Source organism: Pipra filicauda, unplaced genomic scaffold (assembly GCF_003945595.2).
Source record: "Pipra filicauda isolate LSUMZ 115617 unplaced genomic scaffold, ASM394559v2 scaffold223_size1779592_pilon, whole genome shotgun sequence".
Taxonomy (NCBI): Eukaryota; Metazoa; Chordata; class Aves; order Passeriformes; family Pipridae; genus Pipra; species Pipra filicauda.
Window position 1 is genome coordinate 150,696 of NW_024104336.1, and position 103,681 is coordinate 254,376.

General features: G+C 37.4%; 2 protein-coding genes across 9 annotated transcripts; one reads left to right on the top strand and one right to left on the bottom strand.

Annotated features, from left to right (window-relative positions):
- Positions 1–15,435: 15,435 nt before the first annotated feature.
- On the bottom strand, positions 15,436–42,397 carry CCKAR (cholecystokinin A receptor). Of its 6 annotated transcripts, none has more exons than XM_027712350.2 (6): positions 42,280–42,397; positions 21,309–21,450; positions 20,318–20,569; positions 18,035–18,296; positions 17,189–17,316; positions 15,436–16,569 (listed from the first exon to the last, which is right to left on the bottom strand). In XM_027712350.2, the coding sequence occupies exons 2-6, from the start codon at positions 21,427–21,429 to the stop codon at positions 16,043–16,045; spliced, it is 1,290 nt and encodes a 429-aa protein (XP_027568151.2). In that variant the 5' UTR covers positions 21,430–21,450; positions 42,280–42,397; the 3' UTR covers positions 15,436–16,042. The 6 variants fall into 6 exon arrangements, with proteins under 6 accessions (XP_027568151.2, XP_039237366.1, XP_039237368.1 ...); XM_039381432.1 differs by having other exon boundaries at positions 21,309–21,614; XM_039381434.1 differs by lacking the exon at positions 42,280–42,397 and adding an exon at positions 39,763–39,932.
- Positions 42,398–42,412: 15 nt separating this feature from the next.
- Positions 42,413–89,025, top strand: TBC1D19 (TBC1 domain family member 19). 3 transcript variants are annotated; one of them, XM_027712346.2, is made up of 22 exons: positions 42,417–42,553; positions 52,306–52,378; positions 53,136–53,181; positions 54,971–55,046; positions 60,012–60,086; positions 61,134–61,197; positions 62,050–62,096; positions 64,074–64,184; positions 64,989–65,061; positions 65,977–66,015; positions 68,473–68,585; positions 74,089–74,163; positions 74,638–74,700; positions 78,526–78,610; positions 79,426–79,506; positions 80,880–80,924; positions 82,044–82,076; positions 84,384–84,493; positions 85,712–85,803; positions 86,532–86,647; positions 87,479–87,549; positions 88,539–89,025. In XM_027712346.2, the coding sequence occupies exons 1-22, from the start codon at positions 42,455–42,457 to the stop codon at positions 88,611–88,613; spliced, it is 1,662 nt and encodes a 553-aa protein (XP_027568147.1). In that variant the 5' UTR covers positions 42,417–42,454; the 3' UTR covers positions 88,614–89,025. The 3 variants fall into 3 exon arrangements, with proteins under 3 accessions (XP_039237365.1, XP_027568147.1, XP_027568149.1); XM_039381431.1 differs by lacking the exon at positions 87,479–87,549 and having other exon boundaries at positions 42,413–42,553; XM_027712348.2 differs by lacking the exon at positions 79,426–79,506 and having other exon boundaries at positions 42,419–42,553.
- The last annotated feature ends 14,656 nt before the right edge of the window (positions 89,026–103,681 follow it).

Below are 103,681 nucleotides of genomic sequence, written 5' to 3' on the forward strand. Positions count from 1 at the left end.
ATGGAACCGGAACAACAGAAAAGAAGACCAACCCTGGGAATGAAACGTCATCAGTAGTTGTGAGGCTGTGCACACTGGACTCCACTTAAATGGGATATGGAATGTCCACCCAAAAATTTAAATCGGTTTCATTATTGCTTGTATTATTGCTGAAGTTAGATAAGAAACTGTTTTTTAATAATGTGTAAAAAAAAAAGTTTCACTTTTTTATATAATTTATTAAATAAGAAAAAATGAACTGTGTTTAGTTGTTTAACTTTAGCAACTTTATTATTGCATCTAGTATACCTGACTTCTTTTCATCCTATTCTTAATTGCAGACTGTCTGACATTTCTTTCAGTTGGTTGATAACTAGAGTCAGAAGTTTAGCAAATAAGTTTATTTCTTGTTTTGGCAGAATAGTAGGGCTGTAAGGAACAGCTAGAAATTATGTACTCTCAGTTTGCAAGCACAAATGACACAGTCACTTGAAAAACGTTTCTGAGGTCGGAGCCAACATGGCAGAGAGAGAATATAGAATAGTAGAAACCTACCAGTACTGGTTTTGTATTAAATTAATACAAGAACTTCTAGTTTATCCATAAAACTGTGAAGGGTCCAAAAGGGGTTGTTAAGAAGGAGTGGCAAGAGCAAGAGAAAAATCAATCATTTGACTTTAAGGAAGGATTACAGATTTTTATATTTTTTTTAAAACATCTGCAAAGGTGGTTGCCATTGTTACTAAACCCTTAAAATAGTCAGAAACTCAACAGTTGTTTCTGTCCCTGTTTCTTCTGCTGTTTGAAACAGGGACAGTATAGACAGATCACATCTCAAAATTATTTTAAGGACTCTCGCAGTTGTTTTCTGGAATGATAAACTGATTCTTCTGGAATAGAATAGAAATTAGATCTGAGGTTTTGGTAAAGAGAATGGTCACTTGCTGAACTTCAGCATTGGTATCACTGGAATAAACATGGGATGGCACTGGTCTTAGGCAGAGAACTACAGATATTAATAAAATCGCTTCATCTAAACCTTGGCAATTAGCTACACAGATAGTCTCAATAATAAATCCTGTTAAGATCCAGAGTAGAAGATTAAAAGGAGAATGGTGGGAAATAACTGGGCTAGAGGAAAGGATTCATTTGGTGTTTACATTTAATACGTGCCATTTCAGAACATTCGGAACTACAGAACGGGGTGAAGTTGTTTACCTTTCACAGTGCCCTGTTTAGACTGGAGTTGCTTCTGAGCAGGATAGAAAAAACTGTGTGTGCTCAATTCATGTCTCTGTAAAGGATATATATTTCTGATATCCAGTAGCACAAGCTTAGTGTAAGACCGAAAGCATATGAGGAGTTTTAGCCTATATTACTTGTTTTAAAATACTTTTGTATTGAATATCAACATTAATTATGTATGCTAAAGACAAGTTCAGGCAATCTTGATTCTCTGTAGAAGCAAACTTGTTAACTGCTGTCTGAGAAGATCTGATAGTCTTTTGAATTTGATATCTTTCAGGTTCTGCATCTCCTTCAAGTATGGAAAGGGATGGTTAGAAGTTTGATGTTGTCTTTTTTGTGTGCTATTGCCTTTGTATTCTAGTCTCAGTTCCCTTACTTTCATATGTACTTCTCAAGATCCTAATTAGTTTGCAGTTTTTCTCAGAATGTGTAAATTTTGCTGCATAATTTAGGCGAGGAGTGTTAAGTGAGGTGAATTATAACTTTTGAGACTGCGTGCTGCCATCAGTACTGTTGTGCTGTGGAGTGGGGAGAAAGCAATGTTAGTTGATTGTTTTTTAAGCTGCTTGTAGGTACATGGAATGGATGGTTCTACAGACCTAGCCTTAATGATCTACAGGTCTGTCTTTGAGGATGATGCATGTAAATTTAGAACAACGTAAAGCTGCCTGTGAATCTGTCTGAATTTAGAAATTCTTTGCTTATTATTTATCTTTTAATTATATTTCCTGTTGTGTTGCTCCATCATCTATGTTCATTGAAACCGTCAGTCTTTTTCGTTCTATTTGCTGATTTGTTCACTGGGAAATTTGTCTGTTTCCACCTCTGTGAATCCCCATGGGTGTGTTCTTCATGCTCTCCCTCCATCTCATCTTGCTACCTTAGCTTCTCCTGAGAGACTTGACTTTGAGGCCTTTGACATACAAATAACCAGTAGCAACTGCATTCATTCAATACCCTATGACATTTAAATAAATTGCTATCCATTGGCCATCTTTTACAGAAGGAAGGATTTTGTTACAGAAGCTGCAGCCTTGCGGAGCATATCATCAGAATCTGTCTAAGAGCTCCCTAGTTCTGTTTGAAGAATAACTTCAACAGTTGTATAACAGAAGCACAGATCTCTACATACTGTGTTTTCTATCTTGAAATTGTCTGTTTTAATAGTCATCTGGTCACAAAAGTAGAATTAGTTCTTAAATCTCCAAGTGAGTTTAATTCTGATCTGAGACCAGTGCCTTTTTTTTTTTTTTCCTTGAGACAGTTTGTTCCAGTGTTTCTTCTTGATTTTGATAATTCTAATAAAATTGTACCTGGTTTGTTTAGAGCTAATCCAGCCAAGGTATCTGTGCTGTTAAATGGGATGTGATCCTCAGATCCGCGTTGGAGAGTTCATTGCATGTGGCAAACATGACACCAGTGCCTTCACACTTGATCTCTATCCAAGACAACTTTGCATGATATTTCTGCACATGCAGTGTGGTTGCAGAGTTTAGTTTGGTGCTAATTATGAATACTTCTTTACCTGCATAAGCATTTCTTGTGCAGCACTGCCTAGATATCCATCCATACAAAACAAAATCAGGTAACACAAATAGTTGGTTTGTATCTTGTTAGCTTCCATTGTTCCCTTTTGTCTCGACTAATCTACTACTAAAATTATGTCCTTTTCCTATTCTTGTACTTTTCTCTGCTTGTTGTTCTCTGTTGGATATGATTCAAATTCTGTTTTAGTTCTCTCACTGCCAGCAATTCTACTTTGTGGAAATTGGGAAAGGGCAGCTGAGGATTCATGATGATTGAATTTACCGCCTTAAAAAATATAATTGGAAATTCCCCCAAAATGTGAGAGATTCAGCAACATTTTTAGATTTTAACATGAAAGAAATCATTAGGTTAGGAAATGGTATATCTAATTTTTAATGTGCTTGTATGTTGGTCTTAATGGTGTTTCTGTACTTCGCCTTTGAAAGCAAGAATTTCAAATTTCTCACATTTTTTAACATAGTTCTGTGGAATTCTGTGTTTGCGAAATTGAGAAAACAAGCGCCTCAGCATCCAGACAAGGCAACTGCAGATTTGAGTCTTGATGTCAATGCAGCTTCGAACACAGCATCTGGTTACTTCTTCTGAGGAAAGAAAGAGAGTGGTCCCATTGTTCCTTTATCCTGCTCAGCTTTTATAGGAGTTGCAGCCTGATTTCTTAAAGTCATTCAAGCATTGTGATTAGGTATCCTTGCTAAGGTGGCACAGTCTGGCAGTCTGCAGGAATACAAAGCAGAATGCCATACAAAACCATAAAAAATAAAACGGTGTTTAATCTTGTATTGACCAAATAGACAACTAACACAACATCCTTGATAAAGGAGGAGTTTGGTTTAGTTTTGTTCCAAATGAAAATGTCTTGTGACAGTGCTCTGCATGTTACTGATCAGTTACTACAAATTTCAGAAGAGAGTTCCAAGCAAATTAAATTATTTCTGAAGGGCCTGATGTGGATTAGTCTTTGTGTGGGCTTGTGTATCTGTTTTGAAAATCCTTGTGCTGCCCCATACTGCTTTTTATAGCATGCCAGGGCTTAAGGAGTCATCTGGGTTTTGGGCTGTGCTTGATGTGGTGACCTCAGGTGTGAGACTGATGTTTATGTCATCTTCCCAGTCTCACGCATTCAGAAAGCTTTGGACTTCTAAATCAATTTTTGGTAAACAGTTTTTTACCTTGGAGATTTAATAGGCATGCAAATCAAATGATGGTCTGAAAAAATGGTTTATTCTTCATTTAATTTAGAAATAATGTTGATAAGGAAAATTACCTATTTTCAGAGGATAAATGCAATTGGTGAGTGTTTAGACTTCTAAATACAACTGCAGTTTTGGCCAAGTGGTTAATTTTTCAAGTTAATGACAATTTTATGCTATTATTCAAAGAAAAAAATATAATGTGATTTTTATTGTTGTTTTGTATTTTTACCTTCAAATACCTTGGCTCTTGAGCTGTCATGAGCCAAATGTGTTTCTTCCTAAAACTTACGCTCTGTGTGTCTTTATATCCTGGACATCTTCAAAATCCAGAGCTTGAAGTGATAAATTTTTATAAAATTCTCCTTTTGCACAGCTTTTTACTATCAGCTTACAGGTAAATTTGTAGAAAATAGATATTGGCTACCAATATAAATGTGTTAGATTAGAAAACAAAAAAATCCATCTCCTCTCACTGGATGTTAGGATGGTGAAACACTAAACTGGGCTTACTACCTACAGGGAATTGTCTTCACAGCAAGGACAAAATTTAATTATGTCATGCAGTCATGGCTTTTAAAAATCATATGTAGATCTCAGTAGCCTGTTATTTCAGCCACCTTGAGGGATACAATTATGAAATACAGTAGAGTTTTGCCATTTATCTGCTGGGATCTGAAAACCTTTGTTAACCCGTTGCACATTATATTACAATCTAACTTCTTTCTCTCACCTGTACTTTCATCCTGTTTTAACAAGTACATTCTTTGCAGCTGGTCATATTAGACTAAATACTAACAATGTTGATAATTATCTTGCTTCTCAATTAATTCAGTATTTATGTGCCTATGAAAACTTTCCAATCATGTAGTCATATATACATATATATAGTCATATCAGACAAGAGAAGATGCTGTTAGTGGAAAAAATCACACATGAAACCCCTCTGTTGAGTACCAGATGTTGCTTTGATGGCCAGAATTTATGAGTCATTTTGTTCTAAAACCTGGTGATGTAAAATGGGAAAAATTAAATAACAGATGAATGATAATTACAATTCAATAAGCTGTTGGACTCTACGAGAACTGAGTTAAAACCTGTTGTTGTCTAGTGATTTTTTTGTCATTGGTAAATAGTCAAGAACTCAGATAAAAAATCCCAAATCATATACAAGATTTCTACTAGAAAAGCTCAGGCATGTGTGCCATCCAAGTTGAAGTCATCTTGAATTTACCTAATCTTAACCAATTTGATGTACTTTGCCAGGGTCACGGAGAGCAAGTTTTTTTTTAAAAAAGGAGAAAATGGTAAAGGAAAAAGTCTGGTCAAGATAACTTGGATGCAAAGTTGGGATGTGAGTAGCTCTCTTGCATCTCACTAAAATAATAATTTCTCTAGAGATTTATAATATTTTTTCCTTGTTTTTCCAGTAAAGACTAGTGCATTGGCACTGATAAACCCCAGACCAGAGAGGCTCTAAAGTGTGTCTTCCACATAACCATTTAGAGAGTCCCATCTTGCCTGGAGCAAATGGAGCAAACTGCGGTTTAAATCCCTTTTCTGAAGCAGGAAGAACTAAATCCTAACTCTCTCAAATCAGAATTACTCTCTTGGATAACATGGGGTTTCTCCCTGTCTAAAAGAAAAATATTAAGTCTGACTGGCTTATCTCCCTCAAAACTTTTTCTATTATATAGTTAATAGGAAAGCTCCTGACACACTCTCACTTCACCTAACTTCCCAGCTAAAGTTGAACTGTAAAGTTCTTCAAGGAGTGAATTATATTCCTGAGATGGAGAAATGTGAATTCATTTGTGCACATCAAATCAAAGTCTTGTTAACTGAGGATGCTGAAAAACCATCGCCTTCAGTACTTTCAGGTCCTCGATAAGGATCTGGACATGGCAGACCTTAAGCAAAAACACAAGGGATAAGAACGGATTTGTGAATAAAGGAAACTGGGGGCTACTGGACTTGAAGCTGCAGCTGCTGCCCAGAAAACCCGTGCTGTGGCAGTTGCTTGATGTGGAATATGCCAATAATATGCTGGGTTTCTACTTGCTAAGCCACCTAAATAAGTCAGCCTCGTAATCAGCTGAGCTTTTGAATGGAGAGATGCAGGAATCTGAGGCAGAGCTAAAATTTCAGTTCATTAGGAAGATGAAAGAACTGTTTTCTTGTAAATGATACAAACCCTCCAGCACCATAACAGCACTAAAACTGTTCTACCTGCTCTAAATAATATGAAAAATAATAAATGAAGCCTGCACTTTGACTGGTCTGATGGACTCCCAGCTTCTGTGGCCTCCCAAGCCCCAGCCTCATACCACCCTCCTTAGATGTGTGTTTGGGGTCAGAATTAAAAGTCCCGATGGACCCACCCAGAGTAGGATTTTGGGCAGCGGTATTTGGGATCAGTGTGGACAAACATACAGTTTCCTCTTCCATACCCAGAGAAAACTGAGGTTGTGCTTTATGAATGGAGTAGTTTAAACCTGCAACAGAATCTGCAAATGTAAACCCAAAGCTGTTTGCAGCAGCTACTTGGGAACAAACAGGAATTGGATGGGACTGACCCAGACTGCGTTTGAAGCAGAACTAGCTAAGTAGCTAATAAGGTATACAAGGTTTCTGGGTCATCATCGCAGCACCTCAGGTATTCTGCATCTTTATATACACCATTTCTTCCAAGATCTGTCTGTTCCTTTCTGAATATTTCTGTTGCAGGTGTAAACCACGTCATCCATTCACCCATGCCTAAAGACCTTAAATGTCTGCATTTTAAAATAATTTCCTCTCCAATACGGACACAATCTATGTACTCACTCAGTAGCCTGAAAACGCTCTCCTGCTTCACCAGGTGCCAAAAACTTTAATCTACTCTTGCCTTGCTGCCCAAACCTCTGCCCTCCTTAACAGGGCGTGTGTATGTGCTGTCACTCCTTAAAATGTGTTGCAGAGAATGAAATATAGAAAATACATCTGTGTCTCCCCTTATTTTCAGTGCCCCTGCTGGGCCACTCCATAACAGGTAATTAGTTGTCACATCTCGCTTCACCCCGTGGAAAGAGCTGAAGGGCCCAAGTGCAAGAAACCAAAATGCGCAAGATGGTCCAACAATTTGGAAGGGTAGTTTGTCAGCGCAGACATGAAAATCCTGAAATATTAATAAAATTAACCTTTTAAATTTGATGAAGCCAAACACAATTCATCAGGAGAAGCAATCAAAAAATGCTTTAGTTTCCTGGATACAAAAAACCAGTTGTGTTGTTGGTGACCTGTGTGTGAGATACTCCCCAAGGAAAAGGGCAATTGGCAGAATTAAACATCAGTCACAGGAGGTGAAAGAGGAAGATTCATATTAAAGCTATGAAATGAAGTAGATGGAACTGAAGCCAGATGTGAAATTTTGCATTATTAATAAAAGAAAAAAAAAGTGGATGTAAAGTTACTTGATTGTGTAACTAAAAAGCAGGTGTTTCCAAGTGTCCCTCTTTCAAAAGCCCTCCCGCCTGCTATCTGTGATAACTGGTCACACAGGTGGAGAGAGTCTCACAGACACAACTAAGTACTTAAAAGCACTTGCACAAATATGTTCCTCTAGAGAGGACCAAGGACAAATATAAGTAAATAACAATTCTTGGCAGAGAAGCAGAGCCTGAAGTTGTACAGATGGCTACTTTTGAGCCCACAGGCGCACAGAAATAATATCAAAGTTCTTCAGTTTGTTGCATGCAGTAGTAGATTAGAAAACATTATTCAAACTAAATTTGGAGGAAGTGCAGACACAGTATGAATCAGTTATAAAATTATATTTTGGTAAGTTTATATTAATTTAGAAACATGTTGCTCTTGGTAGAGGTAGGAGAATGATTGAACCCACAAGGCATTGTACGCTAAGCAGACACAGGTTTGAAAATTATTATCTAGTGAAGCCAACTGGTAGCACCAAGATGCAGAGCAGGCTGCTGCTGTCAGTCGTCAGAGTGAGGACAGGAGCTTGTGGTGAAGAACAGCTTTAGAAAAGTGAGCTGGAGGTGGGGCAGGAGAGGAAATACCTGTTTCCTCGTAGCAGAGATTACTTTTTAACTTCATTTATAGGGTGCTAGTGCAGAGTAGTTGTTTCAGTTACTGGTAACTATTAAATGCAAATACCAGTTTCGGAAGGGGGTTGGCAGTGAGGGTTTTTTGGTTTCTCTTTTAAATAATCCCTTGTTTCATTAGGTAGTTGTTTTTCTACTTACGTGACTGCAGCTGGGGTTTACGTTTTCTGAAACCTTTGTCAATTCTAACTCTATCTGGTCCCTTTAGGCTGCCTCCCACCATGCCAGTGGTACCAGAGGTAAGATTTGGGTTGGCTGGTGGACAAGACATGGAGGTGCAGCTCTCAGCAGGTCCCATGGACGTGCAGTGTTCTGGGTATTAGGCTTTGGGACAGGGAACACAGGTTATGTTGTCTTAGCCCGTCAGCTACACAGAACATAATGTTCCCATGGCAGTGTGGTTTGAACTCCGCACGTGAGAGCTGCCCAACTCGTACAGGTGTAATGCAGCACCTCTGCTGCCAGCAGTGCTGTGCACGCTGCAGGTTCTCCATGGCCCTGAGAGCTCTTCTCCATCTGGCTCCTCTGCTTGGGGCGCACTGCAGAGACACTCAGCTCTGCTTGCCTGGCCTGTCCTGCTGCCGGAATCCCTTCAGCAGCAGAACCCTACTCAAAGCCTGTAGAAAAGAAATTAATTCTAGAACAGTTGCTTTCTCTGCAAATCTTCACTTTCCTAAAATGAATGCTTTTCTACCCAAAATGAGGTTTGATTTTGCCTTCTATCTTACTGCCTGAAGAAACTTTTCTCTACCCTTTCCCCACTATGTGCCTCTTTCCCATACATGGCACATCTGCCTTTTCTTTACTCCTGAGAGGATCAAGAGCCCAATCCAGTCTTAAAAAGCATTTGCAATGATTTTCACTCTCCACAGACCAAGATCACATTGTCCCTTCCTCCTCACTATAACTTCCCCAGCCCTGCCCCACTCTACAAGGCCAAAATGCTTCCTGTTCACCTTCCTTTCCATTCCTACCCCAGCCCTATGTTTGGGCTCTGCAGAACCACGTTTCCAGCTGCAAGTTTATCAGAGTCAACTTTGTCTTCAATTGCCATCTTCCTAGATTTTCTCTCTTCTGCCAGTTATCAATCTCTTACAGATCCCACAGAAGCAGCATTGGACAAAGCTGTTCACCTGCAGCTTGCTCTTCCTTTCCATCTCTACGCAGCCTCTGTCCTTGGAGGCTTCTCAGTCTTGGCTTCACTGTGTAGCAAAGAAAGTCTATCCTGGCTTTAATAAATATTGGACAAAGTGCAGTAGAGCAGTCACGTTGGATGTTAACAAACATTTGATGTCTTGTGGAAAACGCTGCCTTTCAATAAACATTCTTTGAATTTCCACCAGCTTTTACTTTTCCCTGCTTGAAAAGGGAGGAAATAAATGCAAAGGGAAAAAAAATGCTTGAAAAATACCAGGGAACACAGAGCTATGCCTGACAGGCTCTTCTGGACTGTATTGTTTTGCTTCAGTCAGTTGACAGTATTTAAACAGGTTTCCTATTTAAGAAACACAAGAGCCCTGAGATATGTTTTCTGGATCCTTCTCCTAGATCTGCAATCTCAGTGAAGTAAGTGCTTTGATATTAGGAAAACTTTCTTTTTGTTAAAAATGCAGTGTGAGAACCTGTCTTATAGCTGAAAATTTGCTTTAGTCACTGCTGATTTTCTTGTAACTCTCATGAGCACTGACTGGACAGCAAATAAAAAGCTCTTTGTCTCCAAGATGCAGCAGACTCCTTATCCTAAAATAACATCTGTCCTTCCCCCTGAGATGGTCAGAGCTACTTTAAATCAGTCATAGCACTCTGGGAAGCTAGAAGGGACATGATGCTGGGTTTTCCAAAGAAGCAAGAGCTGTGCCCTCTCTGATATGATTAATTAATTTCAATGCCATAACTGTAGTGTTCTTTTTACTACTTGCATATGGACTGTGGCAGGAACATCTTTTGGGGTGCCAACAGAAAAAGCAACTCCAAAGACAGAGTGTCTTAGATGACACTACTATCCTTACATTCCTTTACAATAATAGCAAGCCAGTCACAGCAACACTGCCAGATGTCCCCATGAGAATGTGAAGCAGTTTCAGAGCAAGGAGCAGCTTTGATTGCTCCCATCTGCCTGCAGTTTAGCTATGAAATCCTGAAGATCTCAAGTGATAGAAAACCCATAGCAGGTTTGTAGGAGTCAATGCAGAGTTCCCAGCTGGCTGGGCACTTCTCTCTTGGGTATTGTCATCTGTTCAGCAGTTTCACCTTTGTGTGTCATTCCTCACTTGGCCATGAGTGAGGCCTCTTAGCAGTTGCTAAATATTCTCAGAGAAAGGCCCTGAGCCAATGTCCATTTAATAATAATAATAAAAAAATTGTCTCTGACAGCAAGCAAAGAGCATGAGCAGCCCTTCATCTTTCCTATGGATTTAGGTTCTGTATGTGTGACTTTTCTTCTTCATCCCTGTTTTTTAACACTGGTATTTGTATGACATTCACGGGAGCTATGCAGTGATTTGTCCATTGTTTTAAATCAAACTTGGTATATGAGTCGCATTTCTTCATTCTATCAGGAAATATTTTTTTCAATTCTATTAGGAAATATTTTTTAAAATTTTAATAACTGTTGGAATAGCAGGACATTGGTTAACTGGTGTTTACCCCATAGGGAATGATTCCTGCTTGAATTTTACTACCAGCTCATGCTAATGAATATGTTTTGTTCCCATCTCACCATACAGTGTGACAACTGACATCTCACTATCTCAAAATGAGTGCTTTTTGGACACAACTGGGAGTGAAAGCCAAGAAAACTCTTGATGACATAGTTATCTGTGGAGATGCAGAAAAATAGCTCCTAGCAGGGATGATTTGCCATTAGACTTTCAATTCATGAACATTTCCTTTGCATTTTTTTTTCCTTTGGGAGGTGCCCAAGGCAGCCTAACAAGCATTGCAGAAGGAAAAAATAAAAATGTGATGCTAGAAATGGGAGGTTTCATACACCACTTAGAAAATCTGGCATGTTAAAGGTATACATTACTATGCTGGATGTAACCTATGAGAGAAGAGCCAGGGATGGATTGTGAATAAAAAGCTGAAGCTGTTTAACTGAAAATTAATAATTCATATAGAAAAGTGAACAGGAAAACTGGTCAGAGGGGAAGCAAACTGCTGACCTACATGCACACCTGAGTGAAGTGTGATTTGATTGATCCATGTTATATTTGAAGTGAAAGAGCAAGATATTTTATTAAACAAAAAAAAAAAAAAAAAAAAACAAACAAAAAAAAAAAAAAAAAAAAAAAACAAAAAAACAAAAAACACACACACAAAAAAACCCACAAAAAAATCACCAAACAAAAACCAAACAAAACCCAACCAAACAAAAACCAAACAAAGCCCAGAAATCTCAACTTTCATTTCATACTCTACCATTCTGTCTCTGATGCTGTAATAAAAAGACTACAGCCTCTGCTTTCACATAATCCTTACTCAAAATCAAAACCATTGTTTTATCTTTCTTCACTTTCCTTTTGTGAATAGGCATCATTTGCCACTAGAAACTTTCAGTTTAGCTCAATATCCATTCAATTGAGACTGAGCAAAAAAAAGGAGGCATGTTTACCAAAGTCCTGATAAACAGAAGTAAGTGTAGTCCTTGAATCTGAAACCATTTTATGTTTGTATGTTTTGATTTGTATAAAAAAGCATCAGTTGTGGAAAAATGGTATCTGAAAAACTAAAGATGAGTAACTGTTCAAATCCTCTTAGCATCTAACTGAATACTTCCAAGATTACTGCTTCATGAGGAAAAGAACATTTTATAAACTGCATTCACCACAGCGATTATAAGGTTGCAAGGTGGTTCGACTGCAGTCAGTAAATGCATCCCACATTCTGGTCTGGACACAGTGTCTGTTTATCTGACCATAGATTAGCTTTGATTCAGAAACACTATCAAGGTTATACCATGTGCTAACATGACTCTTCTTCCAGATTTTGATGGCAGCCTCTATCCGTGAGGTCCCACAAAAGGCAGCTCTCTCCAGATCTGCCTTCTGCCCTATGGCTGTGCACGTGCTCTGAGCAAGTGCCTGCTTTTAAGGGAAATCCTGCTAAATGCTGTTAAAAAAGGTGTGTGTGTGGGGGGGTGTTTATTTGCTATGGTTTGGCTGCAATATTTCTGTATTTTATTGTATTATTTCAGTGTTGACTGATCCCAAAATCATCTATTCCAAGCCAGGAAAGCATCCTGATTAACCATGATGTGTGCAGGGAGGTTGCACCATGCCTGGGCTCAGAGGCAGGAGGAGCAGGAGGGGATGGAGGAGCAGGTGGGAGCCTTGACAGCCTCACCACCTTACCAAGAAGGGCTTGGTAGCATCAGAAAAGAGGCCGTGGATTATGTAAGAAGGTGCAAACCTTTAGTGACTCTAGTTCCAAGTCCACATGCAACTTTTCTTCAAGAGCACTGGTGATTTGCCTTGACAACAGTGAAATATCTTTACTTCGACCCATCACTAAGTCTTGTATTTAGCAGTATTTTAAGGCATTAGTCTTAAAGCATGCCCTAAAAATAGAGGTTGTAAGTAATAGTGACAGAAGCAGCAAAGGAGGATTTGGATGCTATTTAATGCTATGTTTTTGTTTTCTGAACTAGTGCATATTTCCTGCCCAAGCGTGCCAGGAGCTGGTGTTCAAAAGGGATGACGTGTGAACTCAGGGTTGTAAGGAGCAATTGCAGAACTGTTGTGTTGTGGGCAGGATATATTGCTTGGAGCAATGAATTTCAGGAGTCTGTCAGCCAGAGATGATAGGGAGAAATGAAGACAAGAGTGCTTTCTGGGAAAGTAAATTTGTGAAGGAAAGTAAACCTGTCAAAGAGGAAAAAGTCATCTAGTAACCTAGAGACTGGGAAGCATACAGGAGAAAAAACAGATGGTGTCATGCAGCTGAAAGAGATAAGAGAAAGACAAAGGGAGGAAAAAAGGTGGGAGTCAGGAGAAAGGGAAACAAGATAAAGGCTTCAGAGATTTATGGACAGTGTACACCTGAAATTTATTGGTTCTGCTACATCTGGGAAACAGTTTGCTTTTAGGAACTGCTCATTGGAGAATTAAACTTTCAGGATAGGATTTTCCCCCACATCCCCTGTAAACTACTGTTAAAATAAGGAGATTTCGTGGTCTCATTTTATTTTGATATGTTTATTCCATCCACACTTGTTGCTGAAGATACATTTTCACTGACATCTGCATCTTAATTAAAGGTACTGGGAGGATGACATGCCTCTTTAGCAATGAAAGGGCAACATTTGGACCCAGGAATGACTTCTGCAATGCACAGATCAGGGAAAATGGCATTAGGATGCAGAAAGACTGAAATTTCCTGTGGTAGGACACTAGGGCAGAAGAAGACAAAATGACTGGATTGCAATATTGCTTTTTAAAATCTTAATTCCCACTTCTTGCTGGACTTTGGCCTAAAGCTTATGGCTTTGGGAGCTTGATCAGAAGAGTTATTGTGGTGGTTTAAAAAGAAAATAGGTACATAGGGGGCAATGGAGAGGAAAAGTGACTCACACAGACAGACCTTGGACAAAAGGAAACGTGTCTGCTCTGACACATTTCATCCCTTCCCTAATTGTTTCCCAACCACCACTCCATCAGGATCTTCTCCTGCCTCCCTCATTTCATCACCTCCAAATTGTGCTCCCTGATAGTTACGAGTGGGGAATCAATCAGAAATTCTGCTCCTTTCAGCCACAGGTACTGGAGGCCACAGGGGGCTGAGATCTGATTAAGGCATTGTTGAAAATAGCTATTGCCTTTCATCTGAAACCACTATCCTTGGGTTAAACCAGTGGGAGCAGGTGAACGATGCACGTCCTGTTACGTCACTCTAAAGGTATCAAAGAAACTACATCTACAAAAAGGAATTTGCTTTTGAAAGTGCACACAAAGCTGTGAAGGCAGTTGTCTTGCTATACAGCACATAGCCAGTAAGAGTCACATCCAGTATATTATTAAATTGTGGGAGTTTTTTACTTAAACAACAATTTTTAAACTATGACCTGTAATAGTTTCAAACTTTCAAATGGCATAAGATACTTCAAAAATATGTTTTCTGCAGTTACTGTTCCACATAAATCCCAAAGCAGCTAAGTTTTCCTTTCAGTTTCAACACAGGACAGGTTTGTAGAGGGGCTCAACTTGCATCCTTAAGTGAAGTAAAATTTTCATTTCATTGTTATGAATTAAATCCCATAATTTAATTTGTTGGGTATTTGCAAAAGGTCAGATCAATGTCAGTTGTCTCACCACTGTTCCAGGAACAGTTCTACTTTATTAACGTGGCAGGCAAAACATTGTTTCTATGGATTGTGCACAAATAGTGTTGAGAATTTTTTTTTTAATTTCCTGTCTGTGGACAAGCTGAATGCAAAAAAATAATAGCTAAAGTTGTGTGCTAAGTTGTAAGGGTAAACCATTTCAGGCAATAACTGGTTGCAGAACATGGATCTGGATGACTGGAACTCACAGTATATTTCTAATTTAAAATCATTCTGTAAAGAGAACAGATTTTCCTGATTAAAAACCTTGAGAGTGGCTATATTTAATATCCACATCTACATTCCATGCTGTACTCAAATCTAATCTGTGTCTAATAACAAGGTTTTTTAATGATACTGATTCAGCTAGAAGATAGAAACATCTCCAACAGGATATTTTCACAAAACAAAATAAGTGATATAACTTCTCTATCTGTGTTCCACGGAGCAAAAGACATGACCTGAACACCCACACTCACCTGTGTGCTGCATAGGAAAGAAACTGAATTCCTTGCTCAATCAAGCACCAACAATAACAGCATTCAAAGCTGGGGTTTCTTCTATGCTGAGTCTGCTTACAAGTACGGATAGCTGCAGAAAATAGTTGCTTTAAAGTTTAGAAAAAACATTTTCTGACAAAGTGTTTCAGTTCATTGTGTCTACTATGGCTTCTATAGAAGCCATTCTGCACCTAATGGCTTCTATATCCATGTGGACAATGCTGCCCCTGGAGTGACTGTCAATGCACTTGTGAAACGTGTGACGGCCACAGGCACCGATCTGCATCTGCAGTCCTGCATCTTTTGTAAAACACCTCCTTGCCTTATCCCAAGCTTTATTCCTGTGCTACCCAGTGTGACAATTTCCACGTGAGACTTTGGGGCTCATCTAAGACCCTACCACTTGCATGTGTGGGTGCTTACGGCTTCACAGAAGAAAGCCACTTCTTTGTGCTTGTTCTACAGTGTTTATTTAAATGAAAAATACTTAAATTAGGTGAATTTATGTTATTGCCTGAGGGAAGAATGCATTCCATCCACAAAGTCACCAATATTTATATTATTTTATTTTCATTTTATTAAAAAAAATTATTTTACATAAAAGTATTATTTTCACATGGACAAGCCCATGCTCCTCACCCCAGAACTTCTGTGAGTGTGATGCCAAAATTATCTCAACATGTATTAGCTCAGCTAAAATAATGTGAAAATATACTACAAATATAACAGAAAGATTTTTTTGGTTATAATGCATAGCTAGTGAAGTGAAGACTGCAATACACGTATTCATGTTTGAGAAGAATCTATTAGCATCTTGGAAATTTTAGGAGATACTCAGAACTCCAGCTGAACACTGAGCAAAATTGTTGATGTAAAGGACAGCAATTTTTACAATGAAATTTATGGCAAACAGAGCATCTTCTAAGGCTTTTTACAAAGTCCTTTATCTTCACAGCCCTCTTCCTCCTTTGTACTTTTGAAGGGAAAGTGATCTAACACTCAGATAGTGATAGCATCCATTTCCCATAGAATTCTCACTGTGTTTACTGTCAACTGAAGTGTTTCATTAACTCAGAAGTAAATCATGTTCAGCTGATGCCACAGTCACTCTCCAACACCAGATGATAGGCCGCTTGTTGCCTCCTCTGACACAGCTCAGGGTGGTGCAGACACAGTCATGTGCGTGTAAGAACTTTTGGAGAGTGAAGCCCCTGTCGTCTTCCCCTCCTCTTCATCACCAGCCTCTCCCCGTGTGGCAGGGGGCCTTTGCTTTGCACAGCAGGTGAAAGTGGCTACAAAGCCCATGCGGAAACGCTTGTTCATGAAGCAGTATATGATGGGGTTCACACAAGCAGAAGTGTAGGACAACAAGTGTATGAAGGAGATGGGAGCCCCTGAGAGACGCTGGTCTGCTGAAGCGGTGTCGAACGCGCGCCAGGCATTGACACTGAAGATGGGAGTCCAGCAAATGAAAAACAAAACCACTATCACCATCAACATACGGATCACGAGTTTCTTGGCCATTAAGTTGGCAGAAGAGCTGTTGCTTCTCACCCTCTCTATCTTGCTGTGGCTCATAGCAGAGAGCTGTTTCAATGGCATTTTCCTTTTCCTTTTGCTTTTGTTGAGGTAGCATCCGTCTCCATCCTCGTATTTGGCACTGCAGGTACTTATTTTTCTTTCTGTACATATAAATTAGTGTTTAAATAGTTGGCAAAATATCTCTGAATGATGATTTAAAATAAAAAATGGAGAACGCAGTTTAAGTCTAAACAAATAACATAATTCATAGTTGGACAACAAAGGAAAGCACTGGCCTATTCTGAGTTAGTCATGTTATCAGCTGTTCTGCATCCACTGTCTCCCAATATTCTCACGTTATGTCTATACAAACTGATGCAAAAGGTGTAAGAACACTGCTGAAGTCCAGTGTTGATGGAAGATAGTTTTCAAGATGATATGCTTCCATTTTAACTTGACAATTTTAATTGTGGTGTTTGTTGACAGAAATGGTCCTCATCCATGGCCAGAAAAAAACCCCTTCATATTTCTATAATAAGCAAATTAGAAATTTCATGTACCCTCCCCCAAGCCTTTGCAAACAAGCCACAGGAGAGGTTTATTTGCTAGTGAGTAACAGAATAACTTCAATCAACAAATGCAGCTGGCAAATTCATGGCATAACTGACCATAATGATCATTTTTGCAAATAGAAAGTTTTCCTCTTACTAGCCTCAAGATGACTGCTTATATTTTCAACTGAAACTTAAAAAAACATCCCAAACCTAAGTGTATTGTTACCTCGTGAAGATTTTCTCTGGCTGGCATCAAATTTTATTCCTCTATAGAGTTCCAAAGAAATTAGGCCATATGCAACCATCATTATAATTCCAGGAATAAGAAAGAGTGTGAGTAGCAGAAAAGTGTACCTAAAGAATAAAAAGACAAACTGAGACCGGGGAACAGCATAAACCAGAAAAACTCCTTTTTATCCAGCTGAGAACTGGGGGAGGCTGGTCAGTGTTTAGTCACCATGCAAGTACATCATGTCTAAGTACTACTGCTGCTTGATAGTGCTGCTGTTTACTTACTCTGCCTGGATGTGTAGGACTCAGAGCACTGTCTCCCCACTCTTCTCTCTGACCCTGTTCTCTGTAAGCGACCGAAAGGATTCAGTTCTCAAGACATTTGCAACCTCAGATTCTACTTCTCTGCTTCAGAGGACTTTCAAACAAATTAACAGGCAAGGCAGCACACAAAGGGGTGCTTGTACGTGTCTGCATTTCTCAAAGATTAATCAAGTATTTCTCTGAAAATGTTAAAGTTTATGTATAAAGGAATGAAAGCACTATTCCTACTTAACATGACAGATGCTTTCTTTACAGCGACAGTCAGGGCTTAGCAGACCATAGTGTGAGAATCATCACCATGTTGGGTATCTTTCCTGTGACAAGGGAAAAGCCATGCAAGTGTCAAAATATAAGCAGCTTAAAAATACGGGGTTTTTTTTTACTTCCTAAATAAGCATGATAGAGTGTAAAGGTTTGCTGAAGGTTAATACTTGATTTTCCATAGGCTTAATGCTACCATGAAATCCTGTTTTCCACCAGATAATTATGCATTTGCTAACAGCCAGTTATGTCTTACCAAGACTGCTGAATGACATCACTTGGCCAAATGAGCCGGCACATATTTGCTGTGGTGTTGTTATACTTGGTAAAAGGTACCAGTTTGCTGTAGATTGGGTATGGTGACATGATAGTGAAGGAGACACACCAGGTAGCAGCAATCACTCTCAAGGCATGAGATTTTGTCTGCCAGACCCTGGACTGCAGCGGTTTGCAAATGGCACTGTATCTCTCCAAAGATATGGCAACCAGGTTGAATGTAGATACACTTACAGAGACACCTATATGTATAAAACAAAGAAAAAGGTTATTCTCTTGTTTTAAATGGTCATGTTTTTTCAAATGGTCTTGCTAACTTTCTGTATGCATACATAAATTTAAAAATATAGCAAACTACTTATAAGTTAAAATATTTATAAATACCATATAAAGTCACTGAAGACAATGGGGCAAAAGGTCTTCAGATTGTTCCAGACTGATATTCTTGCTCTCCCTTTCTTTAACTCCAAAACACCAAGAGAAAAGATACACTCTATCAAACCATAAAATTCTAGTAACGGGAGAAAAAGACACTTTTTGTCCTAATTATTCTCTTTGCTGCTGTGGTTTATTCATTCCACTAATTGCACTGAAATTCAAACAAGCATTTGAAATCAATGTGATTATGTGGTTAATTACTCTTTTAATGCAGATGTTCACAGTCCCTTTTCTATTGTTTTAAGTTTTTTGAGTGTCCTGCTTGACTGGTGATCTGATTTTATCATTCAAAAGAATTAAATATGTTACAACTTTTTTAATTAGATGCTAATGGAGTTACGAAGAAGGAGAAATGAAGTTACATAGAAGCAGAGACTTTGTCCTTTGAATGTCCTTAACTTCTCCTGTTCATATATTATAAAATATCTGTGTTTCTGTCATTGAGGTGCCCAAGTTCACCACTGCAAGATTATAAATATTTCTTCTTAACTTTGTCACAGATCTTTCTTTCAGTGAACCAGCTTTCATTTAGAAGTCTTTGTGAATTTTCTAATGTGGGTCAAACTATAAAATGCCAATATCTTTACAGTTTGTTTTACACAAATCATCTGTAATCTAAAATATGTCTTTCTACATCTTAAAAAATTGAACATCATTGATGCAATGGTTGTCAGTGTCTGTTTGTCAGTTGAAGCCTCTGTTACTTGAACCACTAATGGAAAATATCCACGTTCCAACTGTTAAAATAAAACAGCTTCATAATGAGAATGTTCACGTTTGATCCATCTCACTGGATTTTTTTTAATAAAGTAATTTACACAGTGAATAAGAGTAAGATGACAATGCTTCACTAATGTTTTATGGTATTTATGGCAGCAATTCATTATAATTGTTTAAACATGGCCTTTAGTTTTATTGGTTTTATCTACAAAAATATGTTGATTTCCCATTCGCACACTTTAGGTGTGTACTTTCACATTACATCAAAGTTCTCAAGGGCATGGGTTGAAAGAGGAACTTAGGTTTCTGTAATTAACTGAGGGTCTCCCAAAAGTGGTGAAAACTTTGCGTGATGTTCTTCTTTCTTTTTTTTTTTTTTTCTTTCTTTTTTTTTCTTTTTCTTTCTTTTTTTTTTCTTAAGAAACCAGCAAATGCATGAGAAGTATTGGAAGTGAGACAAAAATTGGTTACACACACAGACATAACCCAGGCATTTTGAAATTCCTGGCTCCACAGCAAAAAAAGGGCATACATCAAGGTGTATAAAAGTGATGCTTTTTAGAGTCAGCCTCTAAAACCTATATGTGTGTTTTATGGTCTCCTAGTGAACTCTGATCCCATCTGACCTGTCCTGAAAAAGTGCTTGCTCTAAATTCCAGCTCTGCAAATTACCTCTACTTTGGCCTATTTTATTTTTTCATGTGTCACTGCTACCAAAAATCTGTGGGTAAAATCCTCCCTTAGCAAGTATGTACAACCCCAGCACTTCTGGTGGGTGATCTGAACACTGCAAACAACTTTGTCAGGTACGGGTAAGCAAATGCGTGTGCGGGGTTCCTCATTAAAGCTGGATCATGCAACACACCTAACCTGATCCAGCAAAACACCTCTATATGTCATTAAAGTTAGGTAGGTGTCTCTGTGTTTCGCTGGATCAGACCAAGGAAACCAGAACCACAAAGATTTGCGCTACAAAGATGTTTCTCCATGATATTGGTAACTTCAACGGCGGGTGGAAACAATCAGTTTTTTGTAGGTCTTTAAATACCTTCTCACCTGTCTCATTAGTTAGACTTCAAAATAGGTATAAACTTCTCAGACTTACCCATGAAATAAGTGGCAGTTTTGCAAACAGCACTACCGAAAATAAAATCTTTCAGCAGGTTGGGAATGAGGGTGAAAGGCATGCAGAAAAGGCAGAGCATCAGGTCGCTGACTGCTAGTGACAGCAGAAACGTGTTGGTGACTGTTCTCATCCGCTTATTTCTTATCAGCACTGTAATTACCAGAATGTTCCCCAAAACGCTGAGCAAGAATATCAAACAATACAGCAGAATTCGAATTATCTGATGAAAATCTGAAAATTGTCACAAGAAAAGATCAGTTATGTAGCATTTGACTCAGAGTAGTATTCTATATTTCATCCTTTAATCAAAAAGTAAAAGCCTTTCTGAACTCAATTTTACTAAGGTTTATGTTTTAGTACAATACAAAATCAGTTAAACAGCTGAAATTCTTAAACTTATTCTGATGTTCTGCATAGCATTCAGCTGCAATACATGCAATACACTGTACATTTGAAGAGTCAAATACAACTTCTTAAAGCATGTTCTGCTCACACCACTTAGGGTGCAGCATCCATCATGAGAGTTCCTTCTTTATGCAGAAGTAAGAAATTATATAGCAAACAAAAATATTTTAATACATGATAGGTTTTTTTCAGCTTCAAAGTGCTATGATTTCATATTTAATAATTTTCATACACAGTATGAGATCTGATCACTCCATTGTTATTGAATTGACTAAAAATCCTGTTTCTCCAAATCCGTAGCACAGCTGTTTACATTTTGTGCCCAGTAGTGCTACTGTTTTAATTTTCCATTATATCCAAATTTTTTCCTAGCTGAATTTTTAACTTGAAAAACCAGAACACGCTAAATTCTTTGCTGCCTGTTTCTCATCCTAACTTATCAGCAAGCAGTTGATTTTGCACTTCCTCAGAGAAAAAGCCTTGCATAGCTCTTTCTTTCCACTGTATCTTTACATCCAGCTAGAACTAAAACCGTGTGAAAAAAAATCTGTTTTTCTATACCTACCTTTAGAAGGATAAGGTGGATCATTCACACAGTAAAAAGTGTCATTTTCCAAGATGATATTGCACAGGAAAGCAGTAATGTTGGTATTGTTCCCAAGGAAGCTTGCATCAACTATTTCCATTCTTCAGTATCCACAGATTAGCTTTGATGAAGAAGAGGGTGGGTTTGTAACTATCTGCCCACTCTTTCAGTAAATAAATACATTTCTGAATGAAGTCTTCAGGAGAAATACAAGAGAGGCAGTTGTGCAAGGAAGCTCTTCTGAGTCTCTGACAGGAGCACCCAGCACACAGAGCCCTGTTCAGGCTGAACAAGATTTATTCCAGGGGCTAACAAGGCAGTTCAGAAAAGCAAAGCAGGTGTGCACATACACACTCACATGTATGCACATACACACACACACACACATCCCCTCCGGTACTTTTTAGATCCACCCTCTTCTGTTACTGGGCTAGTGTTGGGATTATAAACAGCCTAGAAAAAGATTACAGCATTAACCCCTTGCAAGATTGCTTCTACTCTCGTCTCTGCAATATTTCCCGGAGGCATACTGTTATGCCACAGCCAATGAATGAGAACCAGTGAGTGATGAGGGTGATAAATCTGTCTCTCAAATACCAACATTTGAAATGGTAAGAGTAGCTGAATAAAAGGGCAGAGAAGAGGAAAACATAGTGAAGATTTTGCATTCCTTACATGGAAATGATTCTTATCTTCATATTTTTCAGAGCAAACTGAAGATAGGGAAGGCTTAGAAAAATAAGAGCAGTTACATTTAGCTCATTTGGTGAAGTTCTAGCTTCACACAAAGGCGCAGTACGTGCCTGATCCAAACCCCAGCAAGGCAATAGAAAAACTAACTAATTTCAATATTCCTGGATCAAACCTTATAAAGGTATATTAGAATTGTTAGTTAATATAAGCAGAAGCCTACACATTTCCTCTGTGTAAGGACTTGTATATGACTTGAATACAAACTTGATTAAACTGATAAATTGGGGCACAGTAGTTACACACCAGCGTAAAACACAATGATCTTGAAAGGTTAAAAGTTCTGCTTTTTTAATACATAAACATCATCCTCACTTGTTTTCACAAAGTCATGGGCTTTTAACCTCCAGTATACAGCCTGTTTATAGTCAGAAATGTAAATTAATATTTGAAATGAATCTGTTATAACTTAGTGGAAAACAAATTTCACATTTAAAATCTCTTCTACTTAAACAGGCAGAGCAATAACACATCCTTTATAACAAGTCCTAACCCCTTAAAGTTGATATACACAGACTGGAATGCCTGGGTTTCTTTTCCAGTCTTGCCAGCTTTGCTTTATAGTGTGAATGTGGGAATGGGTGTGTAGGGGAGTAGATTGAAAAGCAACATTTAAAGTTCTAATCTCTCAATTATCCTTTTTGCCTCTGGGAGTCCTGGATGCAGCTGGTCATCAGTGGTCCATACCACTGCGTGGTCCCACTTGCTGCGAGCAGGGTGAGAGGCTGGCCAGGGCTGCAGGGCAGTACAACAAACGCTGTAAAGCCAGTGCATGTCTCTCTCGTTGGTCTCAAATATATGTGGGACAATGTGAAGGACCAACTTCCCCAGGAACCCCTCACTGAGCCCCATCCCAAGGGATGGGCCCACTACAGTGTCAAGACATGTTTCCTAAGGACATACAAGATGGATGAAGCCAATGAGGCCAGCAGCCATGGCTGGAGGCTTCATGGAGTCAGCAAAGAGGTAAACTGAGCCAGGCTGTGTTGGCTGCAGCTTGTCCTGTGAAGCTTTTCAGCACAGCCACGTACTGTGCAGACAGCAAATGAGCAGAGAGTACAGTGGTGGTGAGCTATGATTGACTCCAGAGGGTACTAATTTCAAGCAAAAGCAAGTGCTGAATGTGTGAGGGAATGATATCTTGTGCAAATCCCAGCAACTGTGTAGTTACTGTTAAAACTGGATCATCCTGTTCACATGCTCAGAACTCTAAATCCGTAAGGTGCAGCTTTCCTCAGTAAATTTGTGCAGACCATGTGTCCAGAGATTTTTGTCTGTTATTACAGTCCTCACCAGTTTTCCTTTTGTGAGTGCCAGGCTTACAGACTGGCTCATAATTCCAAGGGTTTAGTTCCCCTGGAGTCCTTTTTAAACATTGTCATCAAATTTACACTATTTTTTTGCTCCTGGCAACAGCGTAGTTCTAAACAATAGATTGTACATCATGTTTAATAATTTTACTATTTCCTTTAGAAGTTCTGGATGAATACCATCTGGTCCTGGGCTGAGCTGGATTCAGCATCTGATGGTTAAATTGCCAGAGTAAATGAGTAAGAATTTGCTATGAACTCTTGACTCCCCTCTTGGAATCAATTTCTGCATGAAACATTTCAAGATCAAAGAGTTTTGTTTTTATAGGCGTTTATTTTTTGCACAGATTTACTCAAATGTACAGCCAATACTCCTCATGTTTGGGCAGTTCTGAGTTGCCTTTATAATATCATTTCTTTCCAATCCTTTTAGCTAATTTCATGACAGATCATTCTCCATGCAGATCACTATCATCTTACTGTCTCCCTGCAAGCTTTTGGAGAGGAAAAAAAGAGGAGATGGTTTTAATGAAATGCTTGCTTATCACAGATGTAATTTTATTATTTAGGAGAATCGAAAATTATTTTGATCATTTTTGATGATCATTTTTGATGATCAATGCATGAACATAATCATGCATTATTTGGGATGCTGGAAGTTTTAGGGAAGAACTTCCTTTGAGCTGGCTGTTTTATTAACAACAATAATTTATTAATAAAATTGGCTTTGTAATTAAGAAATAATTTAGATACCTTAATGTGCCTGCGTAGATAGTTTAGACAAAAGTATACAAAATTTTTTTCCCTATATTCGAAGGAGGCTTGCTAATCCCTGACAACAAAAGAATCTTTTTATTTTTCTTGTAATTTTAGCCTTAATCCTTTTTCCCCCTGTAATGTCAAATATTGAACACACTGGCTTTGCAGCCAAAACAGTTGCTGTGCTTGGTCATTTCCTGCTATGTGTATATATCTTTTCTCATCCAAAACCGAGCTGCATCAATTTACAGTTGCCTTATTTTTTTTTCCCTGAAGAATAAGCTGTTCTGTTTTTTCATTAATTTGACAAAGATCTTTACTTAAATTTAAATGAAATTCCACTTGTAAAATTATGAATTTGGAAAAGCTTATCTTTATCTTGTGTCCCACTTTGGGTTTTTTACCATGTCTTTTTCTGGCCTAACAAATGAAATATAATAAACTAACTAGAAAAAACATCTATGAAAAGTCATGGTTGACTTCTGTTCTCACTTGCCAGGTTTATGCTGGCATTAGGCCACTGATTCAGTGGCATTATTCACACAGGCAGAACCTACAAGGAGATCAGGATTAGCCCACACTTCTGGAGAACACACAAAATTCTCAGGAACACATTTTTTGTAAGCTTTTTCAAAGTGATTTGAGCTTGAGTCCTGTCAGTGTCTCACAGTAGCTGCAATTAAACAGTTCATATCACACCCATCAGAACTCGATAACATAATGATGGAATTTACTTCAGAGTATCTTGTTGTACCTTCAGAAATGGTATTTCTGAAATACAATTCACCAACTGCAGAGGGGATCAAAGGCAAACAAGGTGCTCCTGCTGCGTCTGTAGTGCTTCTCCAGATGTCACCTATTACATGCCATGTTGCTTAATAAATGCCTGGAAGACTGCACAGATCTTCAATGATGATATTCCATGTGGACACATTTCAAGGTATCTTTTAAATTATTTGGGGGTTGACCACTTTTCTTTTTTTGAAGTGCCAACTCATAGTGTTTGACTTTTTGGATGTCTGCAGTACCACCTACCTGACCTACCTGTGAGATGCAATACAGCTGGCCCTGATGCCTTCACGGGCATCCAGTCAGCCTGTCATACCACCTTCCTCAGAAGGGAGGAAATAGAGCTTCCCAGATGGTGGCTGTGACTTATGTACAATGTTTAGGCTCTCTGATGAATGGGATGAATAAAGCCAATGGGATGAGGTTCAACAAGACCAGGTGCTGGGTCCTGCACTTTGACCACAACAACCCTATGCAGCGCTACAGGCTGGGGACACAGTGGCTGGAGAGCAGCCAGGCAGAAAGGGATTTGAGAGTTTGGATTGACAGGAAGCTGAACATGAGCCAGCAGTGTGCCCAGGTGGCCAAGAAAGCCAATGGCATCTTGGCCTGTATCAGGAACAGCATGGCCAGCAGGTCTTGGAAAGTGATTCTTCCCCTGTACTCGGCACTGGTGAGGCCACACCTCAAGTACTATGTCCAGTTCTGGGCCTCTCAATTTAGGAGCGATTTTGAGGTGCCGGAATGTGTCCAGAGAAGGGCAATGGGACTGGTCGAGGGTCTGGAGCACAAGTCCTATGGGGAGCAGCTGAGGGAGCTGGTGTTGTTCAGCCTGGAGAGGAAGAGGCTCCAGGGGAGATCTCATAATTCTCTACAACCACACAAAAGGAAGTTGTAGCCAGGTGGGTGTCGGTCTCTTCTCCCAGCAGGACAAGAGGACATAGTCTTAAGCTGCACCAGGGGAGGTTTAGGTTGGACATGAGAAAGTTCTTCACAAGAAGGGTGATTGGGCATTGGAATGGGCTGGCCAGGGAGGTGGTGGAGTCACCGTCCCTGGAGGTGTTTAAGAAAAGACTGGATGTGGCACTTAATGCCACAGTCTAGTTGACAAGATGGTATTAGGTGTTAGATCATAAGTTGGAGTCAATGTTCTCAGAGGTCTTTTCCAACGTAGTGGATCGTGTGATTCTGTGATATTGTCTCTGTAAATCTTCAGGTCCAATTTCATAATCATGTTAAAGTTTCTGTGCACTTTCAGGGTGAAAGAAAAACCAGAAACTCACTTTTGCTCCAGAGATTGTTATGCAAGTGTTGTATAAAATTTAGGGAAACTGTTTCAAAGAAATATGTGTAAATGATTTGTCCAGTGAAACATAAGTTCACATAAAAATCCTTCTGTCCAGTGAAACATAAGTTCACATAAAAATCCTTCTGACACTCTGTCAGTAAGATGCCATTACTGAGGTCGGGGATGAGTCATTATCCACTCATTCCTCCTACATGATTTACTGTGCACATTGCGACTCATGTTGGCACTCCCCAACCTACCACTGGGCTCAGCTGCATTGCCTCTCTCCATACACCTGGCCCTCTAACTGACTATTAAAAATTGAGGGCAGAAGTTACATCAATGCTTGCTGAACAACTGAAGCTGACCCTTCTTTTCATGGATTATCATAACTGATGCATAAGTGCTATGAGGAATGAATACACACCCCTGAAAGAGGAATATAAATATTTTTAAAAGGTGTCTGTTTCTTTTGCAGGTTATACATGGGGTTGTACAACTCTCTTTTTTTCCCTTCACCCTATGAATATTAGTTTGCCAGGAAAAAAACATTGCATGATTCAAGCTAGAGTTGCAAGGAAATAGCCCTACATATCCTCATACTGTGGTTGCTAGAACCTCATGCCAACTAACACATGTCCCAAGAGGTCTCTTTTTTTGGATTATAATAACACCAACAGGTGTTGGTACCATTAATGGGCTCCCTTGAGCATAGCTTTGCATACTAGACCAGCATCAGTCAAAGCCAAAATCCATCACGTATTCTAAGGTACCAGTTGTCTGAGACTTCTCTGAGGTACAGTCTTGACATGCTTTGTAACAAACAGATAAAATATCAGGGGTTGTCACCAGAAACAGTCCCCATAGGTTATAATGTCAGCAACAAATTGGTATAACTGTTCTTAACTGTACTCAACTCCTTAACAAAGCTCAAAACTGCAACAAGCTGCTAAATAAACCCTCACTTGTAACAATTGAGAACCATAATCTTTTATTTTAAGATTCCAGTTAGGCACATAACAGAGAGTCACCACTATTTTACCACAAGAGACTTTCATTAGTAGATCTCACAGAGGTATATTAAAGAAGTTAGTTATGCTAACTGCAGCCACTATGAGTTTCAATTTAAAGATGAAAAATTGAAGCAAAATATTTGGCACAGGCCACTCAACGGGAGAGTGGAAGAATTGGGAAAAGAAAGGCAGCCTTTTCTGACTGCTGCTGTCAGACACACTGCTCTCAAAAGAAGTCACACTACCTTCATAATGTTAAGATCAAATAGATTTCCACTTTTCCGCAGAATTAGATAAAGAGATGTTAGTTTCACAACACCAACTAAGTCATTAAGAGACTGGCTGTGCAGTTGGCAGGGAGGAAATAGAGAAAGTCAGATGATGAGTTGATATGGTTTGAAGCTGGCTCCCTGCCAAGTCTCCAAACCTTACCACCAGAAGTCCCCCCCCCCCCCAAACCTCAGGGAGAAGAGGGAGAAAAACAACTAAGAAAACCCAAAACGAGAGAGAGAGCTAAAGCAATATATATATAAATATATTTACACTTATGTTACAGTTATACACAATTGAAATATATACAATTTCACAAGGGAAAGGGAAGGGGGAAGGGAAAAGGAACAAAACCAAAATAAAATATATATAGATCCCGATTAGTGGCCCAATATCTAACAACTAAAAGAGTTAGCAAAGAAATATCTCACTACTCTCCTTGGGACAACCGAGAGTTGCTCCGGAACGATCGCCGGCAACCTCTGTCTCCCAAGGTCGGCAAGGCCTAACCAGGCCTCGCTCCCCAACACGGCAGACTCAACAGCAGGGAACCTGCACCTCCAAACCGCCGGAAGGAAAGAGAACGAAGGCCTCTCCTCCTTTCTTCTTATAGTCTGGCTTACGTAAAAATCGTAGGGAATACTGGGTAAATCTGGACCCTTCCTTCGTTACAAACTGGTCACCAAGGAAGGCCTAGCCCAAACCACCACATGAGTGAATTGGTACCAGTATGTCTGAAGCCAGGGTTTTAATTTAAGATTCCAAAGTTTGTGTATCTTACTATGTATAGACAGAAATTACTTTCTGTTCCATGACATTTCACCTAACATCTACATTTTTAGAGGAGTACCAGTTTCTATTTATTATCTCTTCACGATAAATATCTTTAAGGTAATACTACTGTTATAGGTTATAAACCAGAGAGAGGAATTTTTTCTTTCCCTGCTTCCCTGTAGGAGAAACAGAGTTTCGAATAGGGAAGGGGGAAGGGAGGTAATTAGCCTTACAAAGAAATTAGCTCGCCAGACTGCATTCCTGGCTGATGGACCATCAGAGAGGCTGGGGAGGGAGGAGGGGCTGGCTCTGTTCTGAGGGGAGAGGGGCAGACAGCAGAGCTCCCTCTCGCCGAGACGGAGACAGGGACTGTATCCAGGCATTTCTGGAGGAAAAGCCTGGGAGCCAGTTTTTTTCTGGTTCTTTCATCCTGATGAAGCCTGACCACCGGCCCTGTGCCGCCACTGCCTCGTGACTCCCGCCGGGACCTACTGGTTGTTTTTCTTCTTTTCATCGGAGAGGTCTGTGCTTGCTGGGAGAAGAGGGGAGAGCCTTGGAACACCGTCATCTGGGAACAGTGAGTCCTGTTGGGGGGTGAACTGCTTTCCCTTACCGCTTCCTTCCATTGAGGGAAGGGTCCCCCATCTTCTTTTCGGCTCCTCCCATGACCCGAGACCAACCCCCAGACCCCTCCCCGGGTGGTGACCGCCAGAGCCCAACAGCGCCCCCTGCAGGCCACGGTTAGGACTGCACTAAAGGACAGAGAAGTATTCATCCAGACCTTTTTTTTTTTTTCTGGGATTACTGTCTAGTTTTTTGTGTTCTGTTACTGTTTTTTCCAACATACATATATCTTTTAATAAAGGGTTGTTATTTCTTCTGTTTTTTCCACACTTCTTTGATTAGAGCCCCTTAATTTTGAATTTAAAATTGCTGAGAGAGAGGAGTGTCGTCTATCTTATAACTCATCCTCTTTAGCAAACATTCCAGTCTCCTCAGACTGAGACAACTACCAAAATTTATTCACTGACATCTGAGTTCCCAAGATTCATGTAATAGTTGTCTTAAGGGAACCCAAGCTATGGGAAGCAAGAAAAGCATTGTCTCTATTAGACAAATACTGAAAATTTCACTTACATAATAAGAATTAATTTAATCAGCAACAGTAGTTCTTGAAAGCTTCAGTTTCTTATAGGAAACATTAACTTTCTATGAGCAGTCATCTAGAATGGCATAAATTTGTACAAATCTACACAAGAAATGGAACATACAATTTTATTATATTTTGATAAATTCTCTGTCATTCAGTAGCTGAAGAGGGGCACATAACCTTGCTTTTTACAGGGTAACTCACTGGCTAAATCTCTTCTCAACAACTGAATTATGAATATGAATTTTAGTTATTTGAGACAATTCAAATCAGGAAGTGGGGATAAAGAGCAAAAATTTTAGAAGGTATTACAAAATGTTTCTCCTTTAGAAGACCTTTCTACCATTACTACTGGTAAAACATAGACAGCTACTGTCCTCTATAAACTCTTACCGGCAAACCCCAAAAGGAAACAACACTTCCTCCTTCAAAATAGTTAACCAAAGTAGCACTTTGATCTAATAAAAACAGCAGAAGACTGTGTGATGGCTAGAGTTTTGTTGTTTTCCCATTGTTCTGATTTTGCATGGAAGGGTACTCAGACAGTAAGATGACAGGTTGCCCCCTTCAAGCTGTGGGACCTATATAATGAAAGTAAGATTTTAAATTAGGCTCATGGTCTGCATTTCATTGTATTCAATTATGTACTTTATTGTTTGACTATTGTTCTTTTACTGTGACAATCTCCAGGCCAGTTTTTTTGTATAAATGGACCTCTGCTAGCTGACAGGTTGGACTAATCACTGAACCCAATAAGACGAGGTACAGGGAGACCTTCAGGACTGAAGACAACTTACCCCAGCTGAAGTTCTGTTCTAGGACTTAATTTCTGGAACATTCATCTTTATTTGTAAATTAGCTAAATTCTCTTTGCACTTTGGACTTCTTTGGTGGGTATAATGCTGTCCAATAACTGGATGTAGAAAGCTGTCAGTTACAATTTTTTGAGAAACTGAGAGAGGCGAGTCAAGTCCATAGTGATAACAAATACTCTTATTTATTTCAATTGTGCTAAGCTGTTCTGGAAGTATTTGATAGTGATTTCAAAACATTATGCAAATATTGAAACACTGAAAATAATAATTTCCAGAGTTTCAGCACAGATGGGCTGTTAAACGATACTATTGTTGGCCTTACTTGCCACACTTTTGTCTATATAATTCTTAAGAAAACACATTCTGAGGAACAATTGCCATAGTTAGTTTGGTCTATTTGCCCATGTTTATATAACATTACATTGTGCAGGGAGTTAATGTGACTGAAAGTATGTATGTTTTAAATTAATTTTCATTGTTTAGTCTTTGCTTACGTTACAAAACTGTTTTAAATCTGCCAAGAAGACTCAACTCTCAAAAGATAGGAGAAACAAAAGTCGAAGGACAAATTCTGCTCTGAATTCTCTACACTCACTTTTTGATAGAGCCAGACTCAGTTAGGCTGCTATGGTGTCCCCAGTTATCCGGAGCTTATAAATCAAACATATCAGAAGTTGGATATTTGGCATGTAATCCTTGTATATAGAAAAATTACATTATACACTCTTGATTTTGCTTTAACAAACATTTGAAAATTTGCAGCTAATCTGGATGATCTCTTAATCGTATTTGTGTGTGTGTGCCTGAAGTCAATCTCTCCCATTTGCAATTTCATGCATACTGGTTTGGCCCTTTCTGTAATCAACTGCACTGCTGCTAAGTGTGCTTTGTGCAGACAAAGCAGTGCAGAACAGTCACAGATCATACACAAATTGTGGCTACTTCTTGGATTATTGCCCCTTCTTGGACACCTACCCAATGTTCTCCTTTTAGTCTAATGCATTCATTTTGCAATCCTGCGACATGAGAAAAATGAATAAATTGAAGCAGGAATATTATTTTGCATGAGATAATGATAAAAGATCAGTAAAAATTTGTATTTTGTTTTTGCAAGCTTTGCTTACTTAAATTGCTGGGGCAAGTAAAGGGTTTTTTAAATATTTTAAGTGATATGCCATTGAAATGCTCCCAGATCCTACTTTAACTCACTCTGGTTTTAAACTCGGCAGTACTTGAAGTATAATCTTGCTCAAATCATAATCTAACAGTGATCTTATCTCTTCAATTTTAATTTACATTTCAATTGGAAAGCCAGAAGTGTCAGCTGCAATTTTATACTTTTTAAAGACAGACCTCCCCAAAGTTTTCACTTAATTCGCAATGACCGCTCATGAAAGTTGTTATTAGAAGTCAAATGGGAATGCTCTGGCAAAATAAAAAGTAACACACTTTTTATTTCATTTGCTGTTCAACTGAGTCATTTCATATCAGAATATCTCTTTCACAAGACCTTACATAGAGAAGGTTGGAAATTTAAAGTTGGATTCTGTGGAAAATTTTCAAATAAATTCTAAAAAATCAGATCTGATATAAATTGCTAAATAAATCTTAATTTTCTTTTTCAAGAGGAGTAGATGGCAGGACATACACAATATTATTCAACCTAAAATGACAGGAGACTTTTGTTCTTCTGGTCTGATGTGTGTTACTACATATCCAAGGCCTTACAGATTTAATGCTGTTTGAGAAGAAACTGGCAGTATAAATTGATATGTTTTTATGAAATCCAGCTTACTTATCAAGAAGGCAGTAGATTTCATTTCCCTTAATAGAACAGGGGAATGAGAAACAAAACAGTATTATTCCTTGCTTATGCTTTTTCTGTCATCCTGACATGGTGGCTCATTTAGTTAGTGACATGACAACAACTTCTTTCCTTCTGTTTCTTCTTCTGTGCATCCTCATGTGTGCTTCTTTACCTATTGCCATCCTATTTGTGTGTAGTTTTCTCCTCTTTTAAGCCAACTTAACTAAAACTGTGAATTTGCAAATGGCACCTCAAGTACAGAGTGTTCACCCGTTAGGCCATGCAACTGAGCTGGGATCGTTACCTTTAACAGTGGTGTTATATCCAGTTCTAAGGAGGAAATAAATGGTTAAGTCTCAAAGATTTGTGCCTCTTGGATAAAGTTATGAAAGCTAGTAGTATCACACTGCACAAGGATATTATTTTGAAAAATAATATTTTAAATTTTTACAAAAGGATATTAACTCATATCACAGTTAAATTTCACTGAAAGTTAAAACCATTGCATGGCTGTGGATATTTGGGGATTTTGGTGTCCTAAATCACTGCATAATGCTGCCAAAATAGGGTGAATATTTGATTATGAAATACATATCCATATATACATTTTCCCCTCCAAATTCTGTACCAAACCTGTTCTATAGCTATTTTAAGTCTTTCATATTCCCATTCATATTCTTGTTGCAAATCTTCACAGTTATATTTGGGAAAGAAAAAAATTAGCTACATATTAAAAGCAGCTTCCTTCAAAGACTCGGTGTCATGAAGCTGAATCAGGGGAGGATTAGGTTGGATACCAGGAAAAGGTTTTTCACCTAGAAGGTGTTTGGGCACTGGGACAGGCTCCCCAGGGAAGTGGTCACAGCACCAAGCCTGACAGAGTTCACAAAGCGTTTGGACAATACTCTCAGGCACGTGGTGTGACTCTTGGGGTGTCTTGCATAGGACCAGGAGTTGGACTCAATGATTCTGATGGGTCCCTTCCAACTCAGGATATTCTATGATTCTGTGATGATCTCCTGCTATTATTTCCCTGTATGTCAATATATATGTGGAGGGTATAGGCTTATGTGTCACATCTTTGATCTAAACATTTATTATGCTGCTTTTATCATTAGCCTAATTTTGCAAAAATGAAAAGCCCTTCCACTGTTGAACAAATCCAATGAGGTATTTTAATTCTGTATTTTGGGGTGACACTACACACTACCCAGCAGAAATTTACCCTGCTCTACTCTCTATGAGTGCAAGCCTCAATAAAGTTTCAGACAAAACCCAGGAAATTTTTATCCACACTAACTACCAGAGTATATCCATATATTTATTTAAGCTGGGAGCACCCCTTAGCCCATCTACTCTGGGAAATATGTCCTTTGGTAAACAGTGGGTAGGAATGTTGGCCACAGGGGTCCTTCCTATGAAGAACAAAAGTGATCAATGATAAATTACATTGCTACGTGACTGCTTACTCATATTAATGACTCATAGTTTCTGCTAGGCTGTACACTTCTTGGTTTATCAGCTTCGTAACTTGTCTCCTCACTTTCTTTTTTGCAACGAATACAAATTATTCCAACCCTTCCTGAGCCCTTTAGCACTACGACCTTTGTGAATGTTTTCTAATATTCTTTCTGGGAACATGTTGCAACATTGTAAGATTCAACCCTGTACCCTGTTAATTAACAAAGTAATACAATTTTTTATGTACTACCACAGTCCTTTTTTTGATTTAGCAAATTTGTTGTGCATTTCAAAGACTTCTTTACAGAGCTCTAAATGGTGATGCAAAACACAAAACATAACTGCATTTGTATATTCAAATTTTTTGCTTTCAGTGTGCAGAGCTTCATCTGAAATCAAATAATCTGGGTTTGTCTGTGCTCCCTAGAGCTGTGCATAACATTTTCATGTAATTTTTCCTTTAAGCAGATGTGTATATTAATTCATATGTTTCAGTTCAGTGAAAGCAGGGTAGCTGCTACTCAACAGCTCTGAATCCAGCCTTCAGAGTTGTGCTTTACATATGTGTGTTCTTCCATCTTACTGTTCCACTCTTTCTCAGGTGAATTCTTGAGCATGCTGTTATGATGAACTTATTCCCACAGCAAAAACTTGATCATTTAGTTACAATTCTTGTAACAGGCAGTATTAGTAGTCAATGTTTCAGATAATTTCTGCAGTAATATATTCCTATATGTAAACAGAGAAATGGTATTTAGAAATTAGGGCTCAGTTTTACATTTTGACTTAATCTCTTTTGAACTACTACAGGACAACTGTATTATATTCAACATAGGATTCTTTAGGCCCCCACCATAGCATGAGATCTATCAGAAAAGACTCTATTCCATAGTTGGTGATGATAAATGATAATTATTCAGTGCCCAGTGCTCCCTTTCGATGATGTAAGGTATTTGTCCATGCAGGGAAAGGGAAGCACCATCAGTGGAGACAAAACTGTAAGAAACTTATGAAGGTTCTGCTTGCTATGTTCAGTTCATTCAGCATTTCCTTTTTGTGGCACTTCCAGCCATCTTTCCAACAGAGCAGATATCAAGTTAAAGAAGCAAAAATCAAGGTAAAGGATATTTGAAAAGTCTTCGTAATGGAAGTAAAAATCTCCATGACCCAAATTAGAGTACTCCTTTGAACAGCTAGGGTAGCTGGTTAACCATAACCACCAGGAAAGAATTACAAAAACCCTGTAGGAGTTCGTTTCTAGTTCCTCTTGGTTTATCCTTCCCTTTTCAATCTTCTATTTGAAAATGTTTCAAACAAGGAAACCAAACAACATACTAACACTTCACATAAAAAACCCAAACCAAACCAAGCCAAAATATCAAAAAACCCCCCACAAACCAAACCAAACCAAACCAAACCAAACCAAACCAAACCAAACCAAACCAAACCAAACCAAACCAAAAACAAACAAAAAGAGAAAGGATTAATCCACTTTAGTTGTCAGCAAATCTTAATCAGAAGAGTAAAAGGTACCCAAGAAGAGATCCTTGTTCTGCCACTGAAGTTTATAGTTCTACTTCTTAAAGATTAAGAAGGCAGCTATGAACTAGACACTAAACAGTCTATCCAAGGCGGCCTGCTGATTGTTGAAGACTTGCAACACACACTGATATGACTCTGTAATAAATTGTATATAATTCAGGCAGTGAACTAAAGCATAACAGACTACCTTAAAACATTTATTACATTTTCCACAGAAGACAAATTTCCCTACTGCAATAAGTAGCATATAGCATCAAGAAGCTCTTTCAGTGGGGTAATGCTCAACGCTGTATAACAAATAAATAAAAAATCAGAGGTTTTGATATTTTTAAATAGTAGTAATAAAACATCACCACACATATTTTTTTTAGATATTTTCACAGAATCATAGAAAGGCTTGAGTAAGAAGGGACCTTAAAGATAATCTAGTTCCAACCCCTGCTCCAAGGGCAGGGATGCCACCGACTCGATCAGACTGCTTCTATTTTTAAAAAGGGAATACTTCTTGTGACAGAGAAAACCCAAGTTCTGCTTGGTATTTAGATCACACAGACTGGAGTCAATAGGTTTGAAAAGAACACAGAATCCCACCCTAGCATATCCACATACTGATAGACTCTGACCTGGAGATGTTAACTAAGAATCTACTGAGACAGCTCTTTTTAGTGCATTTCTTGCTTACAGACCAATTGGTTAAAGTTTGCAAAAATCTTAAAAGAAGTAGCCGAGTAAGCTATAAAATACATGTCATGCATGAAGTGCATAAACTGCTCAGTATATAAACTGCATTTGTGATTCAGCATGTGTTTCTCTTCAATGTGTATCTAGATCGAAAGACTCCATTTCTGTTTTAAGTCCAAGAAATCCTACATCTGTATAATTATATCTTAATACATGGTAAGTGTACACATAGGATTTTACAAACTAGAAGATACAGAATGTTACTGCTAAAAGCCATGTCACTGGACTAATAATAAAACACATGAAAAATGGACCAAATCTAATAACACTAGAAAAACTTGTACGTTATTTTTGTTACATATCTGATAACTCACAGTTCCTGCTGTGACTCAGCAATGCTATTAAAAAGTACCAGTAATAGATATTATGACCTGAGTTACATGATCATCTCCAGGGAGGCTTATACCTATCTAAAGCTAAGGTCTGGTAGGAAATTACCTAAAATCAAGAACCTGAAGCAACGTGAAACCCGTAAAACTAGACTGATAATCCTGGACATCATTGGTAGTCAGAGTCTAGCTCTCAAATTAAATCATGTATTAGATAAAATACATTACTTCTCATGAACAACTGTCTGCAATAAAAGATGTTTTCTGCCCTGATAACTAAGCTTCCTACATTCTTCAGACTCCATCAGTGTTATTGGGGCAAAAAAAAAAAAATTCTCATTACTCCACAGGAAGAGATTATTTTATATAAAGTATTGGAACTTTTTAAAATATACACCATCACTTTTTGGGCAGCAATTTGAATAAAGCTTGAAAGTGATGAGGGTGAGTCACTGTCAGAACTTTCTATTTGTCACACCTCTTTGTTATCAGCTCCAAACAATATATCGTGGTTCTGACTGCACAGGGAAAACAGTGGATGTTATGAAGGGGAGTTTGCAGGGTTGGCCCATAACTGAGATTAAAGTTCAATATACATTTCTCTAATATAAAAAGTGAGCACATTGAATAAAAGACTGAATATGACGTTCTCTTAAAAAATCTGCTAGGATGAGAAATTCAGGGAGCAGCTGTTGGAACCTGACACTTCAGTGCACAGGTGAAGTTCTGCTAATGGTTTGAGACTGATGATTAGGGGTTATGGGTTTCAAACCCTCACAAATTAAAATGGTTCCAAGTAGAGAAAGAAGAAATGAAAGTTTGGACAGGAATAGCACTTTAGATGAAAAAAACCACAAACCAACAACACAAAAATCCAGTTTACCTGAGAGGGGATAAAAATGCCCTGCCTGAAGAAAGGTAAATTTGGAGGGGTTTGGGGGTAGGGAGGATGTGTGTGGGTTTTGTTTAAATTTGTTGGTTTTTTCCTCTAATATCTTATCCTTTTGTTTCAGCAGAAAATAGAAAGTTGTTGGGGTGGGAGCATTTTTGTTTTGTTTTGGTTTTTTTTGTTTTGTTTTTAAACATGGGTTTCTGTAGCACTTGGCTAATCTGGACACAGCCATCCTTACACCTGACGCCAACTGCCATTAGGGTTTGCACATGTTGCCATCCTCCTGGGACTGTCTCATGCAGCACAAGAAAAAGGGAATAACTTGGAAATCTACACAGTATTTATGATATATTATCAGGGTGAATGCAATGTGCAGGTCCCTGTGGATAGCATTAGCCCCCCTGGCAGTCAGGGTGCCCAGGAAAGGTAAGTGGCTCGCCTACTGTAATAAGTCCCTAAAATTGCATGCTGAGTCCAATTCTGCACCATACCTCCTTCCCTTACCCTGCTCTGAGTGCATGAAGACACCCACCCTCAGCACAGGTAAAGGGACAGTCTCCTCCCTCCAATCCCTCCCCACCCCTGCTCCCCCAGCAGAGAAAGCAGCCCTAAGAGGAGACTTCATGACTTGGCATTTCTAGCAGCAAGAGGATGGAAGGTGAAGGTGGGATCAGGGCAGCGTGAGTGCTGTGAATTGCTTAGGGGTTGAGTGTCTTGTGAGTAGTTGACTGGAAGTGCTAGGATTTTGTTGACTTCTGGGATTTTGTGACTGGGACTGCTGGGATTTTTGTTGACTTCCCTCACCCATTACTCTGTCATCCGAAGCCACTGCCTCCTTTGGTAATACCTGCAGACAGCCCTCTTTCTTATTAGTATTGCATAGGAAAAGCCAAGCCAACTGACTACGTAATTTTTACTTTCCATTACCAAATTCTTGATGCGTTCCAGACCTGCCGTGGCAGATTAATAAAAGACACTTGGGATACCAGTATGAGGTACAGCTAAGTGCTGTAACTTGACATAAAACACACTAAACAAAGATATAACACTGTAGAGCACTGCATCTGCAAATGGAGGAGGAATACAATGCAGAAGAGAATTGGTGTTCAGGGGTGTAAGACTGAGACACCGAGAGGGAAGGACCAACAACCCAAAACAGAAAAGCAATGACACCGACACCAGGCCTCTTGATAAAACCTCTGGTATGCAGTACTGGACATCATAAAACCACTCTATGCTGACTGTACTGCAATTGCTTATTTGCAATTCAATCACAACAAAAAAGCAGTAATTGTCAAAAACTTATCACATGAACCAAATTAAACCAGTCATGTGATACCAGGGAGATAGGCTAAAGAGTTGGTTGGGATTTCTGCCAATGCCTGTTATTTAAGTGATACTTTTTAACAATGACCCCTTTTTTCTCCAGCTGGCATGCAGTAAGTTCCTTGTAAGGAAACAAAAAAGATGCACTCACTTAAGTATGCAGTCTTAACTGGATATGGTAAGGATACACAAGAAGCTGTTAACAGTCCTCAGTGAGATTCTGTAAAGATTATCTCTTTATATTGCCTTACTTTTCAGCTTTGATTGGCATTTACAAGAACTAAGTTTTCCAATCCGTATTGGAGATGTAATTGACCAAAGAGAAACCCAATTCATAGGAGGAAGGAAACCAGACTGGAAATAGCCTAGAAAAACAAGGAATGAAGAGTGACAGATGTGCACGTGCAGGGGGTAACAAAGGCAGACTTGGAGCAGAGGTAGTCATCTGCAGCTGACATTAGCTTTTTCTCCTGTTTTCTTGACCCGCAGAGATAAGGATGGCTTTTGCAGACCTGCAAAATCTTTTCCATTGCATACGAAATTCACCGGATGTATCATTTCCCCATATTCCCCACAGGCAGGGGAACTCACACTCCTAATCAGCAAGGTGTTATGGCTTTGTCCCACTCCACAACCTCCCATCTGGCCAAATGTGGCAGACCACAGCATGGAAAACAGCCAGACACTGTGTTGTGCTACCAACAGGAATGTACCAGACCTCTGAGTCCTCACATATTAAACAGTCCTGATAACTAACACACTTGCTAAACACCATGTAAGATTGCCATCATTGTGGAAGTCTACAGGTTTTCACAAAAACTGGAAAGGAAAATGCTGCTGAGGACTATGCCAGACAAGGAGGGAGGGCTTCCTTTTACACTTGCAGCTGCAATGTAAAAGGCCTGGACTTCAGGCACTGACCTGCAGAGCTTAGTGTCATGCCTTGGTTTTCTGCATGTGCTTGTCTTAGCAGGTAAAGTTCCCAAACAAACAAGTGATCCTCCCCATATTTTTTTTTTAAACAACAAACAAAACAAAAAAAAAAAAAAAAAAATATGAGGAGCGCTACTGTCTCCATGGGAACATTTTGTAGAATTTTTTTTATGATCTAGCACAGAAATCTATTACACCTTATATGCTTGTTCGGTTGGGAATGTAGACAAAAGTTTCATTAACTCTCAGTACACGGAGAAAAAAAATGTGCTTGCCGTTGCCCCTAACTTCATACATGCATGTAAGAGCAGAACTGACAGAAAACTTGATGTAAATCAGAATAGATATTCAAGGCATTGGTAGACAATTGGGCACTTGATTTCCCCACGCTACCCCTGAATTGAGAAGCGAGCTCTCCTCAATATTTTGATTAGCATAAGTGACATTTTCAGGTTTGTGTACAGTTCATTAAAGAACTTTTTACCTCTGATCTTCTATTACTTTTCTTCTTTAAACTTCATTTTATCCAGAAATGCTGATAGATAAGTCAGAACAGGTTGTAGATAGATAGGTTCAGGTGCATTTTTATATCCCTTATATCTAGTTGTTTTTTCTATCAACATAGCTGATGACAACTATCATTTCCTCATCTCTGTCGCTCACAACAGTGAAGAAGTTGCACCTGATGTTTCTGAACCTTGAAACATTCTTTGTTTTACAGAGGCCATCCTCAGAGCTGAAAATGGGTACTGATTCTTGGCTTTGGAGGACAATGATCAGCTTTTCCATGTTACCTCCTCTCTTATCTTATTTATCAATTGTTCTGGGACTTTAAAAATTAGTATTTTGACTTAGTAAATCAGTTTATTAAGTAAGAGTTTGTTTACATGGTTCTGTTACTGATGCACATAGGAATAGATTTTCCCAGAAGAACTAAGCAGATGAAATTTCCTTGCATTTACATCACCCAGTGAGGTGTACATAGTGCCGCACATCATGGCTAGGCTCCTTAGGTGGTATATTCTGCAAGGCACGATTCTTTCTGCATTGTCTTTTCTCCTAGAGAGTGATCCTGCGTGCATTCTCAAAGGAAACAGCAGCGTTATAGATGGTGTGTCTCCAGACCTCCCGATTGGAGGCCAGAGTAGACCAGTTATGTTGATCAATATGGCTGAGGCTGAGATGTTGTTTCAGGGAGTCCTTGTATCTTTTCTTCAGGGCTCCTCTCATGCGGCAGCCGGTGGCAAGTTCACCATAAAGCAGGATCTTAGGGAGGCGGTGGTCCTTCATCCTGGAGACGTGCCCTGCCCAGCGCAGCTGTGTTCTCATCAGCATGGCCTCTATACTTGTGACTGCTGCTTGTTCTAGAACAGACATATTAGTCACATAATCTGACCAGTGGATGCAGCTGCTCTGCTCAAATGAAGGCTGTGTCGGCTCCTGGTATTGAGCCTGAATTAATGTCTCACCATGCTGAGCAGACAAGGGTAAAATATTTAAGAGGGCAACAAAACTTCACCCCAATACAGGCTGACTTGTACTCCTCAAGAAGCACACAGAAAGGAGCCTTGGGACTGAATTTGCTGCTCACACCATCTGGATGTGACACTTCAGGGCCCCAAAAGCAGCTTTTTAAATTGTCTCTCAAGTTTTAATGATATGAATCCTGTTACCTCACACTAGTGCAAAGTCACTTAAACCACATGTTTTTAAGCTTCTCTTTCTGACTGCACTGAAATGGATTTGAAGCCCGTGCACTGTAAACTCCAGCTGAGAAGCAATTTGAGAAGATGCTGCCTTGCAGCTTTTGATTGCAGCAGCTCAGCTGAGGTGCAACAGCTGACTGTAAAGGAAAGTTTAGTCCTTTCCACAGCAAGGGCAGACAGGTTAATAGAGCCAAAAGTACTGATGATTATGTCACTTGTGAAGACAGACCTGGAATGCTCCTAACTGGTTACATGATGCTGGAGCAGGTTTGGAGGGGGCAAGGATGATGACACTTTTCTCTGAAGGTTGCGCTGGGGGGAAGGGCAGGGCCGGCAGCCCAGGTGTGTTTGGATGTCTCCAACATCAGTGTGGCCGAAGAGCCAGACCCACACATAGGCTTTCCTCACGCTCACTTCTAGTGATGATACATTATAAATGTTTACTTAGGAAAAGGAACCAACATGTGAGATTGTCAGGAGAGTTTGAGGCAAGCCTTATCCAACCCAGTGTGTGCACAGCTCGTGGGCTGGAGAAAGCCTGCCAGGTGCCGGGGGAGAGGTGGTGTAGAATCCCAAAAGATATAGGGCTAATGTGTATGTCTCGAACACCGATAGCCGATGGCTGTAGAGCCAACCAAGCACTGTTGGGACTAACAGACAAAGATTGTTGGTACCAACACGCCGTGAGAAAGAAGAGGTTGTGACTGGAGAAGGGGGGCAGGACTTTTCTGGGACAAACGTCCTTGTTGTAATTCCTGGAGATAAGCACAACAAAGTACAGCACAAGTGAAGGAATGAAGCCAAGAAGTGGGCATGGACTGTGGGGGGGTGGGGGGGATCAAGGCCACCAAAGACCCCCAAAGCACTCCAACCATTTTCAGAAAGGCCTGAAAGAATGGATGATAACTAATTCGTATAGAAAGCAAGAAATCTGTCTTCAGGGTAGTGAAACCTGTCCATAAACAGGTATCCTCCCAAGCCTAGGTGGCACCCATGGATATCCCAGCAGCTGAATCAAGACGCTGGAACAGGAGTGATGATCTTTCTTTTCCTTCCTTTCTTCCCTTCCTTCCTTTCCTTCCCTTTTCTCCCTCTTTCTCTCTCCCTCTCCTCCTCTTTAATTTATCTCTTCCTTTCTTTATTCCCTTTCATCCTACCTCTTTATCCAAAACCCCCTACCGTGTGCAGGTCAGAGATTAACACATCAATTTCCAGTAATTTACTAATAAAACTTTCTGATTCTTTGCGGACCCTCTGACTTCTGCCCTTCCTTTCGACCACCAGCATTTACAAACCTTGCGTTTTTCCTTCCCCTTAACGGTGACACGTCGGCGGCGGGGAACCTTTCAGCGCGGCGCCGCTTCCCGTCCGGCCGCGGCCGCGGGAGCGCGCCCGCCGCCGCCGTTGCCGGGTAACGGGCGGTGCGGCGGCGAAGGCGGCCCGACCGGGCCGGGCGGGGCGGGGGCCGCGATGCTGGACCCGGACCGTGGGCTGTCCCTCACCATCGCCAGGGTCGTGCAGCGCCTGCAGGGCTCCAGCCTCCACTCACAGCTGGAGCGACAGGCCCGGGTGAGCCCCGACCTGCCGCTGGGCCCCCGCGTTCGCCTCCCTTTCGCGCTCCCCCTCCCCGGCGCTTTGTTCCCGGCTGTCGCCCCCGGCCCGGCCCGTGTGGCCTCCTCCGGGGGCGGGGGCCCCGGGGGCTCCCGGCGCCTCTCCCCTCCTCCTCTCCCTCCCTCTTTCCCACTCCGGCGGGGCCGGGTGGTGTGTTTGGCTTCTGGAGCCGTGTTTACAGTGTCTTCCCTTGGGACCGAAGGATTTCGCAGGGAATATGAAGACTATCCCTCTGAAATCTCACTGCTTCAAATATAGGTCCCGAAACGAATTGCTCTTTTAATCTTCCGTTTGGAAAGCTTTAAATGCCGCCCCCCCACCCCCCGCTCCCCTAGTGCCCCTGAGGAAATGAGGATTAGGTGAAAGGAAGTGAAAACAAAAAACACGCATGAAAGTACATTTTATTAGCCGAGAAAACAGATGCCTTTTTTTTTTTTTTTTTTTTGTATTTAGTAGCTTATCTGCACTTGAAACAAGATTTTCCTATTTCAGCTGAATTTAATTTAGGATGTTTCAGATTAAAATTGCATCAGTTTTCATAATCATAATAACATAGTCGTGGAGCTATAGTAATTATTGTGCATTATTGAAATACGTTGGGTTGGGTTCTGTAAAATCTTGTGGGTTGCTTTTTTTTTTTTTGGGGTAAACATTGCTTAAACTTGTACCCTTTTTTTTATCTGCCTTAGTTTTGTTGTGTGTTTAAATGAAGCATGATTTTCCTCTTTGAATGTCCCTAAAGTTTTCCAGAGCAAGTGACATCACTGCGTGCCTTTTGTGTCTTTTGTTTTGTATTTAAATTTGCTGATTTGGTCCCTAAATGCTTTTATAAATGTATGTCTGCTTTGCTCCTGTTGGCTGTGCTAAGTATGTAAGCAAGCAAATGTGTGTGACCTGACGAGGTCTGGAATTACAGAGGAGTTTAGAGGTTGGGTTCTGCTGAATGTTGGGGAATTCAGCATCCCAAGTAGCCTGACATGAGGAGTGGAGAGGCAAGTTCAAGACCTTGTCCTCAGTACAGGCAGTGAACAAGGCTCTCTTCTAACAACTCTGCTAGTGCTTAAATAAAACCTGTTTGTACTCAGCTCTGCACACATTCTTTTTTCCTTGACCTGGCTTCACTGTCATTTGATACTTGGCGAGTTTGTTTTGAGACTGGGAGAAGCTTGGTGTAGTCAGGACTTGGTGGGGTGTTTAAGTGCTGCTGGTGGGTGACTGTTTTATAGAGCCATTTTGGGCACTGGGGACCTGGGCAGTGCCTTTCCATGGTGGTGGGTGGTGTCTGAAAGGGCAGTGAAGTGCCTAAATCCCTCCCCGACTCGATAGCGTATCAATTTACTCAATACAAGTAGAACCTGTGCATAATCAAAGTGTAAAGGTAACCTATAAAATGAATAAAACACAGTGTAATGGCCACAGTCAAACCTGTCATGGGAGCTTTGCAGAGCACTGTTTTACAAATGTCTTGTAAAGAAGAAAAAAAAGTATTTATATAGGTCAGAAGATCATTCCAGTCACATGAAGTGCTAAGGGGAAAGAAAATAAACAAGGCAACAAATATTCAAGTTGCTTCTTAAGAGCAGGTGTTTAAAGAGTTTGTAATAGAAGATTAAATCATAGCTATAGTTCAGTGTAGTGATCTGAAAGACTGGAAAGTTTATGTATGCATCAACTAGGGGATTTCTCAAATGAATTTCCTTTTGGATCTGGTAGTTTAAATCAGGAGGGCCAAAAATACACTGTGTTTACCAGGAATGTTCTGTATGTTCTCCCTGATACAGACTTTTTTTATAATGACCTTGCATGCATTTATGTTTGTTCATGTACAGACTTGTTTTATTTACGATGCTTGGATGGTCGTATTATTGCTGTTCTATGCAGGTGCAAAGGCCATATCAGTGGGTCCCTTCTCTCTTGTCCATCCCTTTGCAGCTGTACAGAATTAGGAAGGTTTTTGAATTTTGACTCACTCTGCATTAAACTAATGCTTGAGTTCCCCCCCATTACCCAGGGTATTTCTGAAGTTGCATTGTCAAATATGAAACCTTTGCTATTGCTGTGCATCACACCTGAACTCTGGCTTATTGATAGATAGGGTGTGATGGGGTTTTTTGTCTGCTGGTTAACAGTGCTTGGTCTGCACCAGTTGCAGTTTTGATCTACGGCTGGTCCCTTTCTAGGCAATTTTAAGCTGTTTCAGGATTCACATACTGTATTTTGAAAAGTCTTTTGAAGCACTGCATCAGAACAAAACTTACTTCTTTTGGATCTTTATACTGCAGTTATATTTTACAAATATAATTCTTCATCTGTTAGTGTAGAAAATGACATTGCTGGTATTTGTTCCTCAGAAATATTTACCATCTTTGAAAACGTGAGTCACGACGGATCATAAGGTCTGTTATAATATTGCCTGAAATTTTGAGAGGTCATGTACTCTTCACGAGCAGTATTTTAACTATTAACAAAAAATGTTTTGTATGTTTTGTAAATTCATCTCTTCTTCTATTGTCTAGGAAGGAGAGCTTGAAATGAACAGTTTCATTCACGAGTTAATAAAATTTTGGGGGAAAACATAATATCTCACACATCATTTGTGAGAGGTGATAGAGTAGCCCTGTGGTTATGAACTGATCACACCAGTTCTATGCTTGACTGTCACTGGGAGCCTGAGCTTGTGTCAGGGGCTGTGATACACAATCTCTTTGGAATAACTTTGGCCTGGGCACCAAATGATTTGCTGTCATGGCTTTACCTCAGGGGATACCAAGATAATCACATTTTTGTCCCAAGGACTGAAGTAGAGTCATATGCTTGTGAGTGATGATTTGGTAAAAAAAATGTTAGGTTGATTTTTGTAGGTTGAGTTTTGGGATATTGATAATATAGTTAATACAGAGAGATTAATGCAGGAAAGAATGTTAACGTGCCTTTGGAATTTCTTCTGAGCATGTTTATTAGTGTGTTTGAAAGGAAAGAAGAACCAAGAGCCAAAATAGTATATTTTCAACAGGTAGAATTGTGGCTGGGGTTAGTGGGGTAAGGGCGGAGAAATCTCATCTCAGTTTCTCAGGCACAATGTCACTGTGCAAGGTTGTAACCAAATTTGCTTTTGTCTTAATTTTTTCTCCTCCCTTTCTGAATTGTAATTGTTTTTAACTAAGAATTAAAGGGGGTTAGAAAACTGAGACGTGCACATCTTCAATGACAAAATGCAGTTTTGAAACAAATTATTTTATGTAATCTTGCTAGAATTTTGTTTTAGGGAGTATCTGTACCATTGAACTGACAGTAAAAATGGAACAGCTCAGAGGCATGAAAAAAGTGCTACATTTTTAGTACATTTTCATCTGCAAACAATTCAGGAACTTTGTCTTTCATCATGTTTGAAGGAAGCTGGGCTTTATTAATCAGTTAATTAATTTTTGTCCCACGCAAACCTCTAATAAAAATCAGTCTGACTTGGAGTTGCCCAGAACCTCTAGTGGCCAGGGGCAAATAACAAGTTACAAAAGACCTCAACAAAAGCAACCAACAAAAAACAGCCTCAGAAGTTTATTCCTAAAGAACTTTTCTAACACAGGAGGTGACAATAAAATGAAAGATAAAGGTTCTAAATTATGTTTAAATTGAAGGTGAAAGACTCACAGTGCAGGGAGTGTCTCTTGGCATTGTCTGTTTCGATGTTCTCAGTTCTGTTTCGTGTAGGTGTGTCTGTAGTGGGACAACTTGATGGAGAACTTGCAGAACAGCTCAGTAAGGGCTGTCAAAGTGGGCTAAAAGTGGCAGTGTAAGCATAAGAATGAGCCCTGACACCCCATCCTACCCTACTGTAGCAGTTAAGTTTGGGAGTGAGAACAGATTTTAGGAGGTACCTGAAGGTATGAAGAGGGTGTGTAGAGGAGATGTCATGGTCAGAATTGTTGTCCTGAGGAAAGGACTCTGCCATCATTCTTTGAGCAGACCTGTGATAGAGCCAGAAAGGTTTAAAGACAGTACTAATCTAAGTGAGAGCTAAGGGTCTTCACAAGACTTCAGATGAGGCAGAAGAGAAGAAGAGCTTGCTTTGGGAGCACAAGGAACATTGTCGCTGGAGTAGTGCCCAACTGTGTGCTTCTGAAGGGAGTACAGGTAAACATTAATTTATCTGGAGTGAATGGTTTGCAAGGTATCTGATGATACTATTTTCATTACATTTTTCTCCGACAGTTAAAAAAAAAGAAATTTATACCAATACCAGCTTAAATAAAAGATCAAATTAAGGAGGAGAATGTTTCTGTTCCATGTAGCATTTATTTAATAAAAATTAGCAAAGAAATGTGTAGCCTCATGAATCATCATATATAATTAATGGTTCATTTTAATGCTTTGTATTTAGCAAAGGACTTATTATGCCCTCCTGACAGAGCTTGTACTTTGTTTTAAATGGTTCAGCAGTAACATTTGCAGTACAGTGAATTTTAAATGGAATGTAGTTGACTCTGTGTTGAACAGGAGTTCAGAAACAATGCAAGCTTGATTGGCAGAGTATTACTTTTTTAGTAATGTGGATTCTATTTTTTACCTTGTGTATTTTATTTTCAGTAAGAATTTTATATTCAACTAAAACCCAGAAAATTTAAATAAACATCAAAATTACATTGTTAAAATATACCCTGCATATCTTGTAGCACAGCGTAACATTTGAAGCTGTTTATGCCTCTATGAGGGTATTTCAACTGCCAGGCTATTTTTACTTATATAAGAAAGTTAATGATACTTCTTCCCTTGGTGTAATTACTGTAGAAATTTTGAAGGGTTGGAAAATTGTTGATGTAATCCAGGTTTTACACTTACTGAAACTTGTTTAATTAGGCTCAGAATGATTATTCTTTCTGTTACAGAAATATATAAACGAAAACTAAAATCCCTCCCTTAAAGGATTTTAAATTTTTAGGGAGTGTTTATGTTAAAATTGTTGTGGTTGTACCTGAAGTGGTTTTTACCAAGTCAGCTTAATCCTGCTAAAGTTCAGTTATGGCAGAATGGAGTACATAAGGAAAGGTGAATATTTATTAGCTTTCATTGAATTTACTTTTGCTAAAGTTAGGCTGTATTTGGGGATTATGCTTTATTGTAATTTGGGAAATAATAGCAATAAAAGCAAAAAACATTGTGCCCTTGTGCAAATTCATAATGAACAGTAATAAATGCTTTGAGAGGGTACATGCTTATCTAAACCAAAAAGGCTTTGAAGAGAAATTATAGTGGATAGCCTGTAAAAATATTTAGATTGTGTAAAGTTATTTGCAGAACTGTTTGCAGCAGGATAAAAATATGTGTTCACCTGATGCAGTTCCACATTTCAGTCTAGTTGGATCACTTCTCTGCAGTGTTTATTCTTGTTGAGAAAAGAAATAGTTTAACACAGGAGCTATGCTGGAACACTTTGTTCTGTCAAGCCTCCTCTTTGTATTATGTTGCTGATCCTCTAGCTATTTTCCTTTACTTCTTTGAGTGCTGTGGTTGATGGATCTGTTTCTTGCATGATCAGTGCTGCCCCAGTCATGATGCCATTTCCAAATTTAGATGCTAATTTGCAGATAGGTTGATCTCTGTGTTCAGTTGTTGTATGAATCAATTTACTGTGCCCACCAACTTTTTTATCCTGGTGCTGCCCTATCCTATTGCTTGCTTTCAGCCTCATCAATGTTGAGTGTCTGGATTTTTTTCCATCTTGGCATCGAGACACAGAGAGTTTACGTTTAGATTATCATTTGTGATGGTTGACTGCCTAGATCTCAGCAGGATACCTTGCCAAAATTGAAGGCAAAGATATACACAAAAGGTTGCTAGTGGCACCTTAGTCATCAGAAAGTATGGCAAAATTTTGAAAGTCCCAATACTATCGTGCTGTTCTGTACAGGTGAAGAACAGAGGGTACCAAGAAGTGCTGTAATGAGAGCTTGTTTTATGAAGGGAGGTTTAACAACCAGTTGCCTCTTGATTTGCAAGAACATAGACACCCAACACCTGGACTCCAGTGCCCTATCATAAGATTATGCACAATGCTAGTTTTATGGGAAAAGAAACTGTTAGACATTAACGTTTATTGAAAATAATTTGTTATTTCTTGCTGAAATATGCTACATTAGTCCCTGTTTCCTTTCAGGGCTCTGTGTTGGCCTGACTCAGCCTCTGAATATATTGTGACGTTTTCCCCTCGTCTGGCTGCCACCCTTTGCCTTCATGGATTGTTCCCCTATATTGCTCACTGTCTGTTACCCTGCTTGTGATAGTCTCCTTATAGTACCAGATATTATTTTTCTTCTAGAAGTAAGATACTCTTTCATCAAGATGTGTGTATTGAAATTGGAGTCTGTAGTTCTACTGGGTGTGTGCTGCATTTTGATCATGCAGGAAATGAATTCAGTTCATCAGTACAAATCTCATCGAGGTGGGGTTTTTTTCCCAATAAACCCTAGCCAGGCATTTTTATCTTGTAAAATTGTAGTAGTGCTTTTTATATAAATAAAGTTTTGTCAACGTATTTTTCATTCTATCAAAAACTCATAGAGAATGAAAATGCAAATGAGACTTAGGCAGTATGTTGTACCAAGCAGTTTAAAACAAACCAACCCTACCTAAAATATAAACACCTAAATGTGTTTTGCAACCTAGTACATCATTGTATAAGTTAGATCACTTAGTCCAAAGGAAAAATAAAATTATGTGGGAGACCTGGTCTAGTAATTCTGGAACATTAGCTCTTCGAAGTCTCCTCTATTCCTCAGTTTAGTCCCATAAACACCCATATAAATTTTAAAGAGGCACCATGCTGTTAAGTTACAGCAAAGCAGTTCTGAAAGATTACCTTTCACTTTCCAAAATGGGTATTTTCCCTGGTTATGTCTTATAGAGGCAGGGTATGTTCTTCTGTGTGAGAGCTGGCTGCAGCCACTAGCTGGACTGTCTGCTGGATTCTCACCTTTCAGCTATCTAATTTCTGATTTGAAAACTGATCAGTTTGCCCCAGTCCAGAGGGCAGCGACTCCCTAAGAGTTTCTGTGGCTCTCTTGCTCTGCTTAGCACTTAGGAATGTATTGATCGTAATACAGTAGTAAACTAAAGGGAAAGTGTAAATGGGAGGAGGCTTTGGCAATTAAATCCTGAATTGACAAGAGTGGAGACAGAAGTGCCTCTATAATTTGGTGTGGAATTTTCACGTCTTATATGAAAATTTGTCTCAGTAGGGCATTTTTCAGCCAAAGGAAGAAAATTACACCAGAGAGAGGCTAAAGATAGAAGTTTTGATAAATTAAAGATAGAAGTTTTGATAAATTAAAGGTAAGTCTAAGAATATTTGCTGCAGCTGCAGAGGGCTAGGAATAATGAAATACAACTTGACTGAATAAATGGGCACAGAGGGGTGAAGGTAACTGGTGGAGGTTGATGCACTAATGTAATCCTTGGAAGAAGTTTTCCCCAAAGTGCTGTCCTGCTTCTCTTTTGACTGCCAACTGCCATCCTGCTGCATGCAAGAGGATCACTGGTTTTTTGTTCTGCATCTGGGGAACAGGCTGTGTTGGTAACAGCAGTTTACAGGAAAGACCTCTTTTCTTTTGGCCTGACAGGGAAAATTGGAAGTAGTCTGTAGACTGAACTCCTTTATCCCCTCTAATGCAATATACTGTATCAATTTCCAGAATTTCCAGGAATCTGCAAAAAACCCACTGAGAGTTGTCAATTGGACTGTCAGACCTTCCTTGATAAGATAAGAGCTCACAGATATGTGAACAGCAGAGAATTAAAATACTATTCTGATCGCACTTCTGTCGTGTCTCACACTGTTTACAGTGTCAAAACAACCCACCTTTTAGTAGATTGTGCAGAAGCTTTTTTGTGTGTAATTCATCACATGTCAATGAGTTTTATTTGTGAGGGGCTTTTTGCATATCTAAAAAGTGTATGTACCAGGTCTGACAGGTAAACACCCATGGACCTTGAGATTAAAATTAGCTATATTTAACCCAGAAGACAAAGTTGAATATTTACAGAAGGGTGCACAAAAACTTCCAAGGAACAGTACTGCAGAATCGGCCCAGCTTGATGCATGTTATTTTATTTAACATTCCTATAGGAAAGGTACAAACCCACTGCCTAGCAGCAGGAGGAATCCTTTATAAAATACTGCTTGAAGCTGTTGCTTAAAAGGATATTGTTTGAGCTGCCCAAGAACTCCAATGAAAATCTTCGTTTCCCTGATATTAGCAGTGATCCTTTGCCAGCTTTTACCATTGTGCTGAATGGAGTATATGTTTGTTATTTGACATGAGAGTTTATATATAATTCACCAGACCTCAAAAAGCATGCTTACAGTCTTTTTGCTATTGCAGTCAATAAACCAAATATAAAAGCCTTCCTTACCTGTAATGGCAAGGGGACTTGAAATAAGAGCGGAAGTACTGGTGCTGTCAGTCTCGGAGTTATTGGCCATTCCTCTTCTCAACTAGGGAAAATTCACGTAGACTGACTTTTCCAGCAAGCTCTGCAGCACAGAAACACCCTTTTCCATGTATAAATTGTAAGGCAAATTATAGGATTGTGGAGTTTTAGTTGTGTGTGATGGACCTAAAGCATGCTGTGCAGTCAGCAGTGCTGTTAGGGCTGGCAAACTGCACAAGCTGGTGAAAGGTTATTTTTAATAGCAGTATAACTTACTGCAGTCGAATCAGTAGCTGATAGGCCTACAGCATATTGTTGAGTAGCTTCTGGTAAGAGATGTCTCACATTTATATGTAGATGATATAGCCATATGCTTCTAACATGTGCCTTGAGCTGTCATGGCAGTGGAGTAAGCTGCACACAGATCTCCTGGTGTTATTTTCAGGTTGGCAGCCAGTGTTGCTATTCTTTTTTCTAAACCTCTAGCTTTATTATCTGATGTTAATCAGCTATTGCCACAGTCCATGCTCAGAAAAATATGTATTTGTAGTCACTTGACAGAAACTTCTGAGTTTCTGCCTGTTGTCCTTTTGGACCTTGATGGTGTATTTGTTTTCTCCTCTTGGTCTAGCTGTAGAAGAGGGAGATGCTATAGCAGCTGGTCCTGCTATTGCTGGAAAATCTGCAGCACCATCTGTGTGGTAGTGTCATGGTATGGTTATAAAGCTGGTTGGTGCCTAATTGTCTGTGTGGAGTGCATTTCATTACAAGAGGTTGTATATACCCAATAGTCACAGCTGCAGTGGGGAATGTTTGGTGCACAGTTGGCTTTTTTGGTTTGAAAATGACATTTCTTGTCTGAAAGAGGTGAACTGTGGGAGGTTAAGTGCAAAATTATAGAATGTTTTCAGTTTGATTCTTTCAGGTAAAATACATTGAGTGGCTAGTTTTTTACACATGTATGTGTGTGTTTATGACCATTTGGGCTAAGTGTGTGGGGTACTTGCTGAGAATATTAAATGTATATGTCACTGCATACTCATGTTCCCTTCTTCTCTCCTTCCCAACATACAGCTTTTAGCACTGATGGAAAAGACAAAGACATTGAGTGAGAAAAAAGTTGACTGATTTCTTTTTTGGCCACAATTACCATTGCTCAAAGAAGCAGTTTAGTTTGTGTGTAACCTTAAGCATGTATGTGTCCTACTTCATAACTTAAATCATGCAATTTACTTTCTCTTTAGTGCTTGATGCTTATTTATTTGTTCATTTATTTTTCATATTAGGTTAGCCTACACAAACCAGAAATTAAGTTGGAATCCCTAAAAGAAGATATTAAGGATTTTCTAAAGACGTCAGGTTTGTAATACTTCATTGATACATTTATGAACAATATAGATCTTTGTAAGCACGTATATGTCATAAGAGATGAATATAGTCCTTAGTGCAGCTTGATGTCTTGTCACTGACAGGAGCCAGAAGCAGACATTCAGTGATTGCAGATTATTAAACTAGATAGAGAAAATTAAAAGGGAAAATGTTCTTGGATTCCATCAGCATTTTGAAAAACATACTATGCAAAGAAATGTTTTTATAATTTTATAAGATAGTGGAAATTTTTTTAAAGTTCTGAGTGATACGAGAGTTCAGTCACTTCTGAAAATGGAAATTAATCTTCATGGAGGTATTCTTGAAAATTTTACCTTCATTAAATTTCCGGTTTGCATTGGAAGTTGTAGGCTATGTAACTATAATGCGAAGATTTTATGATAAGCGATTTAAAATTTATAATCACCAGGAACACCGTGTCTGTTAATATTAATAGATGTTTTAATAAAAGACGTCTTTGAAAAAATAGGATGTAATTTTTTAACCAAAACTATGTTGTAATTATTTGAATAGCAGATGGAAATAAAGGATATTCAGTCTTTACACAGGTTTCAACTTGTAGTTTTCCTATCTGAATTGGATTAAGATTTCTTTATCTCTTCCTATCTGTCTGGTAGGTAGACAGGAACAGACAGAAAACTCCAGTGACTGCAAAGCAACCTCTGATTCATGTTCTGTTAGTATTAATTCCTGAAATTGTCTTCTGGTTATTTTTTTATTTTAACAGGTTGGGAAAAGAAGCTTCAGAATGCTGTTTATAGTGAGCTCAACGTGTGAGTTTATTTAGTATTTTTATTTAATGAGCTCTACTCACATGATTTTCTTTTGATTCATTTGTATATGTAGGTGTATAACGTGTTACTATAATCTGCGAGATCTGTCATACCAACAGTACCTGCTTCATTTCTGTTTTTAAAGTGTCATTATTTCTTTTTCATCCTAGTGAAAATATTGGACTCAAGTACATTTTAAAGAATGAGTGAAACAAATATCACCAAATCGCCAATTTTTTTAGTTACTTTAGTATTTTTTTTGTTGCTTTATTTCCAAAGGTTCCAACAGTCATAATATAATTCTTGTGTAGATGAGGTAGCTGCTACAAATGCGTTTTAATTATTTTCATGTGTTTATTACAGCATTGCACATAGTGGTTGTATTGTTATTTTTAAAATTCTTTAAGATATTGGATCTCTAGGCTTACTAGTGTGTACAGTGTTCATCATGCTTGAGATATGGTTATAAACACACCAAAATTGGTCTCGTTTCCTTTTTATTATTGTTCATCAAACTTCGGATTAGACTTTTGGGAAGCATAGGTTGCCTTTACATTCTGACACAGTGGAAAGCTGAATTTCATAACAGATATAGCCTTAAATGCAACTATAAAATAGGAAATGTGTATGGAAATCTATTTGTGCTAATTTAAATAAGCTTATTAGAGTTACCAGTTTGGCACAATGTATCTTAGTAGTAGCTGGGACTTGATTCAGCCAAATGCTTCTCTCTGTCAGTAAGGATTCATCTTCATCATATCTTTCCAGGGAGAAATATTTACCTGTCTCTATGGCTAATGCTGATACTTTCTTTGAGTTCATGGAAATAAGCAGCAAAATAAGGAAATTGGCACTGGAAAATTGAAATTAACTAAGAATACCAAGATTTCATGAGCACTGTGGAAAAGACAAGAAACAGCATTGCTGAAATCTGTTAGTATTGATTCCATTTTACACATAGGGACAGGGTAGTCCAGAACTCATTCGCAGCAAGTAAAAGAATGACCTTATCAGTTAAGAACGGGGAGAAATTTGGGGAGGATTTCCCAAAAACATATGATAGGAACTGATTGAATACATGTAAACAAATGAAAATTCAGGTTAACTATTAGAGAAGCTATATGTAAATTTTGTTTCCTGAAAGACATTTTAGATATTTAAAACTAAGCTGGATAAAATGTTTGGCAATAACACATTGAAAATAATCTGCACTACTGGAGATAAATTAGTGTTTGGCTTGGTTTTTTATTTTTGGTCCAGATTTAATATTTTGGCATAATGCAATTTATGAGTGAGCACTCAACTTTGCTTAGATCAACACCTCAAAGTTCCAATTGCTCTAATTGATGTACATGCTCACTATTGATTTTTAAGGGATATCTTCAAAAAAAATGCATTGTCTCTTGAAAAAATGTAATGCCCTGGAGAGTGAGAGTTCCAGGGAATCATAAAGATTATATGATGTGAAGAGAATACACCTTTGAAATACCTGATTTGTAAATTTAATTATTTGATTTTGGTTTACAAATATGTGAAATTATAAGAGATTCTTTTTAATATAAGAAAAACTCATGTTGAAATGTTATTCTTACATATTGTTATATTATTTGTATCCATAGAATGGATGAGGAAAAAATACTTCTAAAAATAATTTTTAGTTTTGATCGACATACACTGTGTTTTTACTAGTGCTCTCATGAAAGAAGTTTGTGTTTAGGTTTACAAATACAGGATTAATTAAGCAAAATACTAAATCTTAACATTGAAGGTATACTGTATTTTCTTTAAGGTTTCCTCTGCCCTGTCATCCTGCAGCACCGCCTGAGCATATTAAAGAACCTTTAGCCTATATGAGGAAAGCACAGGTTGGTGGTTATCAGTTTTATCATTTACATCAGATCTTTAGTTAGATTATTTGAGATTTACTCTGTAGAATGTATTTGTACAATTTCTAGGTTCTCTACTTTAGGAAAAGGACAGATTTGTAATTGCATCAAAGTAATACTATATATGTGACACTTTACATATATAAAAGCCTGCTCCAGTAATTCTCCAGCTGTGAAAGAAGTATGATATAGTGGCAAGTGGGTGAAAAATCCAGAATAGAGATGATGTGACTGTGTCAAAGAGGAGAATTTGGTGTTATTGAGAAGAAGAAAAAGGGAAGCTATAGGTCATTTCACTTGGGGCTACAAAAATATTTTTTTGAAGAGACACATCGCAGTGAAAGATAACAGGCTGCAGAGACAGTGAGATCTTCAGAAAGAAGAGATGTATTTAGGACTTAAAAATGTGAAAGGAAGATGAAAAATATAGAGCTAAGGAGCTTATAGCATATTGAAGGAGAATAAGAGAAACTGAACTATAAAGATTAAATGAGGATTTTCGGTGTCAGAAAAAAATATATTTGCTTCATTGGTTTTAATTTTTTGCCAGTATATGCCATTTGAAAAAAAATTAAAAAATCCATATAAAAATGTAAAACCAAAAAAAGCTTCAAGAATATGATCTAACCAAAACATATGAGATAGGATAAAAGTGTAGTTAACTCAGCCGTGCCTAGAAATACATTGTAGCATTGTTTTATAAGGTATTCAACAAATTGTGTTACTTTTACAATCATATTTGTTGTTTATTCCAGGAAGTCTTACCTTGCTGTCCTGGTTTTCAGTCTTTAGCATTTGGGGAGAAAGATTGCGTTAACCAATTTTTCTTGTTCTTGTGTGGTGTGAAATGTAATGCCACAATTTGCAGCCTGATTAATGCAAAACCCACAGAGCTATATTTATGTGTATGTTTGTCTAAAGCAGTTTCACTGGTCATTGTTTTACAAAAGTCTATACAATACTTACAGTAGCTAGTATTTTTAGCCTTATGTAGAAAGGCCTGTTATTTCAGTAGTTTAAAAATGAGAAGTCCTGTCTTTGCTAGTTCCAAAACTTGATAGCCCTATTTCAAAGAGTATTAATCATCCATGTCCTTGGGGGCGGTTAACCCTGGAGGCAGCTCAGCCGCTCGCTCACTTCCCCCCAGCAAAATGGGAGAGAACCGGAAGGGCAACAGTGAGAAATCTTGTTATAAATACAGTTTAATTGGCAAAGCAAAAGCTACACATGCCAACAAAGCAGAATAAGAATACATTGACTACTTTCCATAGGCAGACAACTTTTCTTCAAGCTTTTTTATTCAGAGCATACTCAATTTTTATTAGGCACAGTCACCATTTATGATGCTGTTTCCATTGTTATGAGTTTGTTGACAATTTCTTTATCCTTTTCTATCTTAATTAGTTTTGCTCTCCGTCAGAATTCTGGAAAGAAGGGTAATATTCCCTGAAAACCATCTTTGATATCAGTTATCGGAATGACTTTGAATCAGTAATTAAAAATATATTAGTATTTTTCTAGAATAGATATTAAAAAGTTCATAATTAACCCTTCTCCTCCTCAAATTAGTTCTTTTTTTCTCATAGCTAGCAGACTGTAGTTTTTGTATTGTTTTCACTACCTCAAAAGAAAAACAAGATTTCTAGTGAAAAATAGAGTATTAATGGCAATAAGTAGTAATGCTGTAAGTCATAGACCTATAAAATGGTTTGGGTTGGAAGAGACATTAAAGATCATCTAGTTCTCTAGTTCCAATCCCCTGCCATAGGCAGGGACACCTTCTGCTAGATCAGGCTGCTCAAAGCCCCATGCAGTCTGGCCTTGAACACTTTCAGGGATAGAGCATCCACAACTTACTTCTCTGGGCATCCTGTTCCAGTGTCTCACCAACGCACAGTAAAGAATTTCTTCCTCATATCTCATCTAAACCTACCCTTTCAGTTTAAACCCATTCCCCCTTGTCCTATCACTTTATATGCTTCTGAAAAGTCCCTCTCTAGCTTTCCTATAAGCTCCTTTTGGGTACTGGAAACCATTCTATGATTCTATGAAGTAGTTTTCAAATTGCAGTGCTGCCTTCCTCAGTTTCTGCTATTTTACTGAATGTTATCATTGTAAACATAGTAATCCTAGCAGTGTGTTTTCTTAGTGTTAAATTTCTCCATAAAACTACAGGAATCATCTTGTAAAATGTATTGTTACCATCAGTAAAATTACTTTATGAGCTCTGCCTCTGCCTTTTATTTCAGTCAAGGACAGCGTATTGTTTCTGCTCACTGTCCTGGAGAGAGGGAAGGATATCTTGCTTGCAGAGGCTGTAAAACCCTCACACTTTTTTTTTTTTTACGTTTTGCATTTTTTTGAACACCTTTTACTGGGCAGAGTCTTGAAGGCTGAATTATGGCACAGTTTAGGACTATCCATAAGAATTTAATTACTAACATGTTGCATCCCCAGTGCAATAAGCATATTAATGTCTGGTCTGGCAGTTGTCAGTCACGCCAAGTTCATTGCTCCTTGGAATGAGCTGCTTCTCAGTCTTTCAAAGCTGCCATCTGCCTCTCCTGTACTTCTTTTGTAGTTTTCATATCTTCAAGTATATCTGTGCTATTTTTCTCCCCCCCAGCCCCCTCGTCCTCCCTTAATTTTGATGACATCAAGTGTACCCTGATCAAGTTTGCTATGGTACCAAACTGGATGGGGAAGTAGCCACTTCAGAAGGGAGAGCCACCATGCAGAAAGGCTTGGATATGCTGGAAAAGTGGGCTAACAAGAGCTTTATGAAATACAAGGACAAATGTAAGGTTTTGCATGTGGGAAAACATAACCTAGGAGTGCAGCACAGGCTGGGGAGCAACTCTATGGAAACAAACCCAGAGGACCTGGTGGCGAACAAGCTCCACATGAGTGAACAGCGTGCTGCTGTGGCAAGGAAAGGCAACAGGATGCTAGGTTGCATCAACAGGGTCAGCAGAGATAAAGATATCATTATCCCACTCTACTTAGTGCTTGTCAGGTCACATTTGGAATACTGTGTTCAGTTTTGGTCCCCACTCTACAAAAAAGATGTGGATGGCTGGAGAAGATCAAGAGAAGGGCCATGAAGATAATCAAAGGACTGGGAAGCTTGCAATGTGAGGAAAGGCTGAGAGAGTTGAGATTGTTCAGCCTTGAGAAAAGAAGGCTTAGGGAAGACCTTATCCATGTTTCAGTATTTAAAGGATGGCAACAGAGAAGAAGATGACTCCGTTTTTGCAAGGAGTCACATGAAAAAGATGAAAGGTAATGGGGACATTCTGTTTGGACACAAGAGGAAAATTTTTCACATTGAGAACAATCAGCCATTAAAATAATTTCCCCATGGAAGTGGTGGATTCTCCAACACTGGACCCTTTAAGATTCAGCTGGACAGGGTGCTGGCCACTCTGCTTTGCCAAGAAATGTTGGATCAGGTAATCCTTGAGGTCCCCATTCAACCTGGTCTTCTGTGATTCTATGGTCTCGATAATTTCACTTTGATTTTTTAATTTGCTACTAACACCTCTTTATTCTGTTTCCACTTCCTTATCCTGTATGGATTAGTAGTCTTCATGTTCTCTCATTTCTTAATTCTCTAGCAACAAAACCTCACTTCTCAGCAAAATAGTAAATGCTCTGTACTACTCCTCTTTGAGAGATTAACCAGTTTGTGGCATGGTGTTGTCTAACTGCAGCATTTGTAAGGAATTTAAATATAAAAATATAGTTAAATAGAAATATTATACAGATTATGAGAAAAAATAATGCAATTTGGAAAACATTCCTTTTAGTCAAAACTCATTTCTGTTTTGTTTATGCAAGAGAAAGTGAAGGCATGACTTGGCTGTGAGAAAAAAAGTCTGGTGAAAGTGAGCTATTGTGTTTGATGGAAAAAGATATGAGAGTGTCTTGTAAATGGAAGCTAAAATGAAACAATTATAGACAAGATACATATTCTGTTTTTTAACAGAACATTTGAACATCTGCACTTCCCTTCATTTGCTTCCTGTTAATAAACTGCATCCTCTTTTGGACAGAACTTTGAGGAGCATGGTTAGACAGTAACTAACTGTAGTAGAACTTGTGTCTACAGCAAATTATAAGTGATAAATAGAGCTAAATGACATTAAGAGGAGTCTTTGCATTCATTTGATTGAGGCTTGACTCATCATCCACAGAAAACTAAATTAAATATAAAACCCACCAGTGGTGCTGTAATCAGGGAAGGAAAATCCTAAGTTAGTTGAAAAGGAAGTCAGTACTAGTTGTCATTAACTTAAGAGGAATTAGCCACGAGTTAGGCACTATTGCAGCCTAATGCAATAGTCAGAAAAATCTGATTGCTCTTTCCACTTTCTGCTGAGCTATTGCCTGCTTACTGTTTTCTCGGATTAGAGAACTGTTTCCTGAGCATTATGTTAGAAGAGCTATTTTTTTGAGCATTACAGAATACCAAATTTCTAACGTTTTTAAACTTCTGACAACATCGAAGACATGCTTTGTGGAGAAAGACCCTCACTCTCTTCAAATCACAAAGTGGAGAAGGCACTTGCTGTGCACAGTTGATTGAATTGCTTATAATTATTGGAAAAATTTGTTATATGTTGATCTATAAGGAAACTTGATCATTAGGCATATATGAAAATCAGTAATTGTGAAAAATACATGCTTTCTTTGACATCTGAAATATGAACAACTAAATTTTCTGGCTTTTTAATTGTGTTGTAAATGATGAAATCTATTTGATCTGTTGTTTTCATGTAAAGAAGCATGTAAATATTCCCTTAATATTTTTTCAGATGTCAGCTAGTGACTCTTGCTATCCTTTCTTATACATGACTTCAGAGAGCTGCTTGTTATTACATGATAAATGCCATTTTCAGGAAAAATAAATTCTCTATAATTTATTTTTTGTGTGTGTTTTAGGGAAGCTGGGAGAAGCGAATTCTAAAAAGTCTAAACAGCATGTGCACAGAGCTCAGTATCCCACTAGCTCAGAAGGTAAGGTAATTTTCTGTTGTCAAACTGACTTTTTTTTTAAATTAGGCCTTGTCTTGCACACTAGTAATGTTCATTTTACACATGGTTATCAAGAGCTGCATGTCTGATATCCAGACAATTTTAGTGCAGAATAATTAATATATGGATATGTCTTGTAATATTTTCTTAAAAGTAGTTATTTAAAAGATGTTTAGATAGATATGGAAATATATATATATATATATATATATATATATATATATATATATATAGGGATAGTGGAAAAGAATGCATCAACTTAACTTGGGAGAAAATGAAGGCCATAGGTAGATTTTCCTCTTTGCTGTTGCAGTAATTATCCTCTTGAGGGAGCAGCACATTGGAAAGCTAATTACTGCATTCATTGCTCTTCAATAGAACATTTTGTGTGCAAACTCAGCTGTGTAAGTTCTAGCTGTGCAGCCTGCGTGTGATATGGATGTACTCTGTGTGCCAGAGAAGGCTGTAGTTGAACTGGTACATTAGGGGAGAGACCGATACTGGCACACTGCTGATTTTGTTTGTCATTCATTCTGCTCTGTTTTGTTTTATTGGGTTTTTTTGTTAATTTAGAGGCTTTAGTTTTAAAGAACATGAAATTAGGCAGTAATATTAGAACTTTTTGTTCATTCCCCTGATATACCTCTGTGATAGGTGGCAGAACGTCTATGGTTCATCATGAGATAAAGGATGCAGCTGTGTTTGTTTTTCATGACTGCTGGGGAAGGAATAAATCCAACAGCTCTATTGAATGTGCAGTAAATCTTCAATGATGTGAAACTAAGTACTAAATAGCATAAAATTCGTTAATAAACACCTGAAACTATTTAATGGGCTCCTTTTTTTTTTCCTGTAAGTGGAACCTGGGCTTCCTACAGTAGAATGTACCTTCAGGCTGGGAAAAATTTTTGAGCAAATAAGTTTGTGGTACTATTTTTTAAAGTGTTATGTTAATATATGCATATTTGAAATAGGCATGTTTTTATTCATACTGTTAAAAAAAGAAGAATTACTTTTTGTGCCTTTCAGAGGCCTGTAAGTGAACAGAAAGAACTGCTTAATAAATGGAATGAAATGGGAACTGATGAGCCAGGTAAGGTCAAATAAATGTACATGCATTACATTTTTGTACATAGAGAGGTAGCATGCACATCTTACTTATCAGTCAAAGGTTAATCTCTTCAAGGCAAACTGATTTCAATCTTTTTTCTCATTGGTAATTTGTTATTATGCATAAATAAGTATTTCATTGTTATTTTGCTTCAAGTTATGGTATACTAGTATTGAATCATCACTGAGAGATTATGGTAGAATACTCCATATTCCAGTGCTTTATAGATTTATACAATTAGGACAAAGCTCCCCTTAGTGTGTAAACTTAGGCTCATAAAAAGAAAATGTTCAGAACTGTGGATAATTAAGCTCAGACTTTTTCTTGAAAAAGATAAAAATAACTGTTGCACAGAATAGTCAGTGATTTACTTTTGGAGAGCAAAACTAATTGCATTGCTAGTTCATATCCAAATTCCTTAAAATAAAGGATTTCTCAAAGCAGTATGTGCAATTCAACAATCTAAGCTGTTAAAAAATACCCTACTTTTGAATATTGTGTCTCATGTCTAGGACTGGTTCAGTCTAAAGGCTTATGAGGATTAAGTAAAAGCGTCCTGTGAGTACTGTTCACTTCACAGAATCATAGAATGGTCCCTTAAAGGGACCTTAGAGAACATCCCTCCCTCCATTTGCTTGGGGTTTACAAAACCAAGGCACTATCAGTGGCATAATTGTGAGAGAATATGTGGTGGTTGTAGGCATGGTATCTGTGATAGGGTTATTTTGATCTTTGCCCTAATATGTTATTCAGATTGCTAGATTGTGTTATAGATATGTGGTATATTTTTTTCATATTTTGGTTTTAACATAGTTCACTGAAATCTCATTTCAGATTTAAGTCTCTTCCGGCCTGTTTATGCACCTAAAGATTTTCTTGAGGTAAGCATTTATGAAACAATACTCAGCCACTGACTTGTATGCATTATAGTCTTTTATGTGACGTGGGAAAAATAATTGTTAAGTGTATTTCATACAAGTTGTCCTTTATAGCAAGTGAAATTTGGCATATTTTTTATAACAGTCCATGTTTGGACAAAATGCTATTGTCCCTTTTCTTTAATTGCAATTTTAAATTGTACCTGTGATAAACTTCTCTTTCTCCAAAGAACAGTCTGGAGCTAACTTTTTTCCTCTGAGAGTAATTCTCCAACTGATTTTGTAATTCATTTTACTTTTTAATTCATTTTACGTACATTAAGCTGATAAATCACAATATGTGAAGCTGATACACTCTTTGGTGGTGGATTGCAGACTTGTATGCAGTTGAAATTGTAGGTCATCTATGAAGACTGTAAAAAGTAAAACATGAAACAGGACTGTGTGGAATTTGGAGGCTTTTGTCTGTTATCAAACTGAACCATTAAAAGAATGGTGACTGTGGATTTAAATTCAGAAATGACAGTAATATTCATAATTTCATGTGGTTCAAGCACAGACATTAGTAAAACAGAACTTGCTTTACCAGCTATGTCTAGAACAGGCATGGAATAATGGACAATAAACATGACAACAGTGAACTTAATGGTGACACAGTAGGAAATTTTTGGATTAAAATATGATTGGAAAATTTTTTTTTAATTTGTTATCTGTATATTCTTTGAGTTATATGGGAAAGAAACCATCTAAAGCATAACAACAGTGTAGAATTCTGGAGTTAAGGTGGCCTCCAAATTTACAGAGTAAAACTTAGAAGTTTTACTGAATTATCAGTAAGAATTAATATGTTCACATTTCAATGTGTTTCAGTGCAAATTTAGTGGAATATGCTTTGTAGTTGTAGAGGAGATTATATGTTTCTGACTTAAGTGTAAATTGTTTCATAGTTATGAATTGTGAATGCATTTCTGAATCCAACAATAAACTTTATATACATTTTATGACATTTCTAAAGAGCTTCTTTTGTTCACTTATCATAAGAATCTTGAAAATGTTTCATTTATTGTTTTCCATCACTGTACTAACAAACAAGTTGTGTTTTAATCTTGGATCTATAAACAAACCAATCTTCTTTTTAGCTTTATCCAATGACCCTCATGATCACTCTCTTTTTCCTTTATACTGTTTCCTTTCCGGAGTTGCTTTAAATTTACAAGTCTGACAGTGAGGTTATATGGTATTAGAATACTTACAAGACTGGGAATTGTAGAGGTAGGATGTTATTAAAGAATTTCATAAGAGATGGAAACTTGTGTTAGAAAGAATACTTGTGGTTCAACATCATATCAAAATCTATACCAAGGAATGACAGTTTGGAAGACACTTTAAATTCCTTTATAGATCGCAGTTACTTATCTTGACATGATTCCTTGTCCTTTAAATTTTATACTTTCAATTTAGTAATTATTTTTGGTCTCAAGTGAAAGAAGATATTTAGATACATTGTTATTTAGTAAGAAATTATTTTAGTAGTAAGTTATGTAGCACTTTGATTGGAAGCTCCATAAAATGCCAGTGTAAGAATATGGATAAAAATTCTTTCAGAGAAAAGCAATATTGAAGAATATCCTGGATACTGTAGCCATCAGAAATATTCCGTTGGCATTTGAATAGCTTTGATGAGGAAGTAGATTTTAGGTAAGACATTACTAGTTAGTCAGCACTTAATCCCATAAATCAAAAATTATTTCTACCTTTTTATTCATATTTTGAATCTACTTTTCAAGTAGAATGTGTTTGCTTCCTTAAAAGTTTTAATCCTTTTTGATTTTGAAAATATTGAGATATAATTTAATAATTTGGGTCTATATATGTAAGTTGGGGGAAATGGTTTTGTGCTGAATTTATTGTTTCTAATACTGCTGATGTTAAGAAGAGTTCTGAATGTAAGCAAGGAATGACAGAGCTACCATTTTTAAGGTACTGATGAATCTTCGAAACCCAAATTATGAAAATGGAGAACAGCCTAGTTTCAGAAATCATCTTGGGCTAATTCAGGTTCCTTTAAAAGTTAAAGATATTTCAGAATTGGTAAGTATATTTTTTCTAATAAGGGGTTTCTGTGAGGGGTATTTTGCCTTTCTAATGAAAAAGATTCTAAGGAATAACAGTATCATCATAAGTTTCTCCTTTTGAAGGTGAAAAACAATCTAAATATGTAGTTAAAATAAAAAAGTTTAATGAAAAATAAAACATAAACAGTAAATTATCTGCCAGTAGGGAAGTTTTGATTTTATGCCACACAGGTTTAATTTGTGCCAAAAACACACTTCTGTACACCTTATTCGCTTACTCATTTTTTTCTGTACAAGAAACTTGAAATATGTACCTTAATTCTAAAGTTTTATTTGATCCTGTACAAGATCAGTAATCTGACAGCTTCTGATTTTCTTCTCAAAGTAATTTTAAGTCCCTTTATTGTCAGGTTGTAAATGAAAGGAAATGTTTGAGTACTAGTGTATTATAATTAGAAAATAGGAAAATTCTTCTTAATGCTTCACTGATGAGACTCTTGGGGATTTTATCCTAGTAGAAAAGCTTTCACCTGGGTTGGAAAAGAGCTGGCAATTAGAGATCCTTAACCTAATCTTTCATTCACCACTTTACTACATCCATGTCATAGTTGACATGCAAACTGGGGCCTATAACTAAAACTAGAGTAAGAATTGATGTGAGATTCTTTTCTTTTAAAACCTGACTCCATATTTTATATGCATTTAAAAAAACTTAATTTGGTTTAGAAATGATTTGCATTAAGCCTTTAAGAAGAAATCTCTAGTGATTTAGAGAATTAAACATTGTTAATTACTTTTTTGTAATTTTGTTTCTTTTCAGAAAGAAGACTTCAGTGAACTAGGCTTAAATATAGGACAACTGGGTATTGATGATTCAGCACAAGTGCCTCCTGGTAAGCTAATGCTGTGCTTCAGTCATTTAAATAGAACACTAATGAGTAGAATACTTTGTAAATTACCAAGTAATTTGTATATTTTTCTCATAATAAACCATAAATATTTGTTCTGTAACTATGATTGTAGTGATTTTCTTATTAAAACACAGTTAATAATAGAAAACATTGCGTATATGAAGAGTCAGTTTTGGCTAAGATTGAAAGTCATCACCAGAAGTTGAAAATACATTAATTTCAGTATGTTGGAACACTTCAGGATCTAGAGAACCACACTCACTGTTTCCAAAAATACAGGAGATATCAATAAATGTTAAGCCAACTAGCAGGCATATATATATACATATATAAAAAATATATTTTATTTGTATATACATACCTAAGTATATTTATATTTCATCATATATTTATAAATATATATTTAATAGACACACACACAAATGTATTTTAACTAACTACTTTTAAGAAAATATTACAGGACATATCCATATATTAATATTCAGTATCTTAAATAGTACATAATTTCTATTGGTTTTCCATCGATGCATCTATGCCTGTAAAAGAGGTTTTAAAATGGTCTTTCCATACAAAAAATGGAAATCACTGTAGTATCAATATTATTATCAGTATTCTTTTTAAAAGGAAACTTACCTAATTGAAAATCTAAGTTCATGTAGTATAGTGCTGCTTTGATATTTGTGTCCTTCAGACAAGAAGAAATCCTGTAGTATTATTTCCTGTTAGATGTTGAAAGAGAACTTTGATGCTGATGCAGGTTAATTTTTAGTGGTGTTAGCAGTACATATCAGCTGAATTTAATGGTATGTAATAAAAATATAAAATACATCACCAGCTGGAGTACCTTTTTTTTTTCATTTATATTTTGCCATTCTTTTCTGTGTCTGTATTTTCTAGAGTTCTTTGAAAATGAACATGTACGTGTTGGACAAAAAGGTATGGATCTGTTTTTATCTCTAAGAAACTGTGAGTAGATAGGAAAGTGTTTAGTAAATTCATATCTTAATTTCCATGTACCTTTTAGAATGTTAAGAATTTAGACAGGCTAACACAAAGCATTGTCAGTAATACCATTGTAGTTTAGATAAGACAGTCAGTAATACTGTTGTCATTTAGACAGAGACAGAAAAGCAAACATTTGCAGTCTACCAGTAGCTACCAGATAAATAACTCTGCAGATATTTCATTAAAAATGAAATGGGAAGCACAGAGACATAGCTTTTTGGTGATAACTTAACTTATGCCGCTACTGAATTTCATTTTAAAATCAAAATACTGTGGACTCCCATCTCTGCACACAAAGTTCTCATCAGTGTAATGGGATTTATGTCTGTGCGTCAGAATAGAGTCTTTTTAATGAGTATTTGCAATTGCAGAATATTGCAATACTTTGCCACTCTGAAAAATTCACTCTGAAAAATTTGTCTCCGCATACTGCTTTTTCTGAAAAGGTTCCTGAGGTTCCTGGGTTGTTTCAGTAGGTTAAGAATTAACCAAAAAAAAAAAAAAAAAGAGAGAAATATTAAAAAAAAAATAATTTCGTAGCTTAGGTTTGCTTATAGAAGAAACATACAAGGAATAGTTGTAATCCATCAATATTTGCTCCTTACTGTCTCTTGTGATTCCTGCTAAACATTAGCACCATCAAAGGAAAAAGAGAAAGGATACCATCTCAGAAGTACTCCCTTCCCTCTTTTATTTGTTGCAGTAACAAAAGAGTGACCTTTCTTATTTCTTCTTTTGTGGTCATCTTTCTTTCCTTCATTGTAAGTTTTCTGACTCAAGAGCACCTCATTAGGTACCATCCACCTCTCTGTTCCTTTCCCATTCTTCCAAACAAATTACCTCTCTGAACTCCCTGAGCCATCCATTCAGCTCTACACTGTAGTTCTTATTCTTATGTCTTGTCTGTATAGGGCAACCTCTATTACAGAGAATGCCTTAGTTTTTCTATATGCAAGGACTCAAAATTTTGTAAAAATGTAAGTTAAGAGTCTTGACCATAAACTGAAATCCCAGTTCATTCAGTGAGAGTTCTGCTGCATGCTCTAATGGGTGTTAGTTATGACTTTGGTTGCCACTGATGTAATGATTTTGCTTTTATATTAGATGTATTGCCAAGTCTGAGGATTTTTCTTTGTTGTACTTAGCAAAACTACATTTTAATATTTTGTTTCAGAAAAAAATAGGATAAACACTCATGGACACTGAGATGAATCACATCTAAAGTCTTTCTAAAGTTTTTTGGAGAATGTAGGAATGTTTTTAATTTTTTTACTTTTGCCCTTCATTTAGAAACAAAGGATCACAAAATGTCTGTGTTAAAGCTCTGCAGGTTAAACAGAAAACTGGCAAACTGGTCTATTCAGTATTTAAGAGAAGACAAGAATGAATTAGATAGATTTTTAATTCCAAACCTCATCCTTCTAAGTCATGTCAGGGCAGATATTGTGAATATTGAATTTACTGATATTTAGAAAAGCAAGTTCTTTCATGGAGACTTCAGAAAAATCAGAGGATATGGATTTGGAAACTTCTGAATACCAGCACAACACCTACCTGATGTTTAGATAATATCACAAAAATTTCTCCGAACTCTCTCTCTGTTGTAAAAAGCATTTTGGGTATGAGAGTACAGTTAACCACGTAACCTTGGAGGGAAACACTTTTGCCAGATTACAATTGCTAAAGATGAATGTCTCTCAAGTGTATAGATATAAATAAAGAGTGAGGCAGTCTGTCCTGCAGTTCGTACAGTACTGTATTCAGTATGAGACCCTTGTGACAGAGCAGCCTGAAGCTTCACAACAATGATCCATCTAAGCACACCTGTCAACAGTAGAGTATTTGTTTTATGTCAGTATGAAGGGAAATCAAAATCTTTTGGAAAACAAGGTCTTTATCCTCCAGAGTACACATACCAAATGAGAAACCATGATAGTTCGCTCTGAAATAGAAAGTTCTTGCCCCACAGTTACCTGTGAAGATACTTGTATAGTTAACAGGAAAACAAGGGAGACACAAAAAAGCCAGAACAAGTGCCAGTCTCCTATTTGAGCTGAGATACCACTCGTAATTAAACAGGAGTATTTTGTGACTGTGTATGACTGCTTATTCTGCATGATGCCTACTAGCTGCAACTAGCCTTGATATAATCATGGATACGTACTAAGTGCTGTTTTGTGACAGAAGGTAGTACAGCCTTGGTTATTATTACCAGTGGCCTTGTTTCCCAAGGAACTACTTAATTGCATTGTGGAAACCAGAACTTTTTAGTGTTTTGCTGTTAGCTAATGCTTCCAGCATGGTAAACCAGTTTTTAAAGTTAAAAATTAGGGTATTTGAAAGAAGTCTTACGCTATATCAATGCTTTACCTGTTTTGTTTCTTACAGTTTTAGCAGAGGAAGACAGTGCTGCAGCTCAACAATATGTTCGTCAGGGATGTCCAACAGCACTCCGAGCTGAACTGTGGGCCCTCATTCTTAATATTTCTAATCAGCCAGAGGTAAGGAACAAAGTGAGTGTAAAGTATGAAGACTAGGTGAGAACACAAAAGTGCAAGCACATATCTTCTAGTGATCTTTTTCCAGAATAGAAATGCTCTACTGAGTTGTCACAGAAACTGATAAACATTATGATGTAAAAAAACTCTGTGCTATGGTGAAGTCTTGTAGGCTCTTGCCTAATTTTTTAATAGATATATGAGCAAAATACTATAGAACAAATTATTCAATTGAGCTGGCTGGCTCCTGAGGTTTTCTTATATGATGCTGACTTTTTCAGAAGGAGGCAAGAAAAATGTCCTGGAAAGAAGACCTCTCCTATTTTTGCCAAGTTTTATAAAAAGATGTGTTATAAGTTTTTCCTGGTTATTTGAACCTTTCATCATATGCATGTACATATTTTATAAATTGCTTCATATATTATTGCATATATTGTGCATGTGTACAATCAAAAACACTTAGAGAGGAGCTAGTAAGATGTCAATTGTTTTCATACTCCCTTGTACAGCAGCAGTTTTTTATAGTACCTTATAGTCGATGCAAGTCCTCAACAATGAATTATTTTCCAGTATCTGAAGCCATGCTATAGTCAGTATATCTAATATACCTTAAAATGCTGGTAAATGTGAGAATTTTGCAGTCTCATGTCCTTTGAGGGTGTAGCCATTTTCTTGTAATACTTGGGGGTTTTATTGGTAACTACATAGTACACTCATAAAATTTTGCCCATAGAAACAAGTGTAAATCTTACTCATTGACAGCTTAGCTAAGGAAGGTAAATAAGCTTCAAATTATTTGGACTGGTATTAGAATGACTTAGTTTATTTGTTTTTTAAAAGATAAAATTGGCTTTTGTTTCTAGTAAATAAAATACTAATCTTTTTGTAGAAGATGTTGAAGTAATAATGAAATACTGTACATCTTACTTAAAATGCTCAAGACTAGATTTAAGCTGTGATAGTTTGAATTTTAGAAGCCTTTATCTTTTTGAGAGCAAAAACATTACAGGTGTGAAATTACTGTTATTGGCTACATAGCATCTGCTTATATTCTGTTAAATGCTTCATGTTTTAAAAGCATTTTTATCTTAACATGAAAAATGAAATAATTGAATAAAAAAGCCAGATATTCTGTCTTGATTACTGAAAGTCAAGATAATAATCAGAAAAATGATAAATTTTTCATCTTATGTTCAATTAAAGCATGAGTTGTTATGAAAAAATACATTTCATGGAATACATATGGACAATTTTCTATGATTATATTTTTTAAAGAGAAACAAGTTATGTCTGGCTGTTAATGTATTTGTCAGCCAAACTGTTATGTCATTTAAAGTTCAACTCTAGTTTATAGCTGATTGTACTATGTGCTTAATATGTGCGTGATCTGCTGAATTTCATATCAAACACTTCTCTATCTCTTTTGAATAATTTCTCTGCTGGAGTTGAATTGTGTGGTTGCAGTCCTTGCTTGCCTGTAAGATTTCTGATTTGCAGTTTAGGCTTTATTACATTTATAGCTGTATGAATTTCTAACTCACCTGAACTGTGCATTTCCTGTCTTTAATGTAAAACATTATGAGGGTTTGGTATGCTAGCATCCAATATTGTTGTTTGGAAAATTTTATTCAGTAAAGCTCTGTATAAAGCCAATATACAGCCAGGCAAGGGATGATATACAATCCGGCATCATAATCATAAAACTGATAAACTGGGAGCTCTCTATGCAGGATTATTTAGAAATGCGGAAACACATTGTCTGACAATGAATTGTTTGTTAGTTTTCATTCGTAATGGTACATTTTAGAGGAACTGTGTTACAAGAGCGTTTTTAAGGTTGCAAAGACAAACATTTGAAAGGTGAGCAGTGTCACAGTTAATATTGTCTGTGCAAACAATCCAATTTGCTGTAAATATTTTTATCATATGATCTTGAATCATACAAGTCACAATGATTTCCTGTGGGATATCTGCTTCATTGCACAAAATGGATGGCACACACTTACTGAGAATCTGTTTAATTTTTTTTCCCTTCTGTTTGGAGTATTTCACGGTTATTTATTCATTGCATACTACTGAAACAGTGCTTAGAAAAGAATTTGTTCATTATCTAATGGGCTTTTTCTTTTCCCATGTAATTTTTTTGAGTTAATAGGTTGCAAATCTTAATTCTGAAAATTCCATTATGGAAAAATTAGTAATGCTTTACTTTACTACTGCTTTTACTGAATGTAGTTTCTGAGGTTTAAAAACTTAATAATAGGTGAGGGAGCATTATGTATATCTGTGCCTTGTCAGAAGTGGTTTTTAGATTAGGATCAGTAGCCAAAGTTCCCCATCCAAACAGCAGAGAATCCAGCAGCAGTAATGCTCTGTCATCTTCTTTGACTGGAGAAGGATGTACTTTACAACTAGATTTCTCAGGTCTCTGATAAAAGGAGAAAAAGTGTTGGACCCTCCTCAAGCATTTACCACGATGAACTTCCTTTAACTCTTTTATCTGTTTTCTCTTTGTGTAATCTGATTAGGTTTTTTGTTTTGTACTTGTTTCTGGTGCTGCTGTTTCAAAATCTAGAGCTCACCTAATTAGTGCTGGTTGCCATTCTTTAGGCTTCAGCCCATTCCCATAACTCTTAGTGTCTCCTTTCTGGTCTCGTCAGTGTCAGTCTTTCTTCATACTCCTGTTTCTGTGCTTCACCCACTCATTTCTTGTATTAGATTTGAGAGGCAAGTGTAGATAGTGCCATCACATGGCAAGGGGAACTAAAAATGATTCATGAGCTGCCTACAGTTCAGCAGTGAGAGTGTGAGGGATTTCATGACACGACACAGGTGGATTGTGCCTGCAGAGAGGCTGCTGAGTAATCCAAACTTTCATTTTAAAGAAGGTGAATCACCAGATTCTGCTTAAAGTAGCTTTGCTGGGTTCTGTTGAAAGGTACTGTTCTCTCTTGCTTGTAAGCTACTTTGAGCTCCCTTAAGCTCTCAAGTGGGTACTGTATGAGTGTTGGGGTGAAATTTTGGGATGTGGCTTTGTAAGGTCAAGAGGGCTGGTCACTGCAAGCCTGAAGTGTACTTTATTTCAATTTGGAAAGATTTGGAGGTGTGGTATAATAAAATGTATAATTTTGAGAAAAGCTACAGTCTATATAAAAATGTAACACATTTGTAAAAGGGAAAAAGTTTACAAATCAAGGCTATATGAAGATTTGGCAGATAAAGAAATGATGAATTGGATGAAGATGATAAGACTTTGGTTTTGTAAGTGAAAATATTTTAAATAGCATAAGAAATGTAATATGGTTTTGGACATTCCTGAAACCTGCTAGTAGTGAGTTATCTCATCTGGAGAAAGAAATGCAGCCAATAAACAGTAAAAGGAGATTTGAATCTTTTTTGAAGCCTGAGTGAGGCTCTTAAAATATTCTTCCCTGTGTGAGAGACTGATCACTGGAGAGTCTTATGTCTTGAAAGTAATTCTGTGACCAATCATGTTTAGGATTCAGATCTAAGGAATAAATTTATTAATGCAGCATCAATCACAAGCCTCTGGTCTTATTAAGACACATGGGCAAGATCCTCTTGTAGCCAAGTTGTGGCTGAAAACCTGGCACGATTCCCAAGCACACTGTGATGGATTGTTTTCCATCACAACAATCACAATTTAAAAGGAACTGGAAGGCAAGTAATGAGCTAAAAGCTTTATTCTTAGAATAGTTATGATTGAGTTTGCTTTGCAAGTCCTGTTTCAGTAATTTCTGGTTTGTTTCTCAAACATTTTTGCATGAGTTCTAGTTCAGGTGGACAGCTTGCCTTTCTGTTCATCTTAGAATCATAGAATGGTTTAGGTAGGAAGGGACCTTAAAGATCATCTGGTTCCAACCCCTTGGGCATGGGTTTTGGTTTGGTTTGGGGGTTTTTTGGTTGGTGTTTGGTTTTTGTGGTTTTTTTTTTATTAGCTTCTTGTGTTTTAATATAGACAGTCATTTGAGATGGCCAAAAAGCCTTTAGACATTATTAATTTGGTAGTTTTACACTTGATTAAACCACAGTATTGATGCTTTAAAGTTGCAACTCAAGTATTAGAGTAGTTCTCTGTAGCTTTGAAGAACAGAATGTTATGTTCATACTGCATATAATTTACATTTAGTAAATATTTATGTATGATCCTTTCTGAAGTAGTAGTGCAATATTTATACCTCCCCTTTTTATTTCTCAAAAAAAATATTTTCCCCGTGGTAGTCATACTTAATAAATACTTAATATTTATAGGACTTAATAAATGCTGCTTTTGTCCTCATTTCAACTTAACAGTTCAATAATATATTAATTCTAATAGTTTCTAAGTGTATACTATTCACTTCTTCTTAGTTTTAGATTAATACAAAAAACAGTTAAAATGTTCCCCAGACTTAATTTTTTTCCCATTCTCTCCCTCTCAAAATTTCATCTTACTTCTCATTTGTTCTTTAAATCCTTACTTCAGACTTGTCCATTTGTCAAAGAAATAAGCAGTAAACATGTAAAGCTTGGAATGTAAAGCTTGGAATGTATTTGTGTGGAGTCCATATAGATACCTTGAACTCCAAATAGTTTTGTGAGGTGGGAACGAGCTTCAGGACAGCTGATTTAATTTATCAGTTAGTTCAAATCCATCAGAAACTGTTAATCAATTGTAGGCATAATGGCAGTGAGGTATTTAGGGATTTGGGAGTTACATGACGACAGTGCAATATTTAATTCTCTTTTTTTTTCCTTTGCAAGCTCTTACTAAGAAGAAAAGGATAGAATAAGTAAAAGCAGAAAAGTGTTTGTTCTGCTTCTTCCCCATCGCTTCATCCTTGTTTATGTTCTATAGATATTCAGGAAGTAATTGGAGTTTAAAAAAGATCTGAGTTCTTTGTACTCTTCACAAGATTTTTTAAATATTTATCATGTCATCTTTGCACAAATTTAGGCTATTCAGAGGTTAGTATTAGTTTAATGTCAAACATCTGCAGCAACTCCCTAATGCTCGAAGATAAGACAGAACCTGTTGGTGGAGAGGTGCATGAAAATAGAGGGTAACAAAGAAATAAAGCCTAATGATTTTGAGCATTGAAAAGATGTAGAGAGAACCACATGTTGGAAGATATGGATCCTTGGTTTGAATTAATCCCTTCATTCTAATTTTATTAATTATCTAAAGGGGAGCTCATTTTATAATGTCTCAAAATCCTGAGATTAGCTCAGTTGATTAGAGCCTGGTGCTAATTAACAGCAAGGTTGTGAGTACAATCCCCATGTGGGCCATTCACTTAAGAGTTGGACTCGATGATCCTTGTGGATTCTGTGAATTTTGGTGACGTCTTAATTCTTAGGGCTTAAACGAATAAACCATGATAGAATGCTTCTTAAATATGAAGTGATTTTTTTCAGCTGAATACATGCTTTTTTTTTTCAAATGCTGAAAATTGAATTTGTTAGTCGTGTCTCAGACTGATGATGGTAATATTTTTAATTTTAGGATATATTGTATTATGAACAGCTTAAGTCAAATGTGATTCAGCATGACCTTTTAGTGGACAGCCTGATTTACAAGGTAAGTAGTTCACTAAATAGTGATTGAACGATTTATGTACTCATCACTCTAGTATCTTGTTGTTTGGGTTTTTTTAACAAGGAAAATATTAGATAGTTTGCTTTTAAGGAAAGTAAGAATAACTAGTGTGAACTTACTGTGAACTCAATCCTTTTGCCTGAGTTTCTCTTGTGGAAGACATTTAATTTGAACTTTTAAGTTGTAAAGAAATGGTACCTTCATTTGAAGGAGTAACTGGTTTTGTGAGAAAGAAAGAACAGGGTATGATAGCTTCCATTTCAAGTTTTTATTCTGAGTACTTCATCATGTTAATATAGTATTTTTTAATTTTAAAATATAGAGTATAAACTTAACTACAGTTGTTTCATGATTCAATGGTGAAACTGTCTTCTTCCACTGTGTTATGTTTAGCCTCCATGGGAGTCTGAAGTGAGGCCTTTTGGCTTCAAATTGCTGTATTTTTTTTCTTTACAGGATGTAAAGCTGACAGCAAGCAATGATGACTACTATTTTGTATTTGAAGATTATTTATATCAGGTATGTAACTATTTTTGGTTAGAAAAGCTAGGAAATATACTCCTATGGGATTGTACCATCTTTGGAGTCAGGACTGCCTTTGTGTAGGCAGAGTACCGTGGGACACATGCATCTGTTTACTGTGTTACATATACTTTCCCTTCTGAATAACAAACTTGTACTCTTAGATAGATTAAGCAGGACAGGCTTCTAAAACTCCTACAGTGAAGGACCCTACAAAATGTCTTTGCAGTGCAGTAAACCAGAAAATACGAAGTCAGCCATATTGTTCCCCTTTCCAGCTTTGCAGTAAAAAAAACCCCCAAACAACTAAAGCTGTGGCATACAGAGAAATTAATACTTGAGAAGTATATACAGGGTTTCACATTAAAAAAAAATTGCTTTAAAGTGACCTACTGCAATAAGTATAAAAGATTTTGTATTGCCATATTTTTATTTTAAAGACGTTGATTCTGAATAATTGATTCTGAATAAGGTGGTGATATGTATGGTTACTTTTAGGATTACTCCCATTCTAAAGCTGCTTCTAGTAATGGATACCCAGCTAATTTGTAAAGTATTATCTTTGTTGTTGCCTGTTAAATGCCCTTAAATAGAAGGAGATTACATTTATGAATTTCCTAATGTGTAGTTGATTGCAGTGTCAGCATAAATGTCATGCAGCAAACTTAACATTTCCATAGTGCTTTTGATTTCATTAGTCCCATCTGTTAGGTTAGACTTGCTTAATTTTTTGGTTTATGTCAAACTAAATAATTTCTTCTTTGATGGGAATACGTAAAACTGCTAGTAATTTAACTAGTCAAGAGGCTGTCCTTAATGCTTCTTAGTCCATACAGATATAAAAATATGCAGTACTATGTAAGCATACTATTCTATCATGTCTACATATAATTTAGCACATGAGCATTTAAACATCAATACTTAAAGCTATAACTTTGTGAAATTAGACCTTTTTAACTTAAAAATAGTTATAGTATTAAGGTCTGTATTCAAATCTGTTTCTGAATTAAAATTTGAAAACTAGCTGCATAATAACAACTCAAATGTTGAGTTCACTTCAATATTTACATGTAGAAGTTTTTCTTGGTTTAAGGGTCAAAGATAATCATTATTGTGACACTGTGTCTTCATCATGGGATGTGAAAATCTCATTCCTTGTTCATTTGTTACATAGACTATTAAGGCATATTAATTAGTGATTAACTGACAGTTCCAGTGGACACAGAATTATAAACTATGAAGGAGTATGAACTAGTATACCATATAATCTTTTAAGACCATCAGAAATAGATTTTGTTTATCATTCTCAGTATATAGCACATTTGAATGTTTTAATTTTTTATATAACTCTTATTAACTAAAGGAATGACTACAGAGTGAAAATCATAAAAGAGACTAAACTGTCTTTAGTAATTTGAAGGAGAATCACCAAAAATCTTCAAAAAATTATGTGGCTAGTTTTACTGCAAGGCTTTCAGGCAAAGAATATCTCAAACTTCTAATTATTTGTAGCTCTAGTTTTGTTTGCTACTTCGTGGTATTCTTCAGGTTCTTCTCTAGTAGAAAGCTATCCATTTTCCTTGATAATTTCCTCTTCCAACCTAATTTGCAAATGCTTTGCTGCCAAATTATTTTGTTCTATAGCCCCTGGAAAAATTCTGCAGTATGAGTCATTCTGATATGGGATATTATTTATTGATTTAATATGATAACTGGAATTAAATATTGGCTAAATAAAATAGGTAATGAAAATTTTAGTTTAAACCAGATACATTTTGCACTGGTTCTGTGGGGGTTTTTGCCATGACTCTTAAGTTTTCCAAGTCAATGAGCAGAGTGTGTCATTTGTCTGTGTGTTGCTTAGCAGATAAAACATCTATCAAAATAAGAAAATTGGGCTTAAAATAATGATGAGGATATTGAATTGGATTATTGGTACCTCTTTAGCAGCATGCAGTCTTTTTCAGGAAGAACACTGAAATGTTGTAATTTATTTCCTTTAATATTTTTGCTTTCTTTACCCTAAAGTTTACATGTTTTTATTACTGAAATAAAATACAGTTACTTTTAATAAAGTAATTTCTTTTTGATAAAAGCTTTGGCTTTTTGTTTCTTTCCCTTGGTGATTTGAATTAATTTGTTTTCTGTTCAGTTTTGATTATAAATATCCAATAGTTTGCCAAACGTTTCTGTACTTGAAACAGGGTTTGTATCATTGTTTTGTTTAGCACTATCATTTTTTTAATACCAAAAATAACACATAGATTAATGTATTTGTAAATTCATTATTTCAGGCCAGAGGATCAATTTGAATACTTTAGTCTTACATCCTGCAAAATGAATACATGCAAAGAACCTCACCCAGCAGTTCTCAGATATAGTCATAACTTATCTTTGAGCTAGAGTCTACCTCTTATAAAGATGCATAGTCTTAATTTAAAGACTTCCAGATACTGGTACTAGACACTGTATTGCTAAAAAAGGGGGGCTTGAATTAAGGTTACATTCTTTCCCCTATGAGTGAATATGATTTATGTCCTTTTCAGATTAGTTTCTTTTTCTTTCACCTCAGTTAACATACACAGAGAATTACATTTGCGTGTGTATTGTTATTGTCAAAGATATTTTGGCAGCTATGAAAATGATTGTGTATTGCACAAAATAATATTTAGCTTAAACTGTTTGAGATAAAGGAACTATTTATTTTTTGTAAGATGTTTGTATCTGAGAAATAGTTTTGAGATTCAAAAAAGGAAAAAGTCTCCAAATACAACCCGCTTTCCGTAAAAAATTAAAAAAGCAGTAATATTCAGATGTTTAATTTTGCATGTTTCCTTTTGACAAATGCTGATATCTGGAAGATTTTTGCAGTAATTACTGGGAAGGAAAAATCCACTCATTTTTATTCTTAATTAAGTAGTGAAACACCATCTAAAACCTTTCCACCTTTTACACCTTGACTACAGTTGAAACAAACAAATTCTTAAAACATTCAAGAGCAGAGGGATTCAGGTGTGAAAAAGTCAGCGGCAAGTTGAAGTCTGCCTTACGTCTGCCCTCTCGTGTACATTTTTGATAGTGCATCTTTTGGTTGCATGAAAATATGGAGATTTTAAAATACAATACTGATTATCAGATTTTTTTACAACTCCAGATAGGATGAGATTCCTTATTGTTATTTTTTTCTATGAATGGTTTTTACTATTTAATTTTATACTCAGTTGCTGTGAATACTGGATTTTTCATTTGTGTAAACAATAAACTCCACAAATATACTTTACAGAATACAAGGTGCATTTCAGACCTTTGGGATACAAGGTGAACATTATTATCTGTACTTTTTGAAAGAGCTGAATTTCCTGCAAGCATTCTGTAAAGATCCTGGGAATGAAAGCAAATGATCAGCCTTCTGGAACTCCACACATCCGAGAATGGAAATGGTTCATCTATTTACTCACTTACTAGGGCTTCCCCAGGTCATAGTAACTGAATAGAAGAATAATCTAGTGGACATCAAAGCAGCCAGTTACACACACAGTGTCACCAGTGTTGTGGCAGAAGGGGATACACGTTTGCTGAGAAAAGAGGAGGGTTGCAGAATATTTAACTGACAACAAATGAACGTGAAGGTAAAATCTAGCAAGGTTAAAGTGAGCCTGGAAATTTGAACAGGAAAATATAGTTGATCAAGAGCTTTCAACCTAATTGGCTCTCTTCAACAACATCTAATAGGTACTAATTAGGGCAGGTCCTTAAATTTGTTTGACATTGCTTTGTTGATTCAGTAAGTCAGCTGATTTTCATATGCTGTCTTTTTTACAGGTATTACTCTGTTTTTCCCGAGATACATCTGTCTTGGAGCACTTTACTTACAGTAGTGCCACTCCACCCAAATCATACATACAAGGTAAAAGGAGTTGTTTTAAAAGAGATCATGTAGATTTTTGTTGGCTGCTGCAGTTATACATTATGTGAATTTGCTTTGTGTTCATTACACCTCGTAGACTGCATATAAAAGAATGTTAATAAAAAGTCAGTGTATCCAGTTCACTTCTGCACAGATTCTATTATGACAGTTTAGAAGCTGACATAAAGGCCAGATTGCAGTGCTGTTCTTCTACTGCATTTTTCTGTGTATAATTCTGCAGTGTTTTACCAAAGAAATGAAGCACACAACTATGACAGTATGGTAAAATCTTGACGACATCTGTCTTTATTAGAGCCAGAAATTTAAATATACAGTGTTGTACTCTGCAGCTTCAGTAAATCTAGCAGCTGGAATCTAGCATTCTGGGTTTTAGAATGTTGTCTTCCCAAAGCAGATATTTGTAGGCAGGAACAAGTTGCTGGAGAACTGTGGGCTCTGTTCAAAGGCGTGGGAGAGTAGAGCTTTACCAAGCATACTTAAAACTGATTTTTTTAAAAAGCATGACATCTTCAGAGTGTTAGCTGATTTTTAGATGTTCTTTGGCTTAGGTTCTCGTTATTTTTCTCAACAATCTTAAATTTATTGGTTCAGCCCACTTGTGTTCTCTGCCAGCTTTTAATGCCATACATTTGGACTGTTTCCATGCTTCTTAGAGCCTCACCTGCCTTGACTTTACCCAGAGGTTCCTAATTTTTCCTTCATTCTTGAGTCATATAGTAATCAAGTCACTTTTTTTCCCATGTACCTTCTACATTCCTATTTTCTTCCTTGGTCCCTGGTGCCTTTATATGGAGCCAAATGTGATTTCCAAGTACTTTTTTTGAGCAGGACCTCTGCTGACAGTTTTCCTCTTGCTGCCTCGTATGTCACTAGAGGTAACATTTGTTTCCTAATTTTTTAATTCCTTCCTTATTGCTGTTGGGTATTTTCTCTCTCTTTAACTGAATTAGGGAGGTTTTTTTACCTCCTTCTGGAAATAAGCAAATGGCTCACCCGAGAGCAGAACAGCGGGGGGTCCCACATCTCACTTCAGACACAGAGCCATGGCAGCCCAGAAACACAGCTATGGGGAACATCCTACTTATTCCTAGGCAAATCTGGGGAACGAAGTTGCTGTGCGGTGTAAATCCGAAAGGCTTATAGGTCCTATTTTTGGCTGATTTTCCAAAGGATGTGCTTGCTAAAAATACTCTCTCTCCAGATTACAACTCCTGACTGCTCAGCAAGCAAACTGTTGAAAGGAAAAGGAGAAAATATTTTTTAGTTTAATGAAACAACTCATTTCTATAATTGGAAAGTACTTGATTTTATTTACATAAAGAGTTTCGCAGGTTAATTTTGATTTTAATTCAGTCAATTCATGCTGCAGGAAAATAACAAAGTCCAGATTCCATTGAACCTGAAAAAAGTTCCCTATGCTAAATTCTTCTGTGTAGAGTGAACAGAATATAGAGAGATCTAAAGAATCTCTGATTATTCTGTAAATTTTCATGTAACTGATTAAATTTTCTAGATTAATTTTCTCATTTTAAAACTAAAATTATTATGTTTTAAGTATAACAGTTATGCATAATAACACCTTTATACTTATAAATAAATTACTAATTTTTAATAATGTATTTTTATTATTAGGCTCTATACATAAAATATGGTTTAATAATACAATGTGTTCATTTTTCAGGGAAGGTAAGAAGTTATATGGTCAGTCTATATGATCAGTGATTTTCTTGACTTAATTAGTCTTTTGTATCCAACAGATTACTTAAATATTTGTTAGTTCTATCAGAACTGTGCTATTCATCTTCCTCTCTGTTGCAGGCTTAATGAAGCCTTGAATATTTTTTATCTGTGCTTGTATCTGTTTAAATGCTTTTCCTGTCCCTAGGTCACTCTGCCCTTAACCTTATCCCCTCATAGTTTCACCGTCTTCAAGGTCTGCAGCAAACACCTTTAGAGCTCCTAAAACACACAGAAATAAAATCTCTGTGGAACAGCATTGCCGAAATTTTCCTCCTCTATTTTGTAGTTTTTGTTGTTTCATCATCCTTCTTTATTAGTGCTGCATTTCAGTTTTATATCTGACACTGTACCTGTCCTATTGCATTGCTTTCTTGTTTTAGACAATATCATCTATAATGTAATTAGTTATTATTTGTATACTTGTAACTTAGAATCTACCTTTTTAATTTAAATCTTTACACCTTTTAACTTCTTAATCACATTTTCTTTGTGGTTTGATGGTTCACAGGAAAACTTGGAATGGAAGAATATGCTGTTTTCTATCCTCCAAATGGTATGAATTATACTATTGCCTCCTCTAGTGGTAGACTGTAAAGATACAGAGTTTTTTTTCTCAAATACATGATAACTTCTTTTTCTTTTACATGTTATGTTTTATTGTTACTCTGTGAAATTCATTAATTTCAAGGAGTAAGCTGGACTGAAGCTGCTCCAAACCCACATTTCAGCCTGGTGTTAGTAGTCACAGGGTTTGTCCGTGTGGGGGAAGGAGAAGGAAAACAAGTTGTGGTGCAGCAGCTCATATTCCAGTCTTGTATCACCACTTGGAGGATCTGAATGATACATGCTGACATTGGTTGACCTCCCAGCTTTTCAGTACTCAACAAACCACACCCTAAAGCCTTGTCCTTTCAAAATGTGTGTTCATATTAAAAAATCAGACTTAACTAATCTATGTAATTTTAAGTTAATATCATTGCTGTTGTTGTAACTTCAGTTATTAAAATTGTTTTTTCAGCTCTTTGACCATTTCAATCCCTGTCTATTGAATCCTTTCCCTGGTCTTGCACTGCATTTGTATTTCAAGTTCAAGGTCCTTGCTCTTGTTTCCAAGGCCTTGTGTCACCAGTCTTAAATCTGTGTCTCTGGCCTTGTCTTACCTTTTGTCAAAGCAGCTTCCCCTTACTGGTCCTCTGTAAAAACTAGTGAATGGGAGCTAAAGGCAGCTGGAAGGGAGGAGAGAGCTGTTGTGCTGCAACTGCCAAGTACTGTAAATGTTGTATCTGAGTGCTACATGAATTACTGGAGGTCTTGGCCTCCTTTTTTTTCCTGCTCCGGTCTGGTCATTGAATGACATTTACGGGTTGTCATTTATCTGAAATTAGGTTCTGATATCAGCAAAGCTTTTACATAACAACTTCATGGAAACTGAGTTTTACCTGGCTTTCTAGGAACTATAGCTTGTATTTAAGCATGTAACTGGTTGTACTGAAGTAAGTGATACTGTACTAAAATATTTACAAGATTTGAGATCTATGCAGGTGCCATAACAAGGAAATATTTTATTCCTATGGTGGGCAGAATGGAATTTAATAACATGAGGGGGGAAATTCTTTTTGCATTGAGAAAAAGGACTGTAAAGAACAAAAAAATAAATATTTTTGTTTTGTAGGTGTAATTCCTTTTCATGGCTTTTCTATGTATGGTAAGTGTGACTCTCGTAAACTAAAACCTCGGGATTGCTTTTTATCATATTGCAGTTTAAAGCTGTAAGTAATTTTCTGCAACTTTTAAACTTGTGTGTATGCTTTTATGTTTCTTTGTGTATAGACAGTTGTATATAATTTTAAAAATTCCAGACTGTTTCTACTGACTTATATTACAGCTTTCTACTGTGTGGGAGTTCCTAATTTGAGAGCTAATAGTTGAGCTAAGCTATGCATCTTAATGTACATGAATAGAGGGATAAAGTTTGTCAACAAAGTGCTCTTTTTTGTGCTTCACTTCCGGGTAGACCAAGTTACTTGTGAAAAGAGTTTGTGAAAACATGAATTATGTGAAAGGCCTGTTGCTGTATCCATTTGTCTACAAGAGGCATTAAAAGAGCATTATGTAATAGACTGGTTGCTACTTTACTGCACAGAGGAAACAAGACTTTTAGGAAAAAAGCAGAAAAATGTCCTTGGTTTCAAATATTACAAGGCAGCTACTGCAGATGCACTCCAACAATGCGAGACTAGTTGTCTTTGCTTTTTATTTTTTCCTTTGATTTATCAAAAGTGTTTGTGGTATCACAGGACAAGCAGGTTCAAAGATTATAATTAAAATGCTATATTTTAAAATGGTATATTTTACTAATAATAAGTTTAATGATCACACAATCATTGAAATCACACAATTTAAATATGAAATGCAAATTGGAACCTGATTAGGGAATCTAAACTCTTTGAAGTAACGAACACTTTAGTTACAAACTCCTTCTTAGGGACTTACTAGGAGGCTTTCACTTATTCTGTGTGAACTGCTTTTCAAAATGTTTGGATTTGACTCTGCCCTTGAGAACAACATCTCCCAAATTTTCCTCCCTCCCTCCTATTCTTGCTCTTTACAAGGGCTCAGAATATGCTGGTTGTGAGAAGGAGGCAGGCTGAAAAGCAAGGCAGCAGAAACACAGTATAACTCCAGCCTGTGGGTACAGTGGCTGGGACCAAGCACAGCATCCTCTGTATTCCATGCTGTGCTGCTTTATGAGGAAGTATCTGGGTCTTTATGTAAATCCTGTACATTTTTTCCTGTTTGCATGCATACGTTTTTGGGGTGCCAACTGTCAGAGGCTGTTCTGTTACCCTCCTGGCCTTTGTGTACATATGCACACTGCCAAGTCTTCCACCTCCATCTTCGATCATTAAAAACATAAACACTGGTAACACCCTCTGCTTTTCTTACCTCTACGTAAATACAATTTCTGTGAACATCTCACCCTACCGTAGCACCCCGTCTCTCATACACAGACACCATTTTTTTCATTAAGCCACCTTCTCTGATATATAGATATGAAAATAAATTCACACCTGCATATATCCATATATATATGTATGTATAAATGTACCTATATCTATGTGCATATGTATACATACATCTGCAGACAAATGCATCCATATCCCCAGCCTCTGTAAAAAAAACTGGAAGGGAAGGTGAATGTAAAGATAGAGACTATGAGTGTGTTAAAATGTAAGCTGTCATCCAAAATGAATGCACCTGTAAAGTGAAACAATCAGCATGAAGAGTGAACAGATAAAAAGGCTGTTCACAAAAATGTATAAGGAAAACTGTCTCTGAAAACGCATTGAGTGAATGGAGTATCACTGACAGAACCAGTTATGTTTGTGCAGCATATACATATAACATATTTATCTATATGCTGGACTTTTACAAAACAACAAAAGTTTGAGAGCTGCTGCTTTACTAAAAGAGTTCTAAACAGTAAACCACTCAATGTCCATGCTTTACAGATCTTGTAAGAAATAAACAGGTCTCTATCAGTTTGTCATACTTACGGGATGTTGTTGTGGCAACCAAAAGCTGTTTTTTAATATTTTCATTTTCACAACATCTGTCTTCAAGCAGTCATACAAGTGAAGTAAGGAGCTGGTCACTAACCCCTGGGCACATTGGAAATTATAGGCAGTTGAATCAAAAACTTGCACTGTTCAACATCCTATTGCCCTACACCGCAGAGAAGCCAGCACTGTAGTAAGCAGTTCTTATTAGTTTAGATTCTTGAAATATATATAACTACTACCTAGAATGTATCACACTCCTTTTCTTTACTTTTTACATTAAACGATAGAAATATTCTATAACAGTCTTCTCAATAACTGGTTTAGTATTGTTTTTGTAAATTGTGCTACTATAAATTATTTGGTTTTTCCTCATACTTCATGCACTTAATCATTGAACTCTTTTAGCAGTTTACAGTGTTGAGTCAATTATAATTCTTTTATCCTTTCAGTTGCTCCACTTTGTTTTCTGTACCATGAACCTTCCAAATTGTATCAGATATTCCGTGAGATGTATGTGCGTTTTTTCTTCAGACTCCATTCCATCTCTTCTCATCCCTCTGTAAGTTCATTAGGAATTAAACCCACTCACTTGATATTCTATTTACTACAGAACAATAATATACAGTAGCATGGTTTTCTATGCGATTGAAATGTATTCTTTTAAATATAATAAAATATTTCAGGCGTGTTTGGGAAGATTATTAGGTAATTCTAGTTTGGATATTGTTGTTTTCTATGTCCATGTTACTCTTTGCAATAGAATATCATGTACCTTATTAAAATAGTAAGTTCTCATTTTATGAGTGTGTGGGGTCTTTTTTATAAGAGTCAAGTGTTTTAATGTAATAGGTTTCTCAGTTAAAGGAGTCACAAAATGGATACTCAGTTGCTTTCATTGATGACATGTAAGTGCACAATGAAGTATTGTCAGGGTAGAGGGACTAAAATATATGTATATAGATATTGTTTCATTGATATCAAGTTAATGTGTGTTTGTTTAGCAAAGTATCTTGGTGTGATGGCTTTTTAGCACTACTAGATGAATTTAAATAATTGGGTTATGTTTATGATCAGGACATGCTGTCTTGAATGTAAGACAATTGAAGAAATTGTCTTATCTTCAATTTCTGAAGAATAAAACCTAGTAAATATTATTTTTTTCCTTCAAAAAGTGCAGAAGAGTTATATTGCTTTTTGAAAATGTTTCCTGGTTCAAAGAAAATCCTTTCCTTGATATATCATTTCAAGGCTATGCACTGTGCTTTCCGTCATTAATAGCAAGGAAACAGGACAAATAGAATCTGTTCATTTATATTGTAATTTTAAAAAGAAAATTTAAAATGTGTTTATATCTAACTTTTTTGTGGTTATCCCCACTGCTGTTTGGTTTTAGTTATCGGAGATACTTTTTCTCACATGCTCTATTTTTTAGTGCAACTAAGGTCTGTTTCGTCAGAGTGGAAGTATTTCAAGTAGTTCATATTATAATAACCCACTAAATACTCATATCCTGACATACAAAACGATAGGTAACTTGGAGCTGAAAGGGACTATCAGAACATATGATGTTGTTGATGCATAGAGAGAATTGTAGGAGCAAAGCTTTAGTGGCTGAAGGTATTAGAGCTGCTTGGGCCTCTCGTACCTGAGCTGAATATTATATCAATAATATTCTATTGTTTGAATTAAAAATTCATGCATATTTACCTGCTGATACTGTTTTCTTGGATTTGACAGGATGAGTGTTAGTATTGTTTCTTTATGCTTGTTTCTTTAGGGCATTGTATCACTGTGTTTGCTTTTTGAGACTCTTCTACAAACTCATCTGCCCCAGCTCTTTTATCACCTCCGAGAAATTGGGGCTCAGCCGTAAGTACTTCTTTCTGACTTGTTACAAATGTTGCAGATTGATTGTTCTGAATGCTGTTCTGTAGTATTTCATTTAAGATCTATGGGAAATTATTCAAAGGTGTGAACATCAGCGTGCCATTTTTTCTTGAAAGTCAGCTGGAGTCCTTTGCGTATCTGTGCTTTGTGCATTTCTTCTGTATGTTCTTTGAAAAAGAGAGGAGAATTGCTGTACGACAAATGCTGCATTATTCAGCTAAGTTTCAGTAATTCATGTCAGATCTGATGGAACTAAATGACTTATTTCCTAGGGGACAGAAGACACAGAGATGTGTTAGTTACAGGAGAAGGTACCAGAGAGCAAGAGGCTGTCATTGGAGAGTGAACTCATGGCACCAAGTGCAATAGAACCTGAAAACCCTCTTTGCCATAATTGGTATCCATTTTAATAGCATAATAGCAGAGGATTAAACATTGAGGGTGATAATAGCTGAGGATCACTCTAATGTGATTGTTTGATCAGAATGATAATGGGAAAGATAGTAGCACTTTATCAACTGAGGTGCTAAATAGCTTTATGATGGCTGTTGCAAATTAAAATATTGATTATTAATGCAGCAAGAAAAATGGCTGTTCTTCCTGGAAGAGAAATGCAAGAGGATAATGAAATGTTTTTAATTTATAGAGGATTTTTCTGATCATTATGGGAGGCAGAAATATAATAACTGTTGTTTATCTCTTGTTTGCAGGCTACGAATTTCATTTAAATGGATGGTACGAGCATTTTCTGGTTATTTAGCTACAGATCAGCTCTTGCTTCTGTGGGACAGAATCCTGGGATACAATTCTCTCGAAATTCTTGCTGGTAATAGAATTATTTTTGCAAAACATTTTAAATCTGGGTTAATGTGAGGCAGATACACATTAGCTTCAATGTATTTTGTGACAAGAAGAAAAAAGCTCTTTGAATACTGAAAGCAGATTACATGCATGTCAAAGAACATACTTCTAGAAAACTAGAATTGCATAAATACTACATCTCTAACTAAAAATATGTGAGGTAATTTTTTGTTTCTTATAGTAACACTTAAAAAATGCTTATTGGTCTCTGAACAGAACATAGGATGTTCTTCGGTGGTTTTGGTAAATGAGTTCATCACCTTTCACAAAATACAAGATTCATGTTATTCATTTATGGCAACTACTGCTTCAGTACTTTAAGTGACTGAGAGTCCCTCTGATTTTGCTGGATGATTTCTTCCTTTGAAGTGGCATCTTTTAGGAGACTTTGAGAGTTTTGTACTTAAATAATGCTATCATATTCAAGAAGGTTTAAGATGGGGGTTTTAAAGAAGACATGTATCTTCAGTGGGGTCTGTTTTTAAATATGAAGGAGTTGAATAGAAGAGCAAAGGTTTTGGTTCCATTTGTATGCATAAGACAGCTTGTCCTTTTAATCAAAAGCTAGTCATCTTAAACTCAGGCATTTTCACTCAGACTAATCTGAAGGAATGTTGTGTTTTTTCTGTCTGTTTAAAAGGGGCCAAAGAAGCTCAAACGCAGCTGCTTGTTTTACGTTATTCTTCAGAATCAAAATGATTAATCTGAGAGAGTGAAAATTGGTATTTTACATCAAGATTAATTCTAACCACTAATTAACAGGTCAGGAACTTAAATATTGGGCATTTTCTTTCAGTCCTGGCAGCTGCTGTGTTTGCTTTCCGAGCAGTCAACCTGATGGAGGTGACGTCACTGGCTGCAGCTGAAGTAAGGATAAGTTTCAGTTAGAGGAGATTGAAATAGTTTTTGATGCTTTGCCAATAGGAGTAACTTAAGCTTCACGTGGCACATGATACATAGTGCAAATCTTTCTGTCTAAATTCTTACCTTAGATACAAAGTAAGGAAATTGTGAACATGCAGTACATAATGCTGCTTTTCTGGAGTAAAAGGAAATAAAGGATATTTCCTACAAAAATGCAGTGTTATAAAATTATTTTGTACAATAAGATTTTTCTTCTGTTTCGGTATATAATCTGTGTTTGTGGGCTATATTGTTTTTGAAATATTGTAGGGGTTTGTACCTTTTTCCTCAGCACATTTTAATGGAGTTGTACAAGATTACTTTGTCACTATGAATCTGACATTTTGCTGTGCATATGGTCATGGGAAATGAAGGAAAATAAGTCATTAAGATGAAGATTATAATTTTTTTCGTAATTTGTTGGTTTGGGGGTTTTTTTTGTTGTTTTCTTTTTTTTTTCTTTTTCCCAAAAATATAGTGATTGATTCTTTCCAAACTTTGAGAGTTTGTGATCACTTTCTTTGGGTTTTTTTAAAACATAATTCATGAGAAGACATTAACTATTTGCGATATTACATTGGACTTACTTCACAAGTACTAGCCAAGCCACAGGATAAGGATTCTTAATTCCCAATTATTTTTAGAAGCAAGTTGAAATGTTAGACCCCTTGTTCACCCATGATGCCATGTATATTTGAAGTAAGGCTAAAGGCTAAAATAAAGTTACTTGGGTTATATATGTAAACATATGCTTTTTCTTTGAAATGTTAGAATGAAAAATAATGCAATAAAGTGCAAACATAAACCAATATAATTTGTTTCTAGCCAGGTCCAAATCAAATAATTGACAATATTAAAGTCAGTATTTGAATCTTTTTCTGACTTCTTAACTTGCTTTAAGGAAATTTGATTCAAATGTCAAGTTTAACAAGCCTTTTTGGTTTTCCTCCTAGGCTGTACTTGCTGATCTTTCAACCCTGAAAGTTATGCCTCTTCTTCAAATCTTCTTGTTTGCTACTGTCACTTGATCTGCTTCAACAATACTGGTACCACATTCCAGTCTTTCAGGAGAAGCTAAGCATCAACTATGCAATGTCTTCATAAAACCAAAATTAAAGTCTATAATATCAATTTAGAAATCATTACCTTAAAATTTTCTAACTGAAAACAATAACTTTGCACACAATTGTGTGCAGTGCATGCTAATGAGTTTCACTGTAACAGCAATTACTTGTACATTGAGAATGACTACTTCTGCAAATAAACAATATGAATCACTGTCTAAAATGCATGTAATAATAAAGTAAATGTAATTCGTGATCTGAGTTTTATGATGTTAATTTCAGAGTTGTAAAATCTCTCTTTTAATATGAAATTACTTTTTCAAGCTCACAGCTCAAATACTGTCAGGTGAGAAAATAAAGATACTTAAACTTGGAAGATCTTTTTTTTCTCATTTTCTAAGGAAAAGATAGGATCATACACAAGTTCTGCTGTCTCTACCTTATTTATTCTTTTCACAGAAATTTTGTCCATGTTCTTTCTCATGTTAATTGCTCTTGTTTATTCTTTTCTTACCCAGAGATGTAGTCACACATTCCCCATCCACCTTTGGTTAGGTATGCAGCCACCTCAGGCATCTGCTAAACTCCTACCCAGAGTCCCATCAAAGGCACCGTGTCATAAAATATTTCCCCTGCCGAGAAGGCCTGAGCAAAGCTTCCTTCAGAACTTGTTGGAGCCAGTCCTTGCATGAGACAAAATATTCCCCTGAGAATGATGCCAAGAGTCCTTTTGCTGTGCTCCATGCCCTCTTTGGGAGAGCAGTGCTACGCCTTTGACAGTTTTCCAGCCTCTGTGATTCAACAGCTCAGGCTTCAGTGCAAGATCCAAACGCATATCCATGTGTGATGGATTGTCACTACGCTGTCGGGCTGGCATCATCTGTTAGCTATCGGACCTTTTTGTGAGGTCTTTCAGATCTTTTCCACTGATACGTTTAATTCCACAGTTGGAATCAATTATCTGATTTAAGTGCATCTTAACACCCAAAAAAGGCTCAAAGTCAAAAGGTCTGTGATTCTTGTTGCCTATGTTGTGTTGTTGTCTCTGTCAGGATAATGTAGTAAAAACATACTGAACTTTTATAGACTGGTAGTAAATTTATAAGGCCAATTTTAAAAATGGTAATGTTGTGGACTCGGTATGATCACTTCTTAAAGAAAAAACCAAACTGCTTAACACGTGCAATGTATCCAGTGAGAATACTTGGGGAAATTTTATTCTGGATAACAGAGAAAATTGATCTTTTCCTTAGTATTTGCAAGAAATGGTTTTGACTGTTTAAGTAGAGGTTTTTAAATGACAGTTTTTAAAAAGGCATGTGACAGCTTTTATCCTTTACAGCAAGTATTGCCCCTGTTTTATGTATGGGGAATGGAGGCATAGAAAGATTAAGTGATTTGCTAAAGATTACAGTGTAAATTCCTAAAAGAGGTAAGCAGTCTCTCCTCTCCTGAATTCCTGTTTACACTTCTGAATACTCAGTTTGTGTATTACCTAGAAGACCTTATTTCATCTTCAGAACAACACATAATGTAAATCTACCTGTAGAAATGCAGCCTTTTGCATCTTTTAAAATCTGTAAGACTGAGTAGCAATTTAGAAATTATAATGTTACAAAACACTCACAAGGATTTTGGCTCAATAAGGTCATTACAAGGTTACCATGGCTTTTTAGAGAATTAAAAGTATTTACTAAATAGCAAGGGAGATTCCCTACAGGCCTGCTGACCCTCTAATTCCCATTGCTCTGTGCAAGTACATGGTACAGAATCCAAACATTACCCTAACCCACTGTCTGTACAGCCTGGAGAAGAGGAGACAGAGGTTGTAACTCATTGCAGTTACAACTTCCTCGTGAGGGGAAGAGGAGGGGCAGACACTGATCTCTTATCTGTGGTGACCAGTGACAGGACATGAGGGAATGGCCTGAAATTGTGTTGAGGGAGGTTCACATTGGATATTAGGAAAAGGTTCTTTCCCCAGAGGATGGTTGGGCACTGGAACAGACTCCCCAGGGAAGTGGTCAGAGCACCAAGCCTGACAGAATGTGTTTCAAGAAGCATTTGGACAATACACTTGGGCACATGGTGAGACTCTTGGAGATGGTCCTGTGCAGGGCTAAGGGTTGGACTTGATCCTTGTGGGTCCCTTCCAGCTCAGCATATTCTGTGATTCTTTTTTTTTTTCATTTCACCTTCCCTACTGGGGTACTTCACTCCTGTTCCTGACCTCCACCAATGTTTCTCCCGCTGGCTGCACAGGGGCCCTTATGCTCTGCAGCTCGTGTGGGTCACCACACCCTCGTCCAGGCCACTGGTGTGGCTGCCCGGGTGGCTGCTCCGTGTACCTGGAGTGATGCTGTTCCTCTCACCTCTGGGGTGGCCAAAGGCCACGGGCAGCGCTTCAGCCAGGACCTGCTATAGCAGCAAATCTCTTGGAAACCTCTGCTGCCTTTGGTCAGGTGTTTAAGTTGCCTTTTTTGAGACACAGAAAGGTGCCTACAGACAGAGAGGCATGTATACAGGAATATTGAGTATAATTGCTTTAAAAATGAGATTGAGATTAAAAAATGGACTAGTTCCTCACCTTAGGCTTCACCTATACTGTTAGATTTTTATATCTTTTTAAAAATCTGTTTTACAAAGTTGCTTTTACTGAAATGATATTGTTTTCATGTTCCCCTCAGTTACTCATTTAGTTCCCACAAAATATTGTGTTTCACATTCTGGCCGATACTTGTATTTTTAATCTCCCTTGCTTAAATAACGCCCTTTCTTTTAAATAGTTTATTCTTCAAATATTAAAATGACTGATTCCTGTCTTTCAATGAGATACTTCTCTTGTATACATAGGTAGTGTCAGTTATTTAAGTTATTTAAGTTTTAATTCTTTAACTTTAGAGATCAGTTCAAATTTGTTGATGTCTGTAGTCTGTCTTTTGACTTCCAAATTCCTAAAATTCCTTTTTCATTTTTACTGTTTAAAGTAATGGTCAGATATGATAGTAGAATCATGTCTAAATTGATAATTACATTGGTTTAGACAGGCTCAGTTGAATGTTCAGTGGGTCAATTTAGTCAAATTGTTTTTCTTGGTCTGTTCTACCCTCTTATCTGAAATCAATATAAAGAGACATTTCAGTACAAGAACCAGTTGTCTCCATATTTATAGATAAAGATCAATTTTTTTGCTGCTTACCTTAGGACTCTGGCTATGGTCTGTCAAGGGTTTCTTGTAATGTCAAATAGACTGTTGTAAAAATGCAAAAGTAAATAGGCTTGTCTAAAAATGTACCCAAGTTATCTTTGTTCAGTACTTCCAAAAATATGTTGAAGCTAAAATCTTGATGGCTGGGTAATGGAACAGTTGAATAACTAGAACAGTTTATAATTTTTAGTGGAATTTTTTTTGTCATAGTAACAAATTTTATTATGAGAAATGGAGAGAATATGAAGACTGTAAAACAGATATCCCAGAGTCTCCAGTTTAAGACACATTTTTACTTGTTGCCAGAAACCAGAAAAAAAAAAAATATGGTGAAGCTTGTGCCTCTTTTACACCCTTCTGATGAATTTTATAAAATTCTTCCAACAAGACTGAAAGGATTCCTTGAAATAGAATTACTGTATAAAAATCAGTTTTGGGAAAGCAGTATAGCAAGCTGCTTATTAACACTAAATAAACATTTTATAAAAAATACTGAAATACATTGCAAAACTGAAGGGCTATATCTTCAGTGAGGAAGGGGAAGAGCCTTTCAAAATATTTTAACAAATCAGTAAAATATGCCGTCCAGTATTTCATGTGAGGAAACGGGAGGGAGGGGACGGATGCAGCCAGGGTGGTGGGAGCTGCTGGGTGCTTCCTTTTCCCTCCTTTTCTCCAGGCCGTTCCCTTCCATGGCTGGCTGCTTGCAGGTGCCGCACCAGCGGCTTCCATTCCCACAGCCCACACAGGAAAGGCAATTAGCTGAAGCACATATTTGAGATCAACAGGCTTCCTCCAGCCCCAGGAAGCTCTCTGGCTGGGCAGGGGAGTACAGCAGGACAGGGCCAGGGCCAAGGTGAGGGCCCCTGGGAACGACCGGCAGAGGGGCATTAGCCAGCCTTCCTGTCCGACCCGGCAGCACCAGCAGGAGAAACAACCCCTGGGAACAATTCCCCCTACAGTAGCCATAGGAACGATACTGTGTTTCAGAAGTGCTGAAGAGCAACTGTGGTGGGGATGGGGTTCTTTTATGGGTTTAGGACTCAGTACAGGAGGGAAAAAATACCCCTTCTGAAGGCTTCAGGCTTTTAGCACAAGGCCACGCTTGTTGTGAGAGACTGCACCTCCGTGAGCAGTTCTGCAAGAACCGTTTATTGTAAACACAGAATAACCTGAAATCTCTAAAATCCAGAATAAGCTGTGCTGCTATTTGAGATCACGGAAGGGTGTTTTTTCCTGCACACTTCATGCTCACCTTTTTCAGTACCTTAACAAAATTGTTAATGCAGGGAAGATCATCTTGACCCAGTAGTGTGACAGTTGTGCTTCGCTTTAAAACAGTGTTAAAATGTCTCAGCTTAGGGTCTTTTAAGTAGGCAGTTAAGAGTATGCCTACCAAATGATGGCATTACTGGACAATTATGCTTTGGAGAACGTCTGGGGATACTTGTCTCTTCTGTGGATGACACAGTGCAGCACAAGTCAGCAGATGTTACTGTGGGCAGAGTGAGTCCATGGTTAGGACAGGATGTTTGTCTTGGGTTTACCATGCTTGGTACGACTGCAGCACATAATGGGTGGTGATGCAATCTGACTGTGCTAAATACTGACAGGGTAGCAGCTTTAAAATGAATACAAAGGGAGAAATACTGCTTTTTGGCAATTTTTTTTTGAGGCTTTGTTTAAGCCCAGGGAGGTTCACCTGCTTCTGTGTCTTGTCAGACATTGCTGGTTATAGGATGTGAACTTGAGGGTCTCTGAAGAAGGATGCAGTGGGGCCTCTTGTGTGCCCACATTTCAAAATCAGCATGTTGTTGTAGATGTTGGACTACTGATATGTGCAAACAATTATCTCTAGAGAATAGGCTTTATGGAGGACCACAGTGCTTTGCCAAATGACATTGTATTTGGCTGAACAATTTGAACAAATTGTTTCTTTTGGGATTATGACCAAAATAAATGGAATACTTATCAAAAGAGTTAAAGATCACAATTTGTGCAAGACAAAGTGTGTGACCAATTTCTGTGCTTTGTTTTAAACAAAAAAGTCTGTATCATGTTGCTAAGAGACAAGTTGGAACTTGATAGTCGAGGACAAAATATTATGTTATAGCCACCTAATATGTTTTAGGAGGTATCTGATAGTTCATTTATTCAAGAGTCATGTGTTCCATGAATGGTACATTCTATGATTTTTTTTCTGAAAAAGCCTACCTAGGATAGTTACAGCCTGAATACGTCCAATTATAAACAGTATATCAGCACAAATATATATTGTAAAGATCAATAATATTTAATTTTCTATCTGTTCAGTACTATTTATTATCTAAATTTGTTTGATTATAAGTCAAGTGTCACAACATTTTCCCTTTTCTCCCATTTTTTCCAAGTGCATCTGGGTTACAAAAACATAAGCATTGCTTTGAAGCCCAATCATTGTTCATTAATGTTAACATCAAGTTCTAACTATGGAAAACTGGCATAGCTACAGCTTGTGAAGGAAGTTCCAGTTGCTTGCAGCACTCACATTAGTGCTGAAGAAATTATGTCCATAATTTCTCACAATAAGACATAATTAGATATTTAATTTTAGTTTGTGATACATTTGAGATATTCTAACTATAAGCAGTTTCTAAAGGCGTTACAGTTAACAGACATGGGAAAGTGGTCTTATGAGTATTAATACCTTTCACCACTAACACATAGGCAGGAGAGCCTGTCTCCCAGCTCTGCCTCATGCTCATGGAATGCACTTCCACTATGGGGAAAGCTACTCTTGAAAGAAAGGATGTGTGGAAAAAGGTGCTCAAACTCTGTAGACTCTGACATCTGCAACACAGAAAGGGATCATTTGCTATTTGTATGTTTAGCAAAGTCCACTTTGTTCTACTGACTTTATATTGCATCTTTATTCAACAATTAAAACATGTATGTCAAAAGGTAAAAAGGTGTTTCTGAATTCTTCTTATTTTTTTATTTTAACAGCTCAAATAAGTTTTGTTGATCATATGAAAGATAAAGTGTCTTTTTGGTACGTTCATATAAATTTTGAAATTCAAACTTGTACCACTCTTTCTGTTCCAGAGCTTTATCTTCTCCTCTCTTTTCTTTTTCCAATATTCAACAAACATCCTTACGTAGTTTTGCCTTATCTGGTTTTCCTGTCTTTGTGAATTACAGTTTACAACTTACAGAAAATATAATCCTTTATGATTAGGGCTCTTATCTTTCCCTGAGAAATATTATGTTTCTATTCTGCTGTGAAGGAATCCTGGAAAAACTTTAAGATTTTGGTATTAGTTCATTTCTGCATTAGGTGGTAATAGGCATAAGGGGTAAGTGCTATAGTGGAGAGTCAGTTTACAGCAGGTATTATTTATTTAGGCAGATAATCAATATTCAGACCTGAAAACACACAATTAAAAGATGGAAGTAGTAGATGCTTGGGCTTGCAACACTCTAGGTTGACAAAGACTAAATAGAGGTTTGAAATCTTAGAAAGCCAAATCCATCAAAGACCTTCCTGTCAGTGCAGTGCTCCCATAACAGTAGGGACTGATGCCCGGGATGTTTTCTTGAACATCCTATGCCACCATTCTGAATGCAAACACTGGAGAAACTTTGTGGAGAAGGGGTGTGCTGCATGTCTGCCAGGCTTTCTGTTAGAAGGGGATAATGAGAGAGAAGCATGGAAGTTGCAGACACCACAGTAAGTGCAAATTTTCTCAGGCTGAATGTTAAACTATGTGCTTGCTCAAAGGTGGAAAAAACCTGTCAAAGACCTTAGTGATCACCTTTCCTTTGAAAGAAATCACACACAACAGCGTTATGTACTAACTTTCAAGCAGGTAATGGAATATATTCCCAGAAAACTCATCCCTTTTACTGAACTTTGGTTGAGGGAAGGGCCAAGATGGTAGATTGCACAAATAAACTTCTTTGTTTTGTATACACTAGATCTTTACACAGTATTCTGGAAAATGAGGCTAGGACAAAATAAAAGTATTGTTTTCTCAGAAAAAAACCAGAATGGTGAAACCTGGGCAAAGAAAAAAAACAAATATCATCTCACATGGTATGTACAATAGGAATCTGTGATGTTAGAGTCTTTACGCTTTTTTTCTACTGTGTCAGACTTTTCCTCGTCTCTGCAAAATGGTGAAATTGTCCCCCTGAGGTTTTTCAAAATATTTTTTTTAAGTAAAATGTAGGGGGTTTTTTAACATAAAGAGCAAGAGTCTCTCTGACATGTTAGGCCCATCTTTGCCTATTCAGATGTGATTTTTTTGTTTTTGTTGAATAACAAACTTTGTATATTATTATATGTATTTGTATTTTCTCTAGTTTAAAAGCATTAACTGTAATCTCACAGTTATTCTGTGTTTTCAGCTCAAGGCTGCTATTCTTCTAGCTAAGCAATTCTGAATGATATTATAAAATCTCAGTTCAGTCTGTTTTACTTTTATAAAGGAAAATATCACCTTTTTTTTCAGCAGCTCAAACACATATGCAATGTAAAATGTTATAGAAGAAATAGCCCCTCATAGACACAGATTTTTTGTTCACAAGTTCCAAGCAGTTTAATGAAAAATATTCTGAGTTACACTGGTTTCATAGAATTTACTGCAGATCTCTCAGAAAACTGGGCACAACCCAACTGAAATGAGCATGTTCTCCATGTAAATGTAAGCCACCTTTAAAATTTTCTCTAGACTGAAATGTTGCCCCTTTTTAGAAAACACCTTGGTGAGATTATTAAATGACAAGTGCAGGATAAATTACTCTTTCCTGACTTCAGCCCAGACATTTAAACACAGAGATGGTTACTGATACTGCTCAGGAAATTGTTCCAATGCAAACAGGTCAAATCTGCTGTTCGTGGGACTGGGCCATTCAAAGGCAGGGCTATTATGGGACAGAAACGTTCTTTCAAGACTCTGTGCTGTATTAAAATTTTAGTGAGGATTAATGCAAGCATTCAAGATTTTTATTTCCTCCATGATGGATTATATTTTAAATTTTGACTACCCCTCCTTATTTAATTGTGAGTTTTCAGGCCATCAGTTAGATTTAAAAGAGGAAGTTAATAGAATTTAAGAAGTACATCACACATTCTTTATGGCTTAAAACTCTAGGGACAAGGCAACTGCTCCACTTTGAGGAACAATACCCACTACCATACTTTATAGTTTACTGCACTCTCTCTCCAGTAACTCTGGATAGGTGTCACATCTGCCTCAAGCCTTTACAGTTCAGAAGCCATTAGCAACCTCCTAGATGACCTTTAAGGTCTCTTCCAACCCAACCCATTCTATCATTCTATTAACCTAATTTTTTGGTTCTTGTAGTTAACTGTTTCTCGAGCTTGTCTGTTTTTACAGATTACAAAAATATAAAGATTGAGTAGAAGGGACTAGCCCTGGAGTGATATTGAAACTTCCAGTATTGAATGATCACAGACACTGATTCCAGGTGAAGGAGAACACTGCTGGTGTTAGCACAGCTAATCCCACTGGGAATACATCTTTGGAGCCAGACACTTTGCTGAGTTTCTCTCTAGTCCTTCAAGATTGGTTCTGAAGATATTCTCTGAAATTACTGCAGCGTAAATATGAAGGCAGTTAATAAATAATTAGGAAAAGTTTACCTGTTGCTACTGCATATTCATTCAAACTCCTTAATGCTGTGAATACTTACTTTATGGTTGTTTTCTAGTTATATCATCCCAGTAAGGCCCCTCTCCTCCCCTCATGTTTGAAAAATTGCCAGATCTTAGATGCTTATTTTAGTAAGAAATGAACAACCTGAAGTTCCCATCACTCTCTATTGATTCTAAAGGGATTAGGAGTTGACTGACTTCGATTTAGACTTTTAGTTGAGCCCTTCCCCATGTTTTCTATTAACTACCATGAACAATTTAAAAAGAACTGCTAAAACTCATTAAACAGTAGATAAATAGTAAAAAATATGACCTGTCCTATATAGATCATGTCAGAGAAAGTTAACAAACTTCATTGAATGCAGAACTTTTTGTCCCACCCCTAACCAAAACTCTCCCAATTTCATCATGAAGGCAGATAAAGGAATAAAAAAAAAGTCCAGATCCAAGGAAGATCATGAAAGCTTGTTCAACTCCAGTGCTCAAGGATTGCATACAACCTTCCAAGTACCACAGCCTGCAAAGCAGGAACAAAAATGAACTGTGTGTACTGTTTCTGAAAATGTAAGCAATGGATGAAATTTTACTCTTTTCCCTGAGAAATAGAGCTGTTTGTAGTAAGTCATAATGCCAAATGCCCAAGGTTGTGTTCTGACAGTAGCAAAACCATCTGTATTCAATGACCTTGTAACTAAGCATATGGTCTCTGATGCTTTTTCTCCATTACCCACACAAAAACATATAAAAATTGAGGCAAGGACAAAATACCTGTTATGTGATTTTCTCAGCAGTGGTTTCTACATCTCCTTCAACTTTCTGGGTGATTTGAGACTACCTGTCTCTGCCTCTGCAGAATGATCTTATTTATTATGTGCTGTGTCACTTACAGTACCTGGCAGTGCATGCCATGAATCTAGAGAGCTCCTATTTATTTACAGGATGTGCAACTTGCCTGCAGAAATTCCAGGAAACAGTCTGCTTGCTGTGACCTTAGAGCAGCCATTTCAATTTACCACAAACCATCTGACAATAGAATTGTATTTACACGATACATATGTTCACTAGGCTTTTTATTACTCGCTGTTAGTCACAGATCACGAGAATATAATCTCCCACTCACTGAAGCTCTGGCCTCTGATTGAGTGATTGCTCATTCCACTTTTCAATCAACAGCTGCTAAAACTACCAAAACCACGCTTGAAGTAAAAGCTCTGGTCACTTTCTTCTTGCTTCTTCATAAGCTCATAAATATTCTTTGTTCTTATCCCAAATTGTCTTAAAGGGGCGAATGATTTCCACTGTAAGGCAGACTCCATCCTGACAGTTCCTGTTACAAGCAAGTAGGAACTTTTCTCTGAGTGAAAACATACCCAAACACATCCCAGGAGGCAGCCTTCAATACTTCCTGCAATCATGAGTACATGCTATATTATTATGTCCAAATGATATTTGTTAAAAATTGTGATTTTTTATTCTATTTTTTTTTTTTGCACAGTTGGTCAGTATGTTTATTATAAGATAAAAGCTACTCGTGTGCAGCAGTGACTTTCATCACCTCCTGATTGTGCTTTTTCTTGTTTCCTGTCTAGCAGGAAGGGAGGGAATAAGAAGACACAAAGCACTGACTGTCTCTGGTTAGGTAATGGTGGATTTAGAGATTTACTGAGATTCAGGGAAGGTGAGAGAAAGATTATGTACATACTGGGATCTTTTTTTTTTGCATTTGGCAACGAAATGATCTGTACTCTCTTCCCTCTGAGACAGTCTTTTTCAGTGAGTCACCTCTATAGCTATCACTTCTGTTTTGACATGGATTGAATTCTCACATTGCTTGAAAACTGAAAAAGAGATTCAGCAAATTATTTTTAATGTATGGATTTGTTGTGTTAATACTGCTGTTCATTAAACATCAGGAGTAATTATATTGATCATTTAAAACCAGTATGAACTACAAATGAACCGATTATGACTTTACTGTAGATGCAAAATTGCCACAATCAAAACCTTCTTAAAATTTAATAAGATGCCCAGACTTTAACAGTCTGGCAATCACTTTGGCAAAACCACTTAGAGTGAGGTATGTTCTGGGTAGATCAGAGGAACTCTGTTACATCATGACCTCTAAGATTGTACCTTGGCAGTTTTTAACATACTTCTGATCACCTAAATCTGTATTGTATTCATTCCACAACCATTTTTGTGTTACTCCAAATGCCCTTTAGCTGTCAAAACATCACTTTGTTGTAACCTAACTGACATGTCAAATAATACTGAGTCAGATGGCAAGACCCCTGCTCCTGCATCACCGGTAAGATTGTGTCCTGGCAAGCTGTTCAGCTCCTACTATAGATTCCAGAAATCAAAGTGCTGCCTGAAATGTTTTATCCACTCATTTTGCCATTGTTTTCCTTCAGACTTCATATCTCCGGATGTGCCTCCAGATCTTGTATAAGCAGATTGAGTCTTTGTTTATTTTTGAAATAAACAGAATCCAACCACAGTCTGCCTAGCCAACATCTTCTAGCTGGAATGGCATCTTTGTTCCCATAAAGAATTCAACAAATTGAAAAAAGCTTCCATGAAAATAGGAGACTCAGCTGCAATGAACATTTTGCTGAACATGGTATGCTCCAAGACTTCTTTTACATTCGTCTTTACTCCATAAATGTTATAGAAAAAGAACCCTCCTGCAATACTAGTGACAATGTTGATTGAAAAAAATGTCTAAAATTAGGAGACTTAATCAAAAAGTTCTTTGTAGCTCTGCAGATCTGGTTTTCACTTAACGACTGCTCTTTCTTGCTGATTGAAAGACACTTTCTCATTTTCTTCCAGCATTTTAGCCTATTACCAGGCAATTTGCTCATTTGAGAGATACCCAGACTCTTGGCCATTGATAAGATCATAAGTGCTAATACTCTCATCAGATAATGAAGATGTTTCATTCGCTTCCATCCTCTCCGTTCCAGTTTCATTACTGGACTGCGATAGCATCTATAACCCATAGTTTCTTAGTCCATTAACAGCTTGGAATACAGGACTATTTAAAATACTTGGTTAAGTTTCCTCTTGAACTAACAACTTTCCCTCCTCAAAAAATAAATTTCAGTAACCCGGAAACAATTGAGAAGGGGTTTCTAAACCAATCCTCTCATCCTGACAAATACAAAGCATATAAAATTCCACCTTCATCAGAGGTTTTATCAGTACATGAAATCTGAGAACTAGAAAGTTTTATAACTTGGGTGCAGATATGAGTAACTTCTCTAATCAAGAGAAAACATTTGAATTTTACTCTCAAGCTTGCTCAAAATTAATGCTTCTTTTCACATAATTTGCAGATTTAAATGTTTATTGGACAATTTACCCGTAATCTGGTGGTCATCGCTTATCAGAATTTGAACTTTGTCAGTTTGTATTTGCATTGTTTTTTAATAAATAAATTTCATTGTCTGAATCTTCCTCTCTGTAATGTGACCTTCCATCATTTTTTTTCAGCTTGTGCTTTGTTTCTGTTTTGCCAACAAGGTTTCTTTCTCTATTATCAGCCTGGTTTATATTTTTGCTCATGAGTTCTCACATCTACCCAGAGAATTCACAGCTTGTACTTTAGAGATATTGTAAATGGCACCAAACAGCAGCAAAAGCATTTTTCCCCCTTTATTCTACCATTCAAACCTGCTTCAGGGTTATTTTAGGAATGGCTGAATGTACATATTGTAAAGCACTATGGGCATTAAACAACTCTGAAGATTGTTTCCTCTCCCTTTTTCTGTTCAGATAAATCAATGTAGTGATTAAGGCTAGGTGAATGATAAAGTTGCTGACAGAAATGGCAACTCAAAGCAGTAAAATACACACTAATGAAAAGAAAAAAAGCTTTCTGCTCCAAAGGTCAATGGAAGGATGGAGGACAGGACTCAAAAAACGCCTCTCATGTTATCCATACAGCAAAGTACACTCGAAAAATTCAACCAAGACTGTAGGAGTCCATTAATACTGAGCAGGATTCATGACAGAAAATAACATAAATGGCTGAATTCTTAGATGTTGAGACCAGTTTGCTTCCTGCAAAAGATAAACATACCCACTTGTGGGAAATACTGTTGCAACACTCTATCAACAGTGTTGCACAGGCCAGTGCCAGACGTTCTGCTGCGAAGGTGGATGTATTTAAAGCAGACCAGGACATGAGGTTCCATGAGCCTGTACAGCCGTGGGGCATCACAGCAGTGGTGACCAGGCTGCCCATCGGCCATGGCCATGTCTATGTCCAGATGCTGTTAGGTCCAGCATCCATTGCAATTACGTGGGAGGGAAGTGACACTGGCTGTGAAGATCTCCTCATGTCTTCTGGGTTCTTCTTAGGCTGGCAACCATGCACAGATTTTGAATATGCCTCTTGGTAGCCTTTATCAGCTGACAGTGATCAGTGTCCCCATCCTGTCCCACCTCTGTGAGTCATCAGGGTTTCTTCATTGCCCTTTTTCTCCAGAAAGGAGTGTCTTGTGAAACCGCCCAAAGAAGTACTGGGTGATGACCTGCTAATCTGGATCCCAGTAGCACAGTCCATGCTGAGAGCCCTCTCCTTGTTGTGTGCTCCATCCAGTGCCCCCACACCCAGATATTACCATTCATACTCCATTCACACCAATGCCAGCATTTCTATCAGCTGTCTATACCGAGAGGCAGAGAAAACCATCAAACCAGTCTCATTACAAGCAAGCAACCCTAAGAACTACAGGCTCTGCTGATGAATGGGCAGGTGACCTAGCAATGAAGGACCGTGAAAAGGCTGACATACTCAAAGCCCTCTTTCCTGTGTTCTTTACTTTGCAAGGTCAGCCCTCAGGCCTCACAGAGCTCTATTTGGCAAAGTCTGGAGTAGGAGACTACTACTAACTGTAGAGGAAGGTTGAACTGGGGACACTCCAGCAAATGAGATGTTTGCAAGTCCTTAGGACTGGACAGAAGGTACTTGTAAAGGTGCTGAGGAAGCTGAGTAATATCATTATGCTGCTTCCTATCACCTTTGAAAGGCTGTGGCAATCAGATGGTATTTCCAGTTACCGGGGAAAAAAAAGCAAATGTCACATCTATCATCAAAGCAAAGTACAGGAAACTACAGAACAGTCATCCTTACCTAGCATCTCTCTCAGAGGAGATAATGGAGCAAATCTTTTTGTAAGCCTTTTCTGGGATGATGAAAGACAAGTCAAGACAGGAAAACCCGCACAGTTCTATCAACACGATTGCCTTCTGTCATGAGATGATTGGCTCTATGGTTGAGGTGATAAGAGCGGCACACAGTATTCAGAGCATCTGTGGCATTTTGCCACAGTATTCAGAGCATCTTTGTAGTCCTGTAGGGACTGGGTAAGTGGATGAGGAAGGCAGAAAGCGGTCTGAACCACTCTACTTGAAAAGTAGCCATCAACAGTCCAAAATGAAACTGCCATGTGGTTATGAGTGGTGTTCCTCAGGCCTGAGTAGGGATGTTATATCCGATGAACTCAAAAGGTCATATATTTTTCTCTGATTCTGTGATCAAGCCTTATAGGGCACTCAGCAGAATTTGTGTCCTCATATTGAAACCAGAAGTTGATTAAGTTACTGTGGATTAACAGGTTAGGCTGAAGCCCTTTCTTGATACTGAGCTCATGCAGCTGATTCTGCACAATATGAAGTGGCACTGCATCATGAGGTGTTTCCAGTTAATGTGCTTCTCCCTGTGAGATCTTCTGCTAGGGTGACCTTCCCCCAGCTCCAGAACACAGGCATTGCTTGAAAACAATCCTTTTAAGGCTTCCCTGTTTGGGTTGTAGTTGAAAGCAAGAGGTGAAAATGAACTGATATTGAAAGAGGATTTTTAACAAGGATAATTTTCTATTTCAGGCCCAGGGCATTTTCACTGAAGTGCTCTCCGTTAGTGCCCCCACCTCACAGCTATTCTAATGCATGGCTTTTCTTCATAGGACTCATGAAGTCCATATCCTTTGACTGCAGTGGCTCTCAGCTAAAACAGTTCACACTCCAGGAAACTTGCCTCTTCATGTACCCTTCATGAATACCTCTCTGTTTGTATTTTAAAATTAACTAATTAATTAAATTAACAGCTGGTTTCTTCATTTCCAGCTGGGAAATTTACTCTGCTCCAGCTCCCCT

What these genes read in the sequence shown, in the direction of transcription:
- CCKAR (XM_027712350.2), bottom strand. Translation starts at nt 21,429, where the DNA reads ATGGAAATAGTTGATGCAAGCTTCCTTGGGAACAATACCAACATTACT. An exon ending in AACTGCCACTTATTTCATGG is followed by an intron (nt 18,297 to 20,317) that starts GTAAGTCTGAGA and finishes TTATACATATAG; the next exon opens with GTGTCTCTGTAAGTGTATCT. An exon ending in GATGTCATTCAGCAGTCTTG is followed by an intron (nt 17,317 to 18,034) that starts GTAAGACATAAC and finishes TTTATTCTTTAG; the next exon opens with GTACACTTTTCTGCTACTCA.
- TBC1D19 (XM_027712346.2), top strand. Translation starts at nt 42,455, where the DNA reads ATGCTGGACCCGGACCGTGGGCTGTCCCTCACCATCGCCAGGGTCGTG. An exon ending in CCTATATGAGGAAAGCACAG is followed by an intron (nt 55,047 to 60,011) that starts GTTGGTGGTTAT and finishes TGTGTGTTTTAG; the next exon opens with GGAAGCTGGGAGAAGCGAAT. An exon ending in TTGAAGATTATTTATATCAG is followed by an intron (nt 74,701 to 78,525) that starts GTATGTAACTAT and finishes TCTTTTTTACAG; the next exon opens with GTATTACTCTGTTTTTCCCG.